Raw genomic sequence first — 144,179 nt, forward strand, 5'->3', positions numbered from 1 at the left:
TTCCAAAATATTTCAATAAGGAATCCAAACTTCAGTTTCACGAAACAAACAAACCAAATCCAAATTGTCAAAACAACAAACTAATACAGAAAAACATTAAAATACAAAGGAAGCACTAATCGGCCTTCCCTACCGACTCACTCTCATCCTGCTTCTCACCCAACACCCCATCATCTATCAACTGACCATCTTGGACAATCTTTGTAACATCCATCATGCTAACATCAACCTCAGGTGCCACAACACCAATCTAGCTAACTGCTCGATCAAAACCTAAAGTAAAAGCAGACAGCACTTCTTCCTCAAGCTCAGGAATCCTAGAGTTTAATTTCCCAATCTCAGCAGCCGAATCCTCCTTTAACTTGGTAAGCTCAGTACCTACCTCTTTTAATTTTTCTCTCGCAATCTTCAACTCATTCCTTAGCTTCAATACCTTCTCATTTTTTTCCTGCTAAGAGGCCTTCAGCTTTTTTAGGGCAGTAACATTATCACCCTCCAAGATAGAATCTAACTCGGAGGTCCTTCCAATGGACATCAACCGAGCCCTAATAACCTAACAACAACATATACAAACTTTGTAACAGCATATAAAAAAACAAAAGCAACAAAGCAGTAAGGAAGTATATATGCTTACTTGCAGATACCGGGCCATGCCAGTCTTCCCAGCCTCATGGATTATCTTCACGTCAGAATTAACCTGCGCAAATTCATCTAAAACGACCATGAAGGGATAACCAGCAAACCACAGGGATTGCTCCGGACCATCTCTACAGCCATGAAGCATAACCTGGCTCTCATGAGCCGAACAAATCTCCTCCGTTGTGAATGCCCAGCATTTTCATTAACGCCAGTAAGATCAAGAACTCTCAACGACCCATCACCTCTTTTCCTTTTCAGATTACCATCAGCAGTTGAACGATCAAACACAATCTCGCTTTCCCTCACATTTGTTGAAGAGCCTTCCTTTTCTTTCTTCTTAGCCTTTGAAACAAATGCCTTCAAATTAGCGGTAGTAAGAGTAGAAGCCTTCTCACCTACAAACACAAAAACATACATAACCAACCATTACAAAAATAACGCAAAACAACAAATACCACAACATATTACCCAGATATTCCTCAATAGCCTCTCTATCTCCCTCCAGCTTCAAAATACATGATATCGACAGCAACTCAGACGAGGACATCGCAGAAATTAAAAAATCCAACACATATTCTTCACTCTTTACTCTATCCTCACAATCCAAAATTTGTTTAGGCTCAGGAGACCAATAAACAGGGAATCTCTCAACCATTAATGAGTCTAAAAAGAAAAGGTAAAACTCTTCCTCAATCTGCACCTTAACGAACATTTCTTTGAAATCCTTGAAAGACTGTTTATATCAACTGAATATACTTCGGCCAGGGTGACTACTTAAGTTAACCCAACCCCCCCTCCACACCCCCCTTAGCTTGGAACAAAGAAAAAAATAAACCAAGCGACGGATAGCACTCAAGATACTCCATCAGACACTCAAAATCCCGGACAAAAGCCCAGGAGTTTGGATGCAACTGTGTGGGAGCACAGTTAAGTTGAGATAACACACCACATTCAAAATCAGAAAAGGGAAACCTTACCCCCAATTCGATCAACATGCAAGTATATACATAGAAGTAAGACCAGTCAGAACGCCATTCACAAACTCTATCATCTTCACCACAAGGCAGAATCCTAACCCCTAATTGATCCCCATTCCTAACCCACCTACAGTCGTTTAACTAAGAAACTAGCTCAGCGGAACTAAAAATAGACACACGACTTCTCACATCACTATCTACCCAACCATAGGGGTCATTACTATCAACCACAATCTTCTCCTTTTTACCCATACCACGACAAGACAGAAAAAACCCAGAGAAAGCAAAAAGACAGCAAGACGGTGAAAGTGAAAAGTCAGAAGACTAACCTTTCTTACTCATCGTTTCTATTAGAACAGAAGACAAGCAGACAGCATGGAAAGAAGAAGTGGAAGTTACTAAGATATCTTTCCCAACACCTGCACGTTCTCCAATAACTAAAGGAAACGACGCACAACCAAAATCCAAACGCAGCCCACCAAAAAAAAAAAAAACAAGTTGAACTTGGGGGCCCATATACACTATATTTTCACGCACAATGATTCTACAGCCGAAATAAAGCTCAACCTGTTTTTTACAGGATAAGCTTGGGGGCTGTGTACCATACCAACAACCTCGGCTACAGAATCATTGACCGAGCATTAAGCGCAACTGAAAATATCTCTTCATATTCCTACGCGAAGTTCTCCGCACTATTATCGGACGTTATCAAATATATGGAAAACAAACCCAAGAATCCCGAGCTATTGATCCATCACACCGTTACAAAGCTCAGTCCCCTAAAGTCTATATAAACAAGCTATAACCCTAAGTGCAGCTAAGTCACATCCATCAAGACTGAGCTACACTAAGAAATCACATACCAATTTTATTTTTACGAAGCATTCCGCATTCTTAAGAAACTTACTAACTTGGGCGTCGGAGTCCCTTTTGCAGGTTCCACGCCGACATTAACGGAATTCCAAGGAGTTCTCTCTGAGCAAGAAGCAACAAGCCAAAGAAGCACTTGTTCGAGTTATAGCTCGGAGGAAGAATCCTAGCACGGAACACTTTGTATTTGATTGTTACAACGTGCTTAAGTAACTTACAATACAACGATGATGCGATAAAAAAAATAACGACAATAAAATTGCCACCAATTTTATTATGAAAAATGAATAAAACCACTAACATATGAAAATTAAACTAATTTAAAAATATCTTGACTGTATTTTTGTTTTTTACACCTCTTTTTTCTTTTACCTAAATATATTGTAACATATTTTTGCAGGTTTCACGCCGACGTTAACGGAATTCCGAGGAGTTCTCTCTGAGCAAGAAGCAACAAGCCAAAGAAGCACTTTTAGAATTATAAACTTTTATTAGTCTAAAAATTATCGGATGTTTTAACATCGCTGATGTATACAATTAAATGTCAAAAAAAGAACACCAACATCGATAATGAACTTTAAAATGGGTTTGCTGTGGGTTGGAAAGAAGCAAAAGGAAGCAAAAGAGAAAGAGCAAAAATGATCGAAATGAGAGGATGAGTGAGTGAGAAAAGAGAGAAATAGAACTTGAAACGGCGTCATTTCATTGCCATTGGACCCTAAACCCTTAACGTCGTTATTCAGTTAAGTGCTAACTTGACACTTAACTATACACATCAGTAACGTTAAAATGTCTAATAATTTTTGAACTAACAGAGATTTACAATTTTAAAAATGAAAAACTTTTAAAAAAATAAAAATTAATCTAATACGAGTTAAAATTTCAAAGACCATTTAAGTGTGTATATATATATATATAATGTAAAGCTTCAAACACTACAAGAAAAAACGTATTTATCGACGTAAAAAATCGACAGGTATCTCTCCCGTCGATATTTTTCGACAGCTTGCTGTCGATATTTTAAAAAAAATAATTAAAAATAAAACAATAAAATCGACGGCTAAGTCGTCGATTTTTTTATGATGCATTAACCTCCCCACTATTATCGTTGTCGACGAGTTTGACACTGAAAATACTTTTATTTTAAAATCGACGAACGTGGCGTCTATTTTATTATTTAAAATATCGACAACGTTACCATCGATAAATTTGAACAGTCTAGATCACTTTCTAAACCAAATGGATGGTGTAGATTTAATGCATAAAATAGACGGTTAGGGTGTTGCTTTTTTTCAAATTAAAATCGACGAAGATGACGCCTATTTTATTATTTAAAATATCGACAACAACCCCATCGATAAATTTGAACGTTCTAGATTACTTTCTAAAATCAAATAAACGGTGTAGATTTAATGTATAAAATAGACGCTTAGGGTGTTGCTTTTTTCAAATTAAAATCGACGAACATGACGTCTATTTTATTATTTAAAATATCGACAACATTGCCGATAACTTTGAACGATCTAGATCACTTTCTAAAATCAAATAAACGGTGTATATTTAATGTATAAAATAGGCGTTTAGGGTGCTACTTTCTTTTAAATTAAAATCGACGAATTTGCCGTCGATTTTTATTACTAAAAACCCACCCTACGTCCAATTCCCGACTCCAAAGTTCAGAAACATAATTCCCCAAATTCACCATTTCATCACCAACACCCAAATTCACACCATTTTCAACCGTCATTCTCCGCTGCTGTGGTTGCTCTGTCACGGTTGCGCCGTCGTCGCTCCTCTTGCTCACGCCGCCATCGCGCTCTGTTGCTGCCGTGCCGCTGTCGCTCCCTACATTCGCGCTATTGTTGCTTCTTTTGCTCGCGCCACCGTCACTCCACTGTTGCCGTCGCTCCTTCTCTCTATTGCCACCGTCGCTCTTCCTACTTTGGTCCTTTTCTGCTCTCTCTCAATTGAGCTCACAAGAACCAGCTATCTAAATCTAGAGATCCAAACTATGACCTAAATATCCAATTTTATCCAATCTAGAAATCCAAATTATGAATTTCTGCTAAACAAAATAATTATTCAATTGAGGGTGAATAATTGAATATATTAGGAAAGAAAGATTGCATTTCTGCCAAAAAAAATTCCCCCTGGTGGATCTGATCTTTGGGCAAGTAAGTAGTGTATGGTTCTCTGGCTATCAATGTAAATTTCATTTTCATCTTGATGAACTTAAATGCTTCTGATCAAGCAATTGAGCCGAAAATCTTGTTCTTACTCATTCTACCATAATATAAACTTAATATGAATTTGTGTATATATCCTCTGACACCGAAATTGAGTTGTCTAAGTTTTTGTTTTTCTGGTTCACTTGTTTTTAATATGTGTCTAAGTTCTGTGCTAGCAAAAAATAAATTTGCAGTAGGAAGTGGAGCCAAAACTGTTTGTATATGCTACTATGAACAGAAAAACAACTGGTTTGTCCTTGCTTCTTTCATATATTTTATTTTTCCATGCTTATTTCATCCTGGCAACATAAGTTTTTCCATTTTTCCAGTAATAATAATATATCCTTATCTCATAGTTGTACAAAAATGAGATTAAATCATATTCTGTAATAATAATATATACTATATGAGCATCAAATCATAGTCACTATTATAGCATCACCTACAAAAGATACACTTGCAGAGAAAAACTTTACTAGAGGGTAAGCATTAAGCAAAGATGTTAATTGATTATGGTAATAATAGTAATTCGAAAAGAATTATGAATTGTTAGATACACTTTACCCGTTCTAGGAAAGGTTTTAAGCATAAGCCTTCTTGTTAATTAATTAGCTACAATATTCCTATGTTCAAATATTAACAAGTTTGATTGTACATAGACATTAGCTAAAGGTTATAGGAGTACTTGTCCTAATAAAGCATGTTAGATAGCATAGTGGCAGAGAATTGTCCACTTCTATAGAGTAGAGCATGCTATAGAAACTATGATTAAAAGTGGGTCCATTGATAGCATAAGCTAACCAAGGATGAGGTTGAGGTTGCATGCATTTTTAGAGAATTGAAATAGTTAGTTTTCATAAAAGAACAAAGAAATAAAACTCGCCTTTTAGATTTTGAATATCACGAATCTGTCTTCTTAATTTGGATGATTCTTGCTGATAAAACTAATGATATTCATTAACAATGTTAAGTATATATGACAAAATAAAGTCCTAGGAATATAAAATATAGATCACTAACTGAAAGGAATAGTGATTAAAAAAAAGATGACCTACTTAGTCCTTGAACCCCATTATTTAAAAGTTTATTATAAATTTTATTATAATAAATTTGAGCATCCTTAGGAAATTTAACTGTGCTTGAATCTTTAGACCTATCAAATAACACTTTGTTTGGAGAGATTTCAACAGAGATTTCAAGTTTAACTTTTCTTGCAGTGTTGAATCTCTCCTTTAATCATTCTTACTTTAGAGGATCATTCCTCAGCTTGATTTTGTATATAAACAACATGGACAACACAAGTACAGAACTCTAAGGTGGATATCTGCATGATTTCATGAATGGTCGGTAATGAGCATATAAATTTTTATGCCGTCTTTTTTCATATCTAGTATTTTAAGATTTTGTATAAACATGAACTTTGAGCATGGCCTTTGAGCATAACATCATTTATTGAGTATAAGCTCATTGATGAAGAGCAAACACTCATCTCTTATTGCCATTGAGTTGAGCTTTGTTTTGGACATATTTAAATTTGGTGCAGTTTTGTAGTAAAAATATATGGAAAATGTTGTGATTTGGTTTCAGATACATGAAAAGGCTAGGAAGTTTGCATATCAATTGTTTCTTTTCAATTGTTTATCTTTTTTGGTTCTCTGTTCTCTTTTACCTAGGATTAGTTATGCTACTATTGATGCTATTTTTGATAGATGCTTCAATTTTTGTTGTAGTTGCTCCATTGAATGATCTATGTTCTTCACCTAATGAGATAGGGTATGAGTGTTTATGAACTACAGTTTCTTTAGAAATGTGAAGATGTGCTAATTAGCCATAAATTATCAATCATAGTTTGAGAGTATCTGAAAATTATATATATATATATATATATATATATATCACTAATAGGAGAGAGAGAGAGAGAGAGAGAGAGAGAGAGAGAGAGAGAGAGAGAGATATCAGTTGTGAACATATCTGAATTATTGTTTGTAATTTATGGTTGAAATGCAGAGACTAGCCTCCGATTTCTTGTCAAGATACATTTTTCTCGCTGTTATGAGCAAATACATTTGTTTTTATATTTAAAAGTTTATTTGTCTTGTTATCTAATATTCTATATAAATTTTATTTCTATATTTAAAAGTTTATTTGCATTAATTGTTTACTATTTTTTAAATAAAAAAATAATTAAAAAAATATAGCTAATAAAATCGACAGTAACGATGTCGCTTTTTAAATTTAAAATAGACAAAAAAAATTAAAATATAGACAAAGAATTTGTCGGTATCAAAATAATTAAATCGACGGCAATTGTGTCGATTTTATTGAATCAAATATCAACAGAAATGGCGTCGATTTTATATATTAATATCGACGGCAATGTTGTCAATTTTATTGAATCAAATATCGACAAAAAAAGGCGTCGATTTTTATGTAATAATATCGACGACAACGTTGTCGATTTTAGTAAGAATGTAAAGTTATCAAACTCATATTATATTATAGATGAAAATGGTGTCGATTTTATTAAATTATTATCGACAGCTAGGCAAGCCGTCGATTTTATTCAAATTTTAAAAAATCGACAAGCTTAATAGCGACCACCTCCACCGTCCATTTTGCCGTCGATTTTTAATATTAAGCTGTCGATTTTTCCATCGATTTTAACAATGTTTTTTGTAGTGAAATGCTCTAAAATACTCCACCCTACAAATTTATAAGCTTCAATTGGCTGCTAACTGTTTAATTCAATTTTCATTTCTTCTTCAATTTTTCTCTTCAATCTATATTTAACATTATCATAAGTTCATTAAATTTCTTAAGTATTTCTTTTTCTCTAGGTATAATTTGGGAGAATATCAAATCTAATTCATATTATGTGTATTATTAGGTGGCTACTACTTTTTTTTTCTTTCTAAACAACATTTTTTTTTAAATAACACTGACTACTCTTATTAGATGGTGAACATTTTTTTTCTTATTTTTAAAATAAGATTAGTAATTTTTTTTGTATTAAAAGTATTGTCCCTAGCATATTTCTCGTTTCTATTACTAAGCTTACTCTAAATATTACTTGTTAATCACACTTAATCAGTAGGCTAGTAGTATTTTAATTTAGGAAAAGTATGAGAAGCCAATAAAGAGATTATATAATATATACAATGGGGTTAAATTGAAAGTTAAAATATATTATAGATAATTAATTAATTTTAAATTATTTTTAATTTAAAATTTGAAATAAATTAGGATTATCGTCAATTATAGAATCAAAACAAGAACTCCCTCTCTCAATACGCCGTTACCTCCATTCTCTCCATTTTTTCGAGAATCTTGCCGGTGCAGTGCGTCCACGGTCACCGCCTGCCATCCGAATCTATTCTCCCTATTTAATACCTAATTCCTCTCCCTCGCACCTTAATCCCTCCTTGTCAAACCCTCAACGTCGTGTCGCTTTACTTATAACAACCCAACTGCCACAGCCACAACTATTTACGCAGGAAGGGACGCGAAGGGCAGCAACATGCCGTCACGCTGCCGCGCTATCGCTTCTTCTCTACCCAACCCTTATCTCTCTTCTTCGTTTTCTCAACCCAGATCACCCCAACCATCACCTCCCAGCCAACCAACCCCGTCAAACTGTCCGCAACCACCACCGTTGCCCACCCTCTCTCGCTCTCTTCTCTTTCTTTCCTCTTTCCCCATTTCTCCCTGCCGTGTTCGCTGCCCCACGCCCCTGTTCGCGCCTGCCAGCTCCGGCGAGCAACAGCCCGGTGCAACCCAGCAGCGGCCAAGTTCTGTGCCGCTGCGACACCATTGCTGCCCCCATTCTTCTTTCTCTCCTTCATCAACGCAGGTTCCATCCCTTTCCTTGTCCTCTGTTCTTTCTATTTTATTTATTTCATTGCTTTTAATTATAGTTTCTGCATATAGATTAGGCTTAGGACTAGTTAATATCTGTTGCTAGATTGAATGTGTTTGCTGGTTGAATTTTATGGGTTGATTGCTGCTTTCATTGAACTAAATGCTCTGTTTACACATGATGCACACCATATGTTCGATGAAATGTCTAAATGAAATCTTTTTGTTTAATTCTTATGTATGGCCAGCATTTGACTTAAAATCTATTCTCATGAGGCATTATAATTTATAATTGTGCAGTTTTATGTGATTTCTAATGATGTTTGAGTTTGAATTTTGTTATGCACTTGTTTGTAATTTTTTATCAAAACACCAATTTGGTTAAAAATTCAGTTGTTATCAATTGTTTGGTATATTTTTAAGAAGGACATACCATATTTTATTGAGTGATTTAAATGAAATGGTTTATTCATATTGGTTTTGAACATAAATGATTACATGCATCATCACTCTCACTTATGTGTGTATATCTTTTTGTGATTTTACAATGTGTTTCCAATAATAAGTGATGTTTCTATTTTAGGTTATTGATCATAGTTATTCTTATGTATTTATGGGATCATAGTTCTATATATCACTTAATTCCTTTGGTTGGTTTTTTTTATTTGCGTTCGATTGCAGGTTGTGGAAGTGATTGATCTAAAAACTGATGAGACGCAACATGATCATATTATTGAGTTGGATTTAGTTTATCATTCACTGAATTCAAGTATGTTTGGATTTGTTGCAGTTAGATATAAGTGATTAAGTTATAATAGACATGCTATAACATTACTAAATCCTACTTAATTATGTCATATTCCATAATGTAAATTTATCACAAAGTGTAAATTTTTTCAATTATAAAACATATGCCGTTAGTATCATGAATATGTGATTAAGGAGAAGTTTAACCCAAAAGTGTTATGCGTTGTGGTCAATGACGAATAATCCAAATGTTCATTTCACTATGTTAGCAGATGATTATTTCTATTCATACGTGGATGGTTATTTAAGTAATCACATGTTAAATATACTGTCTTTCAGTTTAATATGGATTCGGATGGTTACTTTCATAGACAAAATGTATGGTTATTTTTGCCGCCTGGTAAGTATGTCATGATTAAAAGATATTCTACCAATACATTTAGATAAGTTCAGAAAATGAATGAGCAATCACATGTTAATCTTCATCAAGTCTCATGAACAAAATCTCAATACTCCAACTAGGAAATTAGCTCAACAAGCATTTTGTATTGGAAAAAAAATTTCCGTTTATAGATATAATAAACTGGATGGTCAATTTCATATGGAATTGGATGGTTACTTTTATAGACAAAATAGATGGTTATTTTTTATGTCTGGTATCGACGGCTAAGAGGTAATGAGGGAGTTGCGGTGTCAGTCAGCGGCGTTGTGGTGGGATGGTTATCGGAGCTCGCGAGGAAGATGGTGAGAGGTGTGCCGTCGTTCACAAAAAAGGGATTGGATAAAATTTGAAATAAGGATTGGAATGTTAGAATTAAAGTGAAACTGAAGGGTTTTGTTATATTAGGGTAAAAATTGGGTACATTTTCAATTTTAATTTAAATTGGGCCAAATAAACAGCTTATTATACACATTGTATAGATACTCTATTGATTTTTTAGCGGGATTCTTTAATTTATAAACAGGGTGATTGATTATGAAATTGGGGTTCTTATACATTCAATACCAGTGAATGATGAGGACAAATCTATGGCGTTGATATTGGATAGATGAGTCCAATGAGTTGTTGATTTCTCTTGGGCAATAGATGTCACTTATTTAAGCTCTGTAAACGATCATGATGAAACAGAACAATGACCACAAGAATATACGAATTGGAACAAAACTCAACATAATTTTGGACATGGCGGTTAAAATATAATTAGTATTATTTAGTATATCTGAATATTTATTATAGAAGATTACGTCTTTATTATTATGATTCTCTTAGTACCTATAAATACCAGATAACTTGAAAAGACAACTTGAACACACTCAATAATATATAAATCATTTTTCTAATTTAGTCTCTTATTTCTAACATGTTATCTATCAGAGCCATGGTATCCTCCTTATCTTGAAGAGAATGTTATTTTTCTTGCGGTGAAATCACCGTAGTTTTTGCAATTTTTTTTCCTATACCATTTTTCATTACCTTTTGTCACTCCTTTAATACTTTTTCACCTCATCGACTAGCATGTTTTCTCTGTCTTGTATTTTTCCGAGTCGAATGATCAAACACCATTGTCATCCGCTACTTACCTATTTTTATGAAAAAATCATATAGTTTTCGCTCTCTTTTAGCAGTTCCGTCTGCGTTTCATCTGTATTTCCTTGTGGCAATTTTGTCTACGTTTCTTTCCAGCAGTTCCGTCTGCGCTTCTTCTAGACAAGCGGCAGTTCCGTCTGCGCTTCCTTCAAACTAGCGGCAGTTCCGTCTGCGCTTCCTTCAGACAAGTGGTAGTTTCATCTGCGCTTTATTATTACGATTCTCTTAGTACCTATAAATACCCTTTTATATTGTATCATTTTCAGACAACTTAAACACACTCAATAATATTCAAATCATTTCTCTAGTTTAGTCTCTTATTTTTAACAATGGCAAAAACCAAATGAAAAATGAACAAAATTGAAAGATAATGTTGGATATGATGATACTAAAGAGGGAGAGAGAATGCGCTGAAATTTTCAAATTTCATGGTGCTTGTTACTACTTGCTTAATTAATTCATAGCCAGTTTTGTTGAGTCACTTAGATCTTCAAGCGTAGCAATAGTGAATCAAAGAGGCAATGAAATTTCGCAGAAACTCAATCCATTGCCAAGTTTCGCAGTTCGCATAGAACCTAGATATTTCCCTATTCTGATGACAATAATAACAACCGATTGTTTTTTTAGTATACAACCGTTCTTAATTAACTTGAGGGAAAAATTAATAAGAGATAGAAGATGAGCACTACTAGTAACTAGTAAGGCCTTTGGTGAACATAATTTCCAGGAGGATGGTAGTTACAAGTAATGAAAGTGCCTCCATTATCGCAATTCACTTTGGCACATCCAAGCCGAATAGTGTTACTCCAAACAACTTGAGTGTAGTGACGGCACTCTCCGCCAACACATGAGTTTGAATCGTACTCATACTTGTCTTTCTCATCCACCCACATTCCCACTGCTTCGCTGCCTGCAAGATCACCACTGCTCCATGCAATGTTCTCGCCGTAACCCTCGTCGCCGCCACCGGAGTGGATCATTTCGCAGTCCCCTTGCCGTTCCGTTGCGTAGTTCTCGGCGAACGCCGCAACGTCGTCGTCCCAAACCAAATCGGCAACACCTGCCTCTGATCTTGCTGCGTTGTGAGCATCAAGATAGTCTTGCGGTGAATCTTGAGCATAGGCGGTTATATCAGCCACAATGCCTAACCCTAAAACACACAGGAGAGGAATAAATGAAATCTTGTGTAACCAAGAAATAACCATTTTGATTTTGAAATCAATGAAGAACGTGTTTGATGAAAAATGCTGGAGATGTTGCCAGGTATTTATAGGAAATCTTAACTTGCAAGTTGAAAGTGGGGTGGCACACTTGGCTTACAAGCATGGCTGCACTCCTTGTTGATTATGTTGCGAATCTGTACGAAAATATCTAACTGCCATATATGCAAGTTGATGTATGCTGCCTACTCTACTCGCCAACATGAGATGAAGAAAAGAAAGATGGTACTTAATTGCTAATGATATATGTCACTATGAACGTTGTGGAAAACTTATTATTAGCGCACTTTACACCAATTAGATACTCTTCTTGTGCTCATAAAGTTGAGCTTCACTTGTACAATGGGTGCCATACTTCCAAACATTTTATAAAAAAAATGAGTACATCTATATCAAAAGTCCAAACAATCCTGCTACGTTACCAACAGCATTTCTGTGAACTTCTGCCAACTTTGATTTATAACGGTATTTAATGAAAGTGTTTTTGTGGACGTGTCTAATAAAAATATTTTTTTTATGACTGTGTCTAATAGAAGTATCTTTATAAATGTATTTTCTGGATGTGTCTTTTTATACATATGTTTAAAATATAATAATTAATTATTGTTGATAATAAGTTGGCAGATAGTATATTAGTACCCTATACTTTTCCATATCAAAAACTATAACTCCTACTTTTTTTTTTCTATGTATTTTGTTAAGTAGACAATAATTTTTGTGAACAATGAGCTCTAAAATTAACCCAATAAATTAAAAAAATACTCCACTCCCAAATTACTTCCTAAAGTCTTGCATTAGGATAATCATCTGCACACCTACTAAATTGAACATCTGACATATTCATTATTCGCATTGTTTAATATTCTTATTGTTTACTTATACTTTTCTTTTTTCTATTTATTCTATTTTTTTCTTTTTTTTTTAATTTAACATGTTTAGACATTTGCTCCCACAAAATTTATTGGAAAAAAGTATTCAGACACTCATGCCAGGTTGAAAAAAATTTATGTGCAACTTAGAAAAAGTAGAACTTATTTCTTTGGTTACTGGGATAAAATTGAGAGTAAATTTTATCTTCAGTTATGAATAATATAAGATAATCTTGAGTTATAACGTAAATTTTGACAGTTCTTTCAAGTTATGTATCTCAAACTACAGTGGAGTTATAATATATATTCAGAACATGTACTTATTAGCTCACTTTACTTCAAGTGAAGATATTGCTCAACCTTATTGTCACGCATTTTCTCACACTTCCTTAACGTGGTTCCTATACATAATATAAGATAAGAAAATAAGAGACCTGTTAAATATACAAGTAGTGTAGCACTACGGAATTTAATTTGGGAAGGTAGGCGCACCAATTACACCAATTTACGGTCACTTTAGTTTATATGATCAATTATTCTTTGTCTCATCATGTATGTGTTGGACGAGACTAACCAATCAATGTGAGCTTAGGTGCCAAAATGCAAGCTTTCACATCCATGTGGTATGACACGGTAACAAGTTGAAAGTGAAAGGGCACATTGCAACACTCTCAAATTCATCAATGCCACTCTCTCCACTTTTCTCACCACTCTTGTCGTTTTCTGCATTTCACTTGTGCATTTTATTTTTGTTTTTATTTTCTAAAGATAAGATATTTTTATAAATTTGAAGAAAAAAATTACCATAAAAGATCAATCAATCTCGTTACGTAACTAATAAAAATTCTACCAATTTTTTGCCAACTCTTATTTATAATTGTATTTAATAAAAATATCTTTGTAGTTGTGTCTAATAAAAATATATTTTTTATGGTTATATCTAATAAAAATATCTTTATGAATGTGTCTCTTTATATATATCATTATTAATTGAAATTAAAATATATATAATAATTAATTATTATTGATAATAAATTAATAAATAGTATTTTAGTAACCTATATTTTTCCAAGATCAATAATAAATTAATAACATAGAAATGGGCATATATAATCAAGTAATTAATTGTGGTTGAATTTTCAGTAGCTATGATTCATGCTAGAAGCCGCCGGACTAATTAATTAACTAATGCTGTATATTAATCCATTTATATAAAGAATTAGACTTTGCACCACATCTAGAAATCAACAAGTAGAAGAAGAACAGTTGGAACTTAATTAAGGGGAATTAACTATTTAACTCTGGTTATTAAATAATATAATCTAATCCTTATTTTGACGACTTCAGTTCAAATTTGAGTCCGTCAATACTAATAATGCCTCTACTTATACCATAACATATTTTTCCAATAAGTAATCAGCACCGATTTTTCAGTAAGCTTATTTTCCTCCATTGGTTTGTTTGAATTTTTTGTTGTATAGAATTTTTTTTATATATTTATCTTATGCTAATTAATTCTTTTTTAGTAATGATTAAACCCTAAATCTTTCGATAAAAAATGTTCTAATATTGTTATGATATTATTTTTTTTTAATTTTAAAATAATAAAAAAATATAAATAGTTATATATATTCTTTCTTTGTTTAGATATATAGTTTGCGATTGCTTTTCCAATAAAATCTCACTTTTAATTACGAAATAAAATTCTAAAGTAGATGTTTGATATCAGGGGTAGAACTAGCCTGCCAAAGACCTTAAGCCTAACCAGAAAAAAAAAATTTTTTCAAACCCAATAAAATGTTATAAGTGAGATTTGAATTAATTTTATTTAAGAAATTATTATTGATTAATTGAATTATTATCATTTATTTATCAAATCTTTTTAATAAATATATGAAAAAAATTTATACCTTGTTAAATTTTAGACTTATTTAAATTTTAATTCAATGTAAATTTTTTATTTATTAATTAACAGACTTGTTAATAAATTTTAGGTTAGACTAAATTTTTGAACATGCTAAATTCAGCATCTAAACAAGGTTTTAACTTTTAATAAACCTACTGCCAAGATCACACTGCAATAATACATACAGACTTAGCTTTTTAAAATCTGGTCTGATCTGAATCTATTTTTATTCCTCAGTTGATAGATGCATCTTTTTCTCTTCATTTTTTTATTTTATTAATATTTTTTTTGTCATTTTTCAATTATTTGTTTGTGCAGTATAATTAAATGTTTATGGTCATATTATATTAGAAGTATTAATTTTGGTCTCTAAAATTTTGAGCGCTCATTAAAATATATAATTCATGACTTTTAAAAATAACTAAATTAATTCATAAATCTACAAATAGTGAATAAATATTCAATTGTCTCTAGTTCAACTTTCGTTAATACAATGTTAAAATAAAATCTCCAATATTAAAGTAACAAAATGATCAAATAAATGTGCCAAATTAATTATTTAAGATATAATATAATGCTGATATTTTAATATTTCATATTAGTACTATATTAAATGCAGTTAAATTAAGCTAAAAATAAAAGAAATTCATTATTTATAAATTCAGGAATTAATTTAATTATTTTTAAAAGTCCAAAACTATTTTAATGATCCATAGAATTCTAGAGACTAAAGTACTGGCCTATACCTCTATTACGTATAACACCTCTCGTTTAAAAATAATATGAAATGGGTTTACGGCCTTATAACCTAAACTCTAGATAATATAGATGCAAATTCCCTTAATTATTACCATTAGAAATTAATGATACTTGCTGGCTTGCTACTTAGAGGAACTACATTTGCTGAGTTTTTTTTTTCGTCTCTAAACTATCTTTCTAAACAAATATGCAAATATATTCAGTTCATAGATCGTATATATCATCGTATTCTCCAAATCTATGCCATGAGAAGAAACCTATAAATATAAGTATTTATTAGAAGCCACGAGAAAATAGCGCGATGACTTAGAGAAAAAATAAAAAATAATATTAAATATATATTAAAATCAGTTATCAAAATTAAATATATATTAATATAAAATATATATATTAAAATACAAAATAAATATTAAAAATAAATTAAATAATATATATTTATACATAAATATATATAACTAATTTTTGTAACAAATTTTAATGTACAAGCTACTTATCTATTAAAATTTAGTTTGTAGTCAGTATTTTTAAAATTTATTATTATTTAATTAATTTAAATCTAAATACTCATTCTTACGTATTAATTACTTAAAAAATAAATAAAAATATTTATTTTTTATTATTATTTTTTTTAAAAATTAAATAAAATACAATATTTAAAGAATATCTAATTGCATTGAAAAAATATAACCTACAACTTAAAAATCAATGGTAGTATAATTTAGTGTCTAACTAGAGGTGAATAAATATAATTAAAATAAAATATAACAAACATCATTATTATTATTAATGTTTCCTTATTTCTATTTAAAATTATATATTAAGCAGTTGCTAACAACTGCTTAATGGAAAGTGGAAACAAGCGATAATATAACATGCATGATGCATGTATGCAATCAGCTAGTAAGGTTTTCGGCCAACAATATTGCCACGGGGAGCATAGTTACAACTTATAACTGTTCCTCCATTATCACACCTCACTTTGGCACACCCAAGATGAATCGAGTTGCGCCAAACCACCTGAGTATAGTGGCCGCAAACCTTGCCGGAGTCACAAGAATTAGAGTTGTAGTGATAGTATTGCTTCTCCGCCACCCACAAGTTCACCGCGGCCGTGCCCGTAAGATCGCCGGTACTCCCTGCAAGGTTCTCTCCATAAGGACCCCCAGAGTGCACCAAGCTACAACTTCCTTTGAGTGTGTTAATATAGTTTTGTGCAAAAGAAGCAAGGGTTGCATTCCATGTCATTGGACCAACCCCAACTTGGGAACGGGCATTGTTGTGAGCGTTGATGTAGTCTTGGGGTGCGTCTTGTGCATAACAAACTTGTGATAATAATAATATGGTTAGGGTTATGGCAGCCATGAGAGGAAGCATTGTTGAGATCTTAGTCACACCCATGTTGTGATATTATTTCAAGATCAATATATTTTCTTATAGTACTAATATATGCATATATTATTTGTGTTCTAGGGTATATATATTAAGGGGTTTGATGACAATATTGGACTTAATATTGTGATCTATTTATTGTGATTTTCTCGTGGAAAATAATAAACACTAGTAGAATTTTCAAAATGGTAGTGTATACGGAGAGGACTTAGGAAAACTAACGTGAAAATTAATCAACTAATTATTTAGAAATTCTGGTACCTATCGAGTTGTTCGGTCGTTTAAACCAGTTGCAAGTTACGAACTATTTATCGTCAAAAAATTATTAACTAGTTGGTCATGGCTGCCACGTATACATCATCATCATCATCATGAATTAACGTTTGAGTATTGAATGGAATTTGTATGTTTGACTTCAAACGAAAAAAATGTAGATGAATAACCAGTTAAGTGATTATGGCATTTTTCCTTTTTTTTTTTTTTTTATTTCTTCCAAGAAGAAAAATCTTGCAACAATTTTTGTAAATGATGATCAAAATAAGTGCGATAAACTTTCACCATATTCTAAGAGCTACTCATAGTAAAGGTCTTAATAAGAAGAGAACCACTCAAATATTATACAAGTTATTTATGTCTTATCTATAAATGAAAAATCTTGTGAATTTGACATTTCTATAGCTAATTGAGTAAGTAGTAATTTAGAGCCATTCTAATAGAATATTTCGGAAGCTCATTTTTAATATTTTTAAAAAATAAATTAAAACAGAATTAAAATTTGTATTAAAATTAATAGATAAAATAAAATTGAACTAATATTAGAGAGACAGTATTATTTTGATAGAGTTTAATTTTCGGGAGACACTCAAACTCAAATAAAGACGTTGAAAACGTCTTTTTATAAAGATGTTTTTTTAATAATTAAAATTTAAAGTATATAATCGATTAAATTGTGTTATTTTTGTTAAAATTAGACTAAATAAATTAATTTGACTGAAAAATGAACTGGTCTGAATTAATATTATTTTTTATAGAAAATAACTACAATACCCTATTATAAAAAATGACTAAAATACTTCTATTATATATATTAATTTTGAGAATCTTAAATTTTAGTCTTTTATTTTTCTCCCGTAGGATTAGGACTTAGAATTTTTAAAATTAATATATATATATATAATAATAATAATAATAATAATAATAAGAGTATTTTAATTATTCTCTATAATAAGGGTATTGTAGTCATTTTTATAAAAAAATCATATTAATTTATACCAGTTCAAGATTTGATTCATCATTTTTTCGGTTAAATCAATTTGTCTAGCCTAATTTTAACAAAAATAACATGATTTAATCGATTATATATGTTAAATTTTAATTATTAAAAAACATCTTTAAAAAAAGACGTTTTAGGCGTCTTTATCTGAGTGGCTCCCTTAATTTTCGTATACTGATAGTGTAAAACGTTTTATATCATCGTACAATTACATTCATTTTTTTGGATGATGATTCACGCAATCAATGTAAAAAATAATTATTTTTATTGATATAGCGTTACGTAATTAGATGTACGTATAAAATTATTTTATATAATAAAAATACATCAAAATTAAATTTTAAAAAATAAATAAAAAATTTATTATTTATATAATTATTTTGATAAAATAATTAAAAATAATATAAAAATAAAATTAAATATTAAATATTAAATAACAAATTTTATATTTAATTTTAAATTACTATTTATAATAATAATCTCACAAATATAATATGATATTTTGTCGGATTGAAATAATATTAGTTATTGTTAGAATATATATATAGTTTAATAAATGAAAAATCTTTCTTACACGTAAACCCCAATCCAGCCAATTTTTCATTAAGGAATGGCTTTGGGCGGTGGCTCATGAATACTTACAGATATTTACTATACTCCATATGAGTTGTCCTTGTATATGGAGTATAGTAAAGGGACCAATTAATTAAATTAAATTACTATTATCAATGTATGTTAGCATATATGCGATTTTAATTCTGGTACTGACTTGATCAAAATTTCCATGTTTTTCGCAAAGAAAAAGTAATGGAGAATATTAAATAATATGAATAATAGATGGCCAATTCTATCGTACAGATGTTAATGATACAGATTCAAGGACTGAGTGACAAGTGGCACGGCGCTCTTTACTGGGGGACAAGCTTGCCAGAGATCTCTACAGCTTGTCGGGCTTGCTTGATGGAGCCACGGCTAGGGGGAGAAAGAGCTACCGTGCAAATCTCGTAATGTGTCTAGGAAAGTAGTGGGCTTGGTTCTTTATTTTTTTTTTTGTCATTGGGAGTGGACTCCTTTATACAACTCTGTATATGGATTGTGCTTATCTTGATAGTGGGTTTAGGGAGAAGTGGAATAAAGTTGGTAGGATTGAAATTTATAGTGTATAGATAAAAAAAAAAAAAAAAAAAAAGAAATTATACTGTTGTATCTGTGTGTAGAGTTTCTGATATGGCCGAAACGAACATTAATGATTACTATTATCTTCTTGTGCATGTTTATAGAAGAAAATAATTGATTCAAAATTTTTGAAAAAATTAATGTTCGCATGTATTTGGATAATATGTTTTTTTCTAATAAAATTTTAAGAATGAAAATAAATTGGTAACAATATATTTTATTTTAATAAATTAGAAATGTTAAGCTTAAGAAATTAAAAAGGCTATAATGAAATTTGTGTTAAAAAATATTTGTATTTCATATTAATTATTGAAATACAAAATAAGCTTTTTTGAGAACTAAAATATCTTATGACAATTATTAATTTCTTGAAAAAAGTAACTTTTAGTCAAGTTAAATGTATAAAAAAAAGTTGACTGGTTGACTGGTTCTGTATTTTTTTATGAGTAATGCTAGGGAACCAAAAGGGTATTAGCCAAAAATCAGTTAAATATTTCTGAGTGAATCTAAAATCTCTACGAGTTAATATACATGGATGTTTCTTCTGCTAAGTATCAGAATGTTTCTTTTTCATATTAAATGGATGTTCTTTTATATATTTTTCGAATTTTTTTTGTATTACAAATGTGAATGTCTCTATTTCTTTAAAAATTTCATAATTTTTTTTAAATTTTATAGATATTTAATTATTTTTGCTAAAATATAACTGCATATTTCTTTTGTTAAGTATTAGGGTATTTTTTTCATATTAAATGAATATTTTTTATATTTCTGTAATTGTTCAAGGACTCCTTTTGACTAAGATCAAGTGTGTAGTTTGCAGTCTCTTTAATCATCAAAACGACATTTAATATCCTAAAACGCTGAGCCAAACTTTGTTGAACTGGTTACAAGGTAGGATGGTGGTTAATTGGGCCAGGTTGTTGATTGGGATTATAAACCGGCTTCTGTTGGATAGGAGGGGTACCTTGGCCTTGAACAGGTGAAGCCATATGTAGTCTCTGTAATTACTTCCGGTCGAAGGAGTTAGTGGAGGTGACGAAGATGTGTAGGGAGATGAAGAGGATGGTGCCGAAGATATTGGAGGTGGAGGTTGATCCGAAGGGAGGGCCAGGGATAGTGGAGGCCGCAATGAGGGTTTATGCGGAAAAGGAGAGTGTGGTGGAGGTGTTGCAAGTGATGCAGGGAATAGAGGCGGCAATGAAGAGATCCTTCTTCGGATACAAGCAGGTTGTAACGGCGGTGATGGAGAGTGCTGAGGCTGGCGGGAACCGAGTTGGTTCCGGCGACTCGCTGATAGAAGAGGAGTGGGTCGCGGTGGGGAGGCGGAGAGGGTCTGACGGTGAGGGAGAGGTCTGTGTGTGTGATTCTTGGAGGTGGGTAGGTTAATGTGAGATAGAAGAGGAACATTTTTATAGGTTTTAATTAGGTTTACTTAATCTTTTAAATTTTTTAAAATTTGAATTTAAAAAATTTAAAATTAATTAATTATTAATATAAATTAATGTGATTTTGTTTAGTTTTTGGCTAGTAACCTTTTGGTTCTATATACTTTTCCTTTTTTTATACAATAATAATGATAATCATGATAAGAATAATAATAGTAATAAAAATAATAAAAATTAGAAATAGATAGTAATAATGTTAAAAAAGAAGTAATAATAAGACAGTAAAAGAGTATAAATGAAAGACAAAAAAATATTTTAAAAAAATTGGCACAATTAAGGTCTTAACATATTGAATGACTATTTTATAATAATATCAATATGAACCTAATTAATTGCTTGTTTATTAACTAATTATTGGAAGACATGATTTATGTTTTTAATTCTGTAGGATTCGTTTTTTCTTCTAGAGTTATATTATTTTAGCATGACGAATAAGACAAAAACTCATTCTATACTCTTAAATTTTTATATATAATGTGTCCTTGTATAAGAATTTGACTATTCTAACGATGTGGTGAATAAGATAAAAATTTATACTAACTTTAACATATAGTTGTAAGAGATTGACCAGTTTAACCAAAAAATCAATGAATTAGATTGCTAATCAGTTCGGTCTATTTTTTGATCGTTTAAAGATAAGAACCGATAAAAATCAGTCTAACTAAATCATTTGAGAGAAAATTTTAAAATTGATGAAAATGTAGTTTAAACTTAGATCTTTTTTATAACTACATGCCTATGAAGTACGGACACTTCACTGAGTTATCGTATCCGCGTGTCAGACACATTTTGGACACGATACTTACCGACACTCGTCTGACACGAGTGTTTGTTGTGTCCAACCGCGTCTTAATGAAAAATAAAAAATTTTTCTCCGGACACGCCTGGACACACCTATATACCATCACGTGTCCGCGTATCCAGTCTTATTCTTAACTCTGCCTACAATTTACATATTATCAATTCAATTCAATTCAATTCAGTACACCTCTGTCTATTTAATTCAATTCAAATTAGCAATTGTATTCCATTCAATTCGATTCAAAATTGAATAATTCAAACTTTGTCAGTTTGATTCATTTCAGAAGAGTAATCCAAATTGCTCTCCTGATTTGAAGTTGAGTCATTTGTTGTTTCGATTCAAAAGTGCAGATCGAAGAAGAAAACGAAGAAGACTAGGAAGAAGATAAATGCAACCAGATCGAAATAAGAAAACGAGAAGATGAACGCGACCAGAGGAGAACAACGAAGGCAATGCAGATCAATAAGGAAGAACGCGAGTGAAGAAGGAGGCTTACGTTGCAGGAGAAGATTTACGTTGAGCAAAATTTTAGGTTGCAGCACGCTATATATAGCACATGTATGACAAACGAGTGAGGGGTGGGGGATGCGCGTGTGGAGGAAATTACTTTATTAACAACCATATAAAAAATACATGGATGCAGAGCTTTTCCATTTTTTTAATTATATCCTTAATATTTAGTTTTAATTTTATTGTTGACGTTTCAATATATTTCAATTACACTAGTAGATTGAATAACAGTAGTTATGAATGATTAATCATATTAATTATTTGATTTGGCTAAAATAATATTAAATTATTTAATAAATAATGAATAAAAAATATAATAAAAAAATTTCATTTAAATTTTTTCTTACTATGTTTTATATATGAGAAATTAGAATGTGCTTTATACCTTTTTTCTCTCTTTTTTATATCTCTCTCTTTTATATTTCTGATATTATTTTTATAATTTATTTATTTTTTGATTTTATTTAACTAAAATTTTCTATGATTTTGTTTTATGTTATTTTTTATGTATTTTGATTAATAATTCTTAAGGGTATTATTATTTTGTTTATTAATATTTCAATTTTTTTTAAAACTTAATTAATAAGTTTTTTTCATAATATTTTTTTTGAAATTTTTTAATAAATATCTTAATTTTTTCTATTATCTTTTATAATCATTGATCATACTAATTTTTATCGATTACACGCATAGTTTTTTCTGTCTTTTTCTACATCTTTTAATTGCTTTTTTTTACCAATAAATCTTAGTTATAATTCAATCCTTTTATACCGAAGATATATAGTCGAAAGAAAAATTAGAAAGATGAGATATTTTCGATATATCTTGCAACTCAATTTCATGTTTTGTTACTTCTCTATGTGAATTTTTTTTAAATAAAATTAATTAATTAATTTATCTCTAAAATAAATTAAATTAACTTTATTTATGAATATATATATATTTGTTTGGAATTGTTTCGTTTGATTCTTGTTTGACAATCGACTACAAATGTTGATCAAGTTTATATCAAAAAATCTTAATTCAGAGAATATATACAACTTCTCTATAAAAATGAGTTCGACCCGAGACTTATTCATTTAGTTTCTCTTTTTGTATGGATATGTTGACGAATTTAAGATATAAAAAACTATTTTATGTTATTTTGCATATAGTAATTTGAAATAATTATTTGTAATATAGTAATAATTATTGTTTTGATATTGTTATTATATTTATTAAGATAATATTCAATGTAAGATGCAAATTAAAAGATGGAATATAGTGTTTCTGAAAAATAATTATTTTTGAAAATTTAATTAAAAAAATCCCAATTATTCTAATTTATTATTTGATTGTTACATGATGTGTCATCTAATTTTTCTAAATTAATATTTTATCGTTAGTAATGTTATGTGATCAAGTCATTTTAACAATTAAGTATTAATTTGTTTGAAGCAAAATTATCAAAAATGATTTGAAATATTATTTGTGTATGTTCATTCCCTAATTAAAATAAAATAAATTGAGTTAATATTAAATTAGCTTGATCTTTATCAATTTTTTTTTAAATTGTAATGTTCGAACAAATTTAAAGAAACGTCTTAATTGTTATTTTAAAACATTATTCTTAATTTATATGTACAATTATTTGGTTCTAAAAAATTAAAAATACTATAAAGGATACTTTAATAATAAATTTCATTTAATAAAAAGAACTGTCTCTGTTTTTTAGCATCTCATCTATGTCTAATAATGTTCTCCCTCCAACCATGCTAGTTGTGCTTTCTTCCAGCACATTCATTTTTTTCCTCCATTATCTATAGGCCATATAATAAATTATAAAAGATCAAACCATCACGTTACTCAACAGCCAATTAGGTTCGATTCTCAAAGCTGGCGCTGATGAAAAGCAACACACTAAAAATCCCATTTGGCTCAGCTGAGCCTTCGAGGAGCGCCCACATATATTGCTGACACTCTGTTTCATTCTGCAAAAGAAAGATAACAGATGTCAAAATAAGATACATTGAAAAGAAATATATGTATATCTGTATAAATTTAGATCTGTACCATAGAGTGACCCATAATAAATATATTGAATGTTTAATTTAATAGGTATACAGATGATTATGTTTATTATTTTTAATTAAATAATTATTTCTTTTGATTTGATTTATTCAATTAATAATGATTGAATATTTAATTTATTAAATATACAAATAATTATTTTAATATTAAAATTTAAAAAATAATTTAAAAATAAAATATTTTTTATTTTATTAGATTAATTATAAAATTCATAATTCACATTATTTACAAAAAAAAATATTATCTACCTAATAAAATCGATTGGTAAAAATCTCCGGACGGTCTTATTACTTTTCTTAAATAGCGACTTAGTATATAAGGATGACTATTCAAGTTGGAAGAAAAATACTCAAAATGATAAAATGATAAGAGTAATAGCCAAATATATGGGAACTTAGCATCGATAGTTACGGATGCAGATTATTGAAGAATGCAGATAGTGGAAGACTTCCATAGTTAACTTGCACTAGTCAGCCGCAAATCACGGGAGTAACTAAATTAAACTAGAGAATTTTATCTAGAAGTTAATATTATTTATTTTATATTTAACATCTTTTTTTTTTTTTTTTACCAAAGATAGGAGACTCGAACCCACAACCTCTTAATTGAGTATGGGGAGACTATGCCATTTGAGCTATAACTCATTGGCTAAAAATTTGAAAGATAGGAGACTCCCCATACTCAATTAAGAGGTCGCGGGTTCGAGTCTCCTATCTTTTCAAATTTGCCAATGAGTTATAGCTCAAATGGCATAGACTCTCCACACTTAATTAAGAGGTTGCGGGTTCGAGTCACATATCTTTCCAAATTTTACCAATGAGTTATAGCTCAAATGGCATAGACTCTCCACATTTAATTATTTTATATTTAACACTTGCTTGAATAATCCACCAAAAACAAATTGATTTTATGGTATTTGAAATGTGAAACGATATTAGACACTTTTGTTTTATTGAATTCTTACTATTCCTTAATTTTATTTTCAAAATTTTGTTATATACTGTGCCTATTGAATTACCTATTAGTTCAAAAGGAGTTAGTTATGCACTTATACTATTAGTGTATATTAGGGAGATAAAAAATAGCTAAAATTTATTTTATTTAATATTTTTTAATTATTATAATAATTAATAAATATTAAATAAGATAAGTTATAATTATTTTTTATTAATATTTTTTTCTTACCAAACATTTTCATAGTCTTTATCTGTTATATTTAAAATTTGATATAACTCAATAAGAAACGAGTCCTCGTATAGATATAATTGAGTAATTTTTAACTAATCCTTTTATAAATACAATTAATTTTCACATACAAGCCTTTTCACTTTACAAGTCTAATAAGTTCTCAATATCTCTTATCTCTAAAACGCGCCTTTTATGGCACGTATGTTTCACGCGCCTCCTTAACAGATTTTTCAATCAATCAACGCGCGAATATATAACTTTCTTTTTTGAAAATATTTCATTTCCTTTTTCGAATTTCTTCTGCGTTTTCTTACCTTCTCTCTTCGATCTCTTTCGTGCGTTTCTCTATGCTTTTTCCTTCGCCGTTTATGTAAGTTTCTCTCTCTGTTCTCTTTCTTCGTTTTTCTCGTTTTCCATTGTTTTTGAAATCAAGCTCTGAAATCGTTTTGAAGATAATGGATGATTCAACTTCAGATTGTCAGCTAAACCAGAGCGAAGTGGATTTTGAATTTGAATCCAATGAAGTTCCTAAAGTGTGGTTTAATTCCAGTTAATAATTGAATCTGAATTTGAATCCAGTTAGTAGTTTATGATTATGTAACTGAATAATGCGTGGATCTTACCTGTGAAATTTGCTGTTCATTTTTTCTTGTATTGAATTGAATCTAATGTACTAGTTATGATGAATTTTCTGCATTTTATATCAGACATTTGGGTATAAATCAGGAACATTTGGGTATATTTTAGGAAAATTTTGGTGTATTTACCGTTTATAACTTTTCATCTCACAGAGGGTGAATTGTGCCTATTAAGGCGTTGTATGCAGAAACTACATCGACGATAATGAAGTCGATGTCAAAGTTTTGGATTTAGTCCCCTTTCCTAAAGTAGTGTGCAGGGAGATGAAGTCCAGTGGCTTAATGGGAGTATCTCCTAACCCGAAGAGAGTGTCAGGGTAAGCTCTTAACTCCTTGTCCAATCCTAAGTTATCAAATGGTGGTTTGAACAGGATGTCCGCTGAGCTTCCTTGGTCCACCAGAGTTCTGTGTAGATGAGCGTTGGCGAGAATCATGGTGATCACTACTAGGTCATCATGCCCAGATACAATACATTGTCCGTCTTCTTTGGTGAAGGAAATGGTTGGAATGTCGAGTCCTTCATTCCCGACTTGGTAAACTTCTTTCAGATGTCTTTTTCGAGATGATTTGGTATCTCCTCCTCCTGCGAAGCCTCCCAATATCATATGAATATGTCGTTTGGGGGTTTGTGGGGGCGGCCTTCTTCGTCTGTGACCTTCATCGTCTCTTTTTTTCTTCCCATGATTGTCCAACATTTCCATGAGATATCTGTCTAACTGACCTTCTCTGGCCAATTTTTCTATCACATTTTTCAGGTCGTAGCAATCATTAGTGGAATGTTCATACAACTTATGGTACTCACAGTATTCATTGCGCCCCCTCCCCTCTCCCCCCCCCCCTTTTTGTTCTTGATTGGTCGCGGGGGAGGTAGCTTTTCAGTATGACAGATTTCCCTGTAAACATCGACCAGGAAAACTCGTAGGGAAGTATAGAAATGATATCTTCTAGGCCTTTCAGACCCGATTTCTTCCTTTTTCTTAGGCTTCCTTTCTTTTTCTTTTGATTGGTTGGGATGCCCTATTCGCCAGTTATGTTCTCGTAACCTGCCATTTTCTTCCATATTGGTGTACTTTTCAGCTCGTTTCTGTACATCAATCAAGGAAGTCGGGTATCTCTTTGAGATGGACTGGGAGAAGGGTCCTTCTTGGAGTCCATTAACGAGACCCATTATTACTGCTTCAGTAGGTAAATCTTAGATTTCCAATAACGCTTTGTTGAACCTCTCCATGTAGTCTCTCAGGGTTCTCCGACCTCCTGTTTTACTCCTAGCAGGCTAGGAGCGTACTTGACCTTGTCTTTTTGAATTGAAAATCGCAAGGAAATTGCGCAAGATCAGAGATCATCGAAGCTGGTTATCGACCTTGGGGGAAGGCCGTCAAACCACTTCATGGCCGCCTTTGTCAGGGTCGTTGGCAAAAGGCTTACAACGAGTGGCATCCGACGTGTCGGCTAAGTACATCCGACTTTTGAAATTACTGAGGTGGTGTTCCGGATCAGTCGTCCCGTCATACAGGTCTATATCAGGGCTCTTAAAATTTCTGGGAACTTTAGCCCTCGTGATATCTTCGATGAATGGGTCCTCTTCTCCTAGCAGGGTGTCTTCTCGATCTCTACGGGAGTCCTTATTTCGGAGGTTGGATTCCAGCCTTGAGAGCTTTTCTTCAAGCTCTCTTCTTCGTTCGATCTCTTTCCTTAGGCTTTGCTCCGCTTCACGCTGTCGTTCTAGCTCTTGTTCTAGTTGCTCGAGTCGACCTTGGTGGCCATACAGTAACCCCATTAACTCAGTAGAGTGAGATTGCCCATCTTTTCCAGGCTGGTGAACCTCGGAGGAGATCCTTTTTTATTCCTGGGTGTTGGAGGGACCTTCGCCCTGCTGTCCTCCTGCTCTTTGTAGGGATATTATTGCCCTATCGTTGTTGACCACGTCTTGTTGTTTTTACTCAGACTCCGATGCGGTGTGTGTGCATCTTCTTGCTGGTCGTCTGCCATTGTCGGTTGATCTTCCAGGTCCCTAGCAACGACGCCAATGTTCCGGGGCTTACCTAGAACCAGATGATTGGGCTCGTTTGTGAGGCCCAAATGTTCAAGTAAGGTGGTCTCCGACTTGCTTTACATCTGGGAACCGCCATCCGAGTTGTGTATGTAAAGAAGGGGGTGGTACTTGTAAAGACACTTCGATCCCTAAATCGGCAAAGGGAGTAAGCAGGTTTAGAATGTATTCGAACTTAACTATACCTGAGTGTGTCAGGGTATTTATAGGAGACGAGTCAATAACCACCGCTGAAGTAGTTCTACTTCTGATGGTGGATAACCGTCCCTTTATCTTAGGGTTGTTGGGATCTCTCTTCTAGAAGTGAGTGAAAAATATAAGGAGGCGGTTACTTACTTTGTATAAGTGTTACTCGTCTTTGTGTGCTGGTTCTGACTTTTTTAAAGAAGTCGGATAGGCGGTGAGCCAATCCTTAAGATTTGGCCTTCTTAACTTAATTTGGATCTAACTTATTACTTGACTTAGAATATGAAAAAAACTTAACGAGACATACATTGTATTATGGATGTAATATTTATAGTTTCAAAGATTTGTTTAATGATGAATGATGAAAATCACCATGTTTATTTACTTGATTAGTCACGCGATAGATGAAGTATTTGACTCTTTGACGATTCTGTGGGTCACATGCCTTAATTTTAACATGAAAGAGCATAGGCTCGTTGGTTTTACTTAATTAAATCTTTGGATAGATGATTTCAATGCTCTAATAATTAATATTGATGACAATGGTACAAATATTCTCTCCTTTGTTCTCAAGTAAATTAAACATATGCATGCATTCGACAAAGTAAATTAAATATATATGCATGCATTCAAATGCATCAATATATATATAAGTGAAGAGGAAGTACAAGTCAATACATGTTTCGTATAATGCATGTAATGGAGTTAATTTTAGATTAAAATTAAAGTATCGGATATTTATTTAAAACGATTCAGATATCAGATGTTTATTATTCTTGGTATTCGGATGGTTATTTTGGATAGTATGGATGTATTGTGTTTGATAAATTAGTAGTATTTTATCCTATATATTCGAACATGTATGATAGCGGATGATTATTTTTTTTTATTTACCCAAAAAATCAGTCCATTATACACATTGTATACTTATTTCATTGATTCTATAAGTGAATTCTACTCTACTCTTTTTAAAATAAAAAATAAATTACTTCTTGTGACATATACATTAATTTTATATATATATATATATTAGCGGTGCTCATTGGTTACCTTCAAGGTGCACATCAAAACAAGCTTTGAAATTGTTGACCCTTGATGCAACATTTAGGCCAATAATTCTCTTATAAATACCAGTCATATACTATACAAATAACACAATGGCCTTTAATTTTTGCAATCAGAGAACAATATTAAAAATGAAGATATTATTAGTGTGGTTAATAATAAGTTTAATGTGTGTACTCCCTTGGTGTTTATCAGCACAAAATTCTCCAGAAGATTATCTTGAAGCTCACAACACAGCACGTGCAAAAGTTGGGATTAAACCACTAAAATGGGACGGGAGACTAGAATCATATGCATACCTGCACCTGAGTCAGAAAACTGAGCATTGCATACCGATTCAATCGGATGGTCCTTATGGTGAGAACACAGTGAGTGGTGTTGCAGCAAGGGGAGCATTAAGAGAGCTTACTGGAGCAGAAGCTGTGAGTGTATGGGTGGCACAGAAACAATACTATGACGAAAAATCTAACTCATGCATTGGAGGTTACTGTCATCACTATCTGCAGGTTGTTTGGCGTGACACTACTCATGTAGGTTGCGCTAGGGTCCAATGCGACAATGGAGCCTACATGGTTTCTTGTAACTATAGCCCTCCAGGAAATTTGCTTGATCAACGACCCTACTAATTAATAAGTACCAATATCTTATGGACTATGGAGTAATAATAATCTGCTATATATATTCTGGGGCTTTAATTATTAGTGCAAATATACAAGAATTCAGGTATAAGTTTGTGAGCCCGTGTTAGTGTTGTCGAGGAATCTTTTCATGTAATATTTCTGTGTTTCGCTTCATGCGTTTAAAAGGTTAAAAATGCCTGCATTTAATTAATACTATTTTTTTTAATTAGAAAGTTAAAAACAGCATGACTCTTTTAAGTAGGGGTGGCAATATGTATTTTATCCGTGCGTATTCAACTTGACCCACCCGATCGGATAGGGTTCTCAACCCAATTCGTAATGGGTAGATTTTCGTGCGGGTCGGGTAGGGTGCGGGTTGAATCTCAACCCTATTTGACCAACTCGCACCATATATATATATATATATATATATATATATATATATATAAAAATATGTTTTAAGTGGATGTTGAATCAAAAACCTCTTACTAAATATAAAAGATCCTTAGCTACTTAAAAAATATCATTAATTGATAATTTAATACTTTTTTTTTTACATAAAAGTCAGTTTTATTTTAAATTATTATGAAGTTATATAATAATTTTGCATCTTTTTTGTAACCCGCGGATAGGATCGAATACCCGCGGGTTGAGAACGGATAGGGTTAGAATTTGGATATTCTCAACCCACAGATAGGATAATGTTAAATTTATATAAAAATCTCAACCCACAGATAGGGTTAGGATTGAGTTCAAACCGTATCTTATTCTACCCTACCATTGTCACCCTTACTTTTAAAAAAGGAGCAAAAGGACTAAGACCATAATTCACATATCAAATTTATAAGACAAGCAATAACACAAAAATAATCCAAATCATAATTCTAACCAGTCTACAAAAATAAATCTCTTATGTATATATTTAAAAGTTTTTTAAACCATAAAAAAATAATGTTTGCACTAAATTAGTACTATTTTGTTTGAGAATATTAGAAATATAATAAATATTTATATATCTTTTTTATTAATTTAAAATTTTGATAAAAAATAATATTATAATAAAAAATTCAAAAAATTTTAAATAAATAATTATATTTTTAATATAATTTCTCATATAAAATCTCTTTTTGGTTTATTTATGCAATTTTTTTATATGAATTTTTCTAATGATGAATAATGAAAAGGTGGCTACTCCAATGAAGATTTTATAATTGTCATCATACTAAGATATTTTATTTTGATCATTAGATAATAAATTGTAGGACTTAATTTTTATTTAAAGTAAAAATGTTACCTTTATTCAAAATATTACTAAACAAATAAATTATACTTTTTAAACAAAAATTATCATAAAAAAATATTTTTAACATCTTTATAGAAATAGTTGCCTAATGAAAATCACTATAGGTTATTTAGTGAACCAAGCCCAAGTCCGTTAGTTTTACTTGATTGCTCACCATAAATGAAGTATTTGAGACTCTAATTCGGTGGGTCACATCATGCTTTAATTTCAATGTGAAAGGGCAGAGGCTCATTGGTTTTACTTAAATAATTAGATCTTTGGATATATCATTTCAATGGTCTGATAATTAATTAATATTAATGATAATGGCACAAATATTCTCTCTTTTTGTCCTCAAGTAAATTAAACATATGCCTGCATTCAAGTGTGTTACTATATCTATTATATTTCGTATATACTAAAATTAACTATTAAAATTATTTATAAATAAAAAATATATATTAAAATATAAATATACATTAAAAATAAATTAAATTATATATATATTTATATATAAATATATTAATAATTAAAATTAATTTTAGTATATATATGAAAAAATTTAGAGATCAGTAATTTTTGTGTTTTTTGATTAGTATTTAATCATCAAAATAAAAGTGAGTAATCTCTTATCATTAGATGTAATCTCACATCATTAACATTATTGATGACCAATTAATGGTTACAAAACACTAAAATTGCTGGTCCCTAACATTTCTATATATATATAAGCGATGCTCCCTGGTTACGTTCAAGGTGCACATCAAACAAGCTTTGAAATTGTTGTCCCTTGATGCAACGTTTAGGCCAATAATTCTCTTATAAATACCAATCATATACTAGACAAATAACACAATCGTCTTTAATTTTTGCAATCAGAGAACAATATTAAAAATGAAGATATTATTATTAGTGTGGCTAATAATAAGTTTAATAGGTGTACTTCCTTGGTGTTTATCAGCTCAAAATTCTCCAATAGATTATCTTAAAGCTCACAACACTGCACGTGCAAAAGTTAGGGTTAAACCACTGAAATGGGACAAGAGACTAGAATTATATGCAAACCTGCACTTGGATAAGCAAATTAAGCATTGCTTGCCGATTCGATCAAATGGTCCTTTCGGTGAGAACATGGCGAGTGGTGTTATAGCAACGGGACCATTAAGAGAGCTTACTGGAGCACAAGCTGTGAACGTATGGGTGGCACAGAAACAATACTATGACAAAAAATCTAACTCATGCATTGGGGGTAGTTGTCGTCACTATATGCAGGTTGTTGGGGGTGGCACTACTCATGTTGGTTGCGCTAGGGTCCAATGCAACAATGGAGCCTACATGGTTTCTTGTAACTATAACCCTCCAGAAAATTTTCCTCGTCAACGATCATACTAATTAGTGAATTCTACCTGATCTTCTCTAAATTAGAGAATAAATTATTCTTACGACATATCTTTTTATTATTAAATAAAATAAAATGAATTGACTTGTCATAATTAATTTTAACTTTTAATATAACTTAAATTTTATTAATTTAATTAATTCATTATGATGTAATTTTGCTTTACAAATTATAAAAATTATTAAAAAAAGTTTAATTTTGTAATGTTTTATTTTTTTTCAAATTAACATTTATTAATCAATTTCAATCACAAAATATAAAAAATCTCGAAAGATAAATAATAAATGAAAAAAATTTAAGAGCAAACAAAATTTAAAATTTTCAAAATCTTTTCTCTTTTGTTTTCTTAAATTTTTTTGAAAAAAAATAAATAAAACTTCTCTAATGATTTTTAACTATAGTATAATTTTTTTAATCTAACCTAAATTTTATTGAACTAATCAACTAATTATGATATAATTTTTTTACAAATTATAAAAATAATTAGAGAAGTTCTATTTTATATTTTATTATTTTTTTTAAAAAAAAATTAAAAAAGCAAGAGAGAGAAAATTTTAAATTTTTGTGTCTCTTAATTTTTTCATTTATTCTTTGTCTTTTGAGATTTTTTTTATTTTGCGATTGAAATTATTAATAAATATATAATTTGAGAAAAAATAAAAAATTATAAAATTAATTTTTTTAATAATTTTTATAATTTGCAAAAAAGAGTTACATCATGATTAATTAATTAAATTAATAAAATTTAGGTTAGATTAAAATTAAAGTTAATCATGATAAGTCAATTAATTTTATTTCAGTTAATAATAAAAAGATATGTCACAAAGAGTAATTTATCTTCTAATTTAAAAAAAATTAAATAATATTAACCTACTAATTAATAAATACCAACATCTTATGGTCTATGGAGTAATATATATTGTGAGGCTTTAATTATTAGTGCGAATATGTAAGGATTTGGGTATAAGTTGTGAGCCCGTGTTAGTGTTGTTTTTCATGTAATATTTCTATGTGTTTCGTTGCACGCGTTTATGTTCAAGATATAATCATTAATGTTACCGTCTTATCAATTTAAATTTTTGGAATAAATACATTGGTGACATAAAAGAATGTTAGTATGCAACTCAATAATGTGTTATCACAAACAGAATCTTTATATATAGTTTCAAAGACTTGTTGAGTCATAGCTTTTGCAAAAATGTTAATTTGACATCGATAATGAAATATTAAAAGTGGCTCAAAATTTATTTTCTACATATTTAGTCATCCTATAATTTTACACAAATTGCTTCATCTTCGAACTGCTAGATAGAAACTCAGCCTACTAGCTTCTTAATTAATTATGATGTTAATCTTTTTCTCCTATATTTAGGATACTACTTAACAAGACATGCATTGTCATATGATAGAATCGTTTTTGTTGAATCGTGATTTTAATTTATAACAAAGTTAATTCAACCGTGTAACAAAATATTGAAAACAAAACATCCATTACTTGTTTTCATTGTTATGGATCCGATAATCTTTTGAAACAACTACAACAACTTACTTTTCCAAGTAAAGATTGATTCTTATAAATACCTCGCTATAACCTTAACAATTCTCATCAAACACATTAATTAATACATACATTACAAACAAACTAAAAAAATCACATTTTCACAAGACAATATGAAAACATGCAAGATTTTATTTTCTCCTATCACTGTCTTAGGTTCATTATTATGCATTATGGGTTATGTATATGCTCATGATTCACCAAAAGACTATGTTGATGCACACAATGTAGCAAGATCAGAAGTGGGAGAACCAAGTTTGATTTGGGACGATTCTGTTGCAGCATATGCACAAAACTATGCCAATCAACGCCGAAAGGATTGCCAGCTGATCCATTCACATGGCCCTTATGGGGAGAACCTTGCATGGAGTAGCAGTAATGATTTTTCAGGTGTAGATGGTGTGAAATTATGGGTAGACGAAAAGGCATACTTTGATTACATGTCAAACTCATGTGCTGATAATCAAATGTGTGGTCATTATACTCAAGTGGTTTGGAAAAACACATTGCGCGTTGGTTGTGCCAAAGTGATTTGCGACAATAATGGAGGCACTTTCATTACTTGCAACTATGATCCTCCTGGCAATTACATTGGACAGAGACCTTACTAAATAAAAATAAATATGTACTTTTTTATTTATAATATATATTATGTCGCTTATTTAATCATGGGTGGAGGGAGGAGTATTACTCATTATTATATAATAGATCATTTGATTGTGATTACTCCCCTTTTCCTATTTAGCTACTTTGTGCTCTTGCTTCTTATATTATTAATGTTAAGGTTTAATTATTTCTCCATCTCTATAATTTTATCGAATTTTTAATTAAGTTTTTATATTCTTTTAATTAAATTTTATACCATATCAAATTTTATAAGTATGTTCCTATCGTAATAAAAACGTTAAAATTAAATAGAATATTTTGTTAAAATATACAAAATATTCAGCCAAGTATTTGACATATTCGTTTTGTTTAATAAAATATTCTGTTAATTTCAGTATTTTTGTCATGATAGTTAAAAATTTAATTATAAAATCTGATATAGTATAAAAACTCAATCGAAAAAAAATATAAAAATTTAATAAAATTATAGAAATCAACAGAATAATTATATTAAATCTAATATTAATTATGCTAAATATATATACTAAAATTAGCCATTAAAATTAACTATTAATATGAAATATATATTGAAATATAAATACATATTAATTATGCTAACAATGAATGTATGGTGGTACAAAACACTCCAATTCAATCTAATCCACATATGTGAATGTAATTAATCCCTAAAGGCTAAATATTAAAAATCCTTTCAACTTTTAAAGCCATTTTTTATATTAGATCAGGTTCAATGTGAATTCATGTCAAAATCAACATTTTTAATCTAGGTACATCTATTTTCAAGAAATTAACTTTTTTCCAGTTCTCAATCATTCTTCAAAATTAACCAACACCAATATCAAATCATATACAATATCAACCCAATTTAACAGCATATCGCTTACAAAATCAAATCATTTTCATAACCAATAGGCATGCCATTCTAAACAACTAAAAATCACATCCACAACAACTTGAACTAGGAAAAATAACCAAAGTCTATATTCTAAACCTCCATTCCAAAAATTCAAAATTTAGCCAATTTTAGCATAAACTTAGTGATCATACATGAAGAATTTGGTGCTTACCTTTAACAATGGGCATCCAAAAATTAGCCTATTCGGAGTGGTGTCTGTCTTTGACATGTAACAAATGGCATATTTTTCGCATAAGTATTTTGGGGCAACACCATCTGTTACATCCGCAGGTTGCAGTGAACTTGAACTTGCATATCCAGCTATCAGTTCCTGTTGTCCGCCGGCTTCGCCTCTGCCTCGTCTCGTGTTTGAGGAGCATGCATCACTGGCCATCAATCTGATTAACATTAAACACCACCATGAACAACTATTATCAACTATTGCATTCAAAATTGAAACAATCTGCTTCGATCAATGGTGATTAAAGAAAGTGAATAATAGAACAAATCACGCAAAATTGATTGTGAAAATCGACAACAAAAAGAAACGAATCAGCTATAAGAAGAAGCAGTAGGTCTTACAATGATTTTTCGAGAGGGTTTTCCACGTGGGTCGACGGAACCGTTCTCGGCAAGGGGATGAGTTACGTTCTTCGACGGTTTCGGAAATACTTCACTCCGCCTGTGAGTCACAGAAAAGGATACCCGCGTAACCCTAGACGAAGAAGCAGTAGGCAGGGTCTTCGACGGAGTTCGGAAAAATCTGTCACTAACGATGAGTCACCGAAGAAATCAGAGGAATGAGGTAGAAGAAGAGGCTGTTGACATTAAAGCGGTATTTGGGGGAAGATTTTGCGAGTGGGTCGCCGGAAAAATCAAACGCTTCAACTACAGGAACGGTTGGAGGAGCAGCGAGGTACAAGAGGAAGCTCTGGACATTACACGGGTATTTGGAGAAGGTTTTGCAAGTGGATCGCTGAAAAAATCAAATCCGTCACCTATAGGAAGGGTAGAGGAAGCAGTGAGGTAGTAGAAGAAGAAGCAATGGACATTACAGGGGTATTTGGGGAAGGTTTTGCGAGCGGGTCGCCGAAAAAATCACACTCATCACCTATAGGAAGGGTAGAGAAGAAGGAGCAGTGGACAGTAGGGGAGAAGAAGCAGTGAGATTGAAGAAGAAGCAGTTCCTTCGAAGTGTATTTTGAGAGGTAGAAGAAGAAGAAGCTTGAGACATTCAAATGGTATTTGGGGAAGATTTTGATTTCTTTGGTATTTGGGGGATTTGTAAAATCAATTATTTGCACATTGCACCCATTTATATTACAGTACAAATACGTTATGTGGTATAATGTAAATAATATAAAATACAATGTAGTGTGAACACATTTATTGAAGGAATTAATGAGAGGTTGAAAATTTTTTTTATCAATGACTGAGATGATGACACATATGCAAGGATAAATTACCCATAAAAATAGCATGGGTTTGAAAGAAATCACACATATATATATATATATTTTCAAAAGACTTTAGTTATGATGACGTTAATTTTTTCAACTATATTTAGGATAAAACTTAACAAGACATACATTGTATTATGAATGGAATATTTGTAGTTTCAAAGATTTACTTAATGAAGAATGATGAAAATCACCACAGGTTTAATTACATGATTGGTCACGAGATAGATGAAATATTTGACTCTTTGACAATTTGGTGGTCACATGCCTTAATTTTAATATGAAAGAGCAGAGGCACGTTGGTTTTACTTAATTAAATCTTTGGATAGATAATTTCACTGCTCTAATCATTAATCTTAATAATAATGGTACAAATGTTCTCTCCTTTGTTTTCAAGCAAATTAAATATATGTTTGCGTTCAAGTGCATCAAATGATGGTAACTACATTAGTATTTATTTATAGAAAACAAATCCTTTTCCACGAAGAACAAAAATTCTTTTTCTTTATATATATATATATATTAGCGGTGCTCCCTGGTTACCTTCAGGGTGCACATCAAAATCAGCTTTGAAATTGTTGACCTTTGATGCAACATTTAGGCAAATAATTTTCTTATAAATACCAGTCATATAATATATATAAATAACACAATCGCGTCTAATTTTTGCAATCAGAGAACAATATTAAAAATGAAGATATTATTAGTGTGGCTAATAATAAGTTTAATGTGTGTACTCCCTTGGTGTTTATCAGCACAAAATTCTCCAGAAGATTATCTTGAAGCTCACAACACAGCACGTGCAAAAGTTAAGGTTAAACCACTAAAATGGGACTGGAGACTAGAATCATATGCATACCTACACCTGAGTCAGAAAACTGAACATTGCATACCGATTCAATCGGATGGTCCTTATGGTGAGAACACAGAGAGTGGTGTTACAGCAACGGGAGCATTCAGAAAGCTTACTGGAGCACAAGCTGTGGGCGTATGGGTGGCACAGAAACAATACTATGACGAAAAATCCAACTCATGCATTGGCGGTTACTGTCGTCACTATATGCAGGTTGTTTGGCGTGACACTACTCATATAGGTTGCGCTAGGGTCCAATGCGAAGTTGGAGCCTACATGGTTTCCTGTAACTATAGCCCTCCAGGAAATTTGCTTGATCAACGACCCTACTAATTAATAAGTACCAATATCTTATGGACTATGGAGTAATAATAATCAAAAAAGTATAGGTAGGTAATGAAAATACTAAACAATATGAATAATAGATATATAGGATGTTTATTTTACTAGATGTGCGGATGATTATTCTAATATTAAGTTTTAAATGGATAATTTGAAGGTGTAGTGTGTTTTAATTTTATCGGTGATTGTTCATATTATTCAAAAAAGTTATTAATTACCTAGCATTATCCATAATAATATACTGTATATATTCAGGGGCTTTAATTATTAGTGCAAATATACAAGAATTCAGGTATAAGTTTGTGAGCCCGTGTTAGTGTTGTCCGTGAGGAATCTTTTCATGTAATATTTCTATGGGGTAAAGTACTAAATTGGTCTCCTAGGTTTGGACGTAATTCTGTTTTGGTCCTTAAGGTTTAAAGTGTTCTATTTGAATCTAAAACGTTTTCATTTAGCATCAATTTAGTCCCACAGTGAGGTCAAAATTAAATAATTAACAAAATATCCTACATAACAACAGTTCAAGAACAAAATCGATAATCTGGAGAACAAGTACAAGCTCTAGAGGTACAAAATCAACCATTGATGCATCAATACATTTATTTATCATTTTCTTTAGTTTTATAGAAAATATTTTATTTATATTATAAAAAATAATAAATAAATGTATTGATGTATCAATGGTTGATTTTGTACCTCTAGAGCTTGTACTTGTTCTCCAGATTATCGATTTTGTTCTTGAACTGTTGTTATGTAGGATATTTTGTTAATTATTTAATTTTGACCTCACTGTGGGACTAAATTGATGCTAAATGAAAACGTTTTGGATTCAAATAGAACACTTTAAACCTTAAGGACCAAAACAGAATTACGCCCAAACCTAGGGGACCAATTTAGTACTTTACCCTATTTCTATGTTTCGCTGGATGCGTTTAAAAGGTTAAGAATGCCTGCATTTAATTAAGGCAACTACTTCCATGAAGATGCCAAAAACATCTTCTCATGATGATCCTTATTTAAAAAGTGTAACTTATTTGTTTAGTAACACTTTGAATAAAGATAACGCTTTTACTTTAAATAAAAATCAAATCCTACAATCTATCATCCAATGGTCAAAATAAAATATCTTCACATGATGACAATCATACAATCTTTATTGGAGTAACTACCTTTAATTAATACTATTTTCTTTAGAAAGTTAAAAATATCATGACTCTTTTAAGAAAGGAGCAAAAGGACTAAGACCATAATTCACATATCAAATTTATAAGGCAAGCAATAACACAAAAATAATCCAAATCATAATTCTAACTAAGTCTACAAAAATAAATCTCTTATGTATATATTTAAAAATTTTTTAAACCATACAAAAAAATGTTTGCACTAAATTAGTACTATTTTGTTTTAGAATATTAGAAATATAATAAATATTTATATATATATTTTTTATTAATTTAAAATTTTGATAAAAATAATATTATAATAAAAAATTCAAAAAATTTTAAATAAATAATTATATTTTTAATATATTTTCTTGTATAAAATCTCTTTTTGGTTTATTTATGCAAATTTTTTATATGACTTTTTCTAACTATGAATAATGAAAATTACTATAGGTTATTTAGGTAGTGTTTGGTTGATGTCCATGTTTCAATGAGACATGGACACGGTGACACATGTCTGCTGTTTGGTTTGGTGAGACACAGAATTTTGATGGACACGAGAGGACACGGATGGACACGGAAACACTAAATTTGTGTACTTCCAATTTGATGAGACACTGAGACAACTTGTGGGACACTAATTTTTTACTCTTTTATCCTTATTCAATTTTTAAATTTTCAAAATTTGTCCTCTTATCTCTTCAAATATTTCTTTTTTTACTTCCTCTTTTAGATTTTACAACCAAATTTGTTCTCCCGTTTTTTTCAAAAAAAAATTATACATTTAATTTTTTATTTATTTAAATTTTAATTAATCTTTGATAAATTTTAGGCTTTGGTTTTCTATTTTTTTTCAAAAAAAATTGTATATTTAATATTTGAATGATAATTTGAGATGATATTAGAAGAAAAAATATGAAAAGAAATAAAAATTTAAAGGTAATGACATGTAGCGTTTGAAGTGATAGGTGTGCAGTGGTGTTGATAAAATTGTGGTTAAATGAAGGATAATTCAGTCTTTTTCAAATATTTGTGTTTTGTTCATTATTTTTATCAAACATAATACATAAACACAAATATTTTATGTTTATGTCTTTAATATCTGTGTCTTTATGTCTATATCTCATCTTATACATTAACCAAACGAAACTTTAGTGAACAAGTCCAAGTCCGTTAGTTTTACTTGATTGCTCACCATAAATGAAGTATTTGAGACTCTGATTGGGTGGGTCGTCACAGCATGCCTTCAATGTGAAAGGACAGAGCCTCATTGGTTTTACTTAAATAATTAGATCTTTTTGGATATATCATTTCAATGCTCTCATAATTAATTAGGGAGATTCAGTGATACTGTCTACCAAAATCACTATGGGATGTAGTCTGTGGCATGATCTTAAAGTAACGCATGTAATAGCAATTGAGATAGAGTAAGAAATTGAAAGTATGACTGTGTTCTCATGCATTGATACAGAAAGTAAAATTGAAAAGGAGAAAGAGATTTGAAACGTGAAAGATGAAAATAGTGAAAGGATGAAACGTGGAAGTGGAAGTGAAAGCGAAAAGGTAAAATTAAATCTTATTCATTGAAATTGTAACTACAGTATTTAATAATAAAGTAATACAATATATATAGTGAAGTACCAATATAAACTAGTTAATCCTTTATATTTATTCATATCTCTCCTCAAATTTAGTAGTGGGTTGAAGAACCACTCTAAATTTATCTTAAAATTTGTGAAATAGAAATGATGAGAAGGGTTTGGCATGGTTGGCTAAAAGGAGTGTGTGTAATAAAGTACTATTACGGCTTTTTTTTTTTTCGTTTTTGCATTTTTGATGCGTTTAATTAAGTGTTAATAAAAATTTGTTAAAACATATACGAATTTTTATATGATTGATAGTGAGAATTTATTGATAGGTAGATGGATATATCATAAATGGCACACTATAACTAATAAGAGATATTTTGTAATATAATTAATATATAACACGGTAATTAAAAATTCTAAATTTAAAATTTAAATGAAATATTAACAAATATTTTAATTGGATGGTTGGATTAAGAAAAGATTCAAAATAATATTATTAAAATACGTTAGTATAACCGTTTTAAGATATTAGTAATTGCATGTTTAAATAATATTAATATCTCATTCAATTTAAATAATAACAAAATATATTAATTTTTATTTTTTAAATCTGTTCAAATCAAATTATTAATATCTTTTGATTATTTTGACAAATTATATTTGTATGCCTATAAAAAATATATTTTTATATTTTTAAATATTTATATCTCGTTTATAGTGTAAATAGCATATCACGAGTGTACCTATTTTATTTACTTAAAATTTATGTCTTATCTTATTTACACTGTAAATAAAATATACTCATAATTAATTCATTTACATTGTAAACGAAATAACTAATAAAATATAAATTCGTAAATTATATCTAAATTATCTATACCAGTAACTAAAATGTTTAAATTATTTATTTAAAAGAATCCGTTATTAATTTTTCATTACTACTTTATAATTATAAATTATTAATTCAATATTCATGTCACCAAATAATGGATTTATTTATTTAAATTTTTGTACTAATTGACTGTAAAGTAAATAACATTTAATCGACAACTAATCATACTGAATAAAAATAAATAAAAAATAATAATTTTTTCTTTTACGAGATGTCTAAATAACACTTTTTTCTCTAATCATTTTTATTTATTATGATTAGTTGTCAATTGAATATTATCTACTTTACGGTCAATTAGTACAAAATTTAAATAAATCAATCAATTATTTGGTGACATGAATATTGAATTAATAATTTGTAATTATAAAGTAGTAATAAAAAATTAATAACGAATTCTTTTAAATAAATAATTTAAACGTTTTAGTTACTGATATAGATAATTTGGATATAATTTATAAATTTATATCCTATTATTTATTTCGTTTACAATGTAAATGAATTAGTTATGAATATATTTTGTTTACAAGACATAAATTTTAAGTTGTAAACGAGACATGAGTATTTAAAAATATAAAAATATATTTTTTATAGACATACATACAAATATAATTTGTTAAAATAATAAAAAAATATTAATAATTTAATTTAGACTAATTAAAAAATTTAATATATTTTATTATTATTTAAATTGAATGAGATATTAATATTATTTGAACATATGGTTACTAATGTCTTAAAACGGTTACACTAACGTATTTTAATAATATTATTTTAAATTTTTTCTTAATCCAACTATCCAATTAAAATATTTGTTAATATTTCATTCAAATTTTAAATTTAGAATTTTTAATTACCGTGTTATATATTAATTATATTGCAAAATATCTCTTATTAATTATAGTGTGCCATAACCAACGCAAGTTGGCACAGATGGATGAGGGTCTGTGTCTCTTAACCATCTCTTTCGAGATTCAATACTCACTGGAGGATGAGAATGGAGCATGCTACATACAGAATGGCACAAATATTCTCTTTTTTGTCCTCAAGTAAATTAAATATATGCATCCATTCAAGTGTATTACTATATTAATTATTTTATGTATATACTAAAATTAATTACTAAAATTATTTATAAGTATAAAATATATATTAAAATATAAATACACATTAAAAATAAATTAAATCACACATATATTTATACATAAATATATTAATAATTTATTTTAAAAGTAATTTTAATATATATATATATATACTCCCTGGTTACCTTCCAGGTGCACATCAGACAAGCTTTGAAATTGTTGTCCCTTGATGTAATATTTAGGCCAATAATTATCTTATAAATACCAATCATATACTAGACAAATAACACAATCGCCTTTAATTTTTGCAATCAGAGAACAATATTAAAAATGAAGATATTATTATTAGTGTGGCTAATAATAAGTTTAATGGGTGTACTCCCTTGGTGTTTATCAGCTCAAAATTCTCCAATAAATTATCTTAAAACTCACAACACAGCGCATGTAAAAGTTAGGGTTAAACCACTGAAATGGGACAAGAGACTAGAATTATATGCATAGCTGCACTTGGGTAAGCAAATTAAGCATTGCATGCCGATTCGATCAAATGGTCCTTTTGGTGAGAACATGGCGAGTGGTGTTATAGCAACGGGACGATTAAGAGAGTTTACTGGAGCACAAGCTGTGAACGCATGGATGGCACAGAAACAATACTCATGAATTGGGGGTATTTGTCGTCACTATATGCAGGTTGTTTGGGGGTGACGCTACTCATGTTGATTGCGCTAGGGTCCAATGCAGCAATGGAGCCTACATAGTTTCTTGTAACTATAACCCTCCAGAAAATTTTCCTGGTAAACGACCATACTAATTAGGTGAATTATATTCGATCCTCTCTAAATTAGAGGATAAATTATCCTTAAAATATGTCTTCTTATTATTAAATAAAATTAAATAAATTGACTTATCATGATTAATTTTAATTTTTAATCTAACTTAAATTTTGTTAATTTAATTAATTCATCATGATATAACTTTGTTTTACAAATTATAAAAATTATTTAAAAAAGTTTAATTTTTTATTTTTTTCAAATTATATATTTATTGATCAATTTCAATCACAACATATAAAAAATCTCAAAAAATCTCAAAAAACAAAGAATAAATAAAAAAAATCAAGAGGCACATAAAATTTAAAATTTTCAAAATTTTCTCTCTTTTGCTTTCTTAAAGTTTTTGAAAAAAAATATAAAATAAAATTTTAATTTTCTAATGATTTTTAACTATAATATAATTTTTTTTAATTTTACCTAAATTTTGTTAACCTAATCAACTAATTATGATATAATTTTTTTACAAATTATAAAAATAATTAGAGAAATTCTATTTTATATTTTATTATTTTTTTTTTAAAATTTAAGAAAGCAAGAGAGAGCAAATTTAAAAAATTTAAAATTTTTGTGCTTCTTGAATTTTTTTATTTATTCTTTGTCTTTTGAGATTTTTTATTTTGCGATTGAAATTGATTAATAAATGTATAATTTAAAAAAAATAAAAAATTATAAAATTAATTTTTTAATAATTTTTATAATTTGCAAAAAAAAAGTTACATTATGATTAATTAATTAAATTAATAAAATTTAGATTAGATTAAAGTTAAAGTTAATTATGATAAGTCAATTAATTTTATTTCAATTAATAATAAGAAGATATATCACAAAAAATAATTTATCTTCTAATTTAAAAAGAGTTGGATAATATTTATCTACTAATTAATAAGTACCAATATCTTATGGTCTATGCTGGAGTAATATATATTGTGAGGCTTTAATTATTAGTGCAAATATGTAAGGATTTGGGTATAAGTTGTGAGCCCGTGTTGTTCGTGGAAATTTTTTCATGTAATCTTTCTTATATGTTTTGTTGGACACGTTTATGTTAGAGATATAATAATTAATATTACCGTCTTATCAATTTAATTTTTTAGAATAAGTACTTTGGTGACATATAAGAATGTTAATTTGCAACTCAATAATATGTTATCACGAATAGAATCTTTATATATAGTTTCAAAGACTTGTTGAGTCGTCATAGCTTTTGCAAAAATGTTAATTTGACATCGATAATAAAATATTAAAAGAGGCTCAAAAATTATTTTCTACACTTTTAGTCATCCTATAATTTTACAAAAATTGCTTCATCTTCGAACTGCTACATAGAAACTCAGCCTAGCTTCTCTTCTTAATTAATTATGATGTTAATCTTTTTCTTCTATACTTAGGATACTACTTAACAAGACATGCGTTATCATATGATAGAATCGTTTTTGTTGAATCATGATTTTAATTTATAACAAAGTTAATTCAACCGTGTAACAAAATATTGAAAACAAATCATCCATTACTTGTTTTCATTGTTATGGATCCGGTAATCTTTTGAAACAACTACAACAACTTACTTTTCCAAGTAAAGATTGATTCTTATAAATACCTCGCTATAACCTTAACAATTCTCATCAAACACATTAATACATACATTACAAACAAACAAACAAAAATCACAATTGCATAAGAGAACATGAAAACATGCAAGATTTCATTTTCTCCTATCACTATCTTAGGTTCATTATTATGCATTATGGGTTATGTATATGCTCATGATTCACCAAAAGACTATGTTGATGCACACAATGTAGCAAGATCAGAAGTGGGAGAACCAAGTTTGATTTGGGACGATTCTGTTGCAGCATATGCACAAAACTATGCCAATCAACGGCGAAAAGATTGCCAGCTGATCCATTCACATGGCCCTTATGGAGAGAACCTTGCATGGAGTAGCAGTAATGATTTTTCAGGTGTAGATGGTGTGAAATTATGGGTAGACGAAAAGGCATACTTTGATTACATGTCAAACTCATGTGCTGATAATCAAATGTGTGGTCATTATACTCAAGTGGTTTGGAAAAACACATTGCGCGTTGGTTGTGCCAAAGTGATTTGCGACAATAATGGAGGCACTTTCATTACTTGCAACTATGATCCTCCTGGCAATTACATTGGGCAGAGACCTTATTAAATAAAAATAAATATGTACTTTTTTATTTATAATATATATTATGTCGCTTATTTAATCATGGGTGGAGGGAGAAGTATTAATCATTATATAACATTTGATTGTGATTACTCCCCTTTTCCTATTTAGCTACTTTAATTTGTGCTGCTGCTTCTTATCTTTAATCTATAATCTATAAATATATAATAATTAACTAGTCAAACAGTAAAATAACATACTATTTGGTACTGTTAGATAGTTTCTAAGAAAGTGATGGGTGTTCCCAAACCTTTCTAGCTGAATGAAGGATGTAGTGTTGTTTTGCACAATGATTCTTCACGCAATGAAAAGGTAATTGAGCATACTGCAATAATTTGAACGGGATCGATGGCAAATTTTGGGCGCAATTCTTCAAAAATTTTTAAATTTCAATCCTTTTTCAAATTTTGAGCACACTATTTATGGCTTTCTCTCTCCTTTATCCACAAAAATAAGAATCACTCTAATCCCTTCGACATTCTTTCTCTTTTTCTCTCTTCTCTAATTGTCCTCCTCATTTTTATCTTCATCTCAGCATTCGGAAATTGTGTTCCAAGTCACGAGAGACGGCTGGGCATTCGCTCATCAAAATAGAGCTAGAAGTTGCAAATGTCATCGCCTATGGGGCGCAGATGAAGCCTTTCTTTGTCACCACTGGTCAGCTGTGAAAGGAGCAGAAGCTAGCCAGAAAATCTGCAAGGTTCATTGTCAGCATTGGCACTTAAAGAGATAAAAGAGCCCCATTAAAGAGCTCATCAATAATGTCCACTCCTCCTCTTCCTCTTTCTCTCACCAACGGTAGCCTTATTTTTTCTTGAACTAATAGCTTACATTTATGGCCTCAAGGAGTGATTAATTGAAAACAGAGTCTTACATCTTGCTAAAATTATGGTAATTTTTTTTATTTTTTAAGACTTTTACATTTTCTTAACAGTGTTCATTTACATGTATTCTTATTAAACTATGTATTTATGTTCTTATTAAGATTCATGTTTTGCTGTTCTAGCAACAAACAAAGCACATAACAGAGTTTGAGGAAATATGAATTTGGGGATCATTGGAATCTTGGAATCGAGGACCGTGCGAAGCCTCAGGTGTACAATGAAGAGCACGAGAACAAGGATCTTCAAAACCTTTTGCCGCAGCAAGAAACAAAAATTGAAGAACTAGCTATCGAAAAAATGGAACGGCGATGGAATCTGCTTCACGTCACGTGCCTAAAAGCAGGAAAAGATTCTTTCTTGCTTCTTCTTCGTCCATATGCACACTGTTTCTGTTGTTATTTATCTATTCTAAAGTGGGGTGTTACTACTATATTATATGTCAAAATCTGTCCCTAGACTTGAGTTTCAAGTGTGCCATTTAAGTTTGTTGGCATAACATCGTCATTAAAATTAATCCTTTAAAATTTTATTGAACTGAACTTTGCAGATCTTTTTTTTTTAATCATCGGAAATGAGTGTAGGATATCTAGCTGAATATAATAACTTGTGTTTACCTGAATATAAGTATATTCATTATGAAACTGTTGTTTTCTTGAGACACCCACAAAATTGCACACTCAAACATGGAGCTTCATTATTACCATGTCAGATGATGGAGGCGGGTGAGTCATCACAAAGCTAGGATTTGTTTGGTGAATTCTGAGGTAAGTGCAAACTCAATTAATTGTATAGTTACGTCATTCAATCGTTTTGTTTTAATTTTGAAACATCCTAATCGTTTCATATTTTTATAAATGTGATTGACATGAAGGGTAGCTTGAGACAGGTAGAAAATGAAATTGTTGTTTTGGGGCCAAGATCTCACAATGATATAGGGTTTAATTCTATTCTTCTCTTTTTTGTCCAATGTTGCTTTTGTTAACGATGTCGTTGTTATTATTATTAGCATTGTAAATGTGTGAAGCAATCCTTTTATGTGTTAGCTATTAGGAGTAGTAACCATATGAATAAAGAATTTAAAATGGCTTTTAAGAATTCTTTTATTTGTTGTGTATTTATCTGATTTGTAGAATTGTATTACACAGAGGCAGGAGCGCAGGTACATATAAGTAAAGGGGGGCAATGGCCCCCCAAAATTTTAGTTTTTATTTTAAAAAAAAAATTAGTCTGGTCCCCCTTTCTTTATTTCCCAGCCCTTCCCCCTCTTTTTGTTCTATCTTTTCCAACCTCCTTTTAATTTCTACAAAAAAATCCAGCCCAATAGCCCATTCCCTATCCTTTTTTTATTTCCCAACCCCTATCCCTTTTTTTTATTTCCCAACGTCAGTTTCCCCATCCCCTTTTTTTATTTCCCAGCATACAACCAGTCTCTTCCTCTCTCTCTTCTCGCTTTGGCTTTCCAAAATTTTAGATAACAACTTTTCCTATTCTTCTTCTTCTTTATCTCTTTAATCTTCTTATCTTTTACAGTTTTACCTCTTTGACTCTTATTTTTTTTGTTTTTTGCAGATTAAAAAAAAAGATAATAGTTTAACAAGTGATTTTTCACTCTTCTTTCTCAAAAAAGGTTCTATTTTTATTCTTTTTTATATATTTAGTTATTTACTTAATTAGTTAATTTATTATTATTTGTTAATTAAGTTTATGTTATTATATGTTAGTTTGTATATTTAGTTTTTTTTATTAGTTAACTATTTAATTACAATTTTATATTATTTATACTGGGATGTTAGTATTATTGTTCTGAATTTTAATATTTTATTTTAAATTGAAATATAATTTTTATATTTTATAAAGATTTAGACTGTAATTTACACTTTTTGCTAAATATATTTTTAATTATAGGAACTTATTTGGCCATTTGAATTATGAGTAAGTTCAAAATCATTGATACATTTTTAAAAAAAAAAGATCAAGAGAATGAAGATGCTTCTACTATTACTACTCCAATACTTGAGGGGTCATCAAATTTCATTACTTCAAGTTCTTCATTGAATAGCTCAAAGCGTCCACGACTTCTTCCAAATCAACTAGATGTTTTTCGTTTGGAAAGAGATCCTGGAATGCGACCAATGATTTGGAAGTTTCCTCCAAATAAAAGAGATGAAATCCGTCGGACTTATATTAAAGTTGGGCCAAATCAACCAATTCTTGATAATTATCTATTTTCTGGTGATAAAAGTAATCGTCGCTTTCAAGCTTCATGGTTTAAATTGTTCCCATCTTGGTTAGAATATTCTATAGAAGATGATGCTATATATTATTTTCCGTGCTTTCTTTTTGCTAAGGAACCTTCAATCAATACGGATTCAAATGCTTTTATTGAGAATGGTTTCAGGAATTGGAAGAAAGTAAATAGTGGAAAAGAATGTGCTCTTTTGAATCACATTGGCAAAGGTCCTAACTCATTCCATCATAAGGCGCTGAAATCATGTGATGATTTGATGAAACAATCACAACATATTGACAGACTTCTTCATAAGCAAACATCAGAAGAGATTGAAAAGAATCGAATTCGACTAGGAGCATCTATAGATTGCATTAGATGGTTGACATTTCAAGGTTGTGCATACAGAGGACATGATGAAAGCCAAAGTTCAAGCAACAGAGGTAACTTTTTGGAAATGTTGAAATTTTTGGGATCTTACAATGAAAGAGTGAAAAAAAATGTTTTGGAAAATGCTCCAAAAAATGCTAAGTATACTTCAAATGATGTCCAAAAAAAATTCTACATATTCTTGCTACTAAGGTGAGAAATTCAATTAGAGAAGAGATTGGAGATGCTAAATTTTGTATTATTGTTGATGAAGCTAGAGATGAATCTAAAAAGGAGCAAAATGGCCATTGTTTTGAGATTTGTTACTCTAGATGGTTTTGTTAAAGAGAGATTCTTTGATGTTGTGCATGTCACTGATACTTGTGCAACAACTTTAAAAAAAGAATTGATTTCTGTCCTTTCTCATTATAATCTCCAAGTTGAAAATATTAGGGGTCAAGGGTATGATGGTGCTAGCAACATACGGGATGAGTGGAATGGTTTGCAAGCTTTGTTTCTTAAAGATTCTCCACAAGCATACTATGTGCATTGTTTTGCTCATAGGTTACAATTAGCATTGGTGGCAGCTTCAAGAGAGGTACTTCAAATTCATGAATTTTTTACCCAATTAAACTCTATTGTCACTATTGTTAGTGCTTCTTCAAAAAGACATGATCAATTACAAGAAGCTCAAACAAATGAAAATGCAAACTTGGTTGCTCAAAATGAATTAGAAACAGGCAAATGTGCGAATCAAATAAGCACTTTACAAAGAGTTGGGGATACTCGATGGAGCTCTCACTTTAATTCTATTTGCAGTTTGGTAAAAATGTTTACTGCTACCAATATTGTTCTCAATAATATCATTGAAGACGGGACAACTTATGCACAAAGAGGTGAGGCTTATGGTGTTAGTAAAATATTATTGTTATTTGAATTTGTTTTCACTTTGCACTTGATGAAAGAGATTATGGAAATCACTAATGTTCTTTGCCAAGCACTGCAACAACAATCTCAAGATTCTTAATGCAATGCATATTGTTTCTACATCAAAGTTACTTCTTCAACAATTAAGAGATGGTGGATGGTGCAATTTTCTTGCAAATGTTAAAGATTTTTGTGAAAAACATGAAATTGAAGTCCCTAATATGAGTGCACAATATGTTTTTGGAAGAGGTCGATCTCGTCAACCAAGTGTGACAGTTGAGCATCATTATCGAATAGATGTATTCTTGGTAACAATTGACTCTCAAATACAAGAGTTGAATAGTAGATTTAATGAGCAAACAATAGAGCTTTTGACTTTGAGTTGTGCTTTGGATCCTAAGGACAATTTCAAATCATTTAATATTGAAGAAATTAGCAAGTTAGCAGTGAAGTTTTATCCCCTTGACTTTTCTTCTAATGAGCTAAATATTTTGAAATCTTAGTTGCAACATTATCAGCATGATATACCAAATCATTTGAAAGGCATTGGTACACTTTCTGAATTGTGCAACAAGTTGCAAGAAACGGGAAAATCAAGAACTTATCACATGGTTGATAGATTAATACGTCTTGTTTTGACTCTACCAGTGTCTATAGCAACAACAGAAAGAGCTTTTTCAGCAATAAAAATTGTTAAGACAAGACTCCAAAGTAAGATGGCTGATGAATTTCTTGCAGACAATTTGGTCATCTATATAGAAAAAGAATTAGCAGCTATTTTTGACACAAATTCAATTATAGATGATTTTGAAAATAGAAAAAAACGTCGAATAGCCTTTTCATGATACAAAACTGTAAGTAGTAATTTTTATATATTATTGTCTTACTTTGATTGAGATTATATATATATATATTTTAATTTTATCAATAGAAATAGTAATATAAAATATAACACTGCCCCCCCCCCCCTAAATAGTTAGCCTAGCTCCGCCCCTGCACAGAGGTGAACCAAATTTCATTTTTGAGTTATTTGTGAACAAAGTTTGTGAAGCAAAGAGTGAAGAAGCTTGAAATATTCTTTCGTTAAAATCCCATCCCAACTTCTTAGTTCTACCAAAAGTGTCCCTTTTTTTATTATTTTCACTTTCTTTCCATAGTTTGCTATATCATACTAATAACATTTGTTAATTTTTGTAGAAGAAACTGTTGGACTTCATTTCTAAGTTTTTGGTACCCATTAGCATATTTGAATATGTAAGTAGTCATAGGAACTTCGGCAAATCTAATATAGTTATATGAATTTTTTTAGATAATATTTATATTTTATTGGATGGTTAGGAGAAAATATCTAGGTGTTAGTTACAACTTTTTCATGTGATTTAATGAGGTCAAAGTTCCTTTTTTCTGCATTTATTTATTTACATTTTGTTTCAAGTAGAGGTTTTCTTTCTTGGAAAAAATAAAAAGAATGTGAGTGACTTTGGTATGTGATGCAATGATATGTGTTGTTAACGTACACCGGGTGGTTGGTTGCACAAATACAGGAGGATGATTTAGGGCGAAGAATTGGAGAAGCTAATAAGAAGGAGTTTGGAGTGACTGACAGATTGGAGTAGGGGCAGGTTGTTGTTGTTGATTTAGGCGTTGGAAGAGATCAGAGATGAAAAAATAAGTGGATATGTAGAACGTGTTGATGAGGTTAAGTCCTTTCCAAGATTTTTCTAACCGTAAATGCAAACCAAAAAGTAGAATAACGATCCCTTGCGTTAGGATCTAAAAAAGGCATTCCTTTTTCAAATAAAAAAATTTCTGCAACAAAAAGAGTAAGTTAAGTTGAAGAAGATATGGTAACTTTTCAACGACGAATATTTAAAAGAAAAGGTTGCTAAGTCTATCTTTAATTACTTAATACTTTAAATTAGTAACTATTTTTTTTGTATGTTATATTAATATTAAGTAATATCTATTGATGCAGCACTTTAATGGCTTCAGAAGTTAGATGATGTATTCAGTTTTAAGTTCTCTTTGATAGTTTTAAGTTCTACTAATATTTTGTTGACTTTTGCAGAACTGTTGCATGTGTTTCGTGAGCATCTTGGATATGTAGTTAATTGTAGGACTTCCTCAGATTTGATCTAATTATGTTAGCAAACTAATAAGAACTAAGAGTAAACCTAAATCAACTTGCCTTCATTGACACTTCATGGATTTAGAAAGCACCAAGAATGCACGTAAAAGACCAAAGTGGATGGAATAATGATGAAATAGAACAACTTGAGATACAAATGTCCCAAATCAGGTTAGATACAAATGTCTGTCTATCCTATATTTGGGTTAAAAACTTGAAATACCAATATGATTTTCTAACTTGCTTTAATGACTCTGTAGCTCATTATTTAATGTGAAATAGTTCATGTCAATTTACATAGAGAGAAAGAGATGTATACGACAAGTTTGGTCACACCTATCAGAATAGAGAACAGAATAATGAATATATAGGTAATCTTTGATTTTTGCTCTTATCTGGATTTGGTGGTTTATGGAAGGACTTAAAGCCAAGATCTATCTAACTGATTTCACCTCCAGGGATTTACACTCGACTTAAAGCTAAGATCAAAGGTGTACTTGTGTTGTAGTTTAATGACAAGACTATTTTATGTTTTATTATCTGGCAAGGGTTTACACTACTGACACAATTTTAAAGGTGACTTTTCTATCTTTATTCTTTAATAATATCTCTGAGTCATTTTTAAATCTGTCTTTAGGATTTTCCTGAGAAAGAAAGAAGAAGAAAAGGGTAGAACAATACTATGAAAATGAACTAAAAATCTATAATAATAACGATTAATTATTAGTCACACTTTGAGCTTAGAAGAGATGCACTTTCCAAATGATTGATAGATTGGATAGTTGTGTTAAATAAGAAAATCCATAGGTTAGTCCATGTGATAGTGTCAGTGCTTTTGAATTTGGAAAAGCTACAGCTAAAGACAAATGGCATTGCAAAGCTAAATGAGTTTGATATGTTCAATAGAATAGATAAACATTAAAAGCATTCTTGGGTTTCAATTTCAGTTGGATATACTTTTCATGCTTTGAATACAATGTGAATTAGACAAGTTAAAGCATGTTAATATTTTCTTTTCCTAACTGTTGAACTGTTATAAAAAAATATGGCAGATTACATTACCATTTTTTTCATATTTGGAGACTTACGTGGCATCAAGTAGCTCCTTGGACTTCAATCAATTCCATTAATTTGTTAATCCTTTTAACTTCATTTTTGTTATGCATAACACTTTTAAATATGGGTAGCACTCTTGGATGTGTTTTAGCAATGAACTAATTTGTACTACCTCATAATTGATTTAACAAATATTCTGTTGCTTAATGAACCCAACTATTTTCTTGCTTGATGAACCAACCAATCACCTCAGTAATCTTTCCCTCCCTTATAAAAAGCCTTTTATTTGATGGATTTCTCTATTGGCTTACATGATCACATGGCTCATATTTAATTTTGACTTAAAAGATATGTTGATCAATTATTAGGAAATCAAAGTTGAAATTGACCTCAAAGGCCACGAGGTTCATTTATATTGCCTATTTTGATCTTTATCTTATGTGGTTAATGTTCTTATGGGTGAGTTATTCTTATAAAATAGTTGAACTTGAAACATTGTAATCTTAGTTTAATTTTCTTTTCAATGTTTGATGTGGTTATGTTCTTAGTTGAACTATATTGTTATAAAATTAGTTTGCTACGCTGTTTTTAATGAAACATTAGACCACAACTTTTAGATTTAAGTATTTAACTGGGGCCAAGAAACCTAACCAAATGAGCACAATCATATAATCCTTGAAATAATGCATTAGCCTTTACACATGATTGTTAATTCCTTCACGTTCCAAGTAAATTTCTTTGTGAATCTAATTATAACTTTCTCATATATAGGATCAGGTAAAACGACAACACTTGGTTTAGGAATTGAACCCTTTATAATATTTGGTCTGTTTTCTATTCTTTTTGGGAGAACTTCGAAAGGATCATTGTTTAGTGGGTTAAACTCCATATCAGACCTACTCATCATAGCTGACAAATGCATTAAACAGATATTCTCAATCTATATACATAGCATAGATTAATTATATCTTGCATATGTTCGAATAATAGTAATGTAAATGTCTCACAATTTTGATTATTGGACCATGTATTGTCTTTTTTTTTTATGAATTTGCTCTTCAAGAATACATGAGGTCCAATTATCATATATAGAACAAGCATTTGAGCTTACGAAGCAACTCAATTGTGTGAAATAAGAAAGACACGTATTATCAAAAGTTAATTGTTATTTTAATTAGTCGATATGATTATACACTATATTTTAATAATGTAGTGAGTTGTTGGCAACATGGTGCATTATATTTCAAGAGTTTGAATGATAATTATGTCTTATATGTTTTAAATTCTTCATATAGTTTATCAAGTGGATCATTTTAATATAATACTATCATTGTGCAGGTTGTGCTCAAGGGAGACGTACTTGGAGTAGATTGCTTGATACAGATGAAAATAGCACTTTTGATTCTAATGACCTAAATTATGACAGCACTGAGGTAAAAGATTGCAAAGAAATTGAGCATTCAAGTGCATATGACTTCTATTAGGAATATGAGCATTCAAATGAAAAAAAAATTCAACACCACCACCTGATTTGGTAGATTACAAAGAAAAAGCAACCGTAAATATGGAAGAATACTTTGTAACTAATGATCTTATTGCAACAATTGATGAACTCAAAGAACTTGAAGCGCCACAAAGGATTAATAGTTACCTTGCTTTGCATTTTGCCAAATAAAATATTTTATTGTCACAAAATATTAATAATTAGCATGCTCATTTCATTAATTCCATTCCAACTATTCATTCATAACTATATTAAATCAAACTTATGTCTTTTTTTATATGTATTGCACTGTAAGAATTCTATTTCAAAGTTAGTACTTATGAATTAGTACTTCACAAATATTATTGTAATGCTTAAACCATCTTTTCTTTCATTAAAGTCATTCTTCATTATTGATATTTCATAAAAGTTAAACTGTTTACTCATTGTCGATGATAAAAATAAATAGCAAAGATTCCAGATTATCATTCATATCTTCACAGCATCGCTCATGAATAACAACATAACAATGCTTTTTTACTATTCCTTTTTCTTATGCCTAAATTTTTATATATTTTTTCAAATAATAATGATACTCAATTATTTTTAATATCCAATAATATCTTAATTACGCTTTATGTTCACGTCATCATGGTTTTCATTTGTCTTTGTCGCGCATGGTGCAGATATTTTCAATACCAAATAAAAAATCAAATAGGTATTAACTTCATCTCATCAGTCATCATGGCCTAAACTTTCATAACAGGCCTAAAGTGTGTAGCATCTTATAAAAACGGTACCCTGAGAAAAATTTATTAATATATAATGGTTAACTAGCCAAATAGTAAATTCACACACTATTTAGCACTGTTAAATGATTTCTGAGAGAGTGACAGCGGTCCTATGTTGTTTTTTCCTCCTCATAATAGGATGTTGAAACTAGCGTGACTGGACAATGGAGCCTGAAAAGACGGATGAAGCGTTGTTTTGCACATAAGACTTTCAGGTAATTCAAACTTAGTGTATCCCTAATTCTGAAATTCCAATTTTCCAAATACAGTGGATAATCGTAGCATTTGATTGCTGATAACACCATCACACGGATTGCCTTTCGTTGATCAGCCAAATGTTTTTATTTCAAATTCTAAACAAAACTTAGTAGCAGGAATTTTCCAGCAAAAATTTTTGAATGAGTTTTAAACTTTTAATCTTCTTCAAAAAAAATTCGAATTTATCATTTCTCTCTCTCTCCCTCTCTCTTTTCTCAATTTGTTTCTCTCTCATTCAATCTCACAACCATTCACGATTAGAGAAAATACAGAAGCAAAAAGGAAGACTGGAAAAGGCATGAGTTGAATAAGAGGGCAAAGGGAAAGGTCTGCGAGTTTGACGGTGTTGTAGTTGGTTGGTATGCATGTTGAGGTTGGTGAACGAATCATTCTGTGGGAGAGGTGGCTGAGACCCTGCAGCAGCAGCGGCGGGTTTTGCCTTAGGAGTCGTGTTTAACCGAAGCACGACGCTGTGTTTGCTTCTGATTTTACCTGCTTAGTGTTTTGGTGGAATAGCTGCTGCGTTTTCAAACTTTGGTTCGGGATGTGGATCTCTTGGTAATGTGAAGGCTGATGAGGTTTTCGAAGACACTGTTGCTGTTGTTCATTGAGTTTTGAGAAGTTCTTCATCGCTCAAGGTCTCTAAAGATGGTCAGTTTTGGGTAACTTAATCACCTTATAGAGTTTCAATCTTTTTTTTTAACACTATTGGGCTTCAGTTTTCAACATTAGAGTTCTTTTCTTTTGCTGATTGCTTCAAACATGATTTTTTTTTGTCATTTTGTTTTGCTGTTTAGGTTTTGCACATATACCAACAAGTTTCAGCTTAAAGTGTTGTCGTAAATGATTCTGTAATTCATGGGTAAAAACAGGTAAGCATAGGATTCTTGAAGGTTCCATCTGATTTTGTATTTATGTTTATTATCATTCTACATTGCTTGAATACCAAAACCGAAGTTGACATCTCTTGGGACTAATATGGGTGTGTGCTTAATAAACATGGTTGATGATGGTTGTTAATAACAACAATGATATATATTATAACAAAATTAGTATTTCATTATAATAACATAACAGTGATAGGTGGTAATAATATGCAGTGAGAGTGGTTCCTATTTTCTATAGGCCATAGCAAATGTGATGATAAGAAAAATGATAAAATAGTTCTAGCAAAAGAGCAAAACCAAATCAAGTTTGATCATTTAGCAGTGGCAAAGGTGGTAGTGTCTCTTAATTGTTATTTTAATGGTGAAAGTAGTATAATTTGTTGTAAGGCAAGAATGGTCTTTATTTAGATTATTGCATTGTTTCTATTATTTTCAAAATTTCCTTTTTTGAGTCTTCTCATCACTGTTGATTTAAAATAAAGAAAACAAATTCAGCCATTGATATGTGTGAATTTACGGAATAATAAAAAAAAAAGAGCACTGGCCACCAAATAAATAATGTGAGTATACTATTGTTTTGACCTCCCCAAGACACCTAAAAATTTTGACATAATAGTTTTAAAAGAAAGAAATGATATTTTGGCTCTCCAAAAATGATCTCTGTTTGATAGAAAATACCAAATATGGCGTTTTTTGTTTTAGAATTTATTTGTGGGGTTTAATTCCTTTGCTTTTGCAGTGCAAAGATTTTCGTCGTCGTTGTTATTATTATTATTATTATTATTATTATTATTATTATTATTATTATTATTTTTAAACCTGTCTTTAGGATTTGACTTAGAACGAAGGAAGAAGAAAAGGATAGAACAATACTATGAAGAAGAACCAAAAATCTATACCAATACTAATTAATTATTAGTCACACTTTGAGCTTAGAAGAGATGCATTTTCCAAATAATTGATAGAGTGGATGGTTGTTTTAAATAAGAAGTTTCTTCTATCCATAGGCTGGTCCATGTGATACTGTCAATCACACTGTTGAATTTGAAAAAGCTACATGTAAAGATAAATGTCATGGCAAAGCTAAATGAATTTGATATGTTCAATCGAATAGATAATCACATGGACTTCGAGCTTAGTTGATTTCTACTTTTGTTTTCTCAAGTGGCATTAAAATTTGAGCATAAGATCAGGAAAGGCTATAAGCATATAACTATGGCCCTTCTTATGATGAAAAAGGATAATCTAACATTGGTACATGGCTTATCCCTTTAGATTTTAATAATATATTTTTGTAGATATATGAGGACGTCTCATCTCTTTTATTTCTCTTTTTGATAAAATATTTTTCGATAAAAGAAAATAATAGTTATTTGCTGTCTTGTATGTGTGCTATGCAGATTGCAAATCTTTTGGATTGCACTTCATGGTCAGGGGCTGGACCAGGGCTAATGGACGATGTTACTCAAGGTGCTCTTCAAGTAGGACCAATTGGTGGATTCAAGTTTTAGTCATATGATATATCTTTGCCATAATGATTTAATTTATGTCCTATTAAAATAGAAATTCTCATTGTAATGGCTTTTTATGTAAATGCAACTTATTGAAGGAGGATGTGAAGCTCCAATCCACACAGTAACTCACCTTTCTTTATATTTATTTTAGACTAACTATGAATTGTGCATTTGTTCACTCCGTGCTTACATCTTTGATTGATGATGTCTTTTACTACAAATTCTTTTAGTGTTCAGCTACCACAACATGTTGGAGACAGTAGGTTCTTCTATGGCATCCCTTCATTGAGTTTTCAGAAATATCTCAGGAACTGAAGACAATATACACGTATGAGGTTTCATGATTTCTCAACCACTCCTAATTTGATTTTATTTGATTTGCTGTGCCTCAACTTTGTTATGAACATACCTATTAAGAGAGTCTCATTGCTATTATCATGATTCCCCTTTGGCAAAGGATGATACGGAGTTGGGGTTGAGGTTCAAACAGAAACTGTGCCATTTGTATCAAGATGATAGCTTACTCTGACCTGCCCATAAAATTTGTTCCTAATATTTTATTGTTAGATAGCTTACTGTATTTGGCTTTTTATAATTATATTGCTGATTTTTTATCGTTTTCATGTCTTATGTCAGTTCTTAGACATTGAGAATTCGAGGTTGCAATTGACCTGGATTGTAAATATGTTAAGCAATCCTTTTATGTGTTAGCTATTAGGAATAGTAAATATATAAATAAGGAATTTAAAATGGCTTATAAGAATTCCTTTATTTGTTGTGTACTTATCTGATTTGTAGAATTGTTGTACATAGAAGTAAACCAGTTTTCAATTTTGATTATTTGTGAGCAAAGTTTGTGAAATAAAGAGTGAAGAAGCTGAAAATATTCTTTCGTTACAATCCCATCCCAACTCCTTCGTTCTACCAAAAGTATCCCTTTTTACTTATTTTCACTTTCTTTTCCATAGTTTGCTATATCATACTAATAATATTTGTTATTTTTTGCAGAAGAAAGTGCCTGGCTTCATTTCCAAGTGTTTGGTACCCACTAGCATCTTTAAATATGTAAGTAGTCAGAGGAACTTCCTCAAATCTAATATAGTTATATGAATTTTTTTAGATAATATTTATATTTTATTGGATGGTTAGGAGAAAATATGTAGGTGTTAGTTATAACTTTTTATATGATTTAATGATGTAAAAGTTTCTTTTTTCTGCATTTATTTATTAATTTATATTTTGTTTCAACTTGAGTTTTTCTTTCTTGGAAAAAATAAAAGAATGTGAATGACTTGGGCATGTGATGCAATGGTATGTGTTGTTAACATTCACCTAGTGGTTCGTTGCACAAATAAGGAGGATGATTCAGAGTGAAAAATAGGAGAAGCTAATAATAAGGAACTTGGAGTGACTGATGGATTGGAGTAGGGGTAGGTTGTTACTGTTGATTTAGGCGTCGGAAGAGATCAGAGATGAAAAAAATAAGTGGATACATATAATGTGTTGATGAGGTTAAGTCCTTTTCAAACCTTTTTTTAACCTTAAATGCAAACCTAAAAGTAGAATAACAATCTTTTGCATTAGGATTTGAAAAAAGCATTCCTTTTTCAAATAAAAAAATTTCTGCAACAAAAAGACTATGTTAAGTTGAGGAAGATATGGTAACTTTTCAACAAGGAATATTTAAAAAAAAAAAGGTTGCTATGTCTATCTTTAATTACTTAATACTTTAAATTAGTAACAATATTTTTTTGGTATGTTATATTAATATTAAGTAATATGTCTTGAGGCAGTTCTTTAATGGCTTCAGAAGTTAGATGATGTATTTAGTTTTAAGTTCTCTTTGAATAGTTTTAAGTTCTGCTAATAATATTCTGATGACTTTTGTAGAACTGTTGCATGTGTTTCATGAGCATCTTGGATATGTAATTAATTGTAGGACTTCCTCAGATTTCATCTAATTATGTAATAGCAAACTAATAAGAACTAAGAGTAAAACAAAATTAACTTGCCTTCATTGACACTTCATGAATTTGGAAAGCACCAAGAATGCACTTTAAAAATGGGAGATAAGCAAAAAAAATTGCTACAAAAACAAACTAAAGGTAACCTTCTTGAATCAATACAAGTTCTTTATATATTTATAAATTAATTCATATAAATTGAAAATTTTTAACCTCTTGCTTTCCTAATCTGACATGCTCATCAATTCCTCCTTCTATACAAGAATATGAGACCTATAGAAGTCAAAGGAATATGGATTGCTTCCAAATATTTTAAATTTCTGTTAAATTATAATCTTTCTGTCCATTTATATTCCAACTTGATGTAAAAATGAAAAAATGTTATTTAACAAAGCAGTGGATATTCATGGTTACTCATATTTTCCTCCAATTTTCCATTAGAGCATAGATCTAAATGACTGTGTCAATTTCTATCATTTTCCTATCTTTTATATTCCTTTTGTTTATTGTGTTTTCTTTATTGTTTACACCATTTTTGGAACATTGCATTTTTAATTAAAAGGAAGTACATAGTACAACACAACTAAAACATTCAATGGCTCTTTTCTTTATGTCTTATTACTCTGTGTTCAAATCGGTCAAAAGACCATTATATATGTTACATACAATATTAGTATTCAATCCAATGTTTTAAACAAAGCAGTTACACCATCCAAACACTACTACTACCCGCGCGTATGCGCGGGAGCTTCTGTTAGTATTATTAATGTTAAGCACTACAAAGAGAACGGAGATTAGCGGCGGTTTCTTTACCGATTTGCGGTAGTCGCTAAATAGAACACCAGCAGTTGAAGGACCGCCCGGGCGTGGGGAGTTGATTTTGCGGTTATTTGCGACGGTTTTAAAACCGAACCGCCGCTATTTAAAAACAAATTTTAAAAAATTTTTGTGGCGGTTGTTAACCACCACAATTCAGCAGTCATTTTTTTTTAAAAAAATAGCAGAAGTTTATAACCCTTGCAATCTTCACTATTATACAAAAAAATTATTTCCCCACAAAGCTACCTAATTTTTTCTACAATTAGCCAAAAAAAAAAAAAAAACAAACAAACTTCAACTACTAAGTTAACTTGCACTAAATCACGTCATGCAAAGTGGAAAAGGAATGTGAAGTAACAAGTCAACCAAAATTGCATAGTTTATAAGCCCCATTATGCAAGACCAATATTCAACCACTGTCAAATTATTCCAGTTTCCATAAATTACTGCATAATAAGTTAGTAGAGAATAATACTATAAAATTGATGACTATCTCATTAGAATACTAAGTGAAAATCTGCTATTTCACTTACATGTCATATTTTTGATAGGCTTCGTTTCTTTTGGCCAAGTACAAATCGCTATCTTTAGATAGATTATTTATGAAACTACCTGCAAAATAGAGATGAAGGAAGAAGCTTTGGTTATAGTACTGCAGAGATTTCCAGTCTAGATTGCGTGAGAAAAATGCATAACTATTCAACAAATTGAAGAAGCCTAACTCAAATATAAAGCGAGTTTAAAATGGTCTGCTAGTATGTTATTTGTTTCCTAGTATGAGACAATTGAGATGAACCGCTTCCAACCAACATATTTACAAATGGGTTAGACCTATGAGTACAATTAAGATCTTGAACTAAACACCGCAAAGCCAACTAAATCTCCCTATTCAGAATAAAGAAATAAACTCAAAACCATAGAACTCTTTCCTACTATAGGTCACAGACCTACACATTGAAGGCTGCAAAGGCTACAGGAGAGTGAAAATTAAATGTTAAAAGAAAAAAGGAGTAATTTAGAGTGAATAGTAGTCATTCTCGTCGATAGAGTAGTTCAACCCACAATGTATTGACAATAAAATAAATTTGATCACAAATAGCAAATTAATAATTACATTTTGCATTACTTTTCAAAAGTCTCATAATTGATCTCCAAACCTCTTCCCTTTCCCCAAAACTAAGTCATAGCCCATTATGCTCCTTCTGTCCTACTACATACAGGCTAATTCACAGAAGCGAGTCAATTTTGGCTGAACAAAAGTGAAACAAGCATTCTTCTATACACTACCAGAGAAAACTTAAAAGATAAGAGGGATAGAGCATATTTGGAACCGGAGATGCATGTTTCATCGCTACATCTTTATGAACCATCAATAAAGTGTCTTTCTCAAGCTTTTCTATACCCTGTCCAAGTTAACAAGTAGCATGTGATATATATATTATATAGAGTTAATAGTCAAAATCGTCCTTGAAAGATACCTCGATCTCCATTTTCGTTCCCGAAAGATACCCAACCTAGTCACGTTCGTCCTTCGTCATCTCCTTTGCTGAGTTGGCAAACGTTCACTGACGTGTGTCATTAACTATTACCAGCGTGGCACAACGACGGAGTTTTGGTACAATGCTCTCCTACCGTTGAAATGTCGCCGTTTAGTCTCTAACTTCTGGGCCACATTAGCCATGTCTGAGTTGCGAACCTTGTAATGAAGAGCAGCGAGGAGCTCGTCCATGCCACCGCCACCAGAGCTTGGGTCATGGTCTTCCTCCCACATCTTGGCTTTCCTGCTCGACATTGACGAGCATTCGCCTTTGGCCACGCTGTTGCTGCTGCTACCTTGCTGGCCGTAGCTAGAGCCAGCTTCACTGTGATCCCTCTTGATCTCTTTGATTGCAACAAGAGAAAGGGAGAATCTGAAAATGATGGAAATGGAGATAGGATTAGAATTGGGGTTCCAATTAGGTCACACAATAGTGGGAGAATGGAGGGAAGGGGAAGGAGAAGGAGAATCGGGTCACGTCAGTCATGTCTGAGTTGCAAACCTTGTAACCAAGAGCGGCGAGGAGCTCGTCCATGCCGCCGCCGCCGGAGCTTGGGTCGTGGTCTTCCTCTCACATCTTGGCCTTCCCGCTCGACATTGACTAGCATTCACCTTTGGCCACGCTGCTGCTGCTGCAACCTTGCTGGCCGTAGCTGCAGCCAGCTTCACTGTGATCCCGCTTGATCTCTTTGATTGCAACAAGAGAAAGGAAGAATCCGAAAATGATGGGAACGGAGATAGGATTAGAATTGTGGTTCCAATCGGGTCACACAGCAGTGGGAGAATAGAGGGAAGGGGGAAGGAAAAGGAGGTTATGAGGTTTGAAAATTGGTATGAGCCGTGAGAGAAGAGAAGAAAGTGGGTTGAAAATTGAAAAAGGGATTAGGGTTTATCTACTCAAGGACTAATTTGAGTTGATATAAAAGACTTATCTTGTCAGCAACAACAGGGTACAATTTGGCGTATGCCACACTAGCAGTTAACGACACACGTCAACGAACGTTTGCCAACTCAGCGAAGGAGATGACAGAAGGACGAACGTGACTAGGTTGGTATCTTTCGAGGACGTATTCGATTAATTTTATCTTTCGGAGACGAAAAATAAAGATCGAGATATTTTTCAAGGACGATTTTGACTATTAACTCTATATTATATAAGAGCATTACCAATTGTATAGTATTGCAAGGAATCATCAACTTTCACACATAGGTAACCAATAGCCGGCAAAGCCATTAAATTTACACAATATCTAACTTAAAAGCTTCCACCAATGCCAACTGTCTCCCCCTTTTTTTAGGTGTGGTTTGTAAATTCACTAAATTGACACGGGAGATGTGATGGATTGAAATCAATAGCATCTCCACACAGCTTATAATAACTAGGAGAGATACCACTTGAGCTGAGTATAAAGTCTTTTAAATGCTTATAGACATGGAAGATGGAAGACGAACACAACCATATTAAATTAGATACAAGAAATTAAGAACGGCAAGGATGAAGCTACCTTCAAACATGGATATGCCAAAACAGTACCCTCTTGGAAATGAATAAATAAAAATGAATGCCTTTTTCTTTTTCCTTCTTTTCAATATCTTTAAATGGCATTTTTTGATGTAGTGCATCAAATGATATTTAGAATGCCTTGAGCATAGCTGTTCTTGGACCTTGGGGTTCTCTGTTAATCACTCAGAAATATCCTTGGACTTAACCACCTCATATACACTACAAGAAAATGAAACATTTGTAACAATTTAAAATTGTTACATAATAATAATGTTTTGTAACAACAATATAATTTGTTACAAAACGTTTTGTTATTTTGTAACGATTTAATTTTTTTGGTTACAAATTATATTGGCTTTTGTAACGAAATGATGTTTTGTTGCAAAATTTTATAATATTTTGTAATAAAAGATGAAGTTGTTGCAAAAGTTTAAAATATTTTGTAACAAAATATCCATTTGTTTCAAAAAATCTAATTATTTTGTAACAAAAAATTAATTTGTCACGAAATTCAATATTATTTGTAACAAATTATATGTTTGTCAGAAAATACAAGAATTTTTGTAACTAAAAAAAATTATTTTAAAATATTTAAATCTTTAAGATAATTTTATTTTGTTTTAAAAATTTAATTTTTTAAAATATTATTTGTATTAATTAATTATTTTTTATAAAAAATTCAAGATTAAATGATTAATTTTTAAAAATGGTATATATTATTTTATATATTTTTTTATAAACTAATATATAATTTTTACTAATAACCAATTCTTAAATGTTGACTAAAAATTAATTTTTTAAATTAAAAAAATTAATTATTAAACATAAATAAAAATAGTTATAATTAAAAAATAAAAACAAATGTAAAAAGTAAAAACCCTAATTGTAATCCTCGCTTTCACTCTTCATTCTACCGCTCGATGGGTCACCCTCCTTCTCTCTCTCTCTCTCTCTTTTTTTATACCAAAGATAGGAAGACTCGAACGCGCGACCTCTTAGATGAGTATGAGAAGACTATATCATTTGAGTTATAACTCATTGGCGGTCACCTTTCTTCTCTTATTTAAAATAAATTTATAACAAATATTATTTTTTATTTTATTACCACTCTAAAATTTAACATATTTTTACATTTAAATAAATTTTTAAAAAACTTCCTTAAGAACAAAATATAGAATTCTGATTTTTTCCTTCTCTCTATTAAAATCCTAAACCCACCATAACCCAACACTGATTATTAAGCCTGTAAAATCTCTAATTGTTAAAAATAAATAATAAATTATTTATAATTTATTATAGTTATTTATGATTTTATTTTCAAAAATTATTTATCAAAAAGTAATTAAATCAAAGTGATAAAATTAATTATTTAATTAAAATTATCAAATTTTAATTTATCCAAAAATTTTAATTTTACATTTTCTCCAGAAACAATCCCTAATTCTCAAATTAAAAATTCTAACTCTAATTTTATCCTAACCCTGCCCACATCTACTCACTCACTCAGTCACTCACCTTAACCCTAAACCCTTCCAACCGCCACACCCCCTTTCCCCCAAATGCACACACAAAACACAAAAACACACACACACACACAGCAAGAGAAAGGGAAGAACGGAGAGGGAAAGAAAGGAAAAGAAAGGGGGAAGCTGGAATCAGAGAGCAAGAGAAGGAGAGGGGGAAAAGGGATGACGGCACCGGTGGACATCACTGCTGCCGCGCCGTCGTGTCACCGTCAGGAAGGAGGAGACGTTGAGCGAGAGGAAGAGCTCCGCGAGGAAGGAGCACCGCTGTGCCTCCATCGCCGCTGTCAGTTCGCGTTCTGCTGTCGCCGAGGGAAGCCGCCGCCGTCGTCGTCGTCTTCATCGCGAGCGGGTCGTTGTCAGCTTCCACCGCCGTCGCATCTCCCATCATGGACGACGCTGAGGACACACAAGAAAGACAGACGCGTGGAGAGAGGAAGACGGAGGAAAAAGGAGGAGGCACTGTTCGCCCTATTGCGCCCAGTCGCCGTTTGTGGAGTCACCGTCGTCGCCGCTGTTAGGGGTTGCGTCACTGAGCCCCTGTCGCCGGAAAATAGCACTACCTCGCCGGGATTCACTGCCGGTAAGGGCATTCTCCCCTCTGATTTTGATTTCCTTTAATTTTTGGGAATATTGTTGTCATTAATTTTCGTCAGGAGCTTCGGATAGGAGGGAAGGGCAAGCTCAAGGGAGTTGAGGAGCAGCTAAGATTGCTTAGGAGCTCTATTGTCATAACTAAAAAATTTTCAGCCACTAACATAACTTGCTTTATAGATGTATGCAAATCTGTCTTGTTTTGTTTAGATGGATGCATGAGGTAGTGGAATTGAGGTGAGTGGCTTATGAATTTTAGAATGTGACCCTTAATAAGTTTCCAAGATCTGTTAAAAAAAGGATAGTCAACTTTCTAAGTGTATATAACTCCCAAACCGTAATTGCTTTTCACTTGGAACCAATTTTAGAACTCATGAATTTCATATTTAGTATTGAAGGAATAAGCAAAATTTTCTGCATCTATTTGTTTGTTATCTATAGATTTATTAAGGAACGAAAGAAAAGGATCCATATGTTGAGATTACAGTTGCTTATTGAGTTCTACTTTCTATTAAGAAATTGACCATAAGGGGGATATTTGTGTTTCTTATTGAGTTCTACTTTCTATTGTTAGTTACATCTCAAATTTGTTTTAACACATTCATCATAAGAATATCCATTTCTTTCTATCTCTAATTTCTTTATTCTCTTTTCTTATGCAGCCATACCTATATTTGCATATCCGCAACAAGGAATTTCCATCGGGTATATGTCTCTCATAGAATGCTTTAATCCGTGTGTCTATGTATATTTGTTCTCTAAGCAAGTTCTACAAAAATTATTTATTGGAATTTGGAATTGTTTAGTTTTGGCAATTGGATTTTGTTCAGCAATTTCTTTAAAAAGTCTTTCCTTTTTAACATAAACTTCTAGCTCTTCTTTTAAGAAATTTAATATTCATGAAACGTAAAAGCAGCCTTCTCAGTTTAATATTCGAGGTTAAGGACCACCACTAGGAGGAGCATTCGATTATTGGATTTTGATAAACGAGTGAGGTATTTGGAGGCAGCAGGCAATAGCGTATTTCTTTTGTCAACGTTTCAAGGAAAACACTGATGACGGTACTTCCGTATTATTTTATGGAACTGTTATCTACAACTAGCACTTGACTATATGGTCTTTCTTATTTAATTCATTTGTTTAGTTTAATTTGTTAAAATTGAAACATAACAAAACGGGTACCATACTTTGTACTTTTTCTCTCAATACTTTGTATGCAAATTTGTCTTGTTTTGTTTAGATGGATGCATGTGGTAGAAAATGTTGTGTGATCATAAAAATCTTTTTTGCATGTGCGCTTTCAAGAGTTTAAAGTCTTGTATGTATGTGGCTGTGAATGTATGATTGTGGTGACTGGTAAACTGATGATATCGGCTGAGTAGCTAGAATGCTAAAAATAGTGGCTGTGAATGTATGAAATTGATTTTTTTCAATCTTGCAACATTAATAATAGCTCTACAATGAGGGAGATTTAGTGGAACCAATTTGGTATCAAATTTTAGGATGTGTATTTTGTGGTAATAAATTTTTAGATGCGTTGGAATTGAAGTGAGTAGCTTATGAATTTTAGAATGTGACCCTTAATGAGTTTTCAAGATCTGTTAAAAAAAGGGTAGTCAACTTTCTAAGTGTATATAACTCCCAAATCGCAATTGCTTTTCACTTGGAACCAATTTGAGTAGTTTGGTTTATGAGCCTAGTTGTCCCCTGTGAAATTTCAAGTCATTTGGTTCAATAGATAAAATTGTATGATTTTTTAAATAAATTTTTTGGGCAAAAATTATGTAAAAATTGATAAATTTGTACATTCTTGTTTTAATTGTAGTATGAAATTAAAAACACTAGTAATTCACCATAAACTTTTAGTTATATGATAATTTTTATATGAATTTACTAAGTGATTGCACTTTCTAGGATTTTTATTGTGGCACTCTATTGTAGTAGCAACTTGTGAAATTCCTATAAAGTTTCATATTAACCTGATTGAGTTGGAACCAAATCTGGTGTAAGAATGAGATTCATAGAGCATCTTCACTAGAGTTTGGAACATAAGAAGCACTCTGAATTTTTAAAAATTTTGAGAAGTAGGGTTGTACTTTGAAACATTATTGATTTGATTTGAATTTAAGCTAGTATTTTTTGGCTGGTGATCTTTTCAGGTGTGTGGCACTTGTGTGATACTTATTAGAAGTTTCTCCATGAGAAAGGAGCTGGATGAACATGATGGAGTTTGTAATTCCTTGTTCATACATGATGGAACTTGTATGAACATGATGGTGTGTGGCACTTGTGTGGCACTTATTACATTTTAGAGATTTATAATTTCTTGTTTTTCTTATTCAATGTATCTACATTAGGGTTCTTCAATGTGTCTTGTTAGCTTGTACTTTAAAGTTTATATGTTGAAGATTTATAAAACAATCTTAGTTAAATGAAAGATATTTGAACTATTTATGTTATTATATAATATATAAATGTTGGCTTGCTAAGTAAATTAGTTAATATATTAATTAATTAAAAAAAGTATAATTTGGCAAATTATGTGTGTAATTTGTATTGAAAAAATTATTACAAAATAAATAGTATTCTGTAACTAAAGGAAAAAATGTTACAAAATCAAGTTATATTTTGTAACAAAATTTTATGATAGGAAAAAATATATTGTCACTAAAAATATTTTGAAGATCAAAATTTGTTATCACTTTTGTAATAATTTTTGGTTTTTTGCATCAGAAAAATTTGTTACAAAATATTACTTTGAATTGTAACAGTTCCATTTTTTATTACAAAAACTTTTTGTAACGGAACATATTGCAACGGCTCCTTTATTTGTTACAAAATTCTTTTGTTTCAAAATTTTGATTTTTTGTAACAATTTTTTTTATTACAAATATTATTTTTTCTTGTAGTCATCCTTATCCAAAGTTTTTAACCATAAATAAACTGGTAACCATTGATCCGTGCGTTGAAACTGTGCATTTGGAAGATCAAGCTGATTTACTTCCTTTTCCTGCCACATTTGAAAGATTAAACAATGTCAAATGTAGACAAAGTTGTCCGGTTTTACAAGACATTTAGCCTCTAAAATTGCATGATTTTTAGTGTTTTGTGGTTTTTCTTTACTTAGGCTTTGTGCCAGGACATGATAAATAACATGAACATACAGCCATAATATTATTTACATTCATGACTTATTATTTATAACGTTCTTACGTTATGAAATACGAAATATAATTTCATTGTGAATTAAATTGATTTCCTGGTGGTTGCATTAATAATTAGAAAGTCAATTGTGGATTATTCTTAAAACATGTTAACTTAATTTGTTTAAACACAATACCAAAGTCTCTAACCTTGCGATGAAATCAAGTACTTCGGATGAATTGTACCCAAACAAATAATATTTATTACAGAAAAATTTTGGACAAAAAAAGGGTCCAGTGAAACGAAAATGTCATCATATATCAGATAAGAAAGACCCAGAATAGAGGTGCAGCGCGTTGCAAGTCTTCATTGTAGTACCGATTTTGATTTGCCGGACTGGATTTTGCTTCACCCCTTTTATTATGTGTTCTTGGCAAGAACAAAAGTAAAACAAAAGGGTAAATTGAACCCAAATCAAGAAGGAAAAGATTAATATGCCCCAAATTGAAATATGAAACCAAAAAGAAAACAAAACAAAATTGAAAAAGGGATTTTTTAGATACCAATAATCTGAACCAAGAATGGACCCGAGGGAGGAAGGAGCAGATCGGCGATGGACCCACCAGAAAGGGGAAGCGCAATACAACTGGTACTGACGGGCGGAGCTACACGGCGACAAGGATTCACGTGCGGAGATGTGTTTTACGCCTTTGCTCCCGTTTGTGTTCGTGCGAGGAAGACTAGAGGAGAATCTGCTAATTCTTGATTATATATACCAAAACGGTTGAATGGCAGCGGTTTTTACTGAACAGCTACTATCTAGGGAAGTTTTGTAGCTGTTGCCAACGTGAATATGCCAATTTGCGGCGAGTTCGACCACAGACTCTAATTTCTGGCAACAAGTATCCGCTTCTCTTGTAGTGAAGGTTTAATTATTTCGTCGATCTCTATAATTTTACCAAATTTTTAATTAGGTTTTTATATTTTTTAATTAAATTTCTATACCATATCAAATTTTGTAAGTATGTTCCTACCGTAATAAAAACGTTGAAATTAACAGAATATTCTATTAAAATATACAAAATATTCCGTTAATTTCAGTATTTTTGTCACGATAGCTAGGGATTTAATTACAAAATCTGATATAGTATAGAAACTCAATTGAAAAGAAAAAAATATAGAAACCTAATTGAAAATTTAATAAAATTATAAAAACCAACAGAATAATTATATTAAACCTAATATTAATTATGCTAAATATATACTAAAATTAGCTATTAAAATTAACTATTAATATGAAATATATGTTAAAATATAGGGACATATTAAAAATAAATTAAATAAATAATATTATAATTGATTTTAGTGATTAATTTTAGTATACAAATAATATTTTTATATTAATATAGTTGGTCAACAACGCTAACAAAAGGATTACATTAAGTCATTATACTAATATACCACGTTTACATTCAACCTATATAGTAATATAATATTTTTTTCTATAATGATTTGAAAATGATTTTCTAACTTGATATGAATTATACTTTGCCAAATCTCTTAATTTCTAGTAAAACCATTATATTTAGTGCTTATTGTATATACAGTGATATCATGATTACTTCTCAGTCAAAATAATATAAATAAACAATTGATTCCATATATTAATTATCAACTAATGGTATTAGATCCGGTGCAGTAATGGTTTTAGATACTATTCCTACACAGAGACTCATTTAAAAAATTTATTAATTATTAATACCTTCACGAAAAAAATTTCCTATCAATACCTAGATACATATATACCATTTAGCAATTCTATGTCCTTAAAATTATAACAAGTATATACCACTATCACTATGGGTTCATGCTCTGTGTTGTTGTGTATGTTGGGGTTAGTGATTGTGATTGTGGGTGATGTAGTTTATGGTCAAGACTCAATACAAGACCTCCTTAATGCTCACAATTCTGCAAGATCAGCGGTTGGAGTTCCAAATTTGGTTTGGGATGATGTTGTTGCAAGCTATGCTGAAAGATATGCAAATGAGCGTAGAGATTGCCAATTGATCCATTCATCAGGTGGGCCCTATGGTGAGAACATTGCAATGGGTTGGGGAGGTTATATTGTTTCAGGCACTGATGCCGTGAGATTGTGGGTAAATGAGAAGCCATATTATGATTATAATTTTAACACTTGTGTTGGTGGTGTGGATTGTCTTCACTATACTCAAATTATTTGGAGAAATTCATTGCGCGTTGGATGTGCCAAAGTAACTTGTAATAACGGTGGTGTTTTTGTTACATGTAATTATGATCCTCCCGGTAACATTATTGGAGAGAGACCTTACTAAGAGGTATTATTGTTGTTAATTAGCTGTTTATGTATAATAAGGCAAGATCCAATATTGATCCATATACATATATATAAGCCCAGTTCTACTGTGGTTATGGTTTGGATGACTATTGTGGTTATGATTTTTTTCTACAAATTAGTAAATGGCACCTGGTTTATATAGTTTTGAAACTCACTGCCCCATTTAAATGACTCTTAATTGAGTTTATCACTATTATATTGTGGTTTGGATTTTCATTGTTACAAAATTTTTTGCAATTTGAATTCCCTTTTAGCTTCGGAGGACATATAGATTGCGGTTGTTTACAAGCACAAAAAGATGTAGAGTCATAAAAATATATTTAATAGATGAGATATAGTAAGAAATATCGAGTCTAAAAATATTAAATTAGTATATTTTGTATTTATTTTGACAATAATAACATAAAAATATTAATAAAAAAATATAATTTATTTTTTATTTTGGGTTAACTACCAAAAATACTCTCGAATTATTCAAACGCTGACAGAAATGCACTCGAATTTTACTATCGACAAAAGTACCTTTAAATAATTTAAAAACATAATAACAATACCCAACAATAAATATATATTTTCAAAAAATGCCTTAGAGATTGAATTTTGATGTGATTATTTACAAGAATAATTAAAAAATGAGATATTATTATTCTTTAAATTTGATAATTTTTTTTCAAGTATATATTTTTTTGTTATTTTTTAAAAGTATTATTAGTTGTTAACAAAAAAATTACAAAAAAAATATATACACAATGAAAAATCACCAAATTTTAAGGATACTAATATCTCATTTTCTTAATCATGCTTGCAAAAAATTGTATCAAAATTCAATTTCTAATATATTTTTTGAGAAATACATATTTAATGTTAGATAATCTTGCAAAAAAACTAACATTAAATATGTATTTCTCAAAATATACATTAGAGATTGAATTTTGATGCAATTTTTTGTAAGCATAATTAAAAAAATGAGATATTATTATTCTTAAAATTTGGTGATTTTTTGTTAAGTATATATTATTTTGTAGTTTTTTAAAAGTATTATTGGTTGTTAACAAAAATAATTATAAAAAAATTATATACTTAACAAAAAATTACCAATTTTTATGTATAATAATATATTATTTTTATAATTATGCTTGCAAAAAATTGCATCAAAATTCAATCTCTAAGGTATTTTTTGAAAATATATATTTACTGTTGGGCATTATTGTTGTGTTTTTAAATTATTTGAAGGCATTTTTGTCGATAGTAAAATTCGGGTGTATTTTTATCAGCATTTAAATAATTTGGGAGCGTTTTTGGTAGTTAATCCTTTTATTTTCTATTTTATTATTTTTATTAATTTTTTATAATTATATATTTTATTATTATATTTTTTTCAAATTTTTTGAATGAACAAAAAATTAAACTTTTATAATTTTTAATTTATTATCAAACAAGATATAAAAACACTAATTTTTATATCTCTATCAGTTATATCTTATTTTTAGTGTCTTATTTTATTATATTCTCACAACTAATCAACCAAAAGCAGCCATAGTTACAAACACTCTTGTTCTTTCTTCTCCTTGCATTGCCTCCCTCCCTTCCAATATAAACATAGATTCTTCAGGAGGCCCATCCAATTGGCTTTACGATTATGGCTTTTATCACATCTTTGTAGCTGACTTTATGGCTCCAGATTCTGCTGCTTTCACTCGGTGTCTCAGCCTCAGCCTCAGCCTCATACCAATTTCGATGCTCCTTCTTCCACTACGAAAGAAACCTAGCATTACCTTCAAGAGAGTACCAAAAAAGAAAAAAATATATAATTCTTAATTCATTAATAATTATATAAGGAAAAAGATCTTTTATTTTTCATCTAGAATGTATGAAAATGATTAAGATTGAAAACAAGGTTACACTGGTAAAAAATTGGAACTAAACCATTGAGAGCCAATTAAAAGGGTCAAATTAACTTGAGTGTCAAAATTCTTAGAACAAGTGTCTTTGATTGATTTGTCCTCTATATTGTAGTCATGGTAGCCACTGATATTGTAGTCACAGTAGAATGTACCTATATATAATAGTGTCACAAGTGTACTAGTACCAACAATATATTGAATTCATCATGTTGTGTTCTAGCTACTTTATCTATCTTAGCTTATCTTTATGAAATAATATATAGATTCTTCTGGTTTTAATTAGTCTCTTTGTTAGATAGTTATTTTTAGCTGCTGTTTATTTTCTCTCTTATAAATATAACGTTTTTGTCATTGAGTGTTGAACACTAAATAATATTCAAACCTAAATATTACACCACATACACTACAAGATTTATATTTAATAAAAAAAAATTTTAGTAGAAATTTTTAAAAATTTTTAAAATATATTTTATTTATGACAATTTATAAAACTTCTCCTAATAGGTAGTTCATAATTAAAATTTAAACTCTCTCTAAAAAATCATATTCTTCTTAGTTTTCACGGAATAAGAATAAAGTCAAGTCAGAGAGAAAAAAAGAGAATAACGATAAAAATAAATTTTTAATTTAAAAATATGTAAATGAAATGAGATTAATAAATATTTTAAAATTAAAATAAATAAATAATTATAAAATTTGTGAAGGTTTGAAAATCTCATAAAATAGTTAATTTTTGTTAAATTAAAAATTTAATTTGTGGGATTTTAAATTGCCATAAAAAAGATTTAAAACCACCACAAAAATCTAATATAAAATTTTCACTAAACACACACAAAAATCTCCACAAAAGACCTTGTGATACTTCAAAATTTGAAAGTTTTAAAAACTCCAAAAACTATTTGGTAGGATTATAAACTTCTACAAATAAAAAAAAATACCACAAATAAACAAAAATTTTATAGTGCCATAAGCGGAATATTGCGACAGTTTTGACAGGATTTAGCGATAATTTAAAACCGTCTCAATTATTTCATGTAATTAATCAACCATTTATCATTGTATATGTTAGAGATATAACCATTAGTATTACCTTTTCCTATCAACTCAAACTTTTAGAATGAGTGGTTCATGACAGTATATTGGATGCCGACAAATTTTACAAATCGTTAGAATAACCGACACTAAATCTAATTATACGACAAATTTGTTTTATGGTAGTTTAAAACTACTGAATTTAGTGATGTTATTTGTACATACATAGAAATAACAGAAATCAATCCACAGCACCACAACTTAATAATAGGTAGATATCAATTCAGTTATGTATGAGTATTGTTAATTAAAATCATTTTCATCAATTAATTAGTATGTGGTGATTGCAGCAGCTTAAATAAATCATTTTAGTCATGATAGAACTCCTCTAGACCGTAAATAAACCAAATTGACAAATTAATATAATTTTATGAATAATGTACACATTTCATAATCAACATGCATAATGTGTACAATAGTTATTACAATATTATTTATATAGTTGCATATGATTTATCATCACCAAGTTGTCAATTAGTTCTCTTACTCATTTTATATATAGAGAACATATTTTATATAAATAAATTATTACATTGTCTAATATTTTTAATTAATTTTTTGTCTTTTCCGGTCCTTTACCCACCTAACACTTTGGTTCAGTTTATCTCCCTAGGGAACAAACGTTTATTCTGTATTGCAATTTTAATTTCTTGATTTTATATCTCATTCAAATAAAACAAATACAATTACAGTCACATATTATATCACTGTAATAGCTAATAATAATTAAAAACAAAGAGATAAAGGAATATATATATGTACTATTTAACTTGTAATTAATATCACACACACCACATACAATTTTCATGGGTACAAATTACGTGAGATATGGACTAATAATCCAACATATTACATGAAAAAAGATAACTACATGATAATATAACTAGCCTTGACACATAAACTCATGATTTTATTATTATATATTGCCTTGTTATTACTGCTAAATCAGCATCCTTAATCAAAAAGAGTTAAGAATTCAGATTAGCAGTATTATATTAAAAAATTTAAATAGACAACATAACAACAACATCGTTTATATTAGTAAGGCTTTTGATCGGTGATATTAGCACCTGGATCATAGCTGCAAAGAACAAAAGTGCCCGCATTATTATCGCAAGTTACTTTGGCGCACCCAAGTCTTACCGAGTCACGCCAAATTACTTGTATGTAGTGGACACAGACTTGGGCACTCACACAACTATTAGGACCATAGTCATAGTATTCCTTTTCGTCCACCCACAATTTCACGGCATCCGTGCCGGAAAAGTCAGCGCTGCCCACTGCAATGTTCTCCCCATATTGGCCATTGGAATGGACCAATTGGCAATCACTTTTTCGCTGATTGGCGTAGTTTTGTGCATAGGCTGCAACTTTGTCATCCCAAGACAAATTTGGAACACCAACCTCGGATCTTGCTGCGTTGTGAGCATCAAGGTAATCTTGTGAGTCTTGGGCATAAGCCACATGACCCACAATCACTAACCCTAACACACACAACACAACAGAGAATGAATCCATGTTTTGACCAATAATAATAACAACTACTTAATTATTTCAGTGATGTATGTATAGTGAAAATGTTGCTACAGTTGTGACGTATTTATAGGGATCTTAATTAACATAGAAAATTCTTTCATAAGGAAGACTAGATTAAATTATTATTATTATTATTACTACGTCTAAAAAGAAGTCACCATCTTGTTTATTTTGGTTCCTTGTCTATACCATTTAGAGAAATGTTAAATATTAACAAGTGATTAATTCTTTTGATTTTATCCTATATTTAAACCAACATGCCAATTCTCTATTTTTTATCGGTTTGTTTCCACAATCAAAATATGGTAAAAAAAATGGTAAATAATCTTTTGTTGACTTGAAAATATCAAAATTCATTGAAAATGATGATTTGGCTCAATTTATTGAAACCATTAATTACTATCGAGTATTGAGTATGAGTCTAATCTATTGGATATATACTCAATTGTAAACCATGAATCATGATGATCAACTAAATATTTTACTAATATTAGGTTATTTTATAATTTAAGTATTCAATTCAATTGTTTATAATTTCGTTATTTTTTAAGATAACATACCAATAATATAATAATGGTTTAAAAAAAAAACAAAAGGCGGGGCGGGGTAGAGATTGCCAATTGATCTATTCCTCAGGTGGGCCCTATGGAGAGAAATAGAGAATATTGCAATGGGTTATTGGGGAGGTTATATTGTTTCAGGCACTGATGCCGTGAGATTGTGGGTAAATGAGAAGCCATATTATGATTATAATTTTAACACTTGTGTTGGTGGTGTGGATTGTCTTCACTATACTCAAATTATTTGGAGAAATTCATTGCGCGTTGGATGTGCCAAAGTAACTTGTAATAACGGTGGTGTTTTTGTTACATGTAATTATGATCCTCCCTGTAACAATGTTAGATGATTTTTGAGAGAATGACAAGTGTCTTTCAAACTTTTTTTTTTTGTTTCGCTCCTCAGCAAAAAGTCAAAACCTTTTTACTTGGTGGAAGGTTATTAGAGAAGATCTTTGTCCAATGGGTTGAAGAGAGTTAATCCGATAGCAATTCCAAAACCACAATTTAGGGGAAGAAAACGGAAATACTAGCTTCTGATTGGATGATTAGGGTAAACAATGGATTGAGAATTCATTATCCCTCAGGTAATGAAGTAGAAGTCTCTTCTGCAACAATTTGAGCGCGATCTTTTTCTTTCAAATCAGGATTTGAACACCAAATTTTGAGCGCAATTTTTTCATTTGAAATCAGAGTTCAAAATGACATCCTCAAGCACCTCTACCACACCGAAGATGCTCCTCAAGGTCTTTTCACTCACAATTTTTGTTTCAGTTTAGCTTTTGAGGGATTTATTATTAGCATTATTAATATTCTTTTTGTGGGTTTAGATATGATGGAGATGAGGGTAGAAATCGTGGCGATGCTGAAGTCGCTGTCGCTGCACCCCTGGCGGCATTCCTTCATACCCCGTTGGATGTGCAGGAGTTGAAGGCTAACAAGGAAGAATTGCGAGTAGAAAAGTTAAAGGACAAAGAGGAAGTAGATGACTTAACTCAGGAAATGGCTAAGCTACGGTATCGAACTCTCATCCCTAGACCTCAAGCTTCATCTCTCTAACTCAAGTAATCGGTACATTCCTATTTTATCGATACCCCGCCCCATCCTTCATTTCTCTCTATTTTTCTATAAATTTGGTTCCAATTCTGCTTTTTATAATGTTGGGTACCCTCAAAGTTGGCAACTTTTTTACCTTTTTGCATTTTGTTCATTAACTGTCTGCGATGAGCAATTTCTTGTGAGTGTGTGATCATTCATCCTTCACTAAATTCATTAAAGAAGATGAACTTCATGTTGCTGCTGAAACCTGAGAGGTTATTTTGTCGGAGAAGTATTTTTATTGTGGTGGTGTTGTGTATTCATTGTATCACCTTTGCTTATCATTTAGCTGCAATTTAATGATACTTGCTTGCTTTATAATCAGTTGGCAGGAATGAACCTTTGGTGAATAGATGGAAGTGGTCAAGGCCTAATGGAGGGCATGCAGAACTAACATCAGCATTGAAGACATAAAAGATTTAAACAAAATAAGGTATACTCAAAACAAAACTACATTTTATTTTTTAAAAAATATGTTTTCTCAAAACACCTTCCCTTTTGGGTGTTAATCATAGGCCAAAATAGATTGAGTTGAATTTGTCATTTTTTTGTGAATGATATGGATTGAGTTCTACTAATGTTTGGAGCAAAATTTATGTAAAATTGATGATTATGTCCAAGAACTAATAGGATTGTTACCTTTTAAATTGATTATTATACTATCATAATTTTTTTCTCAGCTAATTAAAATTAAGTGTTTTCTCTTTGCCCTCAAATTTTAAAACAGGGAGAAAAGAAGTATGATATAGAGGGTGTGAATTTGGATGGAAAATATAAAGATTGGCAAAACAAATTGTATTCTGATTTTTATATTCTTAGGTTGGTCTGTTGGGATAACCTTCTTTGATATTTTTTCTTGCACTTTTTTGCTTTGCCTCTTTACTCTTTGGTGAATAGTTTGAAAGTTTGTGTATTTGAATGAGTTATAGGAGAAGCTAATTTTTTTGTTTAATCCTATCATTTGTTTTGAAAGAAAGGGATTTCGATGCTGAGCAATCTGCAAGGATGATTGATGCATACTGTATGCTTAGCAAGCCTTTGACTACTAATTATATTGTTGTTATCTTCTTTTGTGGAATTATTTGCTGAAGATTGGTAATGAATTGTTTGATTACACTTAATGATGACCAGTTAATTTTTTTTTGTTTTATTGAGTAATAATTTTTTCTTTCTTTTTTTTAACTATAATAAATGTTTGATATCTATATTATTTTAAAGTAAATGTCACTGTCCCTTATATTTTACCCAGTGTTTTGCAGATTTTTTCATGTTTGGTGGACAGAGTAATAAAAAAGAATTAGGTTGCTTTAGTTTCATCCGATGATAAATTAGGTTAATATATTGAGTGATTAGATGTAAGTGTAATGGTGTCTATTGCATAAATTTTCTGTGTATAGATATATTTGCATGTGTTTTATTCCTTTTTTTTAAAGAGATAAGATACTCTAAGGAGTACTTGGGTACTTTAAGGAGTACTTGGCTATTCTAAAGAGGTAAGATATTCAAAATGTTATTTCCTTCTTGACTCACCTCACTGACATTGCCAACCTCTATAGTCTTCAAGGCAGGTTGCTAACTTTTTACTATTTTGCTTCTTGTTCATTGCATACTTATCACATCTTAGATCCTACAATAAAATGGAGTTCTACAATTAATATCAGATTCGTCAAAGTGCTGAATACTTTAGTCACTTAACAATGATTTTGGATCTAAGTTATGAGAATGGAAAAATTTGGTGGTCCAATTTTGACAATAAGACAAGAGTTATTGATTTTGTTATCATTTAGCTATTTTATTATTGATTTTGTTAAAATTATTGCCTTTAATTTATGGATTACTGATGTAACTAATGAAGATGTGGCTCCTATTTTTCATGTACATGAATTAATAATGATTTAGATTGAAAAATTATAGTTGAGTTTATTGTTAAAAATGATCAATGAGCATAATTTGTTGGTAGAAGGAGAATTTGTTGCTATAAATTGAATTTGATGCTGAACATATCCCTGAGTAATTTTTTTTTCAATTTTGTTGATGTAAATCGTTAGTACACAATTACACATGAAGTAGGTTTCATGCATGAAATTTTGATTAAGTGAAGTGACTGAAAATTAATATTCTATTGCAATCCAAATTCAATACGCAAAGTTTATTTATTTAATTGACACAATCCCTAAAGTTTGTTGAACGATTTTGTATGTTCAAGTATGCCATGTTTAGTTTCTTAAGTTAAATACTGCACATATATACAAGCTAAGTTAATTTCAGTCTGTAAATTCTTTCTTTTTTAATATTGTTTGCTGCTTTGGATTGAAAAATTATAATTGAGTTTGTTGTTAAAAATGATCAATGAGAAAAATTTATTGGTAGAAATAAAATTTGTTGGCTCTCTCTGTCACTTTGTGTTGGATTGGCATCACCTGAACTTTGCCATGGGGCAAGTGCTTCATTCGTTATGCTGAATGTCAAATTAAAATCGAAGTTAATACTATTTCAGAAGTTCATATTTATGTTGACTTCCTTTCATAGCTTTATACACTGGATGGCTGGAGCTTTATACTTCAGAAAATTGTAGTGAGGTTCCATGAAGTAAAAATATAAAGATTATACTTCAGAAAATTGTTTCAAACACCCCATTCTGGATAATGTAAATAGTTGTAGAAGACTGAATTAAATCAAACTGCTAAACACTGAACTAAATTGAACGGGAGACTAGTGACAAATTTCCCATGCAAATATTATGCAACAGGTTTCTTTATATGTAGTGTAAATTGTAGAAGAGCCCTCTTTCCTCTGAGATTTCTTGTTGGCACTAATTATTACAATTCTTGTTGCAGTTGATTGACATCCTTCTTCTGCATGTTCATGATAATATTATGTTTTGCATGAATTTCAAGCAATTTCCTTTGAGCATTGAACATGTTATTTTTATATTGTGTGCAAAAGTTTTCCAGCTTCCTCACTTTTTGATGACCTGCTCTTCTTCTTCTAGGTCCATTTGCTCTACATAGTGTGCTAGCTCCAGTACTGGGCCTACCACTTAACCCAAAAGCAGCTACAGAAGCAGAGAAAATTTTGATATAGGTGAGTTAAATTAAATTAGAAAGAAATTAAATTAAATTTATAACTTAAAGCATATTGCCAGGTTGTTTTAATGATGCATGTGCTTTGAACTTTGAACTTTTAATGACTTAATGAGGACCAAGTGTGTGAATTCTTTTACTGTGATTGGCAGTAAAAGATTAGAGAGTGCATGGTTAAATTTCATTTTTGGTCTTATAAATTTCACTTTCAATGTATGCTTCATTGGGCTATGCTGTGATTGACAGTATGAAAAGGAATAGAAATATAAAATGAGTCCAAACTAAAGTTATGGCTATTACGGTTTGAATGGTTAAATTTTGTAATGGAATGGTTCATAATGAAATTGATTCATTCTATTTCATCCCACTAAAATTCTGATTCTTTTGTTCTCAGTTCGCAAATTTAGTATGAGCTTTTTATGATTCTTATGTTAGACTTAGAACGCTTTCTGCCTCCTTTTACTAAGAAACAATAAACTTCATTTTACAATTTTAATTAATCAATAATGCCACCTTAGCTTGTTAATTATATATGCTACATACTATTTAATTACCGTCACTTCTATTAGTAGTTGTATAATATTAGTTTGCATTGAGTTGAAGCTTGCCTAAAATCAAGTTCCTATGAGCATACATGATGGAAATTTGTGCAAATCAAAGTGGCCATATAGCCTTAAGTTTTGAATGAATTTTGAACGAATAAAATTAAATGTAATGATGATTAGAGAGTGCATGTTAGAGACAAGTGCCTCGTAGTTACTCATATTAATTATCCTAAGAAAACTGCCTTGCAAGCCAAGCCAAAATAAAAAATTAACATTAATCCAATCAAAGTTTAAATCCATATAAAATTATTAGCAGAAGCACTAGTTCTTATTATACTTAGTATATCCTTTTTATGTGGCTCAAAATCTTAGCAAATGCTCTTTGTTGTTTAGTGGTTGAAATTTTAATGTTCATTGACTTATTAAACTTGTGCTCCATATTTATTATTAACATGTTTATTTCTTTTGCTAGCAGGAGGACATGTGAAGAAAATATATTCTAAGCAAATATAAGATGGGATGGGTCTTATAATGATTTTTGTTACCTAAATATATTATTTTGATGTGTTCTTTACTTTTTTATTAGAGACTTTATCCAATATTACATGTAATGGATAAATTATACCCTATTTTGATTAGTGTTGTAATGGATATCTGATTTTTAATGAAACTTTTATCATTTAGATTTATTGACTTTCTTATTCTTAGATTTATTTGTATTTATCATCATTTTGGGATGTGATTATGCTTTAAAAAAAATTAAATTTCATAAAATAAAACAGGCTATGATCACAGTAAAATAAGCTATAGCCACGATGAAAACTGTGACCATAGATAAGGCTATGGTCACGGCAAAAAACCGTGACCATAGATAAGCTATGGCCACGGTGAAAAATGTGACCATAGATAAGGCTATGGTCACGGTTTTAAGGCGGGGTGACCATAGAGACTATGGTCACAGCAAAAAACCGTGACCATATATAAGGTTATGGTCACGGTTTTAAGGAGGGGTGACCATAGAGGCTATGGTCATGGCGAAAACCGTGACCATAGTTAAGGCTATGGTCACGATTTTAGGTGGGGTGACCATAGAAGCTATGGTCACGGCCAAAACCGTGACTATAGATAAGGCTATGGTCACGGTTTTAGGGAAGGGTGACCATAGAGGCTACGGTCACGGTGAAAACTGTGACCATAGATAAGGCTATGGTCACGGTTTTTACGCGTAACCATAGATTAACCTATGGTCACGGTGAAAAAACGTTGCCTAAAGTGTCAGAATTTGAAAATTGAAACCGTGACCATAGAAACCGTGACCATAGATAAAAAAACCGTGACCATAGACCTATGGCCACGAGAAAATAGGCCACGGTAAAAAACTGTGACCATAGATCTATGGTCACCTTTTTTACTAGCTATGGTCACAGTTTTTTACCGTGACCATAGGCCTTTTTTTGTAGTGGTGGATACCTTTATCTTGACTGTAGCAGTTAGTGGAACATGGAGTCATTTTTTCCTTCTTTTTTATATTGATTTATAGCTTTATTGGATCAGTAATTGAAATTGGCCAAAACTTATAATTAATGTATATTTCCATTTTTTTAATATAATCAGAATTCACTAATTTAGATTAGTGTTTAGTTCCGAGTTCAGCTGCTTCTTCAATTGCAGGTCTTCTTGCGGAAGGGAAACGGATCGGCCAAGGCGGAAGAAGAAGGGAAGGCAGTTGGAAGTTGGCTGGTGACTCTTTAAAGGTTAGTATAAATTAAAATCTCCAATACATGATTATTTTGCGCACCCTTGATTTCAAAGTCCAAAAATTTCCCACACCCAACCATTGAGGATTCTATTCTTCTCTCTTTTCTTTTTCAATCAAATTATCTATTTCATGTCTAAATCTTTGTGATTATTTTAGTGACTAAAAGAGAATCAGAAGCAAAAGAAGAAGAAATAGTCTTGCAGAAAGGAAAAATTGTTATTACACTTATTATTTAATGATATTTTTTAAGTTTGGGAGTGCCATATTTGTGATTTTCAATTCAGTTGACAAATTACATTGCATTTATTATGTCATTGTGGTTGCTCACCCTGAAACACTTATCAAGTATGTTATTTTATCCATAGACCCTTTTTTATAAAATTAATCTTCCATTTTTTTTGTGTTTTTTTAAAAGATAAGCTCATAAATGATTTTCATTAATTATTTATCTTTTGTGTCAAATAGATACATTCCAATCAAAGAGATTCCAATTTAATATGATGGTCTCAAGAGGAAAGATGACACCGTTCTCTTTTGAAGATGATGCTGTTTCAGAATCCACACTCCCTCTGCATCAACTCTAACTTTTGAGATTTTTACATTGGAGGTACCTACTACTACTATTATACTTACTAAATTGAGACATTGGGAAATTAATCTATTACATGAAATTTTTTAATTAGTTTCCAGTGGTTTTGAAGGTGTGTTTTATGCAAAAAAAATTTAAAATGACTTATAAGAACTCCTTCATTTGTTGTGCATTTATTTGACTTTTGAGTTCTTTTAATAGTCTAAGTTGTCAAAGAAAATTGTTCTATAATAACGTTTTTCTTATAGTGACCACTAATTTTATTATTGTTGTCATTTTTTTTTGTCGGATTGTTTCCTTCAAAGTCAAAGTTCCATGCCTCCTTGCATTCTTTCTTTTTTCAGGGGATGACGATAAGATTAAGCCTACATATAAAGACGTAAATGTAGTTGTTATAGAGTTTGTTTAAGGATTCGGTGGACAAATTTAAAAATATTAAAACTCAAAGCTCATTTAAAAGGGCTATTTTCTTGCTATGTTTTCGAATCAAATATATCATTGATTTTTTCTTACTATCAAATCTATTTTTTCTTTTCAGAAATTTAGTTGTACACGTATATTTTTTTAACAAATTTACGTAAATTGACTGCTACAATACAAACCACAAATCCTTCGAATACGTATGAGTTTTATAAGTGATAAGGATGATTATAATTAGAAAATATGAAAATGAAGATTACATTTAATTTTATTGTTTGAAAAATTATTGAATTATTACATGGCATTGAGAATTTTAATTTTTAATATTTCGATCTTTACTTAAATTATTAATTTCAAGTTTGAATATTTGTGGTTGTTTCAGTGACCGAAACATAATCAAACACAAAAGAGAGAAGATGGGAGAGGTGAAGGTGTTGAACAAATACTATCCACCTCTGTCGCAGCGCTTGACCTAAAGCATACACTGGGTAAGACAAAATTTTGTTTTTGCTATATGTTTTGCCTTTAGAGCCATATTTTAGTGAATAACAATGCTTATTCCGAATTGTTAAGTCATTGCTAAAGTTTTCCTTTTTCCCTTTTAGAGGGTAGCAATATATGTGTGCAACAATCTCATAACTGTATGTAATTAATTAATCTCCTTGCTCATAAAATGTTTGTGTATTTGTCTATGCGAACTTTTGGGAGAAATTAATGCCAATGTTTCATTTTGAATCATTAATTTTCTTTCTTTCTTAGATGCTGAAACAGTGGTGCATACTGCGGGTTGCCATCGCAAGAGTGTGAGGTAAAAGTGATTGCTCTTTCAGGTGTTGTTGCTTAGGAATGCAACTGCTTTGACTCTTTCATGAGAGCTAATACCCATTCTGTTGTGTTTACTACCCATTAAAAGAGAGGCTCAGCGGCGTTGGTGTTGATGCTGTAGTGTTAAGGCAACAGCTCTGTAGCAAGATGGTGACGCCAAAAAGCTAATATTAGGTAAGTACTCTCACTACATTTTTGCGGACCAAGCTTTTTTCCATGCAATTTCATATTTTTTGTTATTGTTTGCTAGCAATTTTAATTTGATTTTTAACATTTGTTGCAATTTGCTGAAGCCATTAGAAAAGATTATCTCAATGAAGATTGGTTACATTTTATTGCACTCATTCATGATACATTAACTTAGATATTCTTTTCAAATATTCTTTTTGTATAAGCTTTGCTAAAAGAGCAATTAAAAGTCTTCATCATAAACATACATATTTTTATTTCTTCTAATATGGTGAATCCCTCTTGCTTGGATATTTTGGGTTCAACTATACATGAAAACTAAGCTTCTCCTATTTACTAAGAGAAACATCTCATTTTAGATCTATAGAAATTTACAAATGATAGTTAATTTATTTCAGATCTTGAAAAGATTCTTCTCCTTCCTCAATTTGGTGAAGTTCTTCAATGGGTTGTTGTTGGTGAGCATTTCTTTTCGTAGTATTTCAAGAGATTTTGATAGTTTTTTTTGTGTTAGCAGAAATTGCTAAAATATCATAGGAGGTAGTTTTTTGTGTGTTATTTTTCAGCTGGTCTTTTCTAAGACTATTCAATTGACATTGAGAAAGTAGTAATTGAAATTGTCCATAATTAACGGTAGTTTTTTCATTATTAGAAAGTTAAACAAGCTTAGGCATTTTTGAAGAATATTATTGAATGAGGTGACTTATTTAAGGGTGAGGAAAGGAGATGGCAGAGGAAAAGGTGGTGAATAAGTACTACTAACTTGATTTGTTAAACTATATATTGGTAATATGAAATGAATTTAATTTCATTGGTATTATCTTATACTCATTGAATTTTTCAAACGATGTAAAATAAAAATAAAGTCATTGAGTTTGGGGTTTAATTTGAAGTATTTTGGTTATTAATGTATTTCCTATGAGAAGTGTGAATCAAATATGTGAATATCTTTTAGATATTTAATTTATTTTTGCCCTTAATTTTTAAATACTGAATGGTATCTAAAAACTTGATGTCTGGCACCTATATTATTTTTGTCACCACTTTTAACATTTAATATAGACCAAGAAATTGTGGGATCAAAACCGATCTTTTTGAATTGTTTTTGTATCAAAATCTAAATAAATATGATAAATTACATGAGCTATAAATGAATTTTAAGTGAACCAAAAAGTTATTTAACATTTTTTGCATTTTGATTAACTTAAATAAGCATGCTAAACCATAGAATTTGAAACTTTTTGAGTTTTATGTTTGATCTTAGCAAAGCTTAAACTCTTAAGATATTATGACTGCAGTTGCTCCACTATAATGTTGCTATTTTATTATGGTGGTTATTATTTTAACAATCTAAAAATTCTCCAATTTTCATGGGAACTAATAAAAGTGTATCTTATAATATTCTTTCTTACAAGAAATAAGACCTCTTTTTTCTCTGTTACTAATGTGAAAATTCTTATTATTTTACATGATTAACAGTTGTATTAAATAATATTTACATGATTAATTTTATTAGTAGGGTTTTGATTGAGAAGGAAATCTGCAAGCTATTTGTGGTGGTGACTGTTATGATAATTTGTTCTCAACTTTTGGTGCTAATGAGTAGCCCGTGGTTTTGGATTTAGCGATGCAATTGTAGTGGAAATAAGTCTATCACTTTTAAGTAGTAGGAGAAATGAAAAAATCATGATGTTTTGCTTTTTTGAATTACTTGCTGCCTCCGGGTTTGTCATTTTATTTTAAGTTTAGGACTAGGTGTAGCAAATCATGAGAAACTATGCAGTTTATTATCTACAATTCTTTAGAAAGCTATATCATTTGACATCATGTAATGACTTTAAAAGCTTGGACTCCAATAATATTATGTTTCTGATTCCAAATTGTTCAACTTGCAGTTAAGTGAGTTTGTAATGGAATTTTTTGGCAATTTTAGAGCAAGGAGGATTACACAAAAAAAATATAGAGCAAAGAGAATAATGTATTTAAAGAAGGTTACTCATGTACAATTTTATATCTAAATTCCATGCTTTTACAATTTTTATCGTATAAAATTTATCAGGTTCTTACTTTTCTTCTTATTTTGACTAGAAATTATATTTTTTTTTATTTTGAATGATTTTATTTTTTATTACTAACTTAGGTGATTGAATATTTACCTAATTTTCTTTTAATTAATCTAAATTATGAATAAATACTTTGTGTAAAGAGATCTCTTATTATGAATAAATTGTTTATAAGCTGGCTACAAGGGACTCTTATAATGTAGCAATGAGATTAAGTAACAATTTAGATCTTTAGAATAGTTTTACATTCAAGTGGGTTTCTATTTTCTATTATTATTTTCACTGTTTTGTACTGGACAACAATTTTCCTTCAAATACTATTTAATATACTGTTTTGGATTTATGATTCCGAATATAGTGTATTTGTTGTTTTTAAATCTATAAAGTAATAGATGGTTGAGGACAACTAGGCACTAGTATAAAGTGGTAATTTTGACTTTTTGTAACTATGATGAATGTAACCATGTATGGACAAACTAAAAGCACTAGATTCTTGTTATAAATTCATCTTCAATTAATTTCAGGTAAGCAACAAGCCATATAACTTTTGTTGAGACGCTGATAAATCATGTTAAATGTGAAGGCTATTATTTCTTTTAGTTGTGAATTTCACATATGATGATGCAAACACTACAACATTTTCAGGTTGAGGCAACATTTAAAAAGTGTTGCCTAAAGGCTGACAAAAAGTTGCTTTTAATCAATGGCAACACTTTCGGGCCTAAGGCAACGTTTTTGGTCAGCGTTGCATATGCAGCCGTTGCCTTAGATCAAGGCAACACTTTTTTGTTTCAAAAGCAACGCTTTTGAGAGCAACAATTGGTAAGTGTTGCCTTTGGTTGAAAAACAACAACACTTCAAAAGTGTGTTTGAGACAACACTTTTGCAGTGTTATCTCTTCTCTCGTATTTTGGTCACTACTAAAAAGTGTTGCCTATTTGTAATAAAGTGTAACTCTTTTACGTGTTGCTTATAAGTTAGAATTTGCAATCCTTTGAAGTGTTGCCTATTAGTTTTGAATATGCAACCCTTTAAAGTATTGCCTTTTCTTTTGGATATGCAACCTATACAAGTGTTGCCTTTTCTTTTGGATATGTAACTTAAACAAGTGTTGCTTTTTCTTTTGAATATGCAACCATATAAGTGTTGTCTAATATTCAAAATATGCAACTAATAAAAGAGTTGCCTTTTGGCAAAAATAAAAGTTACTTTTGAAATGAAAATACAAAAAAAATAAAATTTTTTGTTCATACATATATAATGATTTTAATTAATAAATAAATTTGTGCACAATAGAAAAAATTTATAAAAGAGACCAAATAACTAATAATAAAATTCTAATTAGAATTGATATTAAAAGTTCAATTAGTATTTCAAATACATATTCATCAATAATTCTCAACAAAACAATAAAATTCTTGTCTAACAATAATTGTCATAACAAAATAGTAATTAATATTTGTCAAAAAATATCAATCTACTTGCATATTTTATATCCATGCTTGACTTATCCCATATGCTAAATCTGCAAATAATACACAAAAAATAAGCATTTTCAATAGTATGCTTATAGTAAAATGAAAATCCTCTAGAAAACATTTTTCATTGGAAGTAGAAGATCAGTAAAAAAATTGGAAGTGGTTCCTTCTATTTTTTTCTCAAATAAGTTCAAACTCATTGTAACCCATATGATAGTGAGAAACAATAACTTTCACACACAATATAGAGTGGAGCACTAGGATATATCAAATAACTAGAAAATCAGTAGTTACCTGTGTCCCAAATAGTACTTCACTCTTTTGCCATCAATTGTAAAAAGCTTGATCTTGAAGTCCACATTTATCTCAGTAATTTAATAAATAAATGAGAAAAATTACAGTGCAAAATTCCTTTGTTAGTGAAGCATTCAGTATACCAAAAATTACTAAGTGAAAATCTTCAAAGCTAGTTGTATATATGCCACCAAATCCCGATAAACTACGATCACATATAAGCAACTATGAACAAATTAAAAGTAATCAACCAACATAATCTCTAATTACCATAATGATATCAGCCCAGTGAACTCAATATAAAGTTGATGAGAGTCGGCTACTAAATTTGCATACCTTGTTACTTGTTAGGCCTAATTTGCTTCAATGAAGAGTTCAACCGATGCTCAGGCCGTTCAATCTCTTTAAAATCTAAATTATCAATTCTTCCCCTAGGAGATTTCTAGATCCATGAAATTAAAATATAATTAAATAAGAACAGGCAAGGTACTTATTTAGTCCATTACAATCTTATATACAATCCAAGCAAAATTACATACTAAAAATTATATTATTATGTTAGTGACAAAATAATAATTCATGTTTGCCAAAAAAATATCTTGTATATTTCTTCTCCATGTGTTGGCTTATTCCATGTAAATTCAATAATACCTAAATCTGCAAAATAATACACAACAAATTAATTAATAATTATTTTCATCAGAAATAGAATTGATTGATAAATATTTTAATTGATGAGTTTGATAAAAAAAACTATGTAGTTGTCACATCTACCAAGATCAATAGCAGGGAGCAATAAAGTGATGGGAAAATAGTGATAGGCCATAGATGGATTCATATGACAGAATGAATATGCAAAAAATGGAAAAATAATAATAAAAGCTCTCAAACTCACATATTTGGCTGATGCGTTGAAAGCTTTTCTATAGCCTATGTCTGTATTAGTGGCCATAATTCCTTGCTAGATGAAACTACCACTTTAATTTAATTTTTCTAACTAGTATAGTTGGTGCATAAACTTTTGAAAAATAGATATCTTTATAGGTGATTACTGTTGAAATATATATGCTTCTCATAGAACTAACCTTTTTTATCCCATTTGTTGTTGTACTTTATGAAGTAAGAAAAGCTTCAAACTAAGAACTAACACTTATTTTTTCTTTGATTTGGTTGATGCATGTGATACATATAACAAACAGCGAGTTTTGGCTTCAAAATAAAAGAAAGCTGTCAATACTCAAACAACAGCAACTAATTGTTTAGTGAATTTAATCACTTGTTAAATTCAGCAGGCAAAATTTAAACTATTAGTCAAAATTCTGTTTTCATATATCAATTACACTTTATTATGCATGCATGTTTTCATATATATCAAAAAAAAATTTCATATATGCATGTTTTCATATATAATAAAGTGATTAGAATTCATAGCAATAAAAATAGAAAACAAAAACATGCTTACTGCCATGGCACATTTCTAACAAACATTCTATCTCCTTCGTTATCCTCATAAGCAAGAGTATACTCTCCACTTCCATCTAATAAACCTGTTATGACTTTTTCTTCTTGTAGCTTGTTAACTCCACCACCAGAGGAATCATTTTGAGCTAATGAAGACAAAATAATTAAAACAAGCCAGCTTTAGTTTCATTATCATAATGAGAACAAAATAAGAACCAACAATAGGCCAAGAATTCAGGTCAATTGACAATTCACACTCTTAGTTAATAACAACTCCATAGCTAATAAGCACTTTACGCTGGCAATCAAAACTTTTTGTCTCAAATACATCAGAAAATTCAAAGTATTCTAGCTAGCTTCATATTTAAGGTTGGTCACAAACAAGTGATATGCTATAACCAAAGCAAAACTGAAAATGCCAAGAAAGTTGGCAATGAATCCTAAGACTTAATCATCAGTCATCTCTAACTTCTTGAAGTAGACAAGCAACAGTAAAGGGAGATAAGCAAATCATCAAATACAGATGGTTAACACAATCTCAGATATCATTATTGAATCAAAATCCACAAACAAATTAAATACAATGCCCAGGATGCCAAGATACTAATAAACACCAAAAGTTGTAAAATTAACATAATTGAACTCTATGAAAATATGATTCAAACAACTCCATTTGACTATGATATACAAGTCATAACACTAACAAATTTTTCCCAATATTTCAAAACTACCAAATTCAAATCCCAAAAACCTTGCCTCACTGTTATTGTCTATCACCTGTTATGACTTTTTCTTCTTCTTGTAGCATGTTAACTCCACCACCATAAGAATCTCTGAGCTGATGAAGACAAAATAACTAAAAAATAAGTTAGTTTCAATTTCATACAATTAGACCAAACCCAATATAATGGCAAAACAGTGATTTAAGTTTTTTTAATAAGAAATTAAAAGAAACACTATAGAAAGAGTAACATATATGATCAAATTCAAATTCAATTTCTCATGAATTAGCAGTAATTAACCATAGAGAGCATTGATAATATAATTGTAAGCATAGAAATGGAGTTTGTATGAGCCATGATTGTACCATTTGTTGGACAGCTAAGACAAAAAGAGTTGGATTATAAGTTGGTTAGGTCCACTTCTAGCTGTAATTTTAACCTTTAACTAAAACACGTTTAATTTTTGATATTTTTACCGTAAAAAAATTGCATAAACTTGTACTTCACAAAAATATTTGCATTCTATTATATTATTTTTATTGAGTTTATTTATCACAACAGAGTTCTTCCTTTTGCAGTGATGAATCTCTCTCCTATGCTTAACTTATAAATGAAAAAAAGAAATCTAAGATGTAAATCTTTGCCCCTGCTATTCTAATAATTGTCATAACAAAGATAAGAGGTCCACAGAGCTAGTCAAAAAAACCAAGGATAAGATACGTACATGATGACTATATATAAAGAAAATTACAAAAAGATATTTATGAATATACGCGTTAATTTGTACAATGAAGTAGCCATATATATCTATTCCGAATAGGGTCCCCCAATGGAAAGAAGGCATGTGATGATTCAAGTATTGGTCTTAGCAGTTCTAAGAATTTTGGTAACATAACATGAATAGAAAAGTGATTTCCAGTGAATTTCACCAAACTTCAACCATATTAATCAAAGTATGAACATGTATGAAGTATGAATAATAAGATCCCAAACAAAAACAATAATGATATACAATAATTCAAGCATGTTAGAACTTAGAAGAGTACCTTAATAAGGAAGAATATTCAGTTATCTTCGTTGTGTGGAATTTGGTTAAGGGAAGATAATAAGACTGCAATTTTTCTTCTTTTCTAATTCTTCTTCCCTTGTTAGTATATAACATGTAACAAGCTTATGTTACATACCAAAAGTGCAAACTGCAATAACAATATATTTATGAAGTAAGAGAGCAGAAGAACCAATCAAATGCAAGGGTGGGACCCACTGAGTTGCACACGTGGCAAATAAGGGGGAACAAGATTTTGCTACCATGAGGCCAGGAATGTGAATACTCAGTTTCTGGCAGTTAATAATAATAATATAAACAGCAACAAACGTGGAACGCTCAAGAGACTAATAATAATAATAATAATAATAATAATAATAATAATAATAATAATAATAATAATAATAATAATAATAATAATAATAATAATAATATAAACTCAGAAATAAAGATACAATCTTCTCATTTTATTTTCTGTTAGTTATAATAGAACCTTGTTTTTTGCAGTGGACTGAGGAATGAATGCAGAAGTAAAAGTAGAAATGAGACTATCTGATAAAAGCTGAAACTTATAACAACCAGCTATATATTAGTTTCGCATATAATACTTTCCCTGTTTCCCAATTGCTAATCTCAAAATATCAGCACTACTTACCCTGTTTCCCAATTTCTACAGAGTACATAGAATGAAAATAAGCTAAAATTCAAAATCATAATAAAAGAACCAAAATAAAATGGTACTGCACAAAGCTATGTATGTAAAAATAAGTTTAAGTTTAACTAGAAGATTTAAAATACACATGCAGTTCCATTAAACCCACACAGTGACAGTAGAGTTACCTCAACACTAATACACACAGCAACAAGTTTCATATAACCAAAAATTAGGATTCAAAACACAAAAATAAAAAATAAAAACAGAGGTAAAATCATGAGTACCTGCAGAACAATGATCAGCGGTGATGAACCCTAGCAGAAGAATGCTGGCAAATTAGAAGAGATCATAGATGAACGGCAAGCAAAACCTAAAGACTTTATAGATCTGGTTACAAAATACACAAATATGAACGGCAAGCTCGAAACAGCAACATTGTTACCAAAAACCCTATAATAACAACGTCAACGTTATTAAAATTAGGATTCAAAATGAAAAAGAAAAAGGAATAGGCAGAATCATAGGTACCCGGTGATGAACAAGCGAGCAGAAATGATGGAAGCTCGAACTGCTAGCGAAGACGATCGAAGGTCAAACGATGGCGACGCGAGCAGAGAGGAACACAACTTCAGAAGTAACGATGAGGAAATGCAAGTCAGCGACGAACACGACGGCGATGCGAGCAGCGTCAAGCACGACGGCGATGCGAGCAGCGACAAGCACGACGGCGATGCGAGCAGCGACAAGCACGACGGCGATGCGAGCAGCGACAAGCACAACGGCGATGCGAGCAGCGATGAGCACAACAGTGCGCGAGCAGCAACAAGCACGACGGCGATGCGAGCAGAGAGGAACACAACTTCACAAGCAACGATGAGAAAATCGAACAAACAAGGGTAAATCGCGCAGAAGGGTTTGAAATGGTTGGGGTTAGGGTTTCTAATTGAAAATAAGGCTTGGAATTTTGTTTTGAACTCAGTAGGATTTGAATCAATGCAGAGGATAGTCGTCGGTGGTTTATTGATGTCGTCACGGCTGCGCCACCACGCTGAGGAATTGTAGCTGCTGCTATGGCTAACAAGTGCAGCAGCACCTCTTGCACAATGAGAAGAGACGTGGGTGGGTTTCGGGTTCTGATTTGGACTTGGACTCTTATTGGTCCAGGTCCTTGGCCAAAAAAAAAAAAATCAGTAAATAATATATAAATTATAAAGATGTATTTTGTGCTAAGTTAAAAAAAGGAAAAAATATATTTTTGTTAAAATATTGGAGAGAATGTCAAAATTTTAGAGAAAAAATTTTAGTTGAGTTTTGGCAACATTTATAATGAGAAGCTTATTAAAAATTGTAAGAACAACACCTATAAAGTGTAATATATAAATATCACAAATGTTGCTTGTTTAATTTACAAAAGCAATACTTTTTACTTGTACTTTAATTGATCAAAAAGGAACATTTATAGTGTGTTGTTAAGAAAGAGTTGCAACAGCTTTATTTTTATGTAACAAATATTAAATGTTGTCTTTAGTTAGTTTAGATAACACTTTTTGAGTATTATTTGCAGGATATGTTGCAATAGCTAAAAAATGTTGTAGTGAAACACCATCGAATATTTATTATTCGAGTAAAATATTATTTTTGTCTCCAACATTTGGAGTAAAGTCTTATTTGTGTTTCTAACATTTAAATTGTCTTATTTGTATCACTAACATTTATAAAAGTGATTTAATGTTATCCTGTCGTCAATTATACATCATGAATTATAGTTGGAATTTTGAGAATCCCTTCTTGAAATTAGAAATTTAGAATACAAATATTTTGGATAGAACTGGTAATTCACTCTAAATAATAGCTCATAAAAAATATCCCTAACTTTTAAAAGTCGCAAGTATAAGCACATGAGCTTTTGATTTATCAAATGCAAAACGAGGTGCTTATGCTTTTGGAAAGCAGAAGCATCTCTTCGAAAAATTTTACTAAACTAAGCCTAAGTCTGTTCAAAATTATACCTTCAAAAATTTCACAAATACAAAACCAAATTATTAAAATAAGTATTACATAATATTATCATATGTTCAAATTCTTCCTATGATAACAAATGGATCTAGACAAGATATTATTAATGCATCAATTGATTCTTTTTATCTATGGCATGAATAGAAGTTATTAACTTTAACTCAGAATATAAGATTAAGGTCTTCAATAAAAAATGGAAACGTCAGAGAACGAAGAGAATCTGTATAATGGATTCTTGATTTGAGAGATAGAAAACTTGCACATTCAAAAAATGAATACAATGTAGTGCCTATACTACCTGAACTCTTAATTACAAATTTTTATTACTCAATTCATGTAATTGTTGAATTAAGCATGTTTAATTAATACATGATTTAGAATTATGATTTAGAATTATTAGTTATATTATTGTGATCATATTTTTAAACTCAATAAATATATATAACAAATATATCATTATCCAATTTCTATATGTTCTTTTTATATTTTTGTTATTAATTTCATAAGCTCAATCACCCACCCGCGCGTATGCGCGGGCCTCTTGCTAGTATATATATATATATAAGGCCAGTTCTACTATGGTTATGGTTTGGATGATTATTGTGGTTACTATTTTTTCTACGAATCAGTAACAAAGTGACTGATTTAAACGACTCTTAATTGAGTTTATAGAATTCTTTTATAGAATTCTTTGCAATTTCAATTCCTTCTTAGTTTCAAATGACACATAGTTTTATTTTTATATGAAAATATATTGAGACAAAAATACAGAAATATAAAAATATGTGTGATAAATGAGACATAAACAAAGACATTTTGAATTAGTATATTTTTGAGACTATCTTAATAAAAAAATATAAAGACTTTTTTTTTGTCTCTCTAATATTACTGTTATAAAATAATATAGATTCTTCTAGTTTTAATTACTCTCTGTTAAATAGTTATTTTTAGCTATTAATATTGTTCATTTTTTCTCTCTTATAAATATAACGTTTTTTTATTGAGTGTTGAAATTTATATTTTATATGTACATACAAATAGTTATAACAAATATTTTTTTTTTAAATTGCACCAAGTTTTAATATATAATATTATAAACACATTATATAGCTAAGAAACAATTGGCTCAATGCTAAAGAGGCATGCTAATAAGGTCTGCATTTTAGCTGTGGTTGTTCGATTTTTATAACTACGCACTAAATATTCAAACCTAAATACTACATCATAAACGTAATATTGCGACAGTTTTGACAGAATTTAGCGATAGTTGAAATAACCGACACTAAATCTATTTATACGACAAATTTATTTTGTGATCGTTTAAAACTACAGAATTTAGTTATGTTATTTGTATATATATATATATATATATATATATATAGAGAGAGAGAGAGAGAATTAAAGTTAAACAAAAATCAATCCACAGCACCACAAGTTAATAATAAGTAGATATCAATTCAGTTATGTATGAGTATTGTTAATTAAAATCATTTTCATCAATTAATTAGTATGTGGTGATTTCAGCAGCTAAAATAAATCATTTTAGTCATGATAGAAAACTACTACTCTAGACGACTAGATCGAAAATATAAACCAAATTGACATATTAATAATTTTATGAATAATGTACACATTTCATAATCAACATGCATAATTTGTATAATACTTATATTGATGGTAATCAATAGCTAAGAGAAGGGGTTGAATTTTAACCTTTTTTTACTGAATATTAATTGTCTTTTTAAAGAAACTTTAGGAAATGTTTCTACTTTTGTCTCATAACAAGTCAAGAGATATTTTTTTTTTGTCTCATAACGGGTTAGGAGATATTTTTCATATTTGTCTCCAATGCAACAGAAACAAAATAGGAGTACAAGAGAAAGAGAGATTCACACCCAGATATATCCTGGTTCAGCTGCTAAGTGCAATGCAGCCTACATCTAGTCTCCATCACAACAGTGACAGAATTTCACTATAATCATCAGATTACAAACACCAATTCTTCCCTAAGATCTATCCAATCCTATTTGGGACAAATCTAGATTCTATCCCCAAATCTGAACTATGACTTGGAATCCTACCAAGCTTTCAACCGCAAAGTGTTAACTCAACTTGCAAGGGAATCCCCACAGGATCATGAAACACAACATACATATGTACAAAGAAACTCTGAGACATCTATGGCTTTTTCTTTAATATTGATCACTGTCTTTTTCCTCTCACTGCCTTTTTCTTACAAACCTCACCATGTTTATCTTTTACCATGAGACTCAAACAGACAATACTAAGAAAAAGAAAACAAAATAAAACCCATTGAAGGAGAAGAACTCTATTAACTTACGGTAGCTATGAGAACTCTGTGCTTTCTCTCCTTGTCTCAACCCTTGGCTGTTCACCCTTATTATAGAAGGGAAAGCTTTCAAGGTTGAAATCGGTTCAACCAAGTAACTTCTTCTCCAACCCAAAAAATAGCTTTGGTTCGGACAGAGAGAAGAGAGAGGGAAAACCGAAATAAAACCAACATGCACGTACCTCTCTCAACCCTTCTCATCAAGTTCCTTCACTTTGAGCCCTTGATCTTGACTTTGGCTCCAAGAAAGAACTATGACCCTTGATGAACCTCTGATCCTTGACAGCTCCATGCTTTCTATTTTTGCTTCTTCCTATCCGTAGCTTCAGAGATTATCTTCTTTCTTTGATGAACAAAAATGGAAATGAGCTTTTGCAACTTAGATCTCCTTCTCTGACAAAGGCAGATTGCTTCTATTCTTGGTATGGAGGATCTTGAAGCTTTTCTTCAAAATCTTGCCTTCAATGGCAAAGATCTAGCTATGGCATGCTTCGGATCTTCCTTTTTCAAAAGCTATTATCATCCTAGCCTTTTCTTCCATTAGACTTTACTGTTACTTTCTCTGATAATTTGCTTCTTTTTTCTTCTTCTTATTGAAGTGATATGACCGAATACAAAGAGAGAGAGGAGAGAGAAGAGACAAAGCTTTTAATGTAATATTAAACCCAATTTAATTTTGAGTTTTGGTTACCTATGCATGTATTCAATTAAATTAAAATTGGAATTTCATTAACCAATGGAGTAGGTAACCGAACCATTCCTCTTCCAATTCGGACCACGGCAATGTTGGATCAATAAGAAAATTATCTTAGGTTGTGCGTGGGTTTCTTGGCCCAATCTTGTTTTATTTCCTTATTAAAATTTAGCCACATAGTATGTAATAATTTTGCTCAAGGGCTGATTATTTTTGAACAATAAGTTGGGCTTAAATTGCCTTTGGCCCATCAATTAAAATCTGCACACTAACAAATACATTAACTAAACAATTTGAAGTAATTAACAAATTAATAATTTTCTAACTAATATTTTAAGAATGTTTGATCATCATAATAATTCAAGTTTTCCAAACTCAACAATCTCCCCCTTGATGACAAACATTATTAAAACTTAATTGAAAAGGATTAGGATTAGAAAACTCCCTTGATAATTTGGCCGAATCCTCCCCCTTTCAATTGATCAAACTGCTCCCCCTTAATGTGTGCCCAATTATCCATTAATATTTATGAAAGCAATACATGTATGCATGCTCAAACAGTTCCAGAAAAATTTATATTTTTAAAATATGAAACCTAAGAAGACAGAGCCATTTTATCAAAAATTGTTTGTACTTGAGCAAACACTTTAATCAAAATGAATCAAGGCTCAAGTTTATAAAACCACTTAACAAGCTGCTTAAAAACAAGAACAATATAACAGTACAACCAGCCATTATAGCAAAGCACAGACTAATGCATCCAACAGCCAAAACAGAGTATAATACAATAATCAAACAGAGCATAAAATCTGATTAGATCAGAAACAGAGGACTCAATAACAGAGCACAAGAATTAGAGCAATTGGCAGCCCCAATTCTATTTTCAATTCAGCTGCCCCTTTTTTAATCTTTTCCTCCCCTTTTTGTCATCAAGGAGGGAACCTGCAAACAAAATAGATGAAAGGAAAAAGCAATGCAGTTCATAACATAAATATTAAAACATAAACAAAGTATCAAAGTGATTAAGTACAGTCATCCCAAAATGAAACATTTCAAATAAAACTAAGTCCAAGAGTAACAATATAAATTTTGTCCAAGGGCATAAGCAGCAGAGATCAAGTATCTATGCATCAGAGATATTGTCATCAGAATCAAGAGGATCTTTTTCTTCTTCAGAATGAGCTGTGTCTTTGTCAGTAGTCTCCAAACTCTTAATAAGCAAATTTACCCTTTCACGGCATTTGGTCCAGACTTTTTCATTCTCATAGGCTTGCTTTCGAGCCTCTTTAATTTATAGGACCTGGCCATCATGCTGGACATATTGGAGAACTCCATGAGGACATCTTTTATGGTTTCTGAAAATCGATACTTGTAAGAAGAATCAGGAGAAAGACTTTCATATTCACTTTCAAAGAATACTGATGCCTTTGAACTCTTAGCCTTTTTCCCTTTTGCAGATTCGGAAACTCCTCCACCTTTAATTGTTGAGAACCTATTCTCAACTGGCTCATTGTTGAGATCCACATTAAAATGCTCAAAAATGCATGTCAGGAACATACCATATGGCAGATTGAATTTCTTGTCACTACGGACACAGTCCCACATGTGTCTATTCATAAGATAAGCAAATGAGATAGAAGCAGAATTTAGAATTACAAACACCACAAGAGTATCACAAATAGTAACCTTTTGGTAAGAACCACTTTGTGGCATCAAAACATGAGTGATGATTTGGTGCAACAAGGTTCGCACAAGGCCGAGAGCCTTATGGGTTAGATTAGTGCCATCAAGAGAGGAAAAATTTTCACAAATCCGAGCCTGAGCATCTTGCAGGAAAATGCCAACATGGTTATCCCACTTGCTAGACATATATGCCCTAACCCCTTCATCTTTATATCCTAGAGCAGTGCTTATGGTTTCACGATTCAAAGAAAGATGAACTCTTTTGACATAAGAATGCAGTGCACCATCATGAAAAATCATGTTTGCATAAAATTCACGTACCAAGTTTGGGTAAACTGGTTTTTAGATTTTGAAAATAGGAGTCTATTTCAGATCATGAAAATATATTGTGAAATCAATACCTTTTTCGGAAAGATTTTTAAGATTAACCACATAAGAGGCACAGAGATGACGGTTTACCAACACTTGGGAGTGAAACTCAAAAGCTGCACAAGATATAAAGTGGTAAGGGTCAAAGTGAGAGTGGCTTTTACCATATTTATTTTTGAAGTCCAATGAATCAAGGTTTGATGGTTCTCGGGTGTCATGAAGGGTAGGCTTCTTTGTACATTGAGTGGGGGCCGAGCGACCTGAAGGATGAGGGGTAGAACGTCGTGGAGGTGGTGACGAACAAGGAGATGGAGGTGTTGAGTCTTCTTGTTCTTTGGGTACTGTCTCCTTTCCCTTTGAATTTTTCTTTGATGATGCTGCTTCCTGCCTTGTTGAAGCCCTCGAATGGATGACTTTTTTTTCCATGGAGTCAATGGAGTGAGTAGAGGGTGAAGAGGACGAGTGGGAATGAGAGTATGGGATTGTGGACCTTTGGATGATGGAGGATTTTTGGGTATGGGGGGGTTCTAGTGCTTCGGCGAGTGGCGAGTTTCTTCCTCATGATGAAAGAAAAGAAATAGAGAGGGAGAAGTTGAAGAGAGTGCCGAAGAGAGTGGAAGGTGGAGAGAGGTTACACCATCATAAATACTTAGTGGGAAAATCTCATTTAAAGCAATCAGCATTAATGAAAAATGGTTTTCAAAAAGAATTTAAAAATAAAAAGGAGTAAATGAAAAGACCTTTCCTTGAAAAGTGGGAAAAGATATAGGAAAAAGATTTTATTTGATAAAAACTCTCTTTTGAAATATATGATGTGAAACCCTTTTCAAAGAATAAATTATTTTAAAAAAATAATTTATAAAAAAATAATGCCAAAAAAATAATGAGCCAGTATCATGGAATGAGCTCAAAGGTGGTTGAATGGACTTTAGTTCAAGGTACCAGGTTTCAGTCTCTCCATGTTTAATGGCTTGTTCATCATGTGCCCAGATTTGTCTCCCTGCTGCCTACGAGACAAAAACAAACAAAGGCATGAGAATCACATTTTTTCAACAAAATTTAAATCCATCATCCCCAAACTATTTCTCAATGAACAAAATCTATCTTCACACAGTGGTTTGGTGAAAATGTCAGCAAGTTGCTCTTCAGATTTTACAAATTGGATATGAATAGTACCCTTTTGCACATGTTCCCTAATAAAGTGATATCGAACCTCAATGTGCTTGGTTCTAGAGTGCAGTACAGGATTTTTTGAAATATTTATTGCACTCATGTTATCACAAAGCAGATGTATACTACTGATTTTCAATTTGTAATCTTTCAACTGAGTTTTAAGCCATATAAGTTGAGAGCAACAAGCAGTCACGGATATATATTTGGCTTCAGCCGTGGATAAAGCAACCGTGGCTTGTTTCTTACTAGACCACGTGTTGAGTGAGCTTCCAAGGAAGCAACGCATTCCGAAAGTGCTTCTCCTATCCACTCGGTCTCCCGCATAATCTGCATCACAAAATCTTACTGCACAAAATTTATTAGATTTTGGATACCATAAGCCAAGATCACATGTGCCTTTAATGTATCTAATGATTCTTTTAACGGCCGAAAGATGGGATTCCTTTGGGTGAGATTGAAATCTAGAGCATACACTCACACTTTGAACAATATCCGGTCTAGAGGATGTAAGATACATGAGAGATCCTATTATTCTTCTATACTTTGTTTCATCCACATCTTTCCCATTTTCATCTTTGTCAAGTTTAGTGTTTGGATGCATAGGAGTTTCCATTGGTTTGGAATTTTCAAGACCAAATTTCTTGATTAACTCTTTGGCATATTTACCTTGGTGAATAAAAATATCACTAGGAGTTTGTTTGATTTGAAGACCAAGAAAGAAAGTTAATTCTCCCATCAAACTCATTTCAAACTCACTAGTCATAAGTTTTCCAAACTCTTCACACAATGATTCATTGGCCGAACCAAACACAATGTCATCCACATAAACTTGAACAAGCAAGATATCATCATTAGACTCTTTTATAAACAAAGTAGTATCGGTGGTACCCCTTTGAAAATTATTTTCCAACAAGAAGGCACTAGCCCTTTCATACCAAGCTCTAGGAGCTTGCCTAAGACCATAAAGGGCCTTTGAAAGTTTAAAAATATGATTTGGAAAATCTTTGTTTTCAAAACTGGGGGGTTGAGCCACAAATACTTCCCTATCTATAAAACCATTAAGAAAAGCACATTTGACATCCATTTGAAATATTTTAAAACCCTTGTGGGCAGCATAGGCTAGAAGCAACCTAATTGCTTCCATTCTTGCTACCGGGGCAAATGACTCATCAAAATCAATACCTTCCTCTTGATCATAACCTTGGGCCACTAGCCTAGCCTTGTTACGAACAACACTACCATCCTCACCTAATTTATTTTTAAAAATCCATTTTATACCGGTTACCTTTTTACCATTTGAATTCGGTATAAGGGTCCAAACCTCATTCTTTTCAAATTGAGATAGCTCTTCTTCCATGACTTTAACCCATGAGAGATCTTCAAGAGCTTACTTCACATTGAGAGGTTCTACTTAGGACAAGAAGGCAACATTACTTGGTTCCATTTGCTTCTTGCTTGAGGATCTAGTGGTTATGCCTTGTCAAGAATCACCAATGATGAATTCATGAGGGTAATCCTTCAAAATTTTTCATTCTCGTGGCCTTTGAGGAAATGTTCTGACTTGACAAGTTTCAATAGGCAACTCTGCTCTGGATTCTCTAGCTTGTTCAGGAGACAAAACAGAAATGTCTTCTTCATTGTGAAGAGACGTTTCTGGACAGACAGATTCAATAGCTGGGACAGACTTGAAATTTTCTTGACTGGCTTGTTAGTTCACATCAATTTCACTACCTGCATCATCATCTAACACAGAACTTAGAATATAGTAGAATCACAAAAAGACACATGTATGGATTCCTCAATTGTTCTATGTTCTTTGAGGTAAACCCTAAATGCTTTGCTAGTGATGGAGTATCGAACAAACATTCCTTCATAAGATTTTGGATCAAATTTTTCAAGATTTTCTTTATTGTTAAGAACAAAATATTTGCATCCAAAAATATGGAAATACTTAAGATTAGGTGAGGTTCCTTTCTAAAGCTCATATGTAGTTTTCTTTAAACATTTTCTAATGATGGTTCTATTTAAAATATAACAAGCTGTGTTTACAGCTTCAGCCCACAAAAACTTTGGAACATTATTTTCACAAAGCATTGCCCTAGTCATTTCTTGAAGGCTTCTATTACTTCTTTCAACAACCCCATTTTGTTGAGGTGTTCTTGGGCATAAAAATTTATGTGCTATTCCAAATTCATCACAAAAATTTTCAAAATCTTGATTTTTAAATTCCTTTCCATGATCACTTCTCAAGTGGACAATTTTTTAATCTTTTTCATTTTAGATATTTTTGCAAAGAGAAGAAAAAGCATAGAACGCATCATTTTTGTGAGCTAAGAAAAGAGTCCAACCGAATTTAGAGTAATCATCCACCACTACCAAACCATAATGTTTTCCTCCCAAACTTTGTGTTCTAGTAAGACCAAAAAGATCAATATGTAACATTTCCAATGGCCTTTTAGTGGAAATTCCATCCTTGGGTTTAAAAGATGGTTTTACTTGTTTGCCTAGTTAACAAGCATCACAAGTAATATCTTTATCAAATTTTGATGGTAATCAGTGGCTAAGAGAAGGGGAGGTTGAATCTTAGCCCTTTTTTTATTGTTACTTTCTGTCTTTTTAAGGAACTTCAGGAGATATTTCTGCTTTTTTTCTCATAACAAGTTAAGAGACATTTTCTTTTGTCTCGTAACTGGTTAAGAGATATTTTTTTAATTTTGTATCCAACGCAACAGAAACAGAATATGAGTAGAAGAGAAAGAGAGAATCACACCCAAAAGTATCCTGGTTCAGCTGCTAAGTGCAATGTAGCCTACATGCAGTCTCCATCACAACAGTGACGAAATTTCACTATAATCATCAGATTACATACACCAATTCTTCCCTAGGATCTACCCAATCCTATCTGGGACAAATCCAGATTCTATCCCCAAATATGAACTTGACTTGGACACCTACCAAACTTTCAACCGCAAAGTGCTAACCCAACTTGCAAGAGAATTTCCACAGGATCATGAAACACAACATATAGATGTACAAAGAAACTCTGAGACATCTATGACTTTTTCTTTAATTTTGCTCACTACCTTTTTCCTACTTCTCACTGGCTTTTTCTTACAAATCTCACCATGTTTTCCTTTTACCATGAGACTCAGACAGACAAAACTAAAGAAAAGAAAACAAAATGAAACTCATTGAAGGAGAAGAACTATGTTAGCTTCGGGTAGCTATGAGAACTCTGTGCTTACTCTCCTTGATCTCAACCCTTGGTCGTTCACCCTTATTATAGAAGGAAAAGCTTCCAAGGTTGAAATCGGTTCAACCAAGCAACTTCTTCTCCAACCCAGAGTAGCAGCGGATCAGACAGAGAGAAGAGAGAGAGAAAACCAAAACAAAACCAACATGCGTGTACCTCTCTCTACCCTTTTCATCAAGCTTCTTCAATCTGAGCCTTTTATCTTGATTTTGGCCCCAAGAATGAATTCCAACCCTTGATGAATCTCTGACCCAGGAGTGCTTCTTTCCTTCCATTTTTGCTTCTTCCTATCTGTAGCTTCAGTAGCTACCTTCTATCTTGAAATAACAAAAATGGAAATGATCTTTAGCCACTGAGATCTTCTTCTCTGACCGAGATGGATCTTTCCTATTCTTGGCATGCAAGATCTTGAAGCTCCTCTTAAAAATCTTGCCTTCAATAGCAAAGATCTAGCCACATCATGTTTCGGGTCTTCCTTTTGCAAAGGCCATCATCATCTTAACCTTTTCTTCTTCCATTAGCCTTACTGTTAATTTTCTCTGATAACTTCTACTTGCTTCTTTTCTCTGATTGAAGTGACAACCGAAAACAAGAGAGAGAGGAGAGAGAAGAGGCAATGCATTCAATGTAAAATTAACTCAATTTAATTTTATGTTTCGGTTACCTAAGCAATTAATTCATTTGAATTTTGAATTCCATTCCATAATGTAGTAGGTAACCGAACCATTCCTCTTCCATTCTTTCCTTCTTCAATTTCGGATCTATGATGGCGTTGGGCCAAGAGAGAATTTTGCTTGGGCTTATCAAAACCTTAGGCCAACTTTGAACTTCTACATAATTCAACATTCAGCCACTTTTGTTGAACTAAGAAATGTGTGGCTTAATTTTGTTTGAAAACCAGAACGGGCTTCTAATGACCGGCACAATCAGAAATTGTTTTTCTTTTTCTGCACACACTACAAGAAAAATCACTTTTAGCGGCAATAAAAATAGCCGCTAATACATTTACCGGCAATTAGACATTAGCCGTCTTATGCTTTGCCGCTAAAAAGTTTTAGCAGTAATTATAACATTTGCCAGTAAAGACCTTTTTAAAGGCCGCAAAAAGATTTTTAGTGGCTATTTTCTTGGCAATTTATATGGCCACCAAAGTAATTCTAAGATTGTAATGTTATTCACTTTTAGTAGCCATTACTATTGCTGCCAAAATCTATTTTACCGGCAATTTATATAGCCACTAAAAATTATTCTAAAATTATAATGTTATTCACTTTTAGTTACCATTATTATTGCCGCTAAAATCTTAAGACTTTTTTAGTTATAATATACTGAAATTAATTACTACAAAATGAGATATTTTATTAAACTCAAATATTGATACATAAATTTTTCTTAAAAAGTAATAAATAATGTTACAAATCTAAATAATAAAAAATGCTACAAACCTATAATTATGCTAAAAGTAATATTATGAAAAAGGAATATATCTTAAGACTTTTATTTTTACTGGTGATTATTCAATAGAAATGAAAATGAACTATAATTCCAATATATCTTGTTCAATGAATATATCTTTACTAATTTATCAAAGAAGAACAAAAGGAATTCGACCAAAGACAATCAATCCTCATAAAATCCACATACAGCAATAATAAAATGTAACATGTTATTAAAAAAAAGCTAGGGGATAAATCTAGAAAAGAGACCAAAAACCAAAATAAAGTGAAAATGATAGCTTTGCTCAGCTTGAATCATAAAGTTGGATCATTTTTCCAAACTAATTCAGCCATGGTATACTTAACCATGAATTTATTCGGAGATAATAATCATGGTTAACTACAAATATATCACTGACTAAATCAGTTTAGCAAATGATTAATCATATGCAGAGATAGCAATGTCCAATTATGGTCCAAATTGAACAATAGTACAGAACTATCATTTCATTTTACTAATAGAGAAAGAATAAAATAAGGCCTACAAATTTACTAAGCTTCCATGTCTAATGCCGAGAATTAGAAATCATTCAGTCTTCATGGACATGAGTCTTACTGTCGTAGTATCTCTTCTCACTCTCCCCTTTCTTTTCATTCTGTTTCTGAATCAAAGATAAAATAAAATAAAACGGATCAAAATAACTGAGAGTGCATTAACTAGGAAATCATGGCCAAAGGAACAAGAAAAGGTCAAAGAAAACCAGCTAACCATAACAGACATTCCACTGGATAATTTTCTTCCTATTCTTTGTATATTATGTCCTCCCATCCAAGGTTGAGTTTAGAATGTCCACTTTTATGTTCAAATAAATTTTGTTTTCTTGAACCAATCAAGGATCTAACACTAGCTTCTTTTATGTTCAATCACAATTATTAATCCATAAACACATAATATAATTAGTGACATAGATTATTACGTTAACGGTTAACATTTTACCATCTTTGAGAGGGCTTTCCACAATTGCAAACACATTTTGAGTCATCATATTTGCCGCGATAATCGCATGGGTCATCGCTGCAACCATCTTTGCTGGCCAAGTAACTCGGCCAGATGCGGCCGATGTTATTGCCGTTAACCCAAGCATAGCCTTTGCCCATACCTTGCAGGTCCACCACAACAGGGTCTGTCCCCAGAGGAGCCTTGAAAGTTGTCTAGTAATTAAATAAACACAAGATCACCACAATTAGTATGTTAAATGCTAACTAATCACATGAAGATGATAGATGAGAATCGTAATTACCTTGTACCAAGTTAACATTCTGTTAGTGGGAAGACTTTGAGATTCCCATTTGGAAGGGGAAGCGAAGAGTGAGTCACTACTGAAGAATTTGTGATCCCAACCATTCAATCCAACCTTGTACAACCATTTGTGTTGAGAGATATCCTTGATTATGGTCTCATCACCCTTTCTACTAATCAACTCAATTGGTCCAACAAGTCCAGCATGCCATTTGTCAAAGTTACCCCCATAGTTCTGAAGTCCAACAGTGACACTAAGCAAGCTGATAGTGTTCTTTCCAGGCTGCAACTTTAACTTTGTCTCAAACTTGTCATTGTGAATTCCATAAGTGGCCCAATGAGACCCTATCCACATAACAAACAAAGGATATGAAATGTTATTTAATTGATTAATTAATTCATTAGGGTTATTATGGTGTGAAACATTGTTTACCAATATGTTGTCCATTGACGAATGCATGGAGAACATGGCCACTGCCATTGATTCTGAGGGACATATCATCAATCCAAACAGGATCATCTTGATCAAGCTGGAGCCTTGTAATGTACCAAAGATAGTCACTAGCATCATCAGCAGCATTTTTCTGGTCTATGAGTTTGTGTGCTGACTCTGAGGCATTGACTTTAGTAAGAAGAGCATGTTTAACATTCTCAGCCCTCCATGTCCAATTCAAAGACATTGGCTCATCTTCAGCTTTGTTGCTTACTTTAACCATCACAGAGGTTTGCACATTCACCTTTTATAACAATAACAAAACATACAAGTTTATTAATAATTAATAATAAATTAAATTTAAAATATTTAATTAATTATGTTATAGATACCTTGGCTTTGTTATACTCTTCATTTTGACAATCAGGTAGAAGGCTCACAGACCATGCTGGAACTGCATAGGTTCTTCCTCTAAATGAAACAGTAGCATCAGTGGTAGTGTTGGCATTGGTCAAGAAGTAACTTGATGATTTGTCTGAGGCATACACAGTGGCCTGACATAATTATTGTTGAAAAGTAATTATTCATTATTGCTCTAATTCAATCAGAGGGAAAAAATAATGAAAATTTGTAATTTTGTTTTCATGTATTTTTGTACCGTGACAGAGTTTCCAAAATCAATTTGGGAAACGTTCCCATTTGTAAGACTCTCTTCCATGGACTTCAAAACCCTGTGGAGTTCTTTGAGGTGACCCCATTTTGGTTGAGCTTTGTTGCCTACATACAATAATTAATTAATTACTCAAGGATCATTCATGGAAAAATATTAAAAAATGAGATTCTTGATCAATGTAATTTTACCATATTCATCAAAAGGAGCATCATAATCGTATGAAGTGGCAATGTAATTTTACCATATTCAAGCTCTAATTTTCACACGTAGGAGAAATATTTTTTGTTCAACTGTTTTGCTCAAGTTAATTACTAGCTTGACAACATAAAATTCAACAAGCCAGATAAAAAATATACTACATCAAACAAGAACCCATATATATAGAACCTTGAATATGGATCATCTGATTGACCTCGGTAACCACAGACCAGAGCACAACATTTCTTTTAATTCTCAAAGTTCTTCACACATCAAATTTAGATTTAGTTAAATCTGATACTTAATCTTGAATTTAGTCAATTTCGAATAAGAATATAATGCACAACTAAAATTGAATTCTTCCTTTAGCATGTCATATAGAGATCATTGAACAAAAGGATAAATTCAGTTTAATTGTTGAACATAAAAGATACATGGAAAACAACTTACCTTTTCTGCCTTGGCAACAGCTTTCGTAGGATTGCCATATAATTCTTCTCTGACAGATAGCTGATGCTTGAGATTCCTATCTTTCAAATCCTGCAAATTAAGATTAACTGATAATATAATTGGATGCCAACGTATTGATTCTAGAAACCATAATAATACTATATACCTCAAAAGAAGCAGCTTCTCCTCTGAGATACTTCTTTATTTTCAGATCTAACTCATCAATGTGCTGAAAAGAAAAACATAATGTATAGTGTAAAGACTAAAATTAGATAACAAAAATTCAAAACAAACACCACGGTGATATGTAACACAGAAATAAGCTTTTTCAAATTGCTATATTACCAATACATTCGGAAAATAATGCTTAAATAGTATAACCCATTGTTACACGAAAATGATAATACCAATTCGGTGTAACAATTCCTAATTTCAAAATTTAGAGTTCAAAATTGTAATGAAATCAAGTTCAGCTAAACCTAACTAATGGATATTATCAAATTTATGCAGAATTTCACATCAAGTCAAACGAATCACATTGATCAATAAAGCTTATTACACAGAGAAGCTATGATAATCAAGCCAATCACCAAGAAGAAGTGGATGACGATGGCTAGCACTCTATCACGAAAACGAAGAACAATTGTGATGATGATCTCCACCGCTTTCGACCTCCTGGTTCCTCAAGTTCTGAATCCCCGAGTCCACAGCTACAGGTTGGAAGCAATTTCAATCGGAAGAGTAGATCTGAGGATGACGCAGCAATGGTGGCTCTGGAACTGGAAGACCTTGGCGACGGTGGATCCAAGACATCAACGCAGATCTGAGGTGGAGGAATAGAGATGCGGTTTGAATGAGTGTAGGACGACGGACGGCGGCTGTCAGCGGTGGCAAGGCCTACGGCGGCGATGGTTGATGGTGGAGGGAAGGGGGTTCCGTTAAGGTGGAGACGGAGGGAAGTGAGTGTTTATTCTGAAGAACCAAACCCCACAGGAACAGTTCTTTTTCTTTTTCTTTTTCAATCAATTTAGTTTAGGAAATTGGAATACTTTTACCGGCAATAATAACAATTGCCGTTATTAATTTATAAAAGATAAAAATAATAGTAAAAGAAGTAATAATTTAGTGGCAATAATAATAATTGTCATTATAACATATATTAATAATAGCAAATGTATAATGGTCACAAAAATATAAGTTAAATAAAGGAAATAGTGACCATTGTATTATTGTCGCTAAAAATTTGCCACTAAAAATAAATTTTGTTGTAGTGACACTAACACACTTATTATACAAACAATTGGAAGCAATTATCAAATTAATATTTTTTTATTAATATTTTTAATTATGTTTGATCATCATGATAATTCAAATTTTCCAAACTCAACAATCTCCCCCTTAATGACAAACATTATTAAAAATAAATTGAAAAAGATTAGGATTAGAAAACTCCCTTGATGATTTGGCCGAATCCTCCCCCTTTCAATTGATCAAATTACTCCCCCGTAATGTGTGCATATATCCAATGGAAGCAGTACCTGTAAACATCCTTAAGCAGTTCCAAAAGAAATTTTATATTTTCAAAACATGAAACTTTAAGTAGCCGAGCCATATTTTATCAAAGAAAACACTTTTGTCAAACAAATGATCAAGGCTCAAGTTCTAACACACTGCTCAAAGTAACATATTCAAAGCAAAGCATCAATCCTAAAAATAGTGTTTCCTGCCAATAAAGCTACACATCAAAGCAACCAATAAAACAGAGTGTTCACCCCCTAAAATAGAGCATGAAACAATAATCAAACAGGGCATAAAATATGATTAGATAAGAAAATAGTGGGCTCAAAAATAGAGCACAAGAATTTGAGCAATTGGCAGCCCCAATTCTATTTTCAATTCAGCCCCTTTTTAATCTCTTTTCCTCCCCCTTTTGGCATCAAAGAGGGAACCTACAAAATAGATGAAACAGCAATGTAATTCATAACATAAATATTAAAACATAAATAAAGTATCAAAGTGATTAAGTACAATCATCCCAAAATAAAACAATTCAAAAGAAATTAAGTCCAAAAGCAACAAAATAAATTGTGTCCATGGTCATAAGCAGCAGAGATCAAATTTCTAGGCATCAGAAAGATTGATATCAGAATCAGAAAAATCTTGTTCTCCTTCAGAATGAGCCATGTCCTTATCAGTAATCTCCAAGCTTTTAACAAGCAGATTGATCCTTTCACGGCATTTAGTCCAGGCTTTCTCATTCTCATAGGCTTGCTTTCGCGCCTCTTTATAGGACCTGACCATCATGCTGGACATATTAGAGAACTCTGTAAGGACATCTTTTATAGTTTCTGAGAACCGAAACTTGTCAGAGGAATCAGAAGGAAGACTTTCATCTTCACTTTCAGTGAATATGGATGCCTTGGAGCTCTTATTCTTTTTTTCTTTTGCAGAATCGGGAACTCCCCCGCCTTTGATTACAGAGAACCTGTTCTCAACTGGCTCATTGCTGAGATCCACATTAAAATACTCAAAAATACATGTCAGGAACATACCATATGGCAGATTGGATTTTTTATCACTACGGACACAGTCCCACATGTGTCTGATCATAAGATAAGCAAATGAAATAGAAGCAGAGTTTAGAATTGCAAACAGTACAAGGGTATCACAAACAGTAACCCTCTGGTAAGAACCACTTTGAGGCATCAAAACATGAGTGATGATTCGGTGTAGCAAGGCTCGCACAGGACCGAGAGCCTTGTGGGTTAAATTTGTGCCATCAAGAGCAGAAAAATTTTCACACACCCGAGTCAGAGCAACTTGAAGGGAAACCCCAGCATGGTTATCCCATTTACCATATATGTATGCACTGGCCCCTTCATCTTGGTACCCCAAAGCAGCACTTACAGTATCACGATTTAAAGTGAGATGAACATTTTTGACATATGAATGCAAGGCACCATCATGAAACATCATGTTAGCATAGAATTCGCGTACCAAGTTTGGGTACACTGGTTTTCGAATTTTGAAAATAGGGGACCATTTCAGATCATCAAAATATGCAGTGAAATCAATGCCTTTTTCAGAAAGGTTTTCAAGATTAACCACATAAGAGGCACAGAGATGACGATTTACCAACACTTGAGAGTGAAACTCAAAGGCCGCACAGGATATAAAGCGGGAAGGATCAAAGTGAGAGTGGCTTTTACCATATTTATTTTTGAAGTCCAATGAATCAAGGTTGGATGGTTCTTTAGTGTCATGAAGGATAAGCTTCTTTGAACGTTGAGACCAACTAGAGGGATGAGGGGTAGAACGTCGTGGTGGTGGTGACGGACGTGGAGATGGAGGCGGTGTGTCTTCTTCTTCTTTGGGTACTTGCTCCTTTCCCTTTGAACTTCTCTTTGATGATGATGCTTCCTGCCTCGTTGAAGCTCCTGCATGGATTCTTTTTCTTGCCATGGAGTCCGTGGAGTGAGAAGAGGGTGAAGAGGAAGAATGTGAATGAATGTGTATGTATGTATGGGATTGGGACCTTTGGATGATGAGGAATTTTTTGTTATGGGGATTCGGGTGCTTTGGTGAGTGGCAACCTTCTTTCTTATTATGATGAAGAGAGTGAAATGGAGATGGAGAAGTTACAGAGAGGGCCGAAGAAAGTGGAAGGTGGAGAGAGGTTACACTATCATAAATGCTTAGTGGAGAAAAACTCATTTAAAGCAATCAACATTTAATGAAAAACGGTTTTAACAAGGAATTAAAAATCAAAAAGGAATAACTGAAAAGACCTTTTCTTGAAAAGTGGGAGATGATAAGGAAAAAAGATTTGATTTGACAAAAACTCTCTTTTAAAAGATATGATGTGAAACCCTTTTACAAAAATAATTTATTAAAAATAATTTATTAAAAACATGATGCCAAAAAAATAATGAGCCAGTATCATGGAATGGGCTCAAAGGACGTTGAACGGGCTTGAGTCCAAGGTATCAGATTTCAGCCTCCCCTTCTTCGAATCTTCCTTTTTCAAAAGTTATCATCATCCTAGCCTTTTCTTCCATTATGCTTTACTGTTACTTTCTCTAATAACTTGCTTCTCTTTTCTTCTTCTTATTGAAGTGATATGACCGAATACAAAGAGAGAGGAGAGAGAAAAGACAAAGCTTTTAATCCAATATTAAACCCAATTTAATTTTGAGTTTCGGTTACCTATGCATGCATGTATTCAATTGAATTAAAATTTAAATTCTATTAACCAATGGAGTGGGTAACCGAACCATTTCTCTTCCAAATCGGAGCAGGACAATGTTGGATCAATAAGAAAATTATCTTAGGCTGTGCATGGGTTTCTTGGCCCAATCTTATTTTATTTCCTTATTAAAATTCAGCCACATAGTATGTAATAGTTTTGCTCAAGGACTAATTATTTTTTAACAATAAGTTGGGCTTAAATTGCCTTTAGCCATTAATTAAAATCTGCACACTAACAAACATATTAACCAAACAATTTAAAGCAATTAACAAATTAATAATTTTTTAATTAATATTTTAATAATATTTAATCATCATAATAATTCAAGTTTTCAATCTCAACATATATAATTACAATATTATTTATATAGTTGCATGATCTATCATCACCAAGTTGTCAATTAGTTCTCTTACTCATTTAATATACAAAAAACATATTTCATATAAATAAAAGGAACATTCAGATAAAGACATTTAAAACGTTTTTTTTAAAGATATTTTTTAGTAATTAAAATTTAATACATATAATCAATTAAATCGTGTTATTTTTGTCAAAATTAAGCCAAATAAATTAATTTAACTAAAAAATGGTGAATCAAATCTTGAACCGAACTAAATTAATATTATTTTTTATAAAAAATGACTACAATATTCTTATTATAAAAAATGACTAAAATACTTATATATATATATATATTTTGAAAACTTTAAATCCTAACCCTATAATGGCGGAGAAGTAAAGGACTAGAATTTAGGATTCTCAAAATTAATATCATATAATAAGAGTATTTTAATCATTTTTTCTAATAAGAATATTATAGTCATTTTAATTTTTATAAAAAATAATATTAATTTAGATTAATTTAAGATTTGTTTTACTATTTTTCGGTCAAATTAATTTGTCTCACCTAATTTTGACAAAAATAACACAGTTTAATTAATTATATGTATTAAATTTTAATTATTAAAAAACATCTTTAAAAAAAAGACGTTTTACACATCTTTATCTAAATGACTCCCATAAATAAATCATTACGGTCTAATATTTTTTGTCTTTTCTGGTCCTTTACTCACCTAACACTTTGGTTCAGTTTATCTCCCAGAGAACAAACGTTTATTCTGTATTGCAATTTCAATTTCTTGATTTTATCATTCAAATACAACAAATACAATTACAGTCACATATGATATCACTGTAATAGCTAATAAATAATTAAAAACAAAGAGATAAAGAAATATATGTAGTATATATTAACTTGTAATTAACATCACACACACCACATACAATTTTCTTGGGTACAAATTACGTGAGATATGGACTAATATATAATCCAACATATTACATGGAAAAATATCACTACATAGAGTAGTACATGATCAATTGATAATTAATTTTGCTAGATAACTAACAAGAATTTAGTCAATAACAAGCCAACAAATATTTTTAAACTACATTCTATACTAATTAATCATTAATTAATAATTATTTAAATTTTATATTTAAAAAAATATATAATTAATAATTATTAATTACAGTTATTTAAAATTAACTAGTTAAAAGTTGTTTACCTATATTTTTTCATTAATAGTATAATTAGCCTTGACACAGAAACTCATGATTTTATTATTATTGCCTTGTTACTGCTAAATCAGCATCCTTAATCAATAACAGTTAAGAACTCATGCTGGCAGTATTATACCAAATGAAAGTTTAAATAGACAACATATAACAACAATATCGTTTATATTAGTAAGGCTTTTGGCCAATAATGTTGCCAGCTGGATCATAGCTACAAATAATAAAAGTGCCCGCATTATTATTACAAGTTACTTTGGCGCACCCAAGTCTTATCGAATCGCGCCAAATTACCTGTGTATAGTGGCCACATACTTGACCACTCGCACAACTATTAGAATCATAATCATAATATTGCTTCTCGTCCACCCATAATTTCACGGCAACCGTGCCGGAAAAGTCGCCGCTGCCCCCTGCAATGTTCTCCCCATATTGGCCATCGGAATGGACCAATTGGCAATCACCTTTTCGCTGATTGGCGTAGTTTTGTGCATAGGCTGCAACGGTGTCATCCCAAGACAAGTTTGGAACACCAACCTCGGATCTTGCTGCGTTGTGAGCATCAAGGTAGTCTTGTTGTGAGTCTTGGGCATAGGCCACATGACCCACAATCACTAACCCTAACACACACAACACAACAGAGAATGAATCCATGTTTTGGTGAATTGTAATAACAACTACTTAATTATTTCAGTGATGTATGTATAGAAAATGCTAAGTAGTGGGAAGTGTTCGTTTGGTGAAAATGTTGCTACAGTTGTGACGTATTTATAGGGATCTTAATTAACACAGAAAATTGTTTCATAAGGAAGACTAGATTATTAGTATATAGAAATGTGATCGCGTGGATGACTAAGAAAACTAGTATATGTAGTGGCGCTGCTATATACCTTATTGGCTTATTCCTAGTTTCTTAGAGTAGATTAAATAATAATTCCATCATCAATTACTTATCGATCAATATAATGATTCATTTTAGCTAATTTTTTTATATTTGTAATGACAAAATTTTTATAAAAAGTATCCAGATAACCACGATTAGATTAGCCTGTTATTTTTAGAGTAACTTTTATCTGTTGAACGACGGCCCTTCCACTCGGCATCGTCGGATCACTAAGACCGACTTTTGTCGTTCTTGCTCGAGGGATGGGTCTTGCAGTCAAGCTCCCTTCTGCCTATAATAATAATAATAATAATAATAATAATAATAATAATAATAATAATTCTTGTGTATACCATTTGGAGAAATGTTAAACGTTAAGTGATTAATTCTTTTGATTTTATCCTATATTTAAACCAACATGTCAATTATCTATTATGGTACAAAAAAAATATGGTAAATAATCTTTTGTTGACTTGAAAAAATCAAAACATGGTAAATTTGTTTTAAATTTATTGAAAATGAAATATGATTTAATTTGGCTCAATTTATTGAAATAACTACTTACTATCGAGTATTGAGTACGAGTCTAATCTATTGGATATATACTCAGTTGTAAACAACGAATCATGATGATCAACTGAATATTTTATTAATAATATTAGGTTATTTTAGAATTTTAAGTATTCAATTCATTTGTTTATAACTTCGTTATTTTTTAAGATAACATACCAATAATATAATAATTAATAAAGACCGGATATCGTTTTGTTCTATTTTTGTTTTGTTTTATAATAACGTATTTTCTTTTTATTGGATACACACATATAGTATACGTGTTGCACCTGTTATCATATTATTCTAAATAAGCATTGAGTGCATGGTCTTAAAGAAATTAATAAAATCAAATTACTTATTAGTGACCATGATTGTTAGTTAAGAATCCATCACTATATATACGACGACGCATTATTTAATAGGAAAATTATGTAAGCTTGAGAATCAACTTTTTACATAAATATTTAGTTTGTCCTTCTTTGTCTGTTTTTTATTTCATCTCTTTTTTTTTTTGTTGTCTACTTCATCTCTTTTATTTGTCCCAAAAAAATTAAGTGTTGTTTGTTTGGTTTTTTATATTTATTTTTTCTATAAATACTAAATTTATAAAATATTCAAAAAATATTGTTATAAATACATAACAAATATTTTTTTGAAAAAAATAAAATTAAAATAAATTTATAATAAATATTATATATTTTTGTTATAAATATATAACAAATGTTATTTAAAAAAAATTAAAATAAATTTATAATAAATATTATATATTTTTATTATAAATATATAACAAATATTATTATAAAAAATAAAATTAAAATGATTTTAGAATAAATATTATATATTTATTGAAAAAATTTCTCCCTAAGATAATCAAGGACTCTGATCTCTTCAAAAAAAAAAAATCAGAGCGCGCTCTTTCTCCTTCTACCATCAACATAATCCTAACCCACACCAACTCAGGCTATCAGACTCAGAGCTGTAACAACCCAAGTTCTTGAAAAATTAAAATGAGTTATTTACAATTTATTATAATTGTTGAGAAATTTATTTTAAGAAAATTATTTTATTGAGGATAATTAATTAGAGTTTCATGAAAATTATAGTTTAAATTAATTAGAATTTTATTATAATTGAATGTTTCACATCATTTCAGTAATTGAAAAATAAAAAAGAATTGTATAATTTAAGTTAAGTAATTTTTATTACGACTAATTTATGCTTTAATTCGAGTTCTTTATTTTTAGAAAATAATATGTTAAGAATGATTAAATTGATTTTATAATTATTGAGTTTAAGCTAATTAAAATTCTTGCGTAATTTATTATAATTGGTTATTTTATAAATTAAAATTAAAGTTCCAGTGATAGAAAAATAACAAAAAATTATATCACTTAATTTGAATAATTAATATTTTAAATTTAAATTATATTTTATAAAATGTGATTAATATATTTATTTTATAATTTAAATTAGAAATAGTTAATTGAACTTAGCAATATATTGATAAATAATATTCTTAAATATTTTTAATAGTGTACAATTGATTTTAAAATTATTCTATTATCTAATTTTATCAAAATATCTATTCATATGTATCCTTATTCTTTTATAAAATTCATAATTTCTAACTCTAATTCTCTAAATTCCTAAATTCCCAATTAGAAACCCTAGAATCCCATTCCTTTATGAGAAAATGCAGAGAAGAGAGAGGGAAGCTAAGCACCGTGGGAAAGAGAAAGGAAGAAGAGAGAGAAGAGGTGGCCGGCGGGGGAAGGGGAGACTGCCGCCGTCGTTGCCACATGATGCGAGGAGTGGGAGAGCTCGCGCCGCACCTCCATCGATGTTGACCCGTCAAAGCTAGCGTGAGAGAAGAGAAGGAAGGGGCGCTATCTCGCGCCGTCGCCGTCGCGCCTCGCTACCATCGCCGCGAAGACCGCCATCATCGTTGATTCGTGCTCGCCAAAGGAAGCCACTGTCGCCGACGAGTTGTCGCCGATGTGACGCGTGCGAGAGGAGGAAAGTCGTGCGTTATTGCCGTCGCGGTTTCTGCTCGAGGTTTTCGTCGCCGATTGGTTTCGTTGCTGCTGAAGAAGAAGACGCATCCGAGACCAGGGGGACTGACGCGCGAAGGAGGCTGTGACAGAGAAGGAGGACACACTGTCTCATCGCCGCCGCTGCCGTTGTTTTCATCATCGTCATGCTTCATGATCACTGTAGGTTACTCTGCCATTGCTGTTCTATTCTGCTTTTTCCTGGTAGCATTGAGTTATGTTCTATTGCCATTATTTGATTTGGTAATTAGTTCTCTAAAAATGTTGTTCTGGTTTTGTTTTTATTTTAATATTAATTTTATATTGATTTAGTATAATGCTGTGTGATTTTGATTTAGAATTGGTTCTCTGGAAATGCTATTTTGATTTTAATATTGATTTAGTATAGTGCTATTCTGATTTTGATTTGGTAATTGGTTATCTGAAAATGTTGTTCTGATTTTGTGTTTTTTTTTTTATATTGATTTTGGTCAATGCTCTGATTTGGTCATTGATTTAAAATAGAAAAATATTACCACAATTATTTTGAGTCTCTTTGAACTGTTCAATACAAATAAGTTTGATTTTGTTGTTAATTTTTGGATGTCATAAATCAGAAAACTATTTTGGTTCACTAAGTATAGTGAATTTTTCTATTTGTGCCGGTAGATAGGCTGAAGGTGCTTTTGTTACGTAGTAACTAGTGTCTTTGGTGCATGAGTTTTGTTTGATTTATAGGTGCTAATGCTAGTGTGTAGTCATGGAAGTGATAGTAACATTAGTATTAGAGTTATGGTTATGAATTGCTTATATTTTTATTCTTTGTTGCTATTGCAGTTTGTCTCTTTAAAACAAAAAAAAAATCAAATAGTGCGTCTCTCTGTAGTTGCCACTATCTTAGACATTGAGCTACACTATAGGTAAAGAGCAATCGGATGAGAATGAAGGAGATAATATAGAAGAGCAGGACAAGGATTATATTAATCCAACTGAGGCTGAGGTCATAGACAATACTGTTAAAGAAAAATTTTTGGTCTCCTTAAAAAATATTTTATGACATCATTTCTCTTTAAATTTACTGCTGTAAAAGATTTATATATGATGACTTCTTTGTATAATAGGAATATATTTTAATAAATAATTTATTGGATCTATTAATTGGTGGGGGCGGCAGAGTAGGTTGAAAATGAGTGTTTGTTGGTGAGCATGATGATGAAAATAGTTGTACATGAGGACATGACTTTTTGTTATTTTCATTAATAAGCACAAATAATTTACTTGAATTGATTAATTTGAGCTAGGCTTTCAATAAAATCAAGACTCAAGTTAAATAGCAAAATTCGAACAAAAAAATTAAGACTCAAGTGTTAAATAGTTAGTTTTCTTATAGCAATTGTGAGAGTTTGTGACCTTTACTTGATGCACTAGGTTATAAATAATTCTTTCTATGTAATTGAGGTGTAATTGCTATCATTTTTTTAAATAATAGTTCAATTTACTTTCACTGCAAGCTATTTATTTTTCTAGCTTCTGCATCTTTTTTTATGTAGTCTTAGTTCATTTTTTCTTCTTTCTTCATTGGAAAAGTTTCTAGTTGCTTGTCATTCATTGAATTAAAAGAGAAAGCTTTCACAAATGAGGCCGGTATCAATTTAAGCAAAATAGATATTGGTCATAACTTATTATAATATTTTTAAGTTTTCTTTATTTCAATTTCATACTTCAATTGATGTAAAATTATTATGTTTGCGTAGCTACATATGGTGGGCTAGTTCCCCACACACGCACAAATTTACACTTTAATTCACATATATATATTGCTGCATATGGTGGGCTATTTTTACATTACAATTTATATTTTATCAAATGATAAATCTGTCACTGAAATGAGATCAATATCTAAATAGGATCTGTATTTATTAATTATACAAGAAAAAGTATATGTATATACTATGATAAGATATAAGAAAAGGATTTCTGACTCTTTTTACACTTTGACTTTAATTTTAAAAGCATATTCTAGTTTCTTACGCAGTTGGAATAAATCATTAGTAATAGTGAAATTATGAAATTTTATTCATTTGGCTAAACGGATTAAGCTGTTTTTTTTTTCAATTAAATATATATAAATCAATAAGAGGGATAGTATATAATGCTAAAAATATTAATGTTTTAGTCTCTTTGTATAGAGACAACAGTGAAGAAAATACAAAGACCTACACAATGCTTGAAGATTCATGCAAGACAGTTGGAAGATAGAGAAGAAATTACTCTAGATATTGAAGGAGAGGCAATTGGTCCTACTGATGAAGCTGTAAACAACTTGAGCAAATTTTTGGGCACAGTGGTAAGGAATAATTCAGATTTTTGTCTATTAATTTACACAAACTGAAAGGGGATTAAAGATAAAGAAGCTATTTGGGAATATGTTCAAGTGAGAATATTAGTCTTGTTTCTTTTACAAACTTAAGAAAATGTACACATATTTTATTCTTACTAGCAAATAATATAATGTGATTGTGGATCTTACAACAATTTTTATAAGTCAAATTTGATGGAAAATGTTCAATTATTTTTTTTTAGTGACTTGATTCAAATAGTTTAGATTATTTATTGACACTAAATAATAAAAAAATTGAAATTAAAACCGTTGTCAAAAAATGACACCAATGGTAACGCTTTAAAACCGTTGTCTTAAACGACTATAAAACGGCAATGGTATTAAAACCATTGCCAAAAAATGACACTAACGGTAACGCTTTAAAACCGTTGGCTTTATGAATAATAAAACTACAACAGTTTAAAACCGTTGCCTATTCAGTTATGGTTTTAAACCATTGAATCATGAAAGAGAACGGTTTAAAACCGTTGCTTATCGAGTAACGGTTCGAAACCGTTGTTTAAAATTTTCTTTCAAAACCGTTGTCTATGCCAGTAACTTTGACAACGGTTTTTTTATTACCATTGCCTTAAGTAAAAAACTTTTATTTTGAGCATTGGTAACGATCGCATATACCACAGGTCAAAAATCGTTGCCAAAGCATTGCTTAAAGTTTTAGGAACGGGTTTTCAATCTATGACAACAGTTTTTGACCGTTGCAAAAACCCTTATTTGTTATAGTGCATGTAATTAAATAATAAAGTAAGAAGTGTTATTTGGTTATAAAAAAAGTGTCGTTTTCTCAATTAATAAAATTCATAGTTATCAATTCGGTGGGTTCATATGCAGGTGATTGAGTAAATGACATATATAAAATAAATATTAAAAATAAATTAAATAATATATATATATAAACAAATATATAATGATTATTTTTTTAATATGTGCAAGTCATTTTTATTATCTTATTGATCAATATCCAATTTTCATGACATTTTCTTTATAAGCTAGTCATTTTAATTTCTTTCCCATATATATATGGGAGTATTTGAAATTTGATGGTTGTGATAAGTCTTCAAAGTGAAAAATCCAGATTAGACTGGTTATAATTGTATATGAAGACTTTGAAGACTTGGTTGTGATAAGTCTTCAAAGTGAAAAATCCATTAATGTTTACCATTCTCCGATTCCTAGCTACAAGCCTCTACATATATGCCATAATCATATTAATTTTCTTTTATTTTTTATTTTAAAATTCAAAAAATTAGAATAATAGAATATTATCTTTTTATTTAAAAGCAGTTTTATTTTTCAACTAATTAATTAAAATTGACTTCAGTTCTAATTAGTTCCTTATTAGCGGGAAACTGATGATAATCATCTTTTCTCAAAACTTCAATCAAGGCATGTCATGCGCTAACTAGAATAACTGCATAGATACCACAATGAAGGAAAGTGATTGGATAGAATATAGATTCACTTTGTGTTCTCTTGGTCAAGGTCAATGGCTGCGCAGAAACGTTTTCTTTTACTGTTTAATATTCCACTATAATTATCATCGAAAGGACTTTATTTTCACAAAATTATAACTGAATAAAAAAATATATACTACTAATAAATACTTTTAATTTAGTCTTTAAATGAAATATTCTCTCTAAATATATACCATTATTTTTCATGATTATCAACAAAATTTTTTATAATAGATAGATAATGATGAGATTAATTAATTTACTCAAAGGGAGTTAACATAGTGAGAGTGGACTAATGAAGAGTCGTAACTTAAATGTAGGGCATGTAAATAGAAAAACAATACTAGTCACCTACCATTAAAAAAAGAATTATGTTAAGACAGTTAGCAATATACCTTTAAAATTACCATTAAATATAAATAAATAATTATAAGACATTCATTCTGTAGTGATTTAGAAGTTAGAACTATTAAATTTAATTAGGTTATTTTGTATATACGTATAAATAAAGTTAAACAAAAATCAATTCATCACAGCACCACAACTTAATAATAAGTAAATATCAGTTTAGTTGTGTATGAGAATTGTTAATTAATTAAAATCGTTTTCATCAATTAATTAGTATGTGGTGATTGCAGTAGCTTAAATAAATAATTTTAGTCATGATAGAACTACTTTAAACCGTAAATAAACCAAATTGACATATAAATAGTTTTATGAACAATGTACACATTTCATAATCAACATGCATGTGTACAATACTTATATAATTACAATATTATTTATATATTTGATCTATCATCACCCCGTTGTCAATTACTTCTCTTGTACTCATTTTATACAGACAACATATTTCATATATATAAAAATAAATCATTACATTGTCTGATATTTTCTGTCTTTTTCGGTCATTTACCCATTTACCCACCTAACAGTTTCGTTCGGTTTATGTCCTAGAGAACAAACGTATATTCTAAACTAAATTCCTATTAGAGGCGGTAATAGGTAAGGTACGGTAAGTATATTGTAAACTAAATTTCTATTAGGAGTAGCAATGGTTACGACATAGTAGAGTTTGGATTTAATGTATATTGTAAACTAAATTTCTATTAGGAGTAGCAATGGTTACGACATAGTAGAGTTTGGATTTAATTTTAATTCTATTTGTATGTTAAAATTTTTATATAAATTTTATTTTATTTTATTTATGGGTTAAAAATATTATAATTTTAATTTTATCTGTTCTTAATTTACAGATATTCATCTGACTTTATCCGTAAGTTATAAAAAAGATATAATATTATTATATAATTTGATAATAATTTAAAATAGAATTGTCTTTTATGCAAAAAGAAAAACGTATTAAATTATCAATTAATAATTTTTTTTAATGATTAAGAATCTTTTGTATTTAGTGAGAGGTTTTTAATTTCACATTTACTGAAAACATATTTTTATACAAGTATAAAATATATAGATATATAAGGTGCGAGTTAGTTACGAATTGAGTTGGCAATCCTAAACACTGTTTAGTCAAAACTAACTCAACACTTAATCTACTAATTTAGTACTAAAAATAATTCAAAGAGTAATATAATCTTCAGAATTTGATTTCGAAGTCTAATATAAATGTTTTTAAATTTGAGAAAGTAATTAAAATAATAAAAATCATAAATTTAAAAACCTACTTTAAAGATTTAGTCTCTTTCTAGCTATATTACAATTTTATCATTCAAATACAACAATAAATACAATAACTGCAGTCAGATATATATCACTGTAATAGCTAATAGTTAAAAGTAAAGAGATAAAAATAGAAACGGAATATATAAATGTAGTATTTAACTTATAATTAACATTACACACACCACATACAATTTTCATGAGTACAAATTATGCGAGCTATGACCTGATTTACCAACATAGATTCATGATTTTATTATTGCCTTATTACTGCTAAATCCACCTTCTTAATCAATAACAATTAAGAACTCATACTGGCATCAGTATTATATTAATTCAAAGTTTAAATAGACGACATAACAATAATATCATCATTTGTATTAGTAAGGCTTTTCACCAACGACGTTACCAGCAGGATCATAACTGCAAATAATAAAAGTGCCCGCATTATTATCGCAAGTTACTTTGGCGCAACCAAGTCTTAACGAGTTGCGCCAAACCACCTGTGTGTAGTGGCCGCAGACTTGGCCACTCGCACAGCTGTTGGAATCGTAGTCATAGTATTGCTTTTCGTCCACCCACAATTTCACGGCATCCGTGCCGGAAAGGTCGCCGCTGCCCCATGCAAGGTTCTCCCCATATTGGCCACCGGAATGAATCAATTGGCAATCACCTTTGCGCTGATTGGCGTAGTTTTGTGCATAGGCTGCAACGGTGTCATCCCAAGACAAGTTTGGAACACCAACCTCGGATCTTGCTGCGTCGTGAGCATCAAGGTAGTCTTGTTGTGAGTCTTGAGCATAGGCCACGTGACCCACAATCACTAACCCTAACACACACAACACAACAGAGAATGAAGCCATGTTTTGGTGAATAGTAATAACAACTACTTAATTATTTCAGTGATGTATGTGTAGAGAAATGTTAAGTGGGAAGCTAAGTGTTTATTTGATGAAAATGTTGCAACTCTTGTGACGTATTTATAGGGATTTTAGCTTAGAAAATTGGTAGTTAGAAACTTTCATAAGGAAGATTAGTGTGGAACTTTCAAAATATATGAATGTGTGGAACGTGGATGACTAAGAAAACTAGCTAATAAATATGTAGTGGGGCTGCTAGTTTCTTAAAGTAGATTTAATTGTTATTATGGGGGCATAAACATCAATTATACCGCTTCTTAAAATGGTATTTGTTATGGTGTCTACAAAATATTGTTTAATTATTAAAACAGGTTAAATAATTAATTTTAAATATAAAAGTATAAAAATTAAAAAAATTTAAATATTTTAAAATTATTATAAAAAATAATTTAAACAAAAATTAAACACTAAATAAAAAACACCATAAAATTAGTCTCTTAGGTTCAATTATTTCTTCGGGTAATTAATAATACACTTCAACTAGTAGAGACTATTATATTCAATCAATAATAATAATGGAGGTCTTTCATCTTCATCTTTATTTTATTCTACGGGGAAAAAGAAATCACCATCTTTGTTTATTTTGGCTCCTTGTCTATACCATTTAGAGAAATGTTAAATGGTAAGTGATTAATTAATTCTTTTGATTTTATTTCATCTTCAAACCAACATGTCTATTCTCTATTTTTTTTAATTGATTTTTTTCCATCATTAAAATATGGTAAATAATCTTTTGTTGACTTGAAAATATGTATTTTGATAGGTAAATTTGTTTTAAAATTGATTGAATTAGCCATATATATTGATATATAGCATACGTGTTACTGTTACACCTGTTATCGTATTATTCTAAATAAGCATCGAGTGCATCTGTGCATGGTCTTAAAGAAATTAAATTAAATTACTTAGTGACCATGATTGTTAGATAAGAATAATCCAACACAATATATACGACGACGCATTATTTAATACGAAAATTATTTAAGCTTGAGAATCAATTTTTAACATAAATATTTAGTCAAGTTTATCCTTCTTTGTCTCTTTTTTTTTTTTTTTTCATCTCTTTTTCTTTCTATTTCATCTCTTCTATTTGTCTCAAAAAAAAAAGGTAGGTGTATGTTGTTTATTCGATTTTTATATTTATTTTCTATTTTTATTTTTATAATTCTTTAAATATAAAAATAAAATAATAAAAATAATAAATTATATTTCCTATTTTTATTTTTTCTTTACAAAATTGTGATATTATTTTCACTTTTTGTTTCATTATTTTTTCACAAATTTCTAAAAATATAATATATTAAAAATAAAATTAAAAAATAAAATGCAAAATCAACGTATTTTTATTAAGAATAATACTACATATTTAAATTTTTTTGCTAATCAAATTAATCTAATATAATAAAAATTAGTTGTTGTTAGTATTATTCTAAGTCTAATGATATTTTCCCAATCTAATTAATAAAGTTCATAATTATTAATTTAAAGGGTTTATATACTCGTAATCAAGTAAATGATTTATATATATGATATATAAAAGTCAGTTATTAATCAATTATTAATATAAAATATATATTAAAATATAAATAAATATTAAAAATAAGTTAAATAATACATATATTTATACATAAATTTATAGTGACTGATTTTTAATGTGGATTTTTGTTATCTTATTGATCAATATCAAATTTTCTTGATAACTTTTCTTTATAAGCTGGCCATTTTAATTTCTTTCCTACATATATGGGAGTATTTGAATTTTGATGGTTGTGATGAGTCTTCATCAAAGCAAAAAATCCAGATTAGACTGGTTGTAGTTGTATATGAAGACTTGGTTAATGGTTACGATTCTTCGATCCCTAGGTAAGGCCTCTACATATATGCGATAATCATATATACCTAGGCTAGTAATAGGTAGGGTAGGTAAGATTTGTACTTTACCCTAATTTTATCCGCGAGTTAAAAATTTTTTTAAAATTTTATCCTACTCTATTAGCGGGTTGAGAATTTCTCAATTTTAACCCTATCCGCATCTTAAAGTTTTAATAAATCCTATTCTACCCAACTTTACCTGTAGAAAAATAAAAAAAATTTCATATATATCTTAATAAAATAGAAAATAAAAATTAAGTTGAAATTAAAATTAAAAACAATAAAATCTTAAAGAAATCTAATATAAAATTACAAATAATATGATCATTAACGAATTTAGTGATTATTTTAAGTTTTATAAAAAGAAGATTGTGAGTTCAACCCCCACTTTTTTTACTATATACGTAATTTTTACATATATATTATATAATATATTAGGAGTGTGGATAGAATAGGGTAGAGTATACCCTGAACTTGTACCCTATCCTACCTGCAGGTAAACTTGCACCGTACCCTACCCTACTCGCAACAAATTGAGTAAATAATCCTACTTGAACGGGTTGGTTCGAATTGGGTACCCGCAAATAAGGTATAGATTGCCAACCTTAGTTAATACCGCCGTGTAAGAAAAGGAAAATAGATAGAAAATAAAACTTATTATACTTTAGACTATCTTTAGAATATTAAACAAACTTATCGATCAAAAGCGAAACGGGAACGAACATGCTACGCATTTGGATGGAGAACAATTGTACGCAATGATAATCATCTTTTCTCAAAGCTTCAATCAAGGCGTGTCATGCGTTAACTAGAATAACTACATAGATACAACAACAAAGGAAAGTGATTGGTTAGTAATTACTTTGTGTTTTCTTGCTTGGTCAAGGTCAATGGATGCGCAAAAACCAAAAACGTTTTATTCGGCTGTTTAATATTCCACTATAATTATCATCATAAACCAAAAACGTTCTTTGTGTTTTCTCTCGCTATCCTTTGTTCATCGAAATATAATAAGTGTAATTTTCTTCAAATAAATGAAGAGTCGTAACTCAAATGCAACTATTCAAGGCAAACAGAATAAAATACTAGTCACCTCAAATTTTAAAAAATAAAATGAAAATATATAATTGTTATTTAGGCCGATCGATCGAGAACCAAGACCTGAAGAGGAAAGGGAACCCTAAACTACCTTATTTCAGTCAACGTATAACCTAGCTAGCAAACCTTAGTTCGCTGGTTATGAACATTTGTTTGTTACTTATAAAATGACAACAAAAGATTTTTCAATTTGCTTGATCATCTTCAATTCCTCGGTATATTGATTATTTTGATTCATAAAATTAATAACTTTTGATTATTGTAACTCCGATTTCTAACTGTCTCACCAAGAACAATAAGGATTAGGGTGATGTATGTATCATTGCACCTATCATGATTCATATAATGTACTATAAATTAAACGGGTTGTTTCTTCCTTTCGCTAATTACTTATTAATTAATTAATTAATTAGCGCTAAGTAATTGGCAAGAAGCCTAACGAATTGAATCTGATGAAGTATGAAAACACGTGGTTCCAACAATTAACGATAACCCTAAGGTTAATATAATATAAAAAGCATAAAACGCAAGTTAACCCTGTGTGTTGCACAAAAATTGAGTTGTATATGAAAGAGCCTAGTAGCGGAAACGACACAAATGTCCAACACAAAAATAATATGGAAGCACTCACAACATAATATGGCAGCAACTATAACAAGCAAATATAGCAAGTAAAGCAATAATAAGAACACATCGAGATTTTAACGTGGAAAACTCCCTCAATGTGAGAGGTAAAAATCACGAGTCGTCCAGACCAATGAAATAGCTCCACTATAATCAAATGAGGTATAAGAAAGTCTCAAACAAAGCACAAAAACGTGCATATAACCAACCAAAAACATCAAAGCACCAAAGCTTACAAATTAGAAGCAAAAAGATGAAATATATCTAAGAAAACAGAGCTGCTGTCGAAGCCAATTTCTCCCTCTGCAGACTTCCAATTAAAATCTCCACCGTTCAGAATAAATAACAAGATGTGAAGAATCTACAGTCCAAATTTCACATCGATCCAACGGTAAACGAATGAGAAACTGCCGTTCCAAGGTTGATGCTCTGTGTAAAATGGGAAACCTAATTTCTCTCTTGCGAAGCCAATTTCTCTCACTGAAAATCTCCAATCAACATCTTCACCGACCAAAATGAAGAAAAAGATGATAGAAACACGCAGTTTAAATTTTAAGCCGATCCAACGGTGAACAATTGAGAAACTGCTATTTGAAATTTACTGCTTTGGGCAAAAATGAGAATTCTGTTTTTTCCCTTCTCTTTCTCTCTTTGGTGGCTACTCTCTCTCTCAAATGACCTCCAAAATCTGAATTAGGGTTGTGACACTAGGGTGCAAGAATACACCCCCAAAAATGTTGGGCTTGGGCCTCACAAAGGAGAGAAAAAACCCAACAAATCTCCCCCTTCTCGACTAGGTGGAGGCTCTCGCCATTCCGGCGATCAAACAACATGTTTCAAACTTTTCTCTTGACAATGCTTTTGTCATCATATCAGCACCATTGTCATCAGTGTGAACTTTCTCAAGTTCCAACAACTTGGAATCTAACCATCCCGTATCCAGTAATACCTAACATCAATATGTTTAGATCTTGGATGAAAAGTAGAATTCTTGGCAAGATGAATAGCACTTTGGCTATCACACAACAACACATAACGGTCTTGCTTGAAACCAAGTGCTGCAAGAAACTTCTTCATCCACAACAACTCTTTACATGCTTCAGTTGCTGCAATAAACTCTGCCTCTGTGGTAGAAAGTGCAACACACTTTTGTAGCCTTGACTGCCATGAAATAGCTCCCCCTGCAAACTTGACCAAATAACCTGAAGTAGACTTTTGAGAATCAATATCTCCTGCCATGTCTGCATCAGTAAAGCCAACTAGCAAAGGTTTCTCACCACCAAAACTCAAACTCAAGTTAGTTGTACCTTTGAGATATCTCATAATCCATTTAACAGCATTCCAATGTTCTTTACCTAGATTAGAGAGAAAACGACTCACAGTACCAACCGCATGAGCAATGTCTGGTCTAGTACATAACATAGCATACATCAAGCTTCCAACAGCTGAGGCATAAGGAATTTCATCCATTGCTTGTTTCTCCTCATCAGTGGTTGGACACTGCTTGGTACTCAACTTAAAATGAGGAGCAAAAGAACTAGCAACACATTTGGCATCATTCATGCCAAACCTTTGAAGCACCTTCTTTATGTACTTCTCCTGTGACAAATAAAGCTTCTTGGAATCTCTATAATGAGTAATAGTCATGCCCAAAATTTGTTTGGCAGGACCCAAGTCCTTCATAGCAAAAAACTTGCTCAATTATTTCTTCAACTCATTAATCCTCAAAGCATTCTTGCCCACAATCAAAATATCATCCACATAAAGTAAAAGAATGATAAAATCATCATCAGAAAATTTTTGCACAAATACACAATGATCTGAAGTTGTCTTACGGTAACCATGCTTCCCCATAACAGATTCAAACTTCTTGTACCACTGTCTTGGAGCTTGCTTCAACCCATAAAGACTCTTCTTAAGCTTGCACACAAAATCTTCCTTTCCTTTAACAACAAAACCCTTTGGTTGCTCCATGTAGATCTCCTTATCTAAATCACCATGAAAAAAAGCTGTCTTCACATCCATTTGCTCAATCTCCAAATCAAGAGACACTGCTAATCCAAGCACAGCACGAATGGATGACATCCTCACAACAGGAGAAAAGATCTCCTCATAATCAACACCTTTTCTCTGGCTAAAACCTCTAACAACCAATCTAGCCTTATACCGAGACTTAGAATTGTGTTCTTCATTCTTGATTCTGAATACCCATTTGTTCTTCAAAACTCGCATACCTTTCGGTAGCTTCACTAACTCATAGGTATCATTCTCAAGCAAGGACTTCATTTCTTCTTACATAGCTTCAAGCCATTGAACTTTGCTTTCATCTTCAACAGCCTCTCCAAAGTATTAAGGTTCTCCCCCATCAGTCAACAAAACAAACTCATGTGGAGAATACCTTGACAAAGGCTTTCTCTCTCTTGTAGACCTTCTAAGTGCATTTACAGGAATTTCTAAAGCTGGTTCTTCATCTTGATCATCATCACCAACTTCATCAAGTATTGGATCAACTATTCCATCTTCACCTGCACTTGTATCATGCTCATTATTTTGAGCTTCAACTCTACCATCTTCTACCATAGGCATAGAGGGAGTAATATCCAAGTCAGAAAAATCATCACTAGGTTGAACCATTGGCTTTTTCGCATTATCAACATCCTTCAATGTTTGGTCTTCAATAAAGACAACATCTCTACTCCGAATCACCTTCTTGTTAACAGGATCATAAAACCTGTAACCAAACTCATCCATGCCATAGCCAATAAAAATACATTGCCTAGTCTTTACATCAAGCTTAGATCTCTCATCTTTAGGAATATAAACAAAAGCTTTACATCCAAAGACTCTTAAATGATCATAAGAAACATCTTTACCTGACCATACCTTCTCTGGCACTTCAAATTGCAAGGGAACACATGGTGTCCGGTTCAAGACATGAACAACAATGCTCAAAGCTTCACCCCAAAAGGATTTTGCCAATCCAAACTGTGACAATAAGCACCTAACTCTTTCAACCAATGTTCTATTCATCCTTTCAGCCAAGCCATTCAACTGAGGAGTCTTCGGAGGAGTCTTCTGATGTCTTATACCATGCTCTTTACAACAAGCATCAAATGGACCTGAGTACTCACCACCATTGTCAGTACGAATACATTTCAACTTCTTCCCAGTTTCTCTTTCAACAGAAGCTTGAAATTGCTTGAACACATTCAAAACTTGATCTTTGGCCTTCAAAGTGTAAACCCATAATTTCCTAGAATGATCATCAATAAAGGTTACAAAATAGATAGACCCTCCAAGTGTTCTTGTCTTCATCGGCCCACATACATCAGAATGCACCAAGTCAAGTATCTCTGACTTCCTTGAAGGTGGGTGGCTCTTGAAAGAAACCCTGTTCTGTTTCCCAGCAAAGCAATGGTTGCACTTTTGTAAAGCAACCTTACAACCAGATAAAAGATTCCTCTTGGATAACATATTCATGCCCTTCTCACTCATATAACATAATATCTTATGCCATAAATCAGTTTCATCAACAAACTCAGCAGCATTAACAACATCTTTCACAATCTTTGCTTGAGTTAAATAAAGAGTAGAGTGTCGAGTACCTCTAGCAACAACCATGGAACCCTTGGTGAGCTTCCAACTATCACGAGAGAATGAGCTATCCAAGTCTTCATCACACAACTTACCAACAGAAAGTAAGTTCAACCGAATATCTGGAACATGCTTCACACGCTTCAAAGTCAACTTGGTACCGTTGGAGGTTTCCAAGCAAACCTGTCCAACACCGACACATTTTGCAACACCTTGATGAGCCATTTTCACATCACCAAAATCACCAGGAGTATAAGACGTAAACAAATCCCTCCTAGATGTAACATGAATAGAAGCACCGCTATCAATCACCCAACTAGTGCTATTATCAACAAGGTTAACAAATTCAAACTCCTCAACAACAAGAAAATCATCATGAGTTACATTAACCTTGTCTTCCTTGCTACCATCATCTTTATTTGTGCTCTTGTCTTTACTTGCCTTTGCTTTCTCCTTCTTTAGCTGCCAACAAAATTTCTTCACATGTCCCTTTTGACCACAATGATGACACTCAATATTCTTATATTTTTCTCGAGACTTGCTTCTGCTTTGATCTCTACCTTTAGGACCTCGACTTTTGTTTCTCCCCCTAGACTCAGAAACAAGAACATCTGAATGTGTAGTCGATATACCTTGTGACTTTGTTCTCATCTCTTCATTTAAAACACTGCTCTTGGCAAGATCCATAGAGATTACACCATCAGGAGCAGAATTGGACAATGACATTCTGAGAATTTTCCACGAGTCTGGTAAGGAGCCAAGAAGTAACAATCCTTGAACCTCTTCATCAAACTTGATACCCATGGAAGATAATTGATTCATAATTCCTTGGAAATTATTCAAGTGATCTGTCATTGATGTCCCATCTATATACTTCAAAGCCAACAACTGCTTGATCAAAAACATCTTATTATTCCTAGTTTTTCGAGCATACAACTGCTCAAGCTTAATCCAAAGGGTCCGAACATGTGTCTCTCCAATAATATGGTTCAACACATTATCGTCAACCCACTGCCTAATGTATCCACAGACTTGTCTATGCAACAAAGTCCAATCATCATCAGACTTATCATTAGGCTTCTTTGTACCAAAAATTGGTTGATGAAAATTCTTGACATAAAGCAAATCTTCTATTTTTGACTTCCACAAATCATAATTAGGACCATTAAGAGTGATCATCCTACTAGTATTAGTATTAGCTTCCATTGTTCACAAAATCACAAGCCCAGAAAAATACCAACAAGCTCTGATGCCAGTATGAAAGAGTCTAGGAGCGGAAACGACACAAATGTCCAACACAAGAATAATATAGAAGCACTCACAACATAATATGGCAGCAACTATAACAAGCAAATATAGCAAGTAAAGCAATAATAAGAACACACCGAGATTTTAACGTGGAAAACCCCCTCAATGTGAGAGATAAAAACCACAAGTCGTCCAGACCAATGAAATAGCTCCACTATAATCAAATGAGATATAAGAGAGTCTCAAACAAAGTACAAAAATGTGCATATAACCAGCCAAAACATCAAAGCACCAAAGCTTACAAATTAGAAGCAAGAAGATGAAATATATCCAAGAAAATAGAGCTGCTGTCGAAGCCAATTTCTCCCTCTGCAGACCTCCAATTAAAATCTTCACCGTTCAAAATGAAGAACAAGATGTGAAGAATCTACAATCCAAATTTCACGTTGATCCAACGGTGAAAGAATGAGAAACTGTCGTTCCAAGGTTGCTGCTCTATGTAAAATGGGAAACCTAATTTCTCTCTTGCGAAGCCAATTTCTCTCACTGCAAATTTTCAATCAACATCTCTACCGATCAGAATGAAGAACAAGATGATAAAAATATGTAGTTTAAATTTCAAGCCGATCCAACGGTGAACAACTGAGAAACTACCATTTGAAATTTACTTCTTTGGGCAAAAACAGGAATTCTGTTTTTCCCCTTCTCTTTCTCTCTTTGGTGGCTACTCTCTCTCTCAAATAACCTCCAAAATCTGAATTAGGGTTGTGACACTGGGTGCAAGAATACACCCCCAAAAATGTTGGGCTTGGGCCTCACAGAGGAGAGAAAAAATCCAACAGTATACCAGGGATGATTATTCCGATCTTTTATGTTTTCATGAGTTGCATAAAAAGGGTCATTAGAGCCAAGTTGAGTTGGTCTAATAATTAACTTATTAGTCCGTTTGAATAAGTGTTGGCAGTGGCGGAACTTGAAATAAAATTTTGGGGGGGGGGGAGGGCAGATAGAAGATAATTGTCAAGATGCTTTTGATATGAACTCCATTTAAGATAAGCTCGTCTAATCTCATCTTTTTTATTTGGGTGATATTGCCAAATTTAAAGCCATTTTTTAGTGTTTCGTTCTAAAGAATTAAGGTCAAACTCATCAGATGCAACTCTTTGAACTTTTTAAGGTTGTATCTCATTTTCTTCGTGATTCATTAAAGTAGAAGAACTATCTACATGTGTTGATATTGTAAAAATTATATGTTCTCCTTCTTGAATATTAGTCTTCCTCTTAAAAATGCATCAATTCTTTGATTTTTTATGATTATTTTATATAAAAATTTGAATATATATCCTGTAAAATATGTAACAAAAAATTAGAAAGATAAATATTAAAATTTATAATATTTATTGAATTTTTTTATCAATTTATACAAATAGAATAATATCAATACTTATTGAATATTCTAATATTTTTTATCATATAAAAAATTAAATTAAATAAACATTAAAATATAAAATAATATTAAATTACATAAATAAAAAATAACTAATTTTTTATATTTGAACTCAAAGGTAGAAAGAGTGTTGCTTATTGAATAAAAAGTTGCGAAATGCGAATACACTCAGTTCAGTCTAAATCCAATAAGGTTTGAATGTTTAAAACTAAAAACTATTGTGCAATAAAAACAAAAGATGAAGATTGAATTTTAAAATTTTAAATCATAGTAAAGTATTTGAACTAACTGAACTATTTTTTATTTTCTAAAAAAATATTACTAATTTTTTTAACAAAAATTTGGAGAACCATGACTTTTATCTAAACTAAGCTCCGCCTGAAGTGTTGGCAATTCAAATCTCATTAAAATAAAAAGCGTTGCTAGTGAAGACTTTAGATTTAGAAATCAAGACTCAAGAGGGGTATGGTTATGGAATAGTAAAGTCAACCGGCCGGCCTTTTGAATTTTCATGTCCGTAAATCTTGTAAGCACCCCAAATTAAGGAGTAAATTTTGCCTAGTTAAACCTAAATACCTACATCATCACCAATCAGGGGCTAATTTTTTTATATATAGAAAAAAATTGTGTATAATTCACGGATAATTGGTATGTTTTTTTAATATGGATTTAATTTTTTTTAAATTTTAAGTAACAAAGCATGCCTTTAGATTTCGAGTAGAGAAATTTAAAAATAAGATTTCATAGTGTATAAATAGAGGGTTTAATTTGTGTTGAAATAAATTTTGAGAAAGTTTAGGGTCAATATTTTTATTAAAATTTGGCCAGCACTTAATCAACAAAAAAAAAAGTTAGTAATTCCATATCATTAGATATAATCTTACATCATTAAAAATATTAATAATAGCTAATTAATGGTTAAAAATCATAAAATTTGCTGCCTCTTAACACTCCTCATAAATTTTTTTCTACCGTAAAACAAATCAAAAGGTCTGATTTGCACATTTTAAATTTTTTTAATATTAAAATACAAATTTAAGGATCAAATTTGTATATTTAAAAATTTAGAATAAAAAACTCAAATCTAATCTTTATATTTGGGCATTTAAAATTTTTTTTTGAAAACTACAAATTTAACCTTTAAATTTGTACTTTTCACATGAAAAAAAAAAATACATAAACTCTCCACATTATTTAAAAATACCATTGGAAGTCCAATAACAAAAATAAAAAACGCCAATCAGACCCACTTTTATTTTATTTTTTTCATGGTATCTCTAAATTTGACTGGTTAAACACTAATTTATTGCAAATTTAAGTTTCATTTAAAAATTTATCATTAGTTAATGTGAATTATATTACTGTATGTACAAGATAAGATTTGAACTCTTGATATTTATTTAAACATTAGATATATTAAAGAAATAAAAAAAACAACCAAAATTTATTTTATTTAATATTTATTTTATCAAATATTTTCGCTTAAACATATATTAGTACTCTCCTAATGATTAATTGATTATTCAAATTCCTGAGACTTTATGTGTTGATAAGTTGAGAACCAATAGCATTTGTTGGTGATCCAGACATGGCACTATTCACTTGTGAACACATTTTGGCACCACTCTAACCATTCAGTTTTTTTCAACAACCCAATCCTTCGGTATATAAATATATTAATTTTTAGTACTATATATTCAATATATATACACACACCCACGTCTCTATTATTATGTTTCCTTTGAGAGACACGTATGGCTTCAATGAAAATAATATTACAGGCAATGGCCTGTTTCCATCCAATGAGTTATGCATTGCAACCTCATCCAAATATATAAAATTAAGTTAATTATTAGTATTGTTTTGGAGAACTCATCGACCAGTTAGTGACAGTTATTTTGTTTTGGGAATATATAATGGTTTCAGACTTTCAGTGCATATTCTGCTCTGGGTGCTTACATTTTGTGCTAATAACGTTAAATATTTTTATCAATTATCATTATAAAGTAGTATCAACATAAGATTTCTAGAGAATCATTCACAGCCCCTAAATATAAAGTTTGCTACTTGCAAACGAGTTCGGGATTCAAAATCCAAATTTGATCCATTCTCTTCTTCCATATATCATTTGTAGGGTTCAATTGGAGTTAAATACAGTTACAAATTATATACCATTCAATAGATACTGCTCTTAATAAAAAGAAATAATATATGTACAATTTTATATATATATATATATATATATATATATATAATTTTTTCTCTTTTTCTCCCAGTTACTTTTAATATTAAAATTATAAAATATATAATAAAAATATACACAAATTACAGCTCTTGCATCAAAGCTAAGTCTGATATGTAACAATAATGGAAAAGTATAGAACATATTATCTGTCAATTTATTACCAACAATAATTAATTATTATATTTTAAATATATATATAAAGATACACATCTAGAAAATATATTTATAAAGATACTTTTATTAAATATATTCATAAAAAAGATATTTTTATTAGACACATTCACAAAGATACTTTCATTAAACACAGTTATAAATAAGAGTTGGCAGAAATTGACAGAAATACCGTTGGTAACGTAGCGGGATTGATAAATAATATACGTACTTTACTTCTCCTTGGTCTAACGTGTATTGTTAGATGCCACATTTCACTGCCGTTGGATAGGGATGAGGATTCTAAAGCGAGTGAGTTGATAATGTAATAAAATAAGAGAGTTAATCATTTTTGGAACCTCAGAAGACCTTCTCGCAGATGATTTCTAGTGGGTGTTAAAATAGTTGGATTTAAATATGATTGGAGTTACAAATTAAATAATATTTTTTAGATTTATTATTTTAAAAAAGGTTTATTTTATTATTTTATCAATTTTTTATTTTAAAAAATCTAAATTCATTTGATAGCATATGTCTAACATATATGCCATCAATCAACACGAGATTATATCAGTTATTCATCTCTCATCTGCTGCTGAACCAAAATTATTGAAAAGAAAAATCGTGTTATATATATAATTTTAAGAAAAAAATGTTATTTTAGTTTTTAACGTTTTGGATTTAATTCTAAATGTCTTATTTTAATTTTAAAAAATTTTAAATATTTTATTTTAGTATTAAAATATTTTAAATAAATTTAATATTATTCTAATATTAAAAACTTAACACGAATAATTAATATATTTAAGAGCCAATATTATATTACGGAGAATTAATGATTAATTGATAGGATTTAAACTTTTTTAAAAAAAAAAATTGAGAAGACAAAATATTATAAAAAAATTTTAATTATGTATCTCTAACACAAAAAAAAAAATATATTATAACTTATTAATAATAACGTTATTAATATTCACATCATTGGTATAAATTTAATATTAGAACACGATTCAACCCGTTTTATCCCACACATTATATATTAAAATACACAACATGGATAATTGATTTAGGATAAAAATTTAAGTGTAGTCAACTTCACGTAAAGTTGATAGATGAGAGCCGTTAAATAATTTAAATGATTTGAATAAATTTTCATGTCTCTCAGTTATCAACTTGACGTGAACTTAAATTCCACCTTGATTTAGTGATGGTGAAAACTCATGTGTAATCGACTTCACATGAAGTTGATACCCGATAGTCGTTAGATAATTTGACTGAATTGACTAAACTTTTATCTCACGGCTCTCAGATATCAACTTTACGTGAAGTCGACTTCCCTTGAGTTTTTACCTTTAGTGACATGCATATACTTGATATTATTTTGAGATGAGTAGTGAGCATAGCTTAATCAATAGGGACGTTGGCCTTCAATGTTGCCGGGTGGGTCATAGCTGCAGATAACGAACTCCCAATGGTTGTTACACTTAGCTCTTGCGCACCCAACATGAACCGAATCACGCCACACTATCTGAGTGTAATGCAGGCACTCATCGTTAACGCATGAGTTTGAGTGGTAGTCATAATTTGGCTTCTCCGTCAACCAAAACTTCACGGCGTCAGAGCCCTTCATGTCGCCGTAGCCTTCGGCGATGTTCTCGCCGTAAGGCCCCATGGAGTGTTCCAGGTTGCAGTCCGGGATCCTCTCGTTGGCGTAGCGCTGAGCGTAGGCTTCAAGTGTGTGGTTCCATGAGAGTGGACCCACACCAACCTCTTCACGAGCCTCATTGTGAACTGAAAGGAAGTCTTCAGGGGTATTTTGGGCAAAACATATTGTCCACATGAAGAAGAAAAAAATAAGGGCTAATAAGATAACATTCACATTCATTTTGTTTGCTTGTTTTCCTCTCAATTTCTTTTCTTCTCTGTTGGATGTGTCTGAAGAATTTGTTGTTCAATCTTCGGTATTTATAGAATGAGAATGGTGCGCATTAAGCCATAACATTTTTTTTCTTGTTAATTATTATATGATTGTAGTGGTTGGCCTTATAGTTCTACTTTTCAAGATTCCCTACTGAAAAGGAAGTGGTAACAACAATAGAGAAATCCAGCAACTTAATATTTTTTTACGGTGAAAATTCAGATGAAGTCGATTTTATGTAAAGTTGATATGTGAGAGCTGTTAAATAAAAATTTAGTCAAATAAGTTAAATCATCTAACGACTCTTAAGTATCAACTTCATGTAAAATCAACTGCACCTGAGTTTCTACTTTTTTTTATAGTGTCTTTTGTTTGGTGTCTAACTTTATTTAAATTATTTTTTATAATAATTTTAAAATATTTAAAAATTTTAAACTTTTAAATTTAAAATTAATTATTTAACCTATTTTAACAATTAAACAATATTTTTTAAGAATCATATCAAACACTATTTTTTAATTTCTTATTTTGGTTTATTGAATATAAAACTCGATCGGCTGGAAAAAGTTAACTAGTTAATGGCTTTGGATAGTGGGAGAAAAAAAAGGGAACACTAATTAGATTCAGATACAACAAACAAATATTCATGCATATAAGTATGGTAAAGAATGGAATTAAAGTATAATAATTATAAAAAAATATTTTAGTGTCTTGGTGACTGGTGAGTGTGTATGATCAAAAAATAAATAAAAATAATAATTCATAAACTAGTTTCCAAACTTGATATTAATTATATAGTTTGACAAATCTCTTAGTTTTATAAATAAAGTAATTACATTCAATAATGACAATATTATGCTACCATAATTTCTGAGTCAAAATTATTTTATATTTTCATTTTCATATATGTTAATTAATTAACAACAACAATAATAACAATGCTGTTAATAGCTAGATACTTTAATGCCTTTTTTTCTTCTAAGCACGCACATGCAACTATACTGAACTCAAATTTGTTACCATCTTTTCATTAAAAAAAAAAACGTTTTTTTAATGACAACGTTTTAGTAGAAAATTAAGTTAATTTGTTTCTTTTTCTCTACCGCCAAGAAAAAGGCTGGAAAATATTACGGGCCAATAAATTTAGTAAGAAAAAAATTAAATGGTTCAAAAATATTAGTCACCTAACATTTCTTTTCTGACCTGGTGATTCAGGTGAGTTTTTTTACATAAATAACCTGATAAATACTACAATTTCAATAATAAATTGCTAAAATTTCAATATATATATATATATATATATATATATATATATATATATATATATATATATATATATATATATACACGGACGTACCTAGGTTAGGGAGAGGGGGCATTTGTCCTTACTGGATAATGAAAAATTAATAATAATTATATATAAATGAATATATTTGATTCTATTATTATATTATCTTTGTTTTTATATTAAATTATAAATTATTTTTTTGAAAATTATGTTAAAAAATATTTTGTTAAATTTAATATGCAATTATATATATCGCATTAAATTTAATTTAGTATCAAAACTAAAAAAACTAATAATAGTGATAATTTTTTGTTTAAAATAGTTAATTAATTAATTACTAAACTAATGCTTAGTTTTCCAAATATAAATAAAATTTTTATTTTTTTCAAAAATTAGTTGAGCTAAAAAATATTATTTATATATTAAATAATAAAAAATTATAAGAAACTTAGTTTTAGTTATTTAATATTAATTATTTTTTAATTATAAAAATTCTCAATTTTAATTTAGAGACTTGAAGATTTAAATTTTAAGATAAATAACATAATTTTAAAAAAATTTGACTGATATTGATTGAAATTAGTTGAAAAAAGTTAATTTTTTAATTGAATTCTAATTCATATTCTTTATTTTAACTCTTATACATAATTATTATAAATATAAGTAAAATTATTAGTTTTATATATATAATTTTAATTTCAAAAATTATAAATATTTTTTTTTGTGTCTTTCAAATTATAAATATATTGATGTTTAAAACAAAATTTATTTTAATATATTGTTGCTCTTATTATAAAAATTTTTTGGGTCCGTCATATATATATATATATATATAAAATAATGTTTACGTACATTTTATTAAAGTATGATCACTTCTAAATTCAACAGTAGATAGATTCATGTTATCATGGATACTTCTCTTCTCATTATTTGTATAACATGACTTGGCGACTTGCATTTAGTTAACTAATAATAACAATAATATGAATGTAATTAATTTATCAAATGATATGAACCTACCAATTGTGTGAGATGATGGGGGACCCAATAATTCACATGCGTGCGTCTCTCCATGACTTGACTCCTGGCCACAAATTTCGGCACCCTAGCTAAGATCATTTTTGCAACAGACATACATGAAACATGAAAGTTTTCGTGAAACAATAAGGACGACATGTGAATTATATATCTTGTATTATAAAATAAGAACATAATGTGTACAAGTTTTCACAAGTTCACGTATATGTTTCTTTTGTTTAAGTTAACATATTAATATATTGAAACCATGACATTAAACTAGCAAAACTTTTGCTAATTAGTGATGTGCATGATGTGAGTTGAAAAGAGAAAGTGCTTGTCGTGGAACTGAAGGGACACAAACAGTTTAACGATATTAACGGGTGAGTAGCCTTTCGCCGCAAAGTTTGACTTCAAGAGTTCACGAGACGTTGTGAGAGATCAAGAGAAAATACATTGATAAAGAATATAGAGGGAGAAAAGAGCCAGTGGAAAAAGAAATTTTTATGTTACCAATATATTATAAGATTTAATTCTTCGGTACGTTATTATAATTTTATTAAATTTTTAATTAAATTTTTTTATTTTTTTAATTGAGTCTTTTTATATTAATTTTTTTTAAGCTAATTACTTCCGTAACAAAATGTTTGAAATAATATAATATTCTATTAAAAAAATATATTTTTATAATTGTATTAAAATATTTAATTGAGAACACTTTCATATTTTTAAAATATTAAAAGAACTTTTAACATTTTGTCCCGAAGTCAGAGAATTTTAGTCGACCCTAAATTCTTCTTCGAAGTTCCCATCTGGCCACATTTCTCATTCGTCGCATTGTGGTGTCGTCATTTGTAGCGTTGTCATCTGTGTCGTCGATGTACGGGTGCTCTGTTTGTCCGTCATCAGTGGACCCATTGCCTCGCCTCGCTTCACTGCTGTTTACGCAAATTCTTGAGGACCTGGCCTTTACAGTTCAATATTCTCATCAAAAACCTCAGCCAATGACAACGACTTTAGAACGGTTATTGTTACGGCCTGGCCCAAACTGCTAGCGGGCCGGCCCGACCCGAGCAACATCCGACCCGGACACGTGTCCCTGACAGCTACGCTACAGCTGTGAGGAGGGAGCATCAGGGAAGGTGGGCCTGTTCTTGATGGGCCCACCTCTGACATGGTATATATGCTGCCCTTCTCCCAAGGTACGTCATATACCACCCAACATTTACTCGCCTGCACATTTCACTAACTTGAGCGTCGGAGTGTCTTTGCAGGTGACACCCCCCCTCTACATCCCAAGAGCTCGGGACCCCGCCTACCCTCAACCCAGAGACGTGCGACCAGACGACTTTCCCTTCTTCTTTGATCAGGGTATCAACCCAACCCGTCCGGTATCCGAACTACCAAACATTGGCGCCGTCTGTGGGGATCTAGTCGCCTGGATGGACGTTGTTTTGGGCCCAGGAGAGACAGGCCGCGAGACCGAGCGCAGAGGGGAACCTTCCGCGATTTCTCCCTGACCGCGCACGAGGTTCCCTCCAAGACGTACCACCCGATCTCTCGAAAGACGCCCTTTCGGGGGAACTGGCGACAACCACACCAGAATAATGCAGGAACTACCCCATAGGATGCAAGACTTGGAACGCCGGCTAGCAGACTGGGAACATGACCAGCACACCCCAGAGCAAAGCCACTCTCGTTCTCACTCAAGGAGCCATTCCAGACGCAAAGCCAGCCCTCAGGCTGAATCCGAGAGCGCCGGGGAAAGAGGACGCGCGAGAAGACGCCACGACCCCCTCATCTACACCAGGCACGAAAGGTGGCATACCACGGATCGCGACCACGAGGAGACTCGTCAGGAGGACGACGAAGGGAGAACAACGAGAACGCGGGGACCCGTGATAATGGGAGCGACCCCATTTCACCGTTCCATCCTCGAGGTCCGGCTGCCAAAACACTTTGACAAGCCAACGGACATGAGGTATGACGGAACGCAAGACCCGCTGGAACACCTCATGGCCTTTGAGTCCAAGATGAACTTAGAGGGAGTGGGAGACGAGGTAACGTGCCGCGCTTTCCCGGTCACCCTGGCGGGACCTGCGATACGGTGGTTCAACAACCTCCCGCAGGGCTCAGTGACCAGTTTTGCGGACATCAGCCACACCTTCCTATCCCAATTCACGACTAGAATTACAAAAGCAAAACACCCAATCAACCTGCTTGGAGTGGCCCAGCGGCCCGGAGAGCCGACCAGGAGATACCTAGACCGATTCAACGACGAGTGCCTGGAAATAGACGGGCTGACGGACTCAGTTGCAAGCTTGTGCCTAACAAACGGGCTCCTGAACGAGGACTTCAGA

General features: G+C 31.1%; 15 protein-coding genes, 1 long non-coding RNA gene and 2 pseudogenes across 16 annotated transcripts; 10 read left to right on the top strand and 8 right to left on the bottom strand.

Annotated features, from left to right (window-relative positions):
- Positions 1-11,320: 11,320 nt before the first annotated feature.
- On the bottom strand, positions 11,321-12,294 carry LOC107623394 (pathogenesis-related protein 1). Its single transcript, XM_016325632.3, has one exon. It carries the CDS (start codon positions 12,107-12,109, stop codon positions 11,600-11,602), a length of 510 nt encoding a protein of 169 aa, XP_016181118.1. The 5' UTR covers positions 12,110-12,294; the 3' UTR covers positions 11,321-11,599.
- Positions 12,295-16,420: 4,126 nt separating this feature from the next.
- Positions 16,421-17,155, bottom strand: LOC107623395 (pathogenesis-related protein 1). The gene has a single exon (XM_016325633.3). It carries the CDS (start codon positions 17,054-17,056, stop codon positions 16,556-16,558), a length of 501 nt encoding a protein of 166 aa, XP_016181119.1. The 5' UTR covers positions 17,057-17,155; the 3' UTR covers positions 16,421-16,555.
- A 12,429-nt stretch (positions 17,156-29,584) lies between these two features.
- LOC148579061 (pathogenesis-related protein 1A-like) lies at positions 29,585-30,079 on the top strand. The gene has a single exon (XM_088501193.1). The coding sequence runs from the start codon at positions 29,585-29,587 to the stop codon at positions 30,077-30,079; it is 495 nt and encodes a 164-aa protein (XP_088357319.1).
- A 2,170-nt stretch (positions 30,080-32,249) lies between these two features.
- LOC148579062 (basic form of pathogenesis-related protein 1-like) lies at positions 32,250-32,747 on the top strand. Its single transcript, XM_088488345.1, has one exon. It carries the CDS (start codon positions 32,250-32,252, stop codon positions 32,745-32,747), a length of 498 nt encoding a protein of 165 aa, XP_088344471.1.
- A 1,678-nt stretch (positions 32,748-34,425) lies between these two features.
- On the top strand, positions 34,426-34,923 carry LOC107621693 (pathogenesis-related protein 1-like). Its single transcript, XM_016323714.3, has one exon. The coding sequence runs from the start codon at positions 34,426-34,428 to the stop codon at positions 34,921-34,923; it is 498 nt and encodes a 165-aa protein (XP_016179200.1).
- Positions 34,924-37,985: 3,062 nt separating this feature from the next.
- Positions 37,986-38,480, top strand: LOC107620027 (pathogenesis-related protein 1A-like). The gene has a single exon (XM_016322253.2). The coding sequence runs from the start codon at positions 37,986-37,988 to the stop codon at positions 38,478-38,480; it is 495 nt and encodes a 164-aa protein (XP_016177739.2).
- Positions 38,481-43,545: 5,065 nt separating this feature from the next.
- On the top strand, positions 43,546-44,026 carry LOC148579063 (pathogenesis-related protein 1A-like; annotated as a pseudogene).
- Positions 44,027-45,732: 1,706 nt separating this feature from the next.
- LOC107622004 (pathogenesis-related protein 1-like) lies at positions 45,733-46,230 on the top strand. Its single transcript, XM_016323947.3, has one exon. It carries the CDS (start codon positions 45,733-45,735, stop codon positions 46,228-46,230), a length of 498 nt encoding a protein of 165 aa, XP_016179433.1.
- Positions 46,231-50,026: 3,796 nt separating this feature from the next.
- On the top strand, positions 50,027-52,268 carry LOC107620028 (uncharacterized). Its single transcript, XM_021114410.2, has 5 exons — positions 50,027-50,323; positions 50,691-50,960; positions 51,156-51,398; positions 51,850-51,906; positions 52,197-52,268. Exons 1-5 carry the CDS (start codon positions 50,027-50,029, stop codon positions 52,266-52,268), a joined length of 939 nt encoding a protein of 312 aa, XP_020970069.2.
- Positions 52,269-56,628: 4,360 nt separating this feature from the next.
- LOC148579064 (uncharacterized) lies at positions 56,629-79,109 on the top strand. Its single transcript, XR_015902780.1, has 5 exons — positions 56,629-57,019; positions 57,166-57,240; positions 58,656-58,736; positions 78,242-78,388; positions 78,741-79,109. It is a non-coding gene; the product is annotated as an uncharacterized LOC148579064 (long non-coding RNA).
- Positions 66,153-66,737, top strand: LOC110267897 (uncharacterized). Its single transcript, XM_021113749.2, has one exon. It carries the CDS (start codon positions 66,153-66,155, stop codon positions 66,735-66,737), a length of 585 nt encoding a protein of 194 aa, XP_020969408.2.
- On the top strand, positions 71,713-72,242 carry LOC107622030 (pathogenesis-related protein 1C-like). The gene has a single exon (XM_016323964.3). It carries the CDS (start codon positions 71,714-71,716, stop codon positions 72,203-72,205), a length of 492 nt encoding a protein of 163 aa, XP_016179450.1. The 5' UTR covers position 71,713; the 3' UTR covers positions 72,206-72,242.
- Positions 76,263-76,748, bottom strand: LOC107620029 (pathogenesis-related protein 1B-like). Its single transcript, XM_016322255.3, has one exon. It carries the CDS (start codon positions 76,740-76,742, stop codon positions 76,263-76,265), a length of 480 nt encoding a protein of 159 aa, XP_016177741.1. The 5' UTR covers positions 76,743-76,748.
- A 12,219-nt stretch (positions 79,110-91,328) lies between the features above and the next one.
- LOC110267492 (dolichyl-diphosphooligosaccharide--protein glycosyltransferase subunit 4A pseudogene) lies at positions 91,329-91,583 on the bottom strand (annotated as a pseudogene).
- Positions 91,584-107,001: 15,418 nt separating this feature from the next.
- LOC107620032 (beta-galactosidase-like) lies at positions 107,002-109,912 on the bottom strand. The gene is made up of 8 exons (XM_021113131.2): positions 109,738-109,912; positions 109,572-109,661; positions 108,909-109,027; positions 108,643-108,804; positions 108,251-108,554; positions 107,819-108,162; positions 107,515-107,729; positions 107,002-107,179 (listed from the first exon to the last, which is right to left on the bottom strand). Coding segments are annotated over exons 3-8 (1,086 nt in total). The 5' UTR covers positions 108,969-109,027; positions 109,572-109,661; positions 109,738-109,912; the 3' UTR covers positions 107,002-107,178.
- A 5,654-nt stretch (positions 109,913-115,566) lies between these two features.
- Positions 115,567-116,101, bottom strand: LOC107622465 (pathogenesis-related protein 1B-like). Its single transcript, XM_016324365.3, has one exon. It carries the CDS (start codon positions 116,047-116,049, stop codon positions 115,567-115,569), a length of 483 nt encoding a protein of 160 aa, XP_016179851.1. The 5' UTR covers positions 116,050-116,101.
- Positions 116,102-124,531: 8,430 nt separating this feature from the next.
- Positions 124,532-125,365, bottom strand: LOC107622464 (pathogenesis-related protein 1C). The gene has a single exon (XM_016324364.3). It carries the CDS (start codon positions 125,259-125,261, stop codon positions 124,779-124,781), a length of 483 nt encoding a protein of 160 aa, XP_016179850.1. The 5' UTR covers positions 125,262-125,365; the 3' UTR covers positions 124,532-124,778.
- Positions 125,366-138,587: 13,222 nt separating this feature from the next.
- Positions 138,588-139,541, bottom strand: LOC107621592 (basic form of pathogenesis-related protein 1). The gene has a single exon (XM_016323626.3). The coding sequence runs from the start codon at positions 139,479-139,481 to the stop codon at positions 139,005-139,007; it is 477 nt and encodes a 158-aa protein (XP_016179112.1). The 5' UTR covers positions 139,482-139,541; the 3' UTR covers positions 138,588-139,004.
- Between the last annotated feature and the right edge of the window lie 4,638 nt (positions 139,542-144,179).

Source organism: Arachis ipaensis, chromosome B10 (genome assembly GCF_059453495.1).
Source record: "Arachis ipaensis isolate K30076 ecotype BB chromosome B10, ASM5945349v1, whole genome shotgun sequence".
Taxonomy (NCBI): Eukaryota; Viridiplantae; Streptophyta; class Magnoliopsida; order Fabales; family Fabaceae; genus Arachis; species Arachis ipaensis.

Coding starts and splice junctions, on each gene's coding strand:
- LOC107623394 (XM_016325632.3), bottom strand. CDS start 12,109: ATGGTTATTTCTTGGTTACACAAGATTTCATTTATTCCTCTCCTGTGT.
- LOC107623395 (XM_016325633.3), bottom strand. CDS start 17,056: ATGGGTGTGACTAAGATCTCAACAATGCTTCCTCTCATGGCTGCCATA.
- LOC148579061 (XM_088501193.1), top strand. CDS start 29,585: ATGAAGATATTATTAGTGTGGTTAATAATAAGTTTAATGTGTGTACTC.
- LOC148579062 (XM_088488345.1), top strand. CDS start 32,250: ATGAAGATATTATTATTAGTGTGGCTAATAATAAGTTTAATAGGTGTA.
- LOC107621693 (XM_016323714.3), top strand. CDS start 34,426: ATGAAAACATGCAAGATTTTATTTTCTCCTATCACTGTCTTAGGTTCA.
- LOC107620027 (XM_016322253.2), top strand. CDS start 37,986: ATGAAGATATTATTAGTGTGGCTAATAATAAGTTTAATGTGTGTACTC.
- LOC107622004 (XM_016323947.3), top strand. CDS start 45,733: ATGAAAACATGCAAGATTTCATTTTCTCCTATCACTATCTTAGGTTCA.
- LOC107620028 (XM_021114410.2), top strand. CDS start 50,027: ATGGCCATTGTTTTGAGATTTGTTACTCTAGATGGTTTTGTTAAAGAG. Junction 50,324..50,690: donor TGGTGGCAGCTTCAAGAGAG/GTACTTCAAATT, acceptor ACTTGATGAAAG/AGATTATGGAAATCACTAAT. Junction 51,907..52,196: donor CCATTAGCATATTTGAATAT/GTAAGTAGTCAT, acceptor GCACAAATACAG/GAGGATGATTTAGGGCGAAG.
- LOC110267897 (XM_021113749.2), top strand. CDS start 66,153: ATGCACACACAAAACACAAAAACACACACACACACACAGCAAGAGAAA.
- LOC107622030 (XM_016323964.3), top strand. CDS start 71,714: ATGGGTTCATGCTCTGTGTTGTTGTGTATGTTGGGGTTAGTGATTGTG.
- LOC107620029 (XM_016322255.3), bottom strand. CDS start 76,742: ATGGATTCATTCTCTGTTGTGTTGTGTGTGTTAGGGTTAGTGATTGTG.
- LOC107620032 (XM_021113131.2), bottom strand. CDS start 108,968: ATGGAAGAGAGTCTTACAAATGGGAACGTTTCCCAAATTGATTTTGGA. Junction 108,163..108,250: donor CGTCAATGGACAACATATTG/GTAAACAATGTT, acceptor TTATGTGGATAG/GGTCTCATTGGGCCACTTAT. Junction 107,730..107,818: donor GAATGTTAACTTGGTACAAG/GTAATTACGATT, acceptor TTTAATTACTAG/ACAACTTTCAAGGCTCCTCT.
- LOC107622465 (XM_016324365.3), bottom strand. CDS start 116,049: ATGGATTCATTCTCTGTTGTGTTGTGTGTGTTAGGGTTAGTGATTGTG.
- LOC107622464 (XM_016324364.3), bottom strand. CDS start 125,261: ATGGCTTCATTCTCTGTTGTGTTGTGTGTGTTAGGGTTAGTGATTGTG.
- LOC107621592 (XM_016323626.3), bottom strand. CDS start 139,481: ATGAATGTGAATGTTATCTTATTAGCCCTTATTTTTTTCTTCTTCATG.